Source organism: Esox lucius, chromosome 20, assembly GCF_011004845.1.
Source record: "Esox lucius isolate fEsoLuc1 chromosome 20, fEsoLuc1.pri, whole genome shotgun sequence".
Taxonomy (NCBI): domain Eukaryota; kingdom Metazoa; phylum Chordata; class Actinopteri; order Esociformes; family Esocidae; genus Esox; species Esox lucius.
This window is the reverse complement of record NC_047588.1, coordinates 25,928,975-26,046,001: the sequence shown is the minus strand read 5'-3', so window position 1 is coordinate 26,046,001 and position 117,027 is coordinate 25,928,975. Positions and strand designations below refer to the sequence as shown.

The window sequence follows — 117,027 nt, the reverse complement described above, 5'->3', positions numbered from 1 at the left end:
GATCAACGAGTTCAGCACATTTCAACAAGTCTATTTTAACATCCTTTGTTTGCATTTCTGAAAAAAGCTTTTACCTTTAGAGGCTAAATGAATTAGGCTTACAGTAATGTATAACTTACCAGCGGGGATCCGTCAGGGCCCTCTACGCCCTCAGAGAGGACCGAAGGATTAGACATTTTTTGCTAAAATATTTTTGTATATAATAATTCAACATTTTGTTTCTTTTTTGCCTTATTTGAAATTATCTTCCTATTGAATTTCTTCAGTTTGTGTTGGAAAAAGAAGGGTTATTATCCAAGAGAAAGAAATCCAATATCATTTTTTATTTGGTAGTATCTTGATAGAAATGATCTAACTGTGCTCAGAGCTCATTGGCTAGGCCAGAGGCAGAGCTTTAATGGATGCGATGGGTGCACAGCACCCATGGCAGCCAATCACAGGGGCCCCAAAGAAGTTTATCTTATGGTTGAACAAATTATAGCAAGCAGAATAAAATTATATGATGATATTTTGCTACACACTATTTAGTTGACATTGAAGTGATAAACATCTGTTTTTTATGTGGAGTCTGTGGGTGATTGGGCCTATATTATGAGTGAATCTGACAACCCTGGGTATAACCTCAGATTTTGTCTGCTTGTTTGCTGATGATCTGAACAGTAGAAAATTGACATAAAAATGTCTGTCAATCAGGGGAAAGAAAAGCAATACATATTAAAAATCAATGTGCCCTTGAGAAACATCTTAATAAAGTTGTTGAGCAACAGATGCAAGAGAAAATTGATAGATCTAATGCTACAATGACAGGAGCATCATCGCAGCTAATAGCGAAAGGGGATTGCAGTTATTATCCATGTCCAAAAGCAGCAAGAAGATAAGTTTTGTGCCATTTTTGGTGGTGTATTTTTTTTATTGTAGCATGCTGGACATCAAATACAGTGCCACTTTTTCTCTCTGACAGCATATCTGTCCGTGGTCTTGAAACAATGTGAGTAGTTGTGGGATTGAATTTATTCTGCCACTGTTTGAGTGACTGTTTTGGCAAATGTTTCTTTAAACGAAACAACCGTATTTTCCTCTGAAGTGGTTCCTGCAGTCGATATTAACAACTGTTTATGTTTACTGCTTCTGAGCCACAGCCAAAGCAGTAAACGCAATTCAATATTTTATCCAAATCGTGCAGCATAGTGGCAAGGAGCATTTGCATCATCTGACGGCACCACCATCCTGAATAAATATTTGCTGATTGTGAGGAGAACGTGTGACCACAGGTGAACTTACCATTAGGTTTAATAAACAATTTCCTCATGCCTAATTTGAAATGGGCAAAATGAAAATGTTATCTTAATACATCATTCTATGCTTTCTTCTACTTTTGGTCTTTACCAGCCGGGTCTATAATTCTGAGAATTTATAAAATGTTTGATTTTATAATTCACTACAGCACTCCACCAATCACTAGAGGGCAGACGGAAGCAACTCATAAAAGGCTTAAGACAGCCCGGTTGGAGTTTGCCAAAAGGCACCTAAAGGGCTCTCAGACCATGAGAAACAAGATTCTCTGGTGTGATAAAAGCAAGACTGAACTGGATATTTGGATATTCATCTTACTAAATCTGACATTTTGTTTATTGTACAGTGGTCATCTTCTAGTCCTTATTAATACAATGGCTAGTAGTTTGTTCACAATCCAGGGTGCATACCTAAACTTGTCATCTCAGAATATGTCAACGATCTCAGCATTTGAACATTGGGTTTCTTCTGATAGCGTGACAATAAACAGAATTCAATAAAATTTCAATGCTAGAACTAAAAATAAAAAAGTGTGTCCCCTTAGTCACTTCATCCTCCAGCAGGGCCTAGCTGTGCATACTGTGACAATGTCTGGGTTTATTTGAAAACCTTTTCCTAACACTACATCTGTTTAGCTGAACCTGTATGTTGTAGAGACACAGTTCAAGTAGCTCAGACATGTATGTAAGGAGATAGAGGCAGGGAGGACCGCCAGGGCTGTGTACCTCTGTGAGCTCCTGCATTACACATGCTCCTCCCTCACTGTCGAGCAGGTGCACACAGACCTGGAGCCTGCAAATCACAAAGTCTTCCCCTGACTGTGACTAGGCTGTACTGACATACAGGATCTGGACTAACCAAGACGTCTTTAGATTAATTAGGCACTTAGGAAGGTCTCCCGCTCATTTCTGTTGTTTGGTGAAGTGGCAGAACTATGGAGAATTTTCTGGTGTATGTTCTTGGCCTGGTGCTGCTTAACTTCCCCACAGGTAATTTGTATTATAAGCTTGTAATGTGTAAGGATACATAATAGTATTTTTTGTAGCTGCATTCTTGTTAAAGTTCCAATATAATGTAAATATTTATTTAATCCCAATTGATTAATAATATATACAAACTGAATGGCAACTAAACTCATCAATCTATCCTTTTCTAGATCTTGTTGCCGATGTGATAGTTCCCTCTACGAACCCTTTAGCTGTGGGAAGTAATGTCACACTGAACGTTGTTCCCCAGAGCCCCATCAACATCGGGACATGGTCACATGAATCTACAATCATCCTATTTGTTTATCCAACTGGATATAGTGTGACTGACATTTATCAAGGCAGAATTTCATTCAACCGCTCATCCTCAGAGCTGTTCATAAGATCTCTCCAACTGAACGATTCAGGGCAGTATATACTCCAGGGATTTGAACCATCCAAGAAAACTGCAGTGACTTTGATAATCCAGGGTAAGAAACGTACCTACTCTACCTGTCCATTTTCAATTAGATGATGGTAGACCCTCTTACTCTCGTTCCTTCACTCTTACTCTCGTTCCCTCACTCTTACTCTCGTCCCCTCACTCATTTGTCTCGTTGACATGCTTACACAAATGCTCACCAAGGCACTTATTTGCACATAAATAAATATTCCTTCTGGGAAAAGGAATGTTTTGAGTAAGCCATACCAATAAAATCATTCACAATAATAAAGAAATTTTATGAGAACTTTAAAATGAGCTAACTGCCATGAAAACAAGCAGTATACCCACCAAAATGTGTTATATTATCATATATGTGCAAATATTTTCAAAGCAGGAGTTATGTGGTCAGTGAGTGCAAGCACAGCAGTGGATACATAAATTCAGTTTAAAAGTGTTGAAGATCAAATTATAATTGATTGATGTTATTACACATTTAGGTATTTTTATGGATCTATCCATTCATCACATTGTGGGTACACAGTGCTGTTTTTGGATGTTGAAATTATTTAGAAAGTGGATTAACATGCAAAAATAGCCAAAAGGAGTGACTATAGTATGTTTCCGTGGCAATCAAATAAAGATAGGATCTCTGGCTCTGTTTATTGCCATACAAAACAATTACACATGACAAAAGGTACAGTGAACTGTCAAAGTATTTGGACAGAGACATATTTTGTAGTTTTGTAAGTTCTGTATTCTAGCCATTTGGATTTGAAATGCTAGAATGACCATGGGATGAATGCACAGACTGTCGGCTTTGAAGTTATTTTCATCCATATTTGATTAACCATTTAAATCATAGTATGCTTTGTACTTTCACCTCATACAGATCTGTAGTCATTTTTGGCAGGAAATGTGAACCAAAGAAATGTGTCTAAGAACAGCTCTTAGTAGTGATATATCAGCCATATGCCACACATGCCTTACAGTACATATAATTTGACATAAAATAAATAAGCATTTTCTAGATGCTAAAAGGCGTTTATGATATTAAGACATATTAAAACGTTAATTAGCAAAGTCCATACAGTAAATGGTTTCAAACACTGTAAATATTGTCACACCCATCAAGTAATCCTCTTCTCAAATTCCTCTTTGCCACTGAAAAGGCAAAAATATAACCAAAACAATAAAGAAAAAGGAGTACAATCGAATGTGGAGCCAAAAAATACACAAGTTTCGTGATTTGAATATGTACTGTGAACTCTCCCAAATGTTGGAGAGCACAGAAAGTTGTTGCTGAATGGAAGCTCTGTGCTTACAATGATTGAATATCAACTGTGCATGCACAGGCAAAAGAGAACCTGAGTCATGTGCTGTAAACCCAAGGTTTTGTGCCTCAGAGGCTGGGCTGGACATTTATATTAGCAGGTTTCAGGGTTACACTTCACAAAACATCCTGTTTACTCTGAAATATGCTACGCAAGTAAATGTTGAACTGTCCCATAATAATAAATAAATACATTTGATAAAAGCCTCTGTACACACATTAAAAACATTGTGTAGATCTTAAATTAAGGAGAAAGATTTGTTAATAGACTATGTATGAATGTTAATTATTTTCAAATGTATTAGGAAGGCCAACTTCACTTCAGGTTCAGAAAACAATGACACGTTTCAATGTTTACTGTCTCTGTCACTTCCTAATGCTAAAGATTTATCATATCCAAGTGCAGAAACCATGCATGGTTGCATGCAACACTTTGCAACAGTCGGAGAAGTAACCAATTACCCATTTTGCTTCAGACCCATTTAGACATAAGTATTTGACTATTGTTTTCTTTTCAACCATGGCAATAAATTGTCTGGCTAAAACCAGTTCAGAGCTCCTCTAAGTCTAATCAAGTAGGTTTCGTCAGTCAGTCTAGGCAACAAGTAAATAATCAAACAATTTGACATGCAGTACTGTACCAGTCAGAAGTTTGGACAGACCTACACATTCAAGGGTATTGGCATTATCTCAACCAGCTTCATGAGGTGTCTTGAAGAACTGCTTTTCCTTCACTCTGTAGTCCAATTTATCCCAAACCAAATTATGTCTGGTGACTGTGGAGGCCATGTAATCTGATGCAGCACCACTACTCTCCTTCTTGGTCAAATAGCCCTTACACAGCCTGGATTTGGGTCATTGTCCTCTTGAAAGAAAATGATGGTCTCACTAAGGGCATACCAGATGGGATGGCGTATCACTGAAGAATGCTGTGGTTGGAACCACGGTGGTTGGAACCAAAAATATCTTCAGACCAAAGAACAGATTTCCACCAGCCTAATGTCAATTTCTCTGGTTTCTTTGCCCAACAAGACTCTTTTTTATTGGTGTCCTTCAATAGTGATTTCTTTTGCATTGACCATGGAGGCCTGATCTCTTCTGAACAGTTGATGTTGACCTGTGTCTGTTACTTAAAATCTGTGAAGTGGTTATTGCAGCCCAATTTGTACCTCAGATTGGGACACAATTTGAGGTACAGTTAATTGCAGACTTTTCAGACGGGTGACTATAATTTACTTCCACTGCAGCAGAAGTAACTCTGGATCTTCCTTTGCTGTGGCAGTCCTGATGAAAGTCAGTTTCATCACAGCGCTTGTTTTTGCCACTGCACTTGAAATTCCAAAGTTCTTGAAACTGAACTGCATGTATGAAAGTAATGATGGACCGTCGTTTCTCGCCCGTATTAGAGCTGTTATTGCAATATTATGGATTACATAGTACAGACATAATGTATTCTGCATACCGTCCCTACCATGTCACAACACTACTGATTGGCTCAAACACATTAACAGGAAAATAAATTCTACAAACTATTAACAAGGTACACCTGTTAACTGAAATGCATTCCAGGTGACTATCACATGTAGCTGGTTCAGAGAATGCAAAGAGTGTGCTAAGCTATCTTCAAGACAAAGGGTGGCTACTTTGAAGAATCTACAACCCTGTTTTTAAAACAGTTGGGACGCAATGTAAAATGCAAATAAAAACAGAACGCAATGATTCGCAAATCAGTTATCCCTATATTTAACTGAAAACAACGCAAAGACAACATATCAAAGGTTGAAACTGAGACATTTAATTGTTTTTGGAAAAATACATACATGCCCATGTGCACTACAGCACCCCCCATAGCATTACTGATGCTGGCTTTTGAACTTGTGCACTGAATACAATCTGGATGGTCCCTCTCCCCTTCAATCTGGAGGATGCTGCGTCCATTATTGCCAAAAAAATTAAGTTTTACACTTCGCCTCAGTCCATCTATGTAATATTATGTGCTGTATATTATAAGATCCCCAAACTCTTTGCAATTCTACGTTGGGAAATGTTGCACTATTTGCCTGCGCAGTCTTTCACAGTGTGGTGAACCCCTCCCCATCTTCACTACAGAGAGACCCTTCCTCTCTAGAATGATCTTTTAATACTCCGTCATGTTACTGACCTGTTACCAAATTGACCTAATTAGTTGTGAGATGTTCCACCAGGTTTGGTTTTTTAGCATTACACAACTTTTCCAGTCTTTTGTTGCCTCTGTACCAACTTTTTTGAAACATGTTGCTGGCATCAAATTCAAAGATGGTATTTATTTGTCAAGAAACAATAAAATGTCTCAGTTTACAAAATTTGATATGTTGTCCTATTAATTAAAGGGTTTAAATTATTTGCACATCATTACATTCTGTTTTTGTTTCCATTTAATGCAGCGTCCCAAGTTATATGGAAACAGGGTTTTACAGTATGAAATGTATTTTAATCTGTGTAACACTTTTTTTGTTTCTACATGATTCCATTTGTGTTATGTCATAGTTTTAATGTCTTCACTATTGTTCTGCAATGTGGAAAATAGTTAAAATCAAGAAATCCTCTTGAATGTGTGGGTGTGTCCCAACTTTTGACTGGTACTCTATGTCGATGAATAATAAAGGAAATAAATCTACCACTCAAAAACCTGATAAAAAGTTAATAATAATAACAAAACAAATGTAAGTATGGAAATAGTCTGACAGAAATGTTGAGTCAACTTGTCTGTGGCATCTATAATATCTATACAGTTGTGCTCAAAAGTTTGCATACCCTTGGTCATTTGGTAATATAATACAATTTTTAAAGAAAATATGAGTGAGCAGGCAAAACACATGTCTTTTATTACTTATGGGATTCATATTCAACTGTAAGTCATAACAGAATGGCACAATGATAAAACAAAACATAGCAACAAAGATAAAAATGAACTGACCCCTGTTCAAAAGTCTGCATGACCTTAGTTCTTTATACTGTGTATTGACCCCGTTAGCATCAATGAGAGCATGTATTATTTTCTAATAGTTGTCTATGAGGCCCCGAATTCTTGAAGGGGGTATAGCTGCTCATTCGTCTTGGCAAAATGCCTCATGCAAAGTCTTTGGTCGTCTTGGATGAACCGCAGGTTTGAGATCTCCACTGAGTGGCTTGATGATAAAGGTCAGGAGACTGCGATGGCCACTCCAGAACCTTCCCCTTTTTCTGCTGTAACCACTGAAGGGTCAACTTAGCCTTGTGCTTAACGTCATTGTCGTGCTGGAAAGTCCAAGAGAGTCCCATGTGCAGCTTTCGTGCAGAAGAATTGCAAATTGTCTCCAAGTATTTTCTGATAACGTGCTGCATTCATCTTGCCATCTATTTTATTGATTCCCTGTGCCTTTAGAGCTCACACGCTTCCAAAACATCAGTGAGCCCCCACAGTGCTTCACAGTGGGATGGTATTCTGTTCACTATAGGCCTTGTTGACCCTCTCCAAACACAGTGCTTATGGTTGTGACCATAAAGCTACTTTTTTGTCTCGTCACTCTAAATGACAGTGTGCCAGAAGCTGTGAGGCGTGTCAAGGTGTTGTCGGGCATATTGTAATCAGGCTTTTTTGTGGCATTGTGGTAAAGGTTTCTTTCTGGCAACTCGACCATGCAGCTCATATTTGTTCAACTATCGTCTTATTGTGCTCCTTGAAACAACCACACCCTCTTTTTCCAGAGCTGTCTGTATTTCTAATGAGGTTACCTGTGGGCTTTTCTTTGTATCTCAAACAATTCTTCTGGCAATTTTGGCTGAAATCTTTCTAGGTCTACCTAACCTCGGCTTGGTATCAAGAGATCCCTGAATGTTCCACTTCCTAATAAGCGATTGAACAGATCTGACTGGCATTTGCAAGGCTTTGGAAATCTTTTTGTATCCTTTATAAAGTTCCATTACCAGGTCTTTTGACTGGTCTTTTCTGCTACCCATGGCTCAGCATCTAGCCTGATCAGTGCATCCACGTGAGAGCTTACAAACTCATTGACTATTTATTCACAGACACTAATTGCAATTTAGTTAACCACAGGTGAGGGAAATTAACCTTTACTTGCTTACCTTTACTTACTTTATTTTAACCTGTGTGTCTGTAACAAGGTCAAACATTCAAGGGTATGTAAACTTTTCATCAGGGCCATTTGGTGTATTTCTGTTATATGATCACCATCCTTATTTTTTTTTAAATGTCATCACCATATTTTCAAAATCAATGCAAAAGAAAAATACATTTCTGCCAGGGTATGGAAATTGTGACTAGTCAGTAGCAACTGTATGGAGGTTAGAGTGTGGGATTAATCTTTAGATGTTATTGAGAGAAGGGCCACTTATTGAAAGAATGGCCACTAGACATACAGTCTATAATTTTAATGGGAGGTTCATTTGAACAGTGTGAGACAGATTAACAACAACAAAAAATACATTTTTTTTTTATAAATTGCATTTTAATAAATCAAATAAGTATTCAACCCCTCTGCAAAACATGACTTAGTACTTTGTGGCAAAACCCTTGTTGGCAATGTGATGGCAATTTCTAAAATTCCAAAGTTCTATGAAAATGGTAGGTAAGACAGGAGAAATCAATTGCGCAATAAACGGTTTTAATCTTGCTTGCAAGGAGAAAGTATACAGGTTACAAAGTAACGGTGGATAGTTTCTAAATAAAAACATCATTTCGACAGTATTTATTACATAGGAAGAAGGGGTGTGGTAAGATGCTGCCATCTGTTTCATGTCAATCAAACACCTTTCCCTTTGTTCTATCACACACGTCAAATGCTATCTTCCCCCACCTTATCCTTCCTGCAATAATGTTTACCCAAAGGGGCCAACTGGCCTTACTGCCCCCTTGCTGTATCTTCTCCTATCCTGTCCTAAAACCCATTGATCTGCATCTGGACAGACAATAGATGTCCCCTATGCAAATACCAGGTCCCACACATTCCTGTACCTATCTTAACAGTGGGACTCACTCCTTTATACAGTCAGAATACATTGTATAAGAAATTTCCACAACAGCAATCACAGAGGTCAGACATTTCTTCTAGTTGGCCACCAGGTTTGCACACATCTCAGGAGGGATTTTGTCCCACTCCTCTTTACAAACCTTCTCCAAGTCATTACAGTTTCGAGGCTGACGTTTGACAACTCGAACCTTCAGCTCCTCTTCACAGTTTTTCTATGGGATTAAGGTCTGGAGACTGGCTAGGCCATTCCAGGACCATAATGTGCTTCTTCTTGAGCCACTCCTTTGTTGCCTTTGCCATGTGATTTGGGTCATTGTCATGCTGGAATACCCATCTATGACCTATTTTCAAAGCCCTGGCTGAGGTAAGGAGGTTCTCACCCAAGATTTGACGGTACATAGTCCCGTCCATCATCCCTTTGATGCAGTGAAGTTGTTTTGTCCTCTTAGCAGAAAAACACCGCCAAAATGTTTCCACCTCCATGTTTGATGGTGGGGATGGTGTTCTTGGGTTCATGGGCAGCATTCCTCCTCCTCCAAACACGGCGAGTTGAGTTGATGCCAAAGAGCTCGATTTTGGTCTCATCTGACCACAACACTTTCACCCAGTTCTCCTCTGAATCATTCAGATTTTCATTGGCAAACCTCAGACGGGCCTGTGCATGTGCTTTCTTGAGCAGGGGGGCTACAGGATTTCAGTCCTTCACGGCGTAGTGTGTTACTAGTTGTTTTCTTGGTGACTATGGTCCCAGCTGCTTTGAGATCATTGACAAGATCCTCCCGTGTAGTTCTGGGCTGATTCCTCACCGTTCTCGTGATCATTGCAACTCCACAAGATGAGATCTTGCATGGAGCCCCAGACCGAGGGAAATTGACAGTACTTTTGTGTTTCTTCCATTTGTGAATAATCACACCAACAGTTATAAGCACCAAGCTGCTTGGTGATGGTCTTGTAGCCCATTCCAGCCTTGTGCAGGTCTATAATCTTGTCTATAATCTTTGGACAGCTCTTTGGTCTTGGCCATGGTGGAGAGTTTGGAGTGTATAAAAGACACCTGGGAGCCAAAAATCTTTCTGATTGAGGGGGGATCAGATACTTATTTCACTCATTAAAATGCAAATCAAATCATAACATTTTTGACATGCGTTTTCCTGGATTTATTCGTTTTTTATTCTGTCTCTCACTATTCAAACTTACCATTAAAATGATAGACTGACAATTTCTTTGTCAGTGGGCAAATGTACAAAATCAGCAGGGATAAAAAAAAAAATATTCCCTACTGTAGTAACCCATAGGTAAAAATAATTAGGTAAGAGAAATGCATTGACATTTTATTACAGACACAATATATCTGTGCGAATGAAACTGGAGTGAAATGGCTGTACATATAGTAGTGCAGACTGGTGCCAGATCAATCGTTGACACAGTCCTTTGATTTACAAGGACTGCGGCTTTTCTGGGAAATGGGAACCTGCAGAAGGTGAATGTGTGAACATTTTAGAGTATCAAGTCTACTCCTGACTTATAATTCAGGGACAGACACACAAACACCTTCCATGAGATTTCTTCATTAACACACCTTGTCTGCCATCTACTCTCTCACCCATAGAGCCTATTTCAAACGTGACTCTGAGGGCTAATACCATCGATGTAGTGGAACAAAATGACACCGTCATTTTGACTTGCTCGGCATCCTCAGGCTCCTCCCCCTCTTACCGCTGGCTGAATGGCAGCTCTTTGGTCAGAGCCAGTGACATAGTTCGACTGGTTGATGGAAACAGCACTCTTATCCTAGACAATGTGACACGGTATGACAAAGGTCCATTCAAATGTGAGGTCTTCAATGGAATCAGCAATGAAACCAGCCAACCAATCTACCTCAATGTTAGATGTGAGTATCCCAGCACACAGTACAATAAATAATACACAAACAGACATGGATGTTACCTTCTCAGAGAGAGCAGGCTTGCCATGCAATAAGGCAATATGCCACTTTGAATGAACCAATGGGCAAATAGTTCCTCCGTGTCCACAAGATCCAAGTCATTATTAGCACAGACCATTAGAGCAGGATGGAAATGTTTCATGTAATGTTTATCCAACACGTTATTATTAATGATTTCTCCCACAGACGGTCCAACTAATCTCACTATGAGGATCATTCCCGAGATGACCACAGGACATACCGCCTACCGGACTGGCTCAGACATCACTCTGTCCTGCTCTGCTGAGTCTGTCCCCCCTGCATCCTACATGTGGAGGTTTAATGGCGCATCTCTGGAAAACCCTAGCCCACAGCTCAGCCTGTTGAATGTTACAGAGAACCAGACTGGAAGTTATACTTGCTTAGCCCACAACAATGTCACTCTCCGATTCGCCCTCCTTACCAGAATTATAAAGGTTGTAGGTAAGGAAACATTCATGTTCCAAAATGTCTTGGTGTTGAATACTTTAGATTAGGCTTGGAAAATATTTTATTCCTTTTATATTCTTACCCTAGAGCCAATTTCAGCTGTTACATTGAATCATGTTGGGAAGCTACCGATACTAGATCAATCATTCACTCTGCACTGTGAGGTGACTGGACCTGTGGATCGCATATACTGGCTGAAGAATGGCCAGCTCATTTCCTTGAACAACAAAACATTATTCTATATGGACAACAACACAATGGTCATCAACTCAATCCAGTTTTCTGACAGCGGAGAATACTACTGTGAGGCCGTCAATGCTGCCAATAACCTGACCAGCAAGGCATACCAGCTTGTGGTCAACTGTGAGTTTTAAATTATAAGATCTTATTTGTATAAAATATCAAAATAGTCCCAAACAATATCATTGACCATATCGTCTTGTTTTGTATCTCAGTTGGACCAGAGAGACCTGCCGTAACTAGTCTGGATATTTCAATGACAGGACACAACGTGACCTTCAGCTGCTCAGCCTCCTCTCAGCCTCCCAGCCAGTTCAGCTGGTTCTTCAATGGTTCCCAGGTGGCGACTGGCTCAGTGTATGAGGCTGGTCCTCTGACCTTAGCCAGTCAGGGGGAGTACACCTGTGTGGCCTTCAACAACGTCACTGGCAGAAACAGCACTGCCTCCAAGACGCTCACCGTTGTTGGTGAGTTTCATGTGATGGTTATGTAAAGAGTTAAAGCGGAAACTGAGTGTGATTTATGAAACATACATTCAATGTGGGAAATGCTTGAGAAAGTATTGTAAGATTTGCGCTGTCCTGGATAGACTGCATAGTGGTAATTGTTCCTGACCTTTTTCTTCATAGCACCAGTGACTATGACCATGATAAAAGTTGAAGGTGCCCAGCCAATACTGAACAAGACATTCTCTTTGACCTGTGAAACCACTGGAACTGTTTTCTCCATTCAATGGATGAGAAATGGCTTGCTTTTGCATGATGATGAGACAACACAATTCTCTACGGACAACAAGACACTGACATTCAACTTTGTCCAGCATTCTGACAACGGAGATTATAAGTGTTCTGCTTTCAACCCCTTCAGCAACATGACCAGCCCAGACTACAGGCTGATCATCAACTGTAAGTGATCTCTAAGAAGTGCTTCAAATATCAACAATGACCCTGTGGTCTAAGATGAAATCTTTAAGAACATCTTTCATAATCAATATAGTGAAGTCAATGAGAAGATTTACAATCCACTTTTAAGAGCATTAATAAATGCTTAAAAAAAATATTTCCCTGATTTTTATATTTGTAATAAGCTAACATATGCAGTAGTTTTATAATAATCATGAGATGGATCATTCATCTATTGTATTTAGTGTTTTAGCACCACATAGGTTTTTTCAAGTGTCACGGCTTCGGGGTTTGGGAACAAGGAGGAGCAGGAGAAGGCGTGGTAGAAGGATATTTAATGGTATCCAGGAGAAATATACAATATATATGGTACGAAGCGTCGCACAGCTCTTTGACACAGTCGGAGACAATCACACACAAAGACAGGGGGAGCAGAGGGAACATATATACCGGGGGGAAACAGCGATGATGAGGAACAGGTGCACTAAACGGGACACAGGTGAAATGTATGATGAGACGGTGGTGTCAGAAAGCCGGTGACGTCGACCGCTGGGGCCCGCCCACTGCAGGGGGAGGTGAACCAGCAGAGGTCGCAGTTGTCACAGTACCCCCCCCCTGACGCGCGGCCCCAGCCGCGCGACGACGCCGGCCTCGGGGCCGACCCGGGGGGCGCGGAGCAGGGCGGTCCGGCCGACGCCGATGGAAGTCGCGGACAAGGACGGGAGCCAGGACGTCCTTCACCGGAACCCAGCTCCGCTCCTCCGGGCCGTACCCCTCCCACTCCACGAGGTACTGGAGGCCCCCCGCCCGGCGCCTCGAGTCAATGATGGAGCGGACAGAGTACGCCGGGGCCCCCTCGATGTCCAGAGGGGGAGGGGGCACCTCCCGCACCTCACACCCCTGGAGGGGACCATCCACCACCGGCCTGAGGAGAGACACATGAAACGAGGGGTTAATACGGTAGTCGGGGGGAAGGCGTAACCGATATGTTACCTCGTTGACTCTCCTCAGGACTTTAAAAGGCCCCACAAACCGCGGGGCCAGCTTCCGGCAGGGCAGGCGGAGGGGCAGGTCCCTGGACGAGAGCCAGACCCGGTCGCCCGGCCGATACACCGGGGCCTCCCCGCGGTGGCGGTCTGCATTGGTCTTTTGACGGCGGACAGCGAGCCGGAGGCGGGATTGTACTGCCTCCCATGTGCCCGCTGCCCGCCGGAACCAGTCGTCCACCGCAGGGGTACCGGTCTGGCTCGGCGTCCACGGCGCCAGGACCGGCTGGTAGCCCAGGACGCACTGGAAAGGCGTCACGCCCGTGGAGGAGTGGTGCAGAGAATTCAGTGCGTATTCTGCCCACGGCAGAAACTCTGCCCACTCCCCCGGCCGGTCCTGGCAGTAGGACCGGAGGAACCTACCCACTTCTTGATTGACCCGTTCCACCTGCCCGTTGGACTGGGGATGGTAGCCCGAGGTCAGGCTGACCGAGATCCCCAGGTGCTGCATAAATGCCTTCCACACCCTAGACGTGAATTGGGGACCCCGGTCAGACACGATGTCCTCGGGCACCCCATAGTGCCGGAAGACGTGTGTGAACAGGGCCTCCGCGGTCTGTAGGGCAGTAGGAAGGCCGGGCAGAGGCAAGAGGCGGCAGGACTTCGAAAACCGATCCACAACGACCAGGATGGTGGTATGGCCCTGGGAAGGGGGGAGATCTGTCAAGAAATCAACAGAAATGTGGGACCATGGCCGTTGTGGAATGGGCAAGGGGTGCAACTTGCCCACAGGTAGGTGCCGGGGTGCCTTACTCTGGGCACACACCGAGCAGGAAGAGACGTATACCCTGACGTCCTTAGCTAAAGTGGGCCACCAGTACTTACCGGCCAGGGCGCGCACTGTTGGCCCGATGCCAGGATGACCGGAGGAGGGAGATGTATGCGCCCAGTAGATGAGGCGGTCGCGGACAGACGCCGGCACATACGTACGGCCCTCAGGGCATGTGGGCGGAGAGGGCTCGTCGCGCTGCGCTCCGGCGATGTCCGCGTCCAGTTCCCATACCACCGGTGCCACAATGCATGACTCCGGGAGCACGGGAGCATCATCCACTGGCCTCTCCTCCGTGTCATGCTGGCGGGACAGCGCGTCAGCCCCGACGTTCTTACTCCCCGGCCTGTAGGTGAGAGTAAACACAAACCGGGTGAAGAACATAGCCCACCTTGCCTGGCGAGGGGTCAGCCTCCTCGCTGCCCGCATGTACTCCAGGTTCCGGTGGTCAGTCCAGACGAGGAAAGGGTGTTTAGCCCCCTCTAACCAGTGCCTCCACGCCGACAGAGCTCGAACCACGGCCAGCAGCTCACGATCACCAATGTCGTAGTTCCGCTCCGCCGCACTGAGCTTCTGGGAGAAGAAGGCACAGGGACGGAGCGTGTTACGACACCCCGTCCGTTGGGAGAGGATGGCACCGAGCCCACAATCGGACGCGTCCACCTCCACGATGAACTGGAGCGACGGGTCGGGATGGGCCAGGACCGGAGCGGTGGTGAAACGGTGTTTCAGTTCCACAAACGCCCGCTCCGCGTCCACGGTCCACCGCAACCGGGTCGCCCCCCCCTTCAGAAGGGAGGTGATCGGAGCCGCTACCTGGCTAAAGCCCCGGATAAACCTCCTATAGTAATTGGAGAAGCCTAAGAAACGTTGCACGTCCTTAACCGTGGTTGGGGTCGGCCAATTACGCACGGCGTCAATGTGAGGCTCCTCCATAGCCACACCTGTGCTGGAAAAGCGATAACCCAGGAAGGACACAGACGACTGGAAAAACAGACACTTCTCGGCTTTCACGTACAGGTCATGCTCCAGCAGTCGAGCCAGCACTCTGCGCACTAACGAGACATGTTTGGCGCGGGTGGCAGTGAATATCAAGATGTCATCAATATACACTACCACTCCTTCGCACAACAAGTCTCGGAATACGTCGTTGACGAAGGACTGGAAGACTGAAGGAGCATTCATCAACCCGTACGGCATCACTAAATACTCGTAATGGCCAGACGTGGTACTAAAAGCGGTTTTCCATTCGTCTCCTTCCCGGATACGCACCAGGTTATAGGCACTCCTGAGGTCTAATTTAGTGAAAAAGCGGGCCCCGTGCATCCTCTCCACCTCCGCAGAGATCAAAGGGAGAGGGTAGCGGAACGGAATGGTGATCTTGTTCAGCGCCCGGTAATCGATGCACGGGCGCAAACCACCGTCCTTTTTTTTCACAAAAAAGAAACTCGAGGAGACCTGTGACTTGGAGGGCCTGATGTAGCCCTGTTCCAACGCTTCCGCAACGTAGGCGTTCATAGTCTCCGTTTCGGTGCGGGACAGTGGATACACGTGACCCTTCGGGAGTGCGGCTCCGTCAACGAGGTCTATCGCACAATCCCCCAGCCGGTGTGGTGGCAACACAGCAGCCTTGGCTTTGGAGAAAACCGTAGCCAAGTCCCTGTATTCGGGGGGAATGGGCACGGCAGGCGCACTGTCTGGACTTTCCACCGAGGTCGAGCCAACGGAAACACCCAAACACCTACCCTGGCACTTCCGCGACCACCCCGACAGACGTCGACTAGACCAGGAGATGAAGGGGTCGTGTAGGGACAACCAGGGGAAACCTAAAACGACTGGGAACGTGGGAGAGTCGATGATGTGGAATGTAATGGTTTCGCTGTGTCGGCTGTCGGTAATCAGGAGGAGGGGAACAGTGCAACTCGTGACCAGACCGGACCCTAGTGGCCGGCTGTCTAAAGCTCTCACGGGCAGGGGGGTGTCGAGGTCCTGGAGGGGTATGTGCGACCGTAGGGCAAAAGACCTATCCATGAAATTCCCGGCTGCGCCTGAGTCTACCAGCGCCTTACACCGGGCAAGCAGCGGAAATCCGGGGAACCTAACAGGGACAGTGCACATAGAGAGGGAAGAGGTTAGTGGCGAATGTGCATGTGCTACCTGGGGTGATGCGGAAGTGCCCTGCCTGTCGCCTCTTGACTCAGGGAGGGAGGTGCGGCGTGGTGCAGTATTACGGCCTCGTTGCCCCCTGGAGGCACTCCGCACCTGCCCTCCCCGACGTCTGCCCGGCAGTGCAGCCGCCCCCAATTCCACGGGGACGGCGGTGACGGGTTGGCAGGGTGGAACGGGCGGGCCTCTACCGGGACGTCCTCGGGCAGCTAGCAGGTTGTCGAGACGGATGGAGATGTCCGCCAGTTGGTCAAAGGAGAGGGACACGTCTCGACAAGCCAGCTCCCTCCGGACGTCCTCGCGTAGGCTACACCGGTAGTGGTCGATCAGAGCCCGCTCGTTCCACCCCGATCCCGCTGCCAGGGTCCGGAACTCCAGAGCGAACTCCTGCGCCGATCTCGTCTCCTGCCGTAGGTGGAACAGTCGTTCACCCGCCTCTCTCCCTTCGTGCGGATGGTCAAACACGACTCGGAAGCGGCGGGTGAACTCAGCGTAGCTGCCCTGGGTGGGCTGCTCGAAGTTCCAAACGGCGGTGGCCCACTCCAGGGCTCTCCCGGACAGGCAGGAGACGAGTGAAGAGATCTTCTGGGCTTCGGTCGGCGCAGGATACAATGCCTGGAGCGCGATGTCCAGTTGCAGCAGGAAACCCTGGCAGCGGTCCGCCGCCCCGTCGTAGGCCCTGGGTAGCGGAATGGCCATCGCTCCCGTGCTGGGCGGCGTGGCTTGGGGAGGCGTAGAGACGGCCGGTGCTGCGGGGTTCCGCTGGCTCAGCTCTAAGCGCTGCACCGCTTTCAGTACGCTGTCCATTGCAGCGCCTAGGCTGGCCAGCATTGTCGAGTGTACTTGAACTGCCTCCGCAACACCGACCTCGCCTGTGGCTCCTTCAGGCTCCATATCCTTGTTGTAGTCTTGGTGTGTGATTCTGTCACGGCTTCGGGGTTTGGGAACAAGGAGGAGCAGGAGAAGGCGTGGTAGAAGGATATTTAATGGTATCCAGGAGAAATATACAATATATATGGTACGAAGCGTCGCACAGCTCTTTGACACAGTCGGAGACAATCACACACAAAGACAGGGGGAGCAGAGGGAACATATATACCGGGGGGAAACAGCGATGATGAGGAACAGGTGCACTAAACGGGACACAGGTGAAATGTATGATGAGACGGTGGTGTCAGAAAGCCGGTGACGTCGACCGCTGGGGCCCGCCCACTGCAGGGGGAGGTGAACCAGCAGAGGTCGCAGTTGTCACATCAAGAATCTTTTAACTTTGAACATTATATGAAAATGTAGTTACATTGGACTGTATTGCTACGTCCTATAGATTTCAATGTAATAAAGGAATTGTACAGTACATTATAAAATAAATATAAAATTTTAATCATAATGATTCAGTTTTTTCAAATATAGTTCATGTAAAGGGGCACTGTGTAGAATCCTGCCTCTAAACATTAACACGCCTGGTCTACTCCTCATCTTCCCTACCAAATAGGACCAAACGTTGTCCCGATAAGAATTTGTGTAATTGTGTAAAATGTAATTGTTTTCTGCATTGTAGTTGGGCCAGAGATGGCAATTATAGCAGGACCAGCATTAGGTGAAACAGGACACAACATGACCTTCAACTGCTCAGCCTCCTCTCAGCCTCCCAGCCAGTTCAGCTGGTTCTTCAATGGTTCCCTGGTGGCGACTGGCTCAGTGTATGAGGCTGGTCCTCTGACCTTAGCCAGTCAGGGGGAGTACACCTGTGTGGCCTTCAACAACGTCACTGGCAGAAACAGCACTGCCTCCAAGACACTCACCGTTGTTGGTGAGTTTCATGTGATGGTTATGTGAAGAGTTAAAGCGGAAACTGAGTGTGATTTATGAAACATACATTCAACGTGGGAAATGCTTGAGAAAGTATTGTAAGATTTGCGCTGTCCTGGATAGACTGCATAGTGGTAATTGTTCCTGACCTTTTTCTTCATAGCACCAGTGACTATGACCATGATAAAAGTTGAAGGTGCCCAGCCAATACTGAACAAGACATTCTCTTTGACCTGTGAAACCACTGGAACTGTTTTCTCCATTCAATGGATGAGAAATGGCTTGCTTTTGCATGATGATGAGACAACACAATTCTCTACGGACAACAAGACACTGACATTCAACTTTGTCCAGCATTCTGACAACGGAGATTATAAGTGTTCTGCTTTCAACCCCTTCAGCAACATGACCAGCCCAGACTACAGGCTGATCATCAACTGTAAGTGATCTCTAAGAAGTGCTTCAAATATCAACAATGACCCTGTGGTCTAAGATGAAATCTTTAAGAACATCTTTCATAATCAATATAGTGAAGTCAATGAGAAGATTTACAATCCACTTTTAAGAGCATTAATAAATGCTTAAAAAAAATATTTCCCTGATTTTTATATTTGTAATAAGCTAACATATGCAGTAGTTTTATAATAATCATGAGATGGATCATTCATCTATTGTATTTAGTGTTTTAGCACCACATAGGTTTTTTCAAGAATCTTTTAACTTTGAACATTATATGAAAATGTAGTTACATTGGACTGTATTGCTACGTCCTATAGATTTCAATGTAATAAAGGAATTGTACAGTACATTATAAAATAAATATAAAATTTTAATCATAATGATTCAGTTTTTTCAAATATAGTTCATGTAAAGGGGCACTGTGTAGAATCCTGCCTCTAAACATTAACACGCCTGGTCTACTCCTCATCTTCCCTACCAAATAGGACCAAACGTTGTCCCGATAAGAATTTGTGTAATTGTGTAAAATATAATTGTTTTCTGCATTGTAGTTGGGCCAGAGATGCCAATTATAGCAGGACCAGCATTAGGTGAAACAGGACACAACGTGACCTTCAACTGCTCAGCCTCCTCTCAGCCTCCCAGCCAGTTCAGCTGGTTCTTCAATGGTTCCCAGGTGGCGACTGGCTCAGTGTATGAGGCTGGTCCTCTGACCTTAGCCAGTCAGGGGGAGTACACCTGTGTGGCCTTCAACAACGTCACTGGCAGAAACAGCACTGCCTCCAAGACGCTCACCATTGTTGGTGAGTGCTGGTTTAATCGTAACACTTTAATTGGTCTCGTTTTTTGAGAACAAACAAATCATGCGCAGTCATCAAACCTACGGTAAGCACTGAAACATTGTCACGTTCTCCTCAGTTCCAATAATCTCAGTGGCCATAAGCACCAGCGGAGGCCAGGCAGTAGAGGGCGACTCCTTTACAATGACTTGCAATGTCATCGGTCAGCCTGTATCCATTCAGTGGTGGAAGAACAGCATTTTAGTGCATCTGGATAACACAACACACATCTCTATGGACAACAGAATACTGACTTTCAACCCTCTCCAACAATCTGACCAAGGAGAATATAAGTGCGTTACCAGCAATGGTGTGAACAACAGAACGAGCAACCCCTACACACTCCTAGTGAACTGTGAGTAACAAAGGGATCTATTTCTGTACAAACAATACAGATCTAAATGTGTTATGAAGTCAACAATATGCCACAAGGTACATTGTTAAAGCTGACTATTTTTTACCCCATTGTTACAGATGGACCAGAACAACCCATTATAGTTGGGGTGGCCATTGCACAAACAAAACAAAGAGTGACCTTCAACTGCTCAGCCTCCTCTCAGCCTCCCAGCCAGTTCAGCTGGTTCTTCAATGGTTCCCTGGTGGCGACTGGCTCAGTGTATGAGACTGGTCCTCTGACCTTAGCCAGTCAGGGGGAGTACACCTGTGTGGCCTTCAACAATGTCACTGGCAGAAACAGCACTGCCTCCAAGACGCTCACCGTTGTTGGTGGGTCAGAGAATTAAACCTCAAGTTAAGAGACTAAGACATCAGATTGTAAACCATTATGTCAAATTACAGTTGTTGACAGTATACATAAAGCACTCAATTCCCTTTATCTTCACAGAGGCTATAAAGTCATTGACGGTGAATCAGAGCACAATACCAATAGCATCTGCCAACCTAACTCTAACCTGTGATGCCGTTGGGATCTATGACACCATCTACTGGACGAAGAACAGTCTGTCTCTGGACCTGAGTAACACCCTGAACACCGGCATCATCATCTCCAACAACTCTCTGCATTTTGTTCCAGTCAAGGTGTCAAATGATGGAATCTATCAGTGCGTGGCCATCAACGTTTTTGGCCCTTACCCCAGCCCTCAATACCAACTGCTGGTGAACTGTATGTACTGGTGTTTTAGTCTGTTTGGAAATATTTTATCTGAAACATTTGGGGTAACGCTGTTCTTTGTGTTGTAATAACCCTTTAAAATGCATTTAAACATGTGTGTTAGTCATTAGTAAACCATTCCCACACTTAGAAAACATTTACTAATTAATAGTATTTTTGCACCCCCTAAAGTGAGCGTTTATTGATTCAACAAAAGTTTTAGCCGACTACACAGGATATTTAACATAAGAAATTGATTTGTATATAAGCTGACATTTAACATAAATGTGGAAGTAATGATTCATTTTGTAAATGTAAGCAACATTTTGTAAATGCCTTAAAAATGATAATAAATGACGTATGTCTTATTACAGACTCTTACAAAAGTTTAACCACAGTCAAAACACAGCGCAAAAACATAACCTGCTCTGAATGTATTTCTGCAGATGGCCCTCTGAGTGTGAACGTCTCTCTTCAAGGCCCAATGAGAAATGGCTCAGAAGTCACATACACAATGCAGTGTTATGCTGACTCACGGCCAACCACCGAGTACCATTGGAAATTCAACAACCAATCACTGCCAGAGACTGGTCCTTCGATGGTTGTAGTCAAGTCCTTGAAGAATGCAGGGATCTATACCTGTGTGGCCATAAACCCTGTGACCAAAATCGAAATGTCCAACACAATTAGTCTGGATGTCACTGGTAAGTGCCTGGATTGTTGAACAAAATTGCATGTCCTAGTAATGAAATGTAAATTTAAAAAAATTATAATGGTGATTTAATTTAATTTGACACATTTTGGCATACATGGTAAGGGCCATTCTATGGATGAGAAAAATGCAAGACAGACATCTGCTGAATTGAGGAGGTTTCAGACAAGAATAAAGAATAACAATTCCTCATATTTCTAATCTGCCTCGTCTCCGCTCCCCATTTTCTTTTCCACTTTTAGGCCACTCGCCTGCTCCTCCGTTCCTGTCCAGGGTTTGTCTGATGCTGATCCTACTAGCGCTCTCTCACACCCTGTGATTAACTGACACTACTGTAGTAAGCACACTATTCGCCTGCTAACTGGGAGTCACACTTTTTCTTACTTTGACTAAAACGTCTCGGCCAGATGTCTCATGTGGAAGTTGACGTGGTAATGATAAATTATAATTTTATTGCATATGGTAATGACAATACAGTAGAGATCTGAAATTAACAGGAGGGTAAAACATAAAACCTTTATTGATCTCAAAATCTAACTTTTGCAATGGCCAACTGAGTCTCTGGACTTAAAAAAAACATGTGGAAAATATGTGGTCTGAATGTAAAATAACAGTCCATAAAGCACAGCCAAGGATAATAAGGACTTCAAAAGATTCTATATGATGATTCCTCACAATGTGTTCTCTGAACTCTCTAAACCATTAAAAAAAAGTCTGTGTTGTTATAAGTTGAGTTAGAAAGTATTGAAAATGAGGGTCCCAATCATTTGTCCTTTCCCTTAAGAAATGTTTTTTCTTCAAACACAAAATTCAATTCTAAGCAAATGTATCAGCATACAATACATATGGTCATACAACATAGAACAGTATCTGTATAAAACTTATGGTGACAACCTACCTCTGACCTGTGACATTGTTGTTGGGACCTATGACACCATCTACGGGATGAAGAACAGTCCGTGAACACTGGCATCATCAACACTGGCATCATCAATAATATACGTTTTGTAATAAACCTTATAAAATGCATTTAAACAAATATATGTATTATTGTTTTCATCTGGTGGGTTTTGATCATCTTTATCAAAGGTGCCAATCATTTTGGCCTTGACTGTACAGTATATTACCCCCAATGGCTGTACACAATTCACTCTGTGTTGTTCTCTTTTTCATAGTTTATATACACTGTATCTGTAGGACAATTTCAGGTTATTTAACCTTTAAATAGTAGGCAAAACACTTCAAAAATGTGTGTACATGTTTAAAGTAAAGGCTTATGAATCCTCTGGGAAAAAAGATGCAGGCTTGTGAAGTTGATATAAGTCTGATATTTAATAAAGTATTCTTTTCACACCTGTCCTGAAATCGTGTGATTTATTTAAAATCAAAATCGAACAAAGTGTTATTTCTCATGTTTTATTAAAAAAACATACAGCGGGGAGAACAAGTATTTGAAAAACTGCCGATATTGCAGGTTTTCCTACTTACAAAGCATGTAGAGGTCTGTAATTTTTATCATAGGTACATAAACTGTGAGAGTCAGAATCTTAAACAAAAATCCAGAAAATCACATTGTATGATTTTTAAATAATGAATTAGCATTTTATTGCATGACAAGTATTTGTTTACCTAACCTCTCCACAACTCCAACCTCTCCACAATGGCCAAGACCAGAGAGCTGTGTAAGGACACCAGGGATAAAATTGTAGACCTGCACAAGGCTGGAATGGGCTACAGGACAATAGGCAAGCAGCTTGGTGAGAAGGCAACAACTGTTGGCGCAATTATTAGAAAATGGAAGAAGTTCAAGATGACGGTCAATCTCCCTCGGTCTGGGGCTCCATGCAAGATCTCACCTCGTGGGGCATCAATGATCATGAGGAAGGTGAGGGATCAGCCCAGAACTACACGGCAGGACCTGGTAATGACCTGAACAGAGCTGGGACCACAGTCTCAAAGAAAACCATTAGTAACACACTACGCCGTCATGGATTAAAATCCTGCAGTGCATGCAAGGTCCCCCTGCTCAAGCCAGCGCATGTCCAGGCTCGTCTGAAGTTTGCCAATGACCATCTGGATGATCCAGAGGAGGAATGGGAGAAGGTCATGTGGTCTGATGAGACAAAAATAGAGCTTTTTGGTCTAAACTCCACTCGCCATGTTTGGAGGAAGAAGAAGGATGAGTACAACCCCAAGAACACCATCCCAACCGTGAAGCATGGAGGTGGAAACATAATTCTTTGGGGATGCTTTTCTGCAAAGGGGTCAGGGCGACTGCACCGTATTGAGGGGAGGATGGATGAGGCCATGTATCGCGAGATCTTGGCCAACAACCTCCTTCCCTCAGTAAGAGCATTGAAGATGGGTCGTGGCTGGGTCTTCCAGCATGAAAACGACCCGAAACACACAGCCAGGGCAACTAAGGAGTGGCTCCGTAAGAAGCATCTCAAGGTCCTGGAGTGGCCTAGCCAGTCTCCAGACCTGAACCCAATAGAAAATCTTTGGAGGGAGCTGAAAGTCCGTATTGCCCAGTGACAGCCCTGAAACCTGAAGGATCTGGAGAAGGTCTGTATGGAGGAGTGGGCCAAAATCCCTGCTGCAGTGTGTGCAAACCTGGTCAAGAACTATAGGAAACATATGATCTCTGTAATTGCAAAAAAAGGTTTCTGTACCAAATATTAAGTTCTGCTTTTCTCATGTATCAAATACTTATGTCTTGCAATAAAATGCTAATTAACTACTTAATCATACAATTTTTTGTTTTAGATTCTGTCGCTCACAGTTGAAGAATACCTATGATAGAAATTAGACTTCTACATGCTTTGTAAGTGGGAAAACATGCAAAATCCTAAGTGTATCAAATACTTGTTCTCCCCACTGTATGTAGTCCCAGAATGATATGCTTAGTTACGAGCCCTTTTTCTAACAATGGCTTTTAAAACCATGGGAAAGAGAGTACACAAAAAGACAAAATATAGAAAAGCAGCAACACAAGGAATGCATACACAATTAATTAATAATTACATATAACCAATTGGCACAATCCCTGCAAATACATTCAAATTTTAATAAAGAAAAAAAATGTAACAATAAAAATATTATTGGGAAATGAATCCACGACCACTCGCTTTTTCCCTTATTTGATTTTCTCAACTCCTGCATCCTTTCTTCTCTCTCCCCTCCAATTGAAAAGGTCAAAGATAATTGAGGAGGGGCAGCAAGGCGAAGGAACAGGCTGGGTGTTTTGTAAAAGCACTTTCTGACAACTGCTGATTTAAAAAGGGCTTTATAAATACATTTGATTCCATTTGAACAAGGATAGAAATGTGCTTTGTCTAGGAAATTCTAAACAGAAAAGGCAGAGAGACGGTAGATTATTAATACAATTAAAGCTTTATTATAGATTTGCAAATCTGGAGCAGTTACCAACACTCTTAGCATTCAGGTCAGGCCTTTATACATTGAGTACAGCCCACTGTGTGTTACTCTCCCATGCATTGCATGACTACATATCTCTCAACATGTTCAGTGAGATGTTGAAAAGTTGGCCATAGCTATACTTATCTGCTGTAGGCACAACCCGTTCAGAGGAGAGCACAACTACACACACAATGGCCTTAATTAATTGATTATACTTTGAGTTTCCATTTAACATAATAATAAGCAACATTATTTCACTGCAATAAGAGAGAAGTATATTTTCCAACACAGCTTGTAAGTAATGAGTCTCTACACTTGAGGGTCACCAGGCAAATTACATTAACGGGTTGGATCCCAAAATAAATGTGTAAAGTATTATAAAAACATGCATTATGGAGAAATTATTTCATCAATATTATCTTTACACACTCAAAAAAGCAATATGATTTCAAAAGACTGTTACAATGTTTATAAAGCCGTACAGTCCTCATGAACATGCCCCCAGAGCCAAACAGACTATAGCCCCTTCCCCACATACATACACAACACTTAACTGGACAAATCTATAACCCCTCCCCACACACTCACAAAACCCTCAACTGGACAATTCTTACATATTTTTTCTTTGTAATTTTTATACTCAGTCCACTGTTCTTATTTGTTTTAATTTCTTTTGTAGAAAATTGCTGCACCAACGGAGCAGAACAAATTCCTAGTTTGTTGTGGAACTTTCTTTGGCAACTTTTTCTGATTCTGACATTCCTTACAATGGAATACTAAAGACATTTTTGCCTCGGTAACCTTTTGATCTTTCTATCAACTCCTTTATCATCTTCTGACATTGCTGTGAATTCTTGATTCCTTTCCTTTGGCACAGATCTGGATTGAGTGTAGCGTAGAGTCAGAAAGTATAGGGGAATACAAACAGCAAATTGGTGATTTGGAGATATGCAGAAACAATATTTTAGTACCGTTTACTCATTGTTACACAATGTTACAGAAACAGGGCTACTTACCGGACTTGCTTAGCTTGGGATTGGGTTTGGCAGAGCCCTGGCAGGGGCAACTTTGACTCTGCTGTTCTCTCTTCCCTGAGTGACACAAACCGATGCATTACTCTGAGTACCATTAGGATTCTGCCCTAACCACCGCCCTTATGCCAAGCAAGCACATTGCAATGACTGAAAACAGACTGAAAAGCGGGCTATGACTGTTAGCTAAAAATACATTTAATCTGTCATTCTTGATATCCGATTGCGTTTACATTAATTGGGTCACCAGACAACAATGGCAGAATTTCTTTACAATCACTCACCAGTATTACAGTCACAGGCTCTGCCGTGGTGCCTAGGGGGCCCATACCGGTCAACAGCTTGGCCCGGTTTACCCACTGTGTTCGTGGCTGTACTGTTACGATGAAGTTGCCCATCCGTTTCAGGAGTCCCTTGGCAAAGGAGAGGTTGATTAGAATGCATAGGTCGGTATGACGGATGTGTATTTCCACAACATCATGAAAAGCCAAAAACCATCATGTCAAATAATCAGACTGCATGTAAAGCAGCCATTACAGACACCTGAAATCATGCACTATGGTAGCTACTGAATTACAAGTGAAATCTAACTCACTGTATATGATTAAGCCAAAAACATTCAACAGTATATCAAATGCATGGTTCAATATATTACCTTGCCCTTGAGCAATGAATGACAATACAAAGAACAGCAAAAGCATCCTCAATCCCATTGCTATGTGGCCACACACTACATATAAATGCAAACTAACCTCTGCAGTTACTCCAGCCCTTTATATATACCCGTTGTTCAGTAGGCGATGAAATCGTCCATTTCGTGTGAAGTTTGTTTTCATTCACACACACTTGTCCTGTGTCTCATTATGCCTCATTGACTCAAAGTGATGGAAAGAATGGACGTTTAGAAAGACATGCGGGCCCCCCACCTGATACTGACCCCTCATAACCAAGGGCCTTTTTCCTGTGGCAATACATGTTTCTGGCTTATGATCAATGAGTTTGGTTTGTTTTCAGAGCCAAATAACACCCTTAACTCTTACCAGGAGACTTAGAAATTGTTTATTGAACGTCAGCCACATATACTCCGATTTCTTTATTTCCATTCCAAACACTAAAGATAACGATAAAATATTCCCTCAGCTAAGCAGAACAAGGAGCACATAAATGCTTCCACTGTGCCAATAGGTCCATCCAATGATGACAGCAAACTTAAAGACTGTGAAGAGAGGTTCCATATGCTTGAACATTCTTTCACAGCATTACAGTTGGGTGCTTGCTGGATAACAGTAATCAGTCATGGTTTAGAGTTCGATCTTAGTCTGCTGTGGCCAGACCGCTACGCAGGACTGGCTGGATCATTTATCCTCATGGCAATTATGAGTTTGAAGACTGAACATAATACACACTGTCAGGCCCGACATGGAAGAGTGGATTTTCAAAAACAAGATTCACACTTGGTCTTTTGAGGTTCCATTTCTAGACATGTTGAGAGCTGTAGGGTCCTACAGAACTGACACTGCCAACTAACCATATGACAGTGCTGGGTACCAGGTATATCAACATCTGCAACAAGACAACACTGTTCAGACAGCAACATTTACATTGTGGATATGCTTTGCTACCAGCATTTCATGCAGGTTTTTAATTGTTAGGTAATCCCAACCGTTTTCTTTTTGGAGCAATACGTGCCTCATTTGTGTACACTGAATCCATAAAGGCACACACGTCATGATAAGTTACAGCCACATCATTCATATATACATGTACTGAGAAGTACGAGTACGTACACACGTACACACACCTAGTGTGAAGAATGAAGATAATGAATAAAGATCATGAATATCTTGAAAGATTTGAATTAGGAGGAACACTGGTCTGCAGATCTGGGATGGCAGAGGGAATTAAGGTACGGGCTTACTTTTGCAGAGTTGTTTCCCCTTGAGTCTTGAATAGATTTGTCCTGGGTGGGGGGTCCATTGCCAACTGTGGATCACGGTGCTGTGGTCGGAGCGGCCTGTTATAGTTTCTGGTTTGATTGCCAGTGGGTTTGTATGAGCAGAGTGTAGGTGTGCACGCATTTAAATAAATAAAATGTGCTTTTGAACAGAAGCTATTATAGACGGTCATAGATCATGTCTGTAGGACACGGCTGATCTACTCAGGATAGTTCATTTTTTGACTTTTCTTTGCAGAGCCATCATGCAGACATTTCAGTGGATAGTAACTGCGAACAAATGAATGTCCATAGACAGTGAAAGCTTTCATTGGTTTTAATGCAATGCATCTTGACATCACAGACTCAGTTTTCCCACTACCACCATTCAAGATCAGCAACACAAACAACAAAGCAGCGGCTGGTAAACCTACCTAATCAGTATACACAAACAGCCTTTTATAGGAAGTATTGGTTCTCTTAGCGTATCATATATTCAAGCCAAACACACCCCAAAATAGACGTATTTATTTCAAATACAACATTCAGCTCCAATGCATTCTCCAAACTTGTACACACAAAATAAGTCTTGCAATGAGTCACAAAAAGCAATTTTGGTAAACAGACACTGGACAAGATCAAGTAATGCCTTGTTGCATCCTCACTGTAAATGGTCTCTGTGCCTGAACACAATATGACATACCATTAAAAGGATTTAAAATGTAATTACCAACAATTTAGCTAAATGGGACCGTAATACTGTGTGTTTTTGGAATGAAGCAAAAAAGAAAGGGAAAGAAAACAAAAACTATTAGTATATTAGGCCTAACTGCTCAGGTCTCCTCAATCTTCCTGTGAGTCAGTTCTTATACTATCTTCAATCTGCAGTCAGGAAATAGGACAACCCAGCTTACTGGGAAGCAGTATATCTGCTTTACACCATACAACTAAATAAACACGTCTTCTTTCAAATCATCTCAATCAAACTCCAATGGTGCTAAGCAAACAAATGCGACAATTAAAGACATTTGATGATAACAGTGCTGAGCAGTCGGTTGCTCAGACCGGCTGGTGTTAACAGTATGGTCCCACGCGTTAGAATAGTGCACCGTTCCCCAACACTGCTTCTGAAAGGCCTTTGTCGTGTAACATTTAGTTCCACCCCAGGCCTCAACACACCTAGGTCGTTATATTAACCATGTTGGAACAAAAGCCTCAACTAAAGTATATTCTAACTACTATATATCTACGTACAAAAGTGTGTAGCCTGAAACTCTAGGATCAGGCTAGTTTACCTCTGCAGTTATGAGTCTGTCATTTGATCGTCGGCCATCAGTCGTTTATCAGCTGGTCTTTGGCCTTTGGTATTCAGCCTGTTTTCTCCAGCAGACCTTTGAGGTGGGTGTGTATCGTCTGGCACACCGCTTGGTAGCCCTGAGGGGTGAGATGAAGGTAGTCATACAGATCCTGGTGGGAGATGCTGCCATCCGAGTGCACAAAGCCAGGGTCCACGTTGAGGAGGGAGGCATGGGGGAGGGAGGACACCGCCTCCTGGACCAGCTTGTTGACCCGAGCGTTCCTGTCACGCAGGGGGTTCGGCATCTTACCCCTGGGCAATAGTCCCTGGAGTTGGACACATACAGGGATGGTAATAACTGAACGGCCATGCTAGACAGGACGAAAACATGCAATTCACAACTTGGGTTTGGATTTTCATTAAAGTTTTGTTTTTTGCCACTTTTGTAGTACGCAAGTGGTTGAGGAAGAGGATGAAAAACCTACAAGTATGACAGTTTGAGCGTTGGGTAGCTTGTCCTTGATAAGTTGGACTATGGCCATGATGCCGCCACAGGTCTGTTCCGCAGTGTGACCGTGGTTATTGGTGCCCACCCACAGCACCACCACCTGTTGGAAACAGAGGAGGAAATCAGCACACACATGGGAACAGTTTCATAAGCACTATTTAGAAGCATATTCAATGATTGGTACTAATGGCAAGTGCTTTTTGGACCAGGAAGAAAACATGGGGCCATTGGCCAAAAGCTTGAACATGTCCACTCTAAAGGGTATTTCTTTAGTTTTACTATTTTACACATTGTATAAAAAGAGTGAAGACAATGAAAACTATGAAAGAATGCTTATGGAATCATGCAGTAACCAAAGCAGTGTTAAACATATCAAAATACATTAATAATTTAGATTCTTCATGCTGGGCACGCTTGGACTTGATTATAGCTTTGAACAATTGGCATTCCCTAAACAGGCTTTGTGAGGTGGTCACCTGAAATGCTTAGAGTTCCCACATATGAGAACTTGTTGGCTGCTTTTCCTTTACTCTACAATCCAACTCATCCCAAACCATTTCAATTGGGTTGAGGACCGGTGATTGTGGATGCCAGGTCATCTGATGCAGCACTCCACTCAATGTCCTGCTTGGTCAAATAGAGGTGGCATATTGCTGCAGAATGCTGTGATGCCCATGCTGGTTGAGTTTGTCTCAAATTAAATTAAAAAAAAAAATCACTAAAAGTGACACCAGCAAAGCAACCTCACCCAATCCCACCTCCTTCTCCATGCTTCACGATGGATGACAACAAGAAGATAATACATACACCCACTCTGCACCTCACAAAGACATGGCTGTTGGAAACAAAAATCCAAAATGTGGACTCATCAAACCAAAAGGAAGATTTCCAAAGGTTCAATGCCAATTTCTAGTGTTTCTTGGGCTAAGCAAGTCTCTTCTTATTGGTCTCTATCAATATTGGTTTCTTCACAATAATTAGAACATGAAGGCCTGACAGTCAGAATGTGTCATGTTTAGATGTCTCTGATGCTTGAACTCTGCAAAGCATTTATTTGGGTTGCAATCTGAGTTTAAGTTAATTGCTGATTTCCAGGGCTGGTAACTCTATTGAACTTAACGTCTGCAGCAGAGGTAACTCAGGGTCTTCCTTTCCTGAGGAGGTCCTTGGTTACATCACAGCGCTTGATGGTTTTTGCAAGTGCACATGAAGAAACCTTCAAAGTTCTTGACATTTTCCAGACTGACTGATATTAATGTCTTAAAGTAATGATGGATTTCAGTCATTTCTGACTGACAGCTCAAACAATCAATGATAAGTAATTCCCCTTGCTTGTTTGAGCTGTTCTTGCCATAAAATGGACTACCGCAGTACAAATATAATGATTGTCTTCTTTAAACCAACCCTAATTTTTCATTACATTTGATGTCTTCACTTTTATTTCACAATGTGGAAAAAATAGAAAACTAAAGAAATACCCTTGAATGAGTAGGTATGCCTAAAGCTTATAGACACAATCACATATTAGGGGGCAAGTCACTATTTCATTGGGTGTTGCATAGCTTTGTTTACTAAATAAACAGGTATAAAGTGTGTTTTTTTATAAAAGGGAACCTGAGTGAATAACATATTTTGATACTTGAAAAGAACAACCAAGTTACAATATGCAACACAAAATGCTATACTAACATGATAAATAACAAATAAAATATACAAATCTTCCTGGTGGCATAAGAAAAACAAACTATTAATCGCGGTCATGCAAGTTGATCCTATTGTAATACATTTCTTATATAACAAAAATACAAAACAACCTACTCTAATACTGATCTTAATTATTCAACCCATATGAGTTTGTGGAAGACAGACAATATGGCATTTCTGTGTGTAAATAGCTGATTAAATGATAAGTGATAATATTTTGGCAACCACAAAATGTGTGACTTGCCCACAGCCTAAATGCTTCAATTTATGATTATTTCTAAATTAACCAGAATGTAACCCTGTTCTCACTTTGTCAATTCCTGCATAAGTGATTCAAATCTGAAAAAAATAAGTGCATGATCAACTTGAATACACATTGTAAATAATAATAAAGATTATTTGTGTGTGTTAATACCTTTGGGCTGATGTGGGCCAGCTCTCCATTGCTAAGTCTCCACAAAACATGCTGTGTTGCATCACCTCCTACTCCAAAGTTGAGGGCATGGAGAGGAGAGAACAGCTCTCGCCACACCTGACAACCACACAATACCAGTATGTCAGCTAGCATAACATAGCAGCAATTGTTTTCTGCAATTACAAGACTTGTAAACAGAAAATAATCAAGCGCTTTGAGATTACCTCAAACTGGTGCAAGAGTTGGACAAGGGAGTCTCCTACAAACAGAACATCAGGTTCCTTGTCCTTGCTGTTAGACACAAAGTGGTTATGCTATAGACAGAGAGAAGACAAGACGAGCATTATCTTAAAGACTACAAGTGCCGCTGTTACTAAAATGGCTGATGTATGTAATATAATTATTAGGATTGCTGTGGCAACCCGCAAGATACACACCAAAGACATCCATCGGCCATCTCCCTGTGTGTCCACACAAGGAGTAGGTGTGGCAGCGGGGTTGGAGTCCTCAGCGCTCATCACTTTGTTTATTATCGATAAGAATAAAAGTTACATTGTGTTTGTCAATTAATAAAAGAAACGATTGCATCATTCATCAAAATAACGTAAACGCAAAAGGACTTGCGAGTGCGACTAGCTATCAAGCCAACTACAGTTTAATTATTCCTAATCAAAATAAGTGTTGTACTGACAGCTGGGGCCTAGCTGGTAATTGTGTTCGATACAGTACCCATTTAAAAAGCGATCAGGTCAGAAATACTTAAGCAAACGTGAGCCTAACATTTGATTGCGGGTTGCAGCACGAGTAGGCTATAGCTACTGCAGCAATATGGCAAGCCAGACTACAGGAATGACCAAGCGTTAGCAAGGCAATGTTATCTAGGAGCAAGCTAGCTATCATCAGTAGCATAGCTAGTAACACTAACACATTAACATTCTGTAGTACATCCACGGGTGCATATTAAGAACTGACTAAGCGTCAGAAACAGTACTTTTAATAAAAGAGATTGCTAGCTACATGTGAGATTGCTAGCTACATGAACAATACCGTAACGTGAATTGTGGTTTGGTCCGCCTTGACAGTTCCTGTAAAAATAACGTCAAGTCAAAGATAGTGAATAAAGATAGTTCACTCAGGCCGCGTACCGTTGAAAAAAAATTGTCAGTTCCGGTCTGTTTAACGGGGTGTCACCCATAGACACCGGGTTCTGGTACTGGTGTCCAGATAATTGACGTCCCCTTTTGGAAGTAAAGCAAACAGTTGAATTATACCATATTTCTGCTAGATATTGTTAAACAAGATGGACATGTTGTTACATAAATGCAAGAATATACAATCATTGTTAATTGTGGACAGTTCTAAATTTCAAAATATGTTACGAATTTAGAAAGAATGGAGATTCGGACTGTGCCGGAAAATTTTTGCTGGAAAATGAAAGTTGCCGTGCCAGAAAATATTGTTGTTTAATGGTATATGAAGTGTTCATGAAAGCATTTACTAATTTGTATGGAAGGATGGATTTTAGTTAGTAATGAGATAACATTTACAGGTTTAAAACAAAGTTTCATGGCGAAATTGTTTTAAAATGCTGATTGCTTTCTGTGCATATTGTATTTTTGAATATTTTTGAATATTCTGGGACTTGATAAAAAAAAATGCATTGGCACAGAAACCCGAAATGTGTTGCATGTATATTATAATAATTATTAGCATAATCTAATTTGCCCCAAGCTGATCACTTTTTCCAGCTGGCTCTGATCTTACGAGTAATAAAAGATAAAAAAGCAATCATCTGTGAACCCTCAACCTGGCTTGTTGCTCTGAGTGGCTTTGACTGAGTGGCTTTGACCAAACCATGCAAGTAATAAAGTCAATGTCCACTTATATAAACACACTGTTGATACAGTTATTGTTATTTGTAAAAAAATATATAAAAAAAGAGTGCAATAAAAAAAATAAAAAGAGTGCAATTTGCTCAAGTAAGAGAAGAATCAGTCTACCCACTGACAATTACAGAAATAATTATGAGGATGTTTTGGAAATATTAGCTTCACAGCTCAAAAAATGTAAATCGATTCACAACAAACCATAATTCTCTATACAGCTAAGTGCATTCACACATCAATGAACAGCTTTACCAAGGGATGCTGGATCCATTAAATGGTGGTATTAGTCTAATCATTGATAACCACAGAATACAATTCTGAAGTGGCACTGTTTTTCAAAAGTTCCATAATAAGAGCTACAAGACTTCCATTTGTAAAATTAACATATCCCTGCTTTGTTTGCTGTCTTTTGGATGCTATGATAAATAGATGTCCTACATGTTTGTGGTCACTAAAGGTAATGGCAAAATGTCTAATCTGCCCCCATATCATTCTTGGCTATCTAATCATCTCCAAAAAAGAATTGTGAAGAATTGTACTAAAACAATCTAGTCAATAATATATGCATGTAAGTTGCTCAGGTTAACAGTTTCAGTTAACATACTGAAAGAAAATGTAAAATGTTCAGTGGCAAGTGAAGCCAAGTGCCTAGGAAAGGTGGGCAGAGCTGAACACTAGCAAGCAAGACACTGAGCAATATTGAAATGTTATAAAATGTTTCTGTTAGGAAAGGCCTACTCTGTGAAGTGCATGTGTGAAATAACCAAATATTCCCTAGGCTTGTACTAAACAACAGATTATTTCTTTAGAACATAGCAAAACTTATTCCACACTCTGCGTCTTTAACCGGACAGGGAAAGTACACCACTCTAATACCTCATCAGCTGTGTGCTTGACAATATACTGTCTGCGACACTGTTGGAGGGATTTCACTTGCCATGCCCAGAGAAAAAGTGACATTCATTCTCCATTTCAGGCACCTTGGCTGTGGCAACAGCTATCTACTGGGAGCTTCTACAAGGCTTGCTATATTCTCAGAAACCCTGAAAGAGGCATCTGTCTGGGACCTCCTAATCTGTCAAAATCCTGTTTCCCGGTGGATAATGAAAGTCCAGAGCTCAGATTGTTTTATGTATGTCCACAGACCTGAGTTAGAGGTTATTAGTTATGCATAAATGCAACACTGGTTTCTTATTTATGTTGGTAAGTTGGGTGCTTATTATTATGTGTATTTTGGCAAGCACCCTCAAATTGGCGCAAGAGCTGAATAAGAACCATAATTGTATCCCAAAACATATTTCATGCTCAATGTTGCATGTGTGAAAACTGAAATTGTAATTACCAAAACATACTTGAAAGTTCCTTTTAACAGAAAACAATTAATGTCAGTCTATATTGTCCCTAAATCAATATTTGGTTAAGCCTATATTCACCTATTTAACACAGATTACAGAAAATAAACATTTTGTAATAGGACCACTATACCAACTGGCTTTTCTGTTGCAGGATGATGGAAATAACAGAATAGAATGTAGAGAATCATTTTTTTGGGGTTCTTTTTATATTTCCTTTTTTGTATGTAGGGCAAACACAGAAAGGTGCCAAGGTTAAAGCAACCCAGCCCAGATTTCAGGGCACTGTTATCATGTGGGTTATTCTCTGGTCCTTTGGTTTTTTCGGTCAATGTTCTGTAGTTGAGCTCCTCTCTTCATGTCAGTTCTCCTGCAAAATGAACTTTCAAAAAACAGATGAAACAATTTTGCTGGTCACAAAGGGAAGAGTGAGGAGAAACACATGTCGTAAACACACAGGCATCCAAATGTATAAAGTATGGATGTGTATTCCGAACATAACATGCTACCAATTCAAATTATGGGAAAAAGTTATTTCCTTTTCTCAAAATCTTCTAACATTCCTCGAACAAAAGTGCAGTAGAAGAAAAAAAAATTGTGCTAGAAACCAAAAAACTGAAAAAATGAGGCTACAACAGGTCTTTGTGGGTCTGGCCATAAGACTTCATCCACATCACATGCGATGTTGTCTTGAGTTAGGCAGTGTGGAAAGTATTGCCTGGAGTGCCATATCCAGGCCTGGCATGACCGCTGATCAACGTCTCCAAAAGAGTCCTCTATTGCCTATATTAGTGGGGCTGGCGATCATACACTTTCCAACACAATGCAGAAAATAAGCCTTAAATAATCATTATGTAAAATGTCTATGTGTCTACGTGGAAAGGCAATTGGGCGAAATAGTGTAGCAATGTAGAGACCAATGTGTACAGTTTTGCTAGAAGAGTGTTTTAAAAGTGAAAACTGAGTGTGAAGCAGTGAGTCTTGTTTACAGTTTTGCAACATGTGTGTTATAAAATTACAAAACAGAGAACATGCATTCAGATTGGCACACTTGGTAAACGCATTAGCTCCAAGTGTTAACAGTTTCAGAGATTGTGCTTCACGAATCACTGTTTGTGTGTATTCAGAAAAAACTCCTCACATAACAAAATCTTTGTATAGGAAATGGGTGTTTCAGAATTGCAAAGGCAGTGCTTTAGCAACGCAAACTTCCTTTCAATTTGAATTCTTACAGCAGAAACTGCTCTTGAGTTTTCTGATTACTTTGCTGTGAGATGATGTTAAACTTTTACCTTTGTAGAGCATGAGCCCTCTGTCAGAAAAAAAGGTCAGAGTATACTTAAGGAAACACTGAATCATATGTGTGAAGAGGACCGAGCCAGAGGCAGGATAGGGTGAACTAGTGATGGGTGCTGGCGAAACAGTTTTTAAAACGCTCCGAAACCTTTGCGAAACATTGTTGAAGTTTGTTTCAAAGTTGTCAAATCACGTAATCTAAACAAACGAAGTGTCGGTTACGTCCAACTGTTTTGATCAGGTATCGATTACCTGCCAGTCCCAAAAATGAAAGCCAATGAAAATGGCCAGATTTTGAGTTGTTTGAAGTAGCAGAGTGACAGACATTAACAGAACGAACAGAAATTAACACATATGCATATAAATGCCCCTTATATATCGAAGACACCTATACAACATCAGTATTTTATACGGTCTATGCTATTGGCACGCATAGCCTACTATGCGCAAATTACAATTATTACAATTATTCAAATGTAACCATATAAATAGTTTAAGATGTTCTGCCCTTTTATTAACAATGTAATCTAAACATTTGTGATATGGTCAATGATTAGATCTAGCACAATTTAACTGTTCGCTTAATTTAATATTCAGCCTATGAAATGCCAGTGTACGCCACCCGCTACACCTTTCAGTTTCACATGTTTGGCCAGCAGATGTCGCCAACGTGTGATGTTTCGAGTGTTTCGAAACAGTGAATTCTTTCTCGATGCAATTGTTCCAATTAGCTCTTAGTTTCAGGAAGCTTCGTTTCTCCCATCACTAGTGTGAACCAAGGAAATTGTCTAATCGTCTGGTACAGCAATCCACAGCAACGCGTAAACCAATAAAGTTCCACTTTAGTGCGTATAACGAAAACAAAACATACAAGGAAATAGTTCAGAGATAAAAATAAAAGAAGGCTCGTAAAGGAGCTAGCAATACCTCCACATGGAACCAATAACACACAAAGACATGGGGGAGCAGAGGGAGTACATCCATAAACTTGAGGGGATATGTACCAGGTGTGTGTGAAAAGAAGACTAATGGAATGATGAAAGGAGGAATGGTAGTGGCTAGAAGGCTGGTGACGACCAACTACTCATAATGACCAGTGGCAAGATAAAAAAAGGTGCAAAACTCACCCTAAATAATTTACATCGGCTACGGTCATGTTAGAGATACTATCCCAATGCCCCCACTGAACCTTAAGCCCTGAAGCCTCTCCGACTTAACTGACTGGTATGTGATTGAGTGCAAGGGGCTGCAAGGGCTCAACATGCTAGAAATAGTCATGGGACAGCACTTTGAAACGTAACAATTTTACCTTGACGACGCTGAAACATGTTGCCCACTATTGTGGGTTTGGGACTTTTTATTTTACGTTTCTTCGCGGCCAAGGCACTTATAGACCGACTGCCTTATTTATTTGTCTTGCAGGCTCTTGCCCTACAGAGTGGACAAGAGGTAATTGTCAATAACAATCTATATTTGTCAATAATCAATGTACCATTTTTGGTCAAAACAGCATTGTTAAGCAAAGACTAATGTAATAGGTGTGTAATAAGGTGATTACATTCCTCTGATTTCATGGGTTCTATGTGCCATTTATCCTTGTTAATGTAGTGTAGTTTACCATTCTCTTAAGACAATGTAAAGTGACTGGACAAATCTATACATTTCTCAAAGCAGTCAACAATTCACTTCAACCAGGAAAAGGGGCCTTTGAAATTATCCGGGGCCGGGTCGCGGGGGCAGCAGTCTAAGCAGGGATGCCCAGACTTCCCTCTCCCCAGACACTTCCTCTAGCTCTTCCGGGGGGACACCGAGGCGTTCCCAGGCCAGCCGGGAGACATAGTCCCTCCAGCGTGTCCTAGGTCTTCCCCGGGGTCTCCTCCCGGTGGGACGGGACCGGAACACCTTCCCAGGAAGGCGTTCCGGAGGCATCCGAAAAAGATGCCCAAGCCACCTCAGCTGACCCCTCTCGATGTGGAGGAGCAGCGGCTCTACTCTGAGCTCCTCCCGGGTGACCGAGCTTCTCACCCTATCTCTAAGGGATCGCCCGGCCACCCTGCGGAGAAAGCTCATTTCGGCCGCCTGTATCCGGGATCTTGTCCTTTCGGTCATGACCCAAAGCTCATGACCATAGGTGAGAGTAGGAACGTAGATTGACTGGTAAATCGAGAGCTTCGCCTTGCGGCTCAGCTCTTTCTTCACCACGACAGACCGATACATCGACTGCATTACTGCAGAAGCTGCACCGATCCGTCTGTCAATCTCCCGTTCCATCCTTCCCTCACTCGTGAACAAGACCCCTAGATACTTAAACTCCTCCACTTGAGGCAGGCACTCTCCACCAACCTGAAGCGGGCAAGCCACCCTTTTCCGACTGAGGACCATGGCCTCGGATTTGGAGGTACTGATTTTCATCCCCACCGCTTCACACTCGGCTGCAAACCGTCCCAGCGCATGCTGAAGGTCCTGGTTAGAAGGGGCCAACACGACAACATCATCTGCAAAAAGCAGAGACGAAATTGTGTGGTCCCCAAACCTGACACCCTCCGGCCCCTGGCTGCGCCTAGAAATTCTGTCCATAAAAATTACGAACAGAACCGGTGACAAAGGGCAGCCCTGCCGGAGTCCAACATGCACTGGGAACAAGTCTGACTTACTGCCGGCAGTAAGGCTGATAATTACATGTATATCAAATTGGCTTTGTGGCTCCATAAACGTTTAATGCACAAAGTGGAAACTTGAGATTTTCAGACCACAGCAAAAAAAGCTGTGATTTCTGGTTTATCAGTGAGTAGACATTCGACCTGCATGATTTAGGGACAAAATTGCCAGTAATAGTTGGAGTATAATGTGCACTGTGACTGGAAAGAAGGAAGAAAGCGTTTTTTGTGTTACTTTGAAGAGTTCCAAATCCAATGTGAAGTTGGATCAGTGTTTAACTTGGGATAAAATAAGTGCAGGACTGACAAATCGCACATTAGACTATGTTCATCAAAATGTATGGGTTAAGGCATGTTCCATTCAAGTACGCTATATCAGACGGCTCTTTTACCTAAAAAGGGAACCGGAAAGCTGTTTACATAAAATTAGAAGTGAAGCACTGGTTAGGATACATGATATAGCCTATATGGCCGGAAAGGCCATATGTAGAAAAACCACTGCAATGCAATACATTTTAATCACTGCAATGGCACGGCAATGCCCCTATCAAGAGGTTGCAGAGAAAATAGTCTGATGATGCAATGTTCTAGCCCAGCCTCAACAGTTGCAATAGAATTAGTCCCAGTTACCTAAGTTCAGTCAGGGTAAAGTAGACACGTCTATGTCTTTGAACTTATACTGCAACTACACGTCTGCTCCTTCGCTTGCACAAGTGTTGCACTTCAATCAAATGATTCATTTGAAATTCACATGAGGGTCTTAGGTTGATGGTATAATGCACGTAAAACAACGTAGCTATACTATTCTTTAGGTCAAAATACTACCCCATCGCATCATTATTATAATCATAAAAATTAAATAATGTAAAAAGTTAATTCATCATTTACAACACATTATTATTTTAATAATCTGTAATGTACTTTCTTTTTTTTTTTTTTTACTCCCAGCGCGGACCGAGGCTGTTGCTAGGCCAAGCGCGGTGTGTTGTTTTAGGGAGGGTCAAATTCTGGAATTTAGACCATTAGGCCGCTTCGGGCAGCTATGTCGGGGTCCAGAACGTTGCTGGGAAACCCGATAATTTCAAATGAAAAGCTAGAATATTTTCCACAGCGTTGGGTATTTTGCAACACTGTACCGTTAAACAATATCACTGGCAAATGGAAAGTGTGTTTTTGGCATTTTTAGTTTCGCTTTGATATACTTCACGTGTGTCTAATTAGCCTAATCCTTCACAGTAAGAACAATAGCTGGTGAGTGACTCAAGTCAAGATGCTTTTTTCGTTATTGTGAAATGTTTTGTCGTTTTCTGCTAGCTTGCTTGCTTAATGGTTGATTTAATACCAGCTCGCTTGCTAGCAGACATTGTCTGCCTAGGTTCTTTACTATACAGGTTTAATAATGTGAAATCAAATGTATTCTGTCTTCAAATAATAGCTTCCTCTGCAGGTGGCACAACAAACTAGTAATCTCCTCTTCTATTTATTCTGTATTTTCAATGTCCCAGCATCCCACCTCATCATGAGCCATCCACTTGGCAGAGTCCTAAAAGACAAGCAGAATGTCCTGGATGTTTTTTGCAAGCATTTCAATTCTACAGATAAAACATCGAACAGATCCGCACCCCACCGCTGTTCCGCAAGCCATACAAAGAAAACAGAAACGCAGAACAGCCAGACCAACAAGATCAAACGACTAAAAACACGCAAAGAGAGGAGTCAGGTAAAAGGAGTAGGATCTAATTGTAAATCCCATCACCAGAACCAAGATGGCAAAGAGAAGGAGCACTGTCAAGGCTGCTGCCAAAGCAGCTGTCAGCCTTCTCTACGAAGAGGTTTCCCATTTGCCCAGATCTTCACTGCTGGACACGATCCCAGCATCATCACGGACAACCGTCTTATTGGGCACCACGGACTGTTTAACCACGAGGTGAAGTCAATTGACATTGACCGACTTTTGACTGAGCAAGGGAAGTTGGAGAAGCTTGGGCACTCTGGTGTGCCGTGGAAGATGCCTGATTCTCATTCCCCCTGTCCACCTGCTCCTGTTCCTCTCTCCACTTCAAGGCCAGATGTGGATCTGGGTGAAGTTGCCGTTCCTGATAATATTGAGGAGGCTTCAAATAAAGGCACAGCTAAAACATCAAAGAAGAGCACCAAGTCCCACAAGTGTGATGAGTTTAGGTCTATTTCAGAAAGCAGATCTTTGAAGTGTTCTCACAGGGATAGAGAGGATGTTGGAAGAAAAAAAACATTCATAGCTAGTTATTTTAACAGCCAGGAATCAGGTCCGAGGCAAGGTCAGAGACAGGCACAACAGAATGTAATGACATCATCAGAGAGCGATGTACTTTCCATTTTTTCCACAGAGAGTCCATGCGTGGTGCGAACTAAAAGCAGGGTTTCCAGGCATGGAGTCCTTAATACAGATAGGGAGTCTCTGTTATCACCCAGTGGAAAGATTAGAAATGAGAGACCACCTGTCACAGGGGTCAAGGTTCAGAATACGGTCCTCACCTTGAATCAGACTCCCCAAAACCACAGACCTCCTCTTCCGTCTACGCAGCCATGGAGGCTCAGTCCAAACATTGTAAACGTTTCCTCTCCAGCCAGAGATGGAGGAAATGTAAGCACTGATAACAAGACTCAGCTAACAGACCCCAGTCGTGTCAGTGCGCTAGCCAAGCACCTGTGCCAATCACTGCAGTTACCACTGCTGCTCCGCAGGAGATGCCTGGTGGAAGAAAACAGGGACGTGCTGCTCCATATTTTACAGGAGAGGCATGGCCCCCAGCTGCAGGAGAACCTCCTGAATGTGCAGCGACGCCTCAGTTTCGGTACAGGACCCAACACCACCAGGACAGACCAGTGGAGGAGCATAACCCCAGATGGATTGTTTGCAGATGGAGTCTGCCCTGCAGGTACGGTGTGTGGTTAAAAGCTGGCCCAATAAACTACAAATGATCAACATAACCAAATCACAGGTGGCCATGCTATCTTAATTGGGAGGACGGCTCATGAAAATGGCTGGAATGGAATGGTGTTAACAAGGTTTTAATGCTTTTCATACCATTCGATTTTACCATCAACCTTCTTTCCTATGGTGACAACGATCTATCAGGATGCAGCAGCCACTACTTTAAAACCTTTGGGTGCAGTATTCCACTGCACTCTTCACTTTAATACAGGTGACAAGTTTAAAGGAAAATGACACTCCTCTTGATGTTAGATGGGTTCTCTCTTTTTTATTAAGAGAGCCAAACATCAGGTAACTGTGGCCTCCACCAGTTAAAAATCAGTAGAAGTAATGGGGGCATAGGGGCATGTTAAATTTGTTAAACACCAAATATACTTTAACATCGAACCAAATAAAAGGAGTTGTCAGGTGATTTGGGGTTTGTTGTATGTTAAAACAGCCCCATTACCGCTGAAGTTAGCTGACATTTGTAATGGGTGTTTAAAGAAACTGATACATGAATTACAGTTCCCCCTCTAGTGTAGTTCTGGCTCTGGTGATGTGTTCAATGAAAGCTCTACTTTTATTAACTGAGTATGAAAATATCTCAATTGTTGATGTCTTCTTACCATCCCAGCTCCACTGGATGATAATTTTGGAGAGAGTATGGTGAAGCAGTTATTTGAGATGTCATCCCCCCATAAGAGAAGGAGAAAGCAGCTATGCCCCAACAGACTGATTCCTCCTCCGTTCATCAGCAGGCCCGAGTTAAGCCTGGATGCAGTAAGACCATAGGCAACAGGGATAGTAGTCATCAACATTTTGAATTTACGTCTAACTTGCAAATGTAGGGTTATTATGAAAGAAACTACAGAAGAAAATAGCAATAGGTTGGTAATATAATTCTACAATTCATTTGTTAGAGAAATTGTTGCTAGATTTAAATGACAAGTTAATTACTTTGCAGTGCTTAGATATTGCATGATAACAAATGAATTGCTGTCTCACTGGCTTCTCCCTAGGCTCCTACATGGAACTCCATCCCCAGTGTGGTTCAGGTTGGGGAAATTATCAGAGACGTATTCAGGGCCCCTTCCTCCTCACACTTCCTCATGAACTTTGAGCCCTCTAGTTCCTCATCTCCAAACCACATCTTTGCCCCTGCTTCTGCATCATGCTGGGCAGTTCAATCCAGTCCACCTCAGGCTTCAGACAAACAACAATTCAACAGTGGATTTATGAGGGAGTCAGACAGGGTGGATCACTTTGAGAACTGGAGGTACGACTCAGATTTTAGTTTTCTAAAAAAGACAGAAACAGGGATAAAAAGAAGAAGTTGGCCGTTGTGTCATGACACAAATAGCCAGCCTTTCCTGCAATATCTTACAGGGTCACCAGAGAAAAATAGATACAGAAACTTGCCAAAGCAGCAAGATTCATATGATATTGAAATGAGCTATTTTGGTGCTTCTTCCTCATACTTGCCTGCATCCACCCACTATCCACTAGACAGCCATCAGCTCCAGCCTTTCAGTCACTTCACCCTTTCCCGAAACAGCCCCAAGTCCCACCTTCTTAATATTGCCTGCTATCCCCCCTCCCATATGACGGAGAGTGGCCTGTCTCCTCTGGCTTCTGGGCCGCTGCCTGCTTTCCCCAGCCCTGAATGCTGGTCTTTTCCCCGGATGAGACTGTACTAAACTACGTCCCCTGTGCTTGACTAGAAATTGCATTAATGCACTGCGTTTTTCCCCAAATGCATAATATCAAATCCTTAAATTTAAATTTGACCCTTAATTATAGTCCTTGTTGAGTGCAATTAGGCAATTTAAGAAGCAAAGTGACAGCTAGGAAATATAATTAGTAATTTTATTTTTGTAAAATTTGTGAAGAAACATTGCTATTTCTTTTTCTTCAAATTGTTAGTTTCATATGTTTGACATAAGACATGTTCAAAGATAACTTACAGCCTGCAGTTAAAAATAATTATGTGTGAAACAGTAACATTAATACAGCATATATATCTTTTGCCAGAGTACTTATAACAAAAAAGGCTGGACAACATGCTGTTTGCCAGAATCTAATGGCAGAAAATATCAACAATTGTGTCCCTCAGTTATTTTTGACAAGAGGAACTCATTAGCAAAGAAAATGATTGATCAAAGACATGACTCAGGATAAATACATTATGCAGAGCATTGCCTGCTGCCTATGTGAGATGTGCTGAATAAAATTAAACAGTAACATTTGTTTTAATGTGTGTATTACTGACTAAGACATGTATTTTTGTACTTAAAAAGAGAATCTAAACACACTTTGCAACAGGATATATTGCATGTCATGAAAGCAAATAACAAAAGCAGATACATGATGGCATAATATTTCCATCAGTCAAGGTATACACAATGCTGGACATAATGGCACTAAGGGAACATTGACAAGCGATAAAGTTATTTTACTCTTAAAAAAATTTAAAAAATGGCACTCAACCTCCAAATGCTTTTGTGAATGTGCATAAACAATCTTTATGTATGGCGTATTTCTATTGTAGACATATTTGGGACACTGAGTGCTGAATTTGTGGAAAGAGGATTCCGCCTAATCCTGGACAAAAATCCTGTGAAAATTCTTAATTGAGCTTGATTTTTTTCTTGTCCAGGCTAGGCTAACTCTGTGTTTGCCTTATAATGTACATTAACCAGAACCAACCGATTGTCCAATAATACATTATTTTTTTCAGCGATTCTTAGATTATATGTTATAGAATCATTGCCTGGCTGCGTGTTTGCTTTAGCACAGATGGATGGACTGACTTTCTCTGGGACGGAGCAGAATTAATGGTTAGGTCAATAATGTCATGTCAATTTGGTCGCTATGAAGCAAAGCATCTCCAAAACCATCACATGACCACCACAATGCCTGTTGGTATGAGGTTTGGCGTTTCCCAGATACGTGATTACATTTTTGACTTGTAAATAGGACATACTCGGCCCGGGACTCATGACAAACCTGATTGAACTCTGACAATTTTGTGATGTCCAATTCATGATAATTGTCTTGCTTCATCGCAACACATCTACAGCTTGTTTGGGGTAGTCAAAGATAAAAGTGTCCTGATGCATATCGCTAGCCATTCTGATCGTTATCACACTGTTCACTCACCCAGGAAGTATATTCACTGTAAGAGAGCGCAATCCTTAACCAACAACCATGGTTAAATATGCCGGTGCCTGTGTTCAGACCTACTAAAAGTTCTGGACCACAATGAGACAAGACAACTCTGCCCCTGGACAGCGATGAGTCAATGTACACCTCCCTCTGAGGGACTCCTGGGGACCGTCAGTATGCTATGACTAGGATTTTAACTTCTGGACGCTATAGTGTGTTGCTATAGTGCAGTAAGAGAAAATTCTGAAGGAAAATGTCAGGTCAAACATCAGTGATTTGAAGCAGAAGAGCACCTGTCACTGTCTAGAGAGGATTGTAAAAGTTGTAGTTGCTTGTGTTTGGGAGTGTGTAAGTGTTAATGCAAATCATTGTGGCTGTCAGGAAGGAGATACATTTGAATAATTGATCAGGGACAAGCATGCTAAAATCAACTACAGTAATATGTTGTTGATTATGTTCTCCATAATCAACAAGATTTTTTTTTTGGAGGTTGGTGTTGTTGTATCATCCACTACGATCTACGGAAGGCTAGACTATACAGTGTATAAACATAACAAAAAAGGTACATGGGAACTACATACTAAACTTAAGCTTGTAATTCCTTAATGCTTCATCCGATATGGATAAAACTGCTAACTGTGTTCACTTTAATTTCAGAACAAAGATAGCAAGTGTCTGGTGATGTCTGTCTGTAATGCAAGTAAGTTCTAAACATGACTACCTTGTTCATAATGTTAATCATTCCAAATACTTTTGGCACCCGTTTGGCAGACCTCATGATGCTTCAAAATGTGTTTGATATTATATTACTGCAGATATAATATCCCCTGCTGGCAAATCACCTTATGATCTATTTATCACACTATCACAGGAGCTGGATATCTGTAAAATATCCAGAACATTGTAAAATCTGGCTAATGGGTTATTTTGCTAAACAATTTAATGCAATAGCTACAAGACCTAAAATACTGAACATGTACACTGTACTTGTTGTGCCACATGATTTGGTTAGATGTTCCCCCCTTGATGTCACAAAAGTCAGAGAAATTGACAGTTTCTTTGAGAAGTATCATTAATAGTAATTATATTTTAGAATAATAAATACTGTAAAATCAGATTGATATTTATGTAAAGTAGATTTGTAAAAATAGGTTCCATGTCCAAATGTATATACACAATTTAAGGCATTAAGGTATAGTTCTCATCTGCTGGTGGCTGATTGAAGTAATTCTCCATCCCCTCTTTCTCATCCTCCTCAAATATGCTGCTCCTGCTCCTCAGTGCCCTCTTTAGCTTGTTCCAGAACAGTTCCTGGGCAAGGACTGGGTCGGTGCAGTCTGACCCAGGCCACTGCAGATAGGTCTTTTTTAGCATGATCTTCCTCATTCGGTGGTAGGCTGACAAATGCCTTTCTGGGATGGGCTCCAGAAAGATGAGCAGGAGCACATCTCGCTGCTCATGGAAGAGCCTGTAGTTGGCCATCTGGATCTCCAGGGAGCACCACTCGCAGCGCAGGAAGTGCCTGCTCACTACACAGATGGTCTTGCGGCTCTTGTATATGGCAGAGACAATGTTGTCCACAATGTTACGACCCAGCTCAAAGTCACGATGGTGCAGGCACAGCCGGAAAGAGGCTCCATTCCCCTCCAGGTTGGGTAGTAGCTGGTCTACTATCCAGGGCTCGTCCGCTGAGCTATATGAGATGAATGCATCGTATTTGCACTGCTCCTCTTTGTTCCTCAGCCTGCGAAAGTGTTGGCCAATCCAGGAGCAAAACACATAATAGCTGAACTTCAGTTTCCAGTACAGCTTGTCATAAAGAATGGGGATTATGGTTAACAGTAAAATCAAACTGGTTGTACAAGCAAAAAAGTACTCTTCCAGGTCCTTGTTGCAAACATTGGTTTCAAAGTTGTAAAAGTGTTTGGGTTTGGGTGTGTCTTGACATGTATAAGTATAAAGTAAGACTAAATGAACACTTTTATTGTTCAAAGTCCAATTCTTCAAATCACTGTTTAAGCAGGTGCAGCTTAGGGGAACTTCGCGAAGGTCAAGGGATTTCAGTTTGGGGAGAGCCTCCAGCACACTCACATCAATGGTTGGCATTACATTTTGCTGGAGTACCAAGATCTGGAGCTGTGTCAAGTTCCCGAAAACCTCCTTTGAGAAGGACATGATACCCATGTTCCTTGCAAAGAGCATACTCAACTTCCTGAGGTTTTTGAAGACTCCTGGCTTTAGCTGCAGCACCCCAGCGCAAGAGTTGTCCAAGGAGAGGAAAGTCAGGTTAGTTAAATGGTCAAAAGTATCTACTGAGAAACTGAAGATGTCATTGTCTGCGAGGTAGAGTGATTGGAGAGAGCTGAGGCCATGGAACAAAGATTTAGGCAATACCCTGATGCCATGGGGTAGCTGTGAGTTTAGTTTGAGGTCGCGAAGTATGCTTAGGTTGGAAAATGGAGAGTAGGCCTGTGTATTGATAAAGTGTATCTGATTACTAGATAGGTCAAGCACTTCAAGTGTAGCATGGAATGGTTCAAACATGGTGCTGTCAATCTTTTTCAGTTTGTTGCCATCTAGGTAAAACATTGCCAGGTTATTGAGCCCCACAAAAGCTGACTCATCGAAATGACTGATCTTGTTCCCTCCAAGATCCAAAGTTTGCAGGCATTTAAGTGAATGGAATGTCCTTCTGAAAATTACAGCTATTCGATTGTTACGTAGGTTAAGGATTTTCAGGCTCTGCAGATCTTCAAAGCTATCTTCGTACAGATCTGTCACAAGGTTATTGTCCAGACGCAGAATGACCAGTCTAGTTAGATCCCTGAATGCTTTAGGGTCAAGATAGGCAATTATGTTTATGTTGAGTTGTAGGGTCTTTAGATTTGGTGTTTGGTAGAAAGCAAAACCGTTAACGTTGAGTATTCGGTTATAACGGTAGCTCAGATATGTCAGATTAGGGAATGAAATGTTCAGTTTGCAGGACTGTAGGGAGGACAGGTGGTTTTTCTCTGCTTTGAAGTTCTTGATCTGATCATGTCCATGTAGAAACTCAAGGCAATTTACAGTCCTCAACTGATTGAAGGATAGGTCCAATGAACCGATTCGTGGACAGTCAGAAAGGGTTTTATTTTGCAACGTTGAGATTCCGTTGTTTCCCAATCTCATCATTTTAATCAAAGCAACCGTTTTATTTTGCAACAGGTTGCATAAGTTCATGAGCTGTTGTGTAGTTTTTAAGCCCATACCAGAGAAGTCTATGCTTTCAGGTCTGACATTGCTTACATTGAAAAGATCTAGCACACTGACATTGGTTGAACGCAAACGTATGTAGTTCAACTTCTGCAGATCCACATCTTGGAATGCCCTGGAAGGGAGCTGATCGTTGTAGGAGAGATCAAGCTGTAGTATATTGCAAAGGAAGCACCGCGCACATCCTAAAGTGACCAGTTTGTTTCTACAGAGATAGAGGATGGTGAGGGACTTTGGTAGGGCTGTATGGTCAGAATGCTGGAGTGACATTATATTATTATTGCACAGGTCTAATTTAGTTAGTTTTGGTAGCTGACTCACAGATTCTGCTACCACAGTGAAATTGTTTAAGTTGTTCTGGTTTAGTAGGAGGTTATCCAGATTAGGGAGCGCATTGAAAATACGTTGAGGGAGAGATTGTAGTGAGTTATTAGTTAGTGACAGGTTAACAAGGTTATAGAGGCCTTGAAACACAGAGGTGCTGAGTATTGATAATTTGTTTGAGGTCAGGTTTAGGTCCTTTAGTTGACTCAGATTTTGGAATGCCTGGGGGTCTATGGTCTCCAGAGTGTTGTGGTCGATCTGAAGCATCCTGAGGTTATGAAGGTGAGAAAAGGTATTTTTGGGTATGTTTTTTATCCAGTTCTTCAAGATTATAACTATGGTGGCAGAGGATGGCAGGTCATCTACAATGGCAGACATGTTATTTTCTTTCCTATGGATGCAAATGAATTTTGTATGATTTGTGTTTGCGTCCTCAGTGCAATGCTTGAAGCTGTAGCCAGATGTGAACAGGACAAAGTGAAGTATAATTACCATTGACACCAATATTTGACTTTTTTCCTTGGTTATTTTGTTTGAACGGTGCAGCAAGAAAGAAAAATAATAGTGTTCTACATTGTTCTGAGGGGAATTTTGTTCCATCATTTTAAAATCCAAGAACGGTTTTCTTTGTGTGTTTGTTTTTCAAAGTAGTTTGATGATGTTTGATCAGTTAGACTTCTTTAAACTCCATGATGATATGAAAGCCAGCTAAAAAGGAAATGGGGAAATAAAAGTTAAGTGACTTCACAATACTTTCATTAGTGAGTGTTTTTGTGATTCTAAAAGACTAAAAATCATAAGCACAATAATAATTAAAGCAGATGTCTCAGTTATCTTGTATTGGCTTTCAGGTCCTTTAGCCTTAGTTACTTTTCTTTACTATATTGTCATAAACCTCAAAATCTGTGAATTAATTTACTGCCAGTTTTTAAAGTAAATTGAAATTCTAATTGTTACTATGCTTATTTAAAAATATTAAATTATTTAATCGTTTATTCTCTTTCAACCATAAAGGTATACAAGGTACTTCATAATTTTAACCTGTATTTTCAGGAAATCTTCTGAATATGATTCAATTGGGATAGAATAGATCATACAGCTTTCTTTTGGCGATGGTATGACTGCAACTCAATCGCTGTGACAAAAAAACTGACCAAAGATCAGTACTACTGCATGCTGCGATTTCCAAAATTAGAGAAATTACTGGTTACATTTCAGTTTATTCATCATAGTCCATGACATACTTTGTTCCCAGTTAGTGTTTTTTTCTGTACATTTCAGCCACTATCCAAAGAAATTTACAGAAATGCATACATTTTCTTACTTCTTTGTAGTGGCCCCACTCAAAACCACAACCCTGGCTCTTGCAAGCTCCATGCTCTTACAGGGGACAACTTATCAATTTACAATCAATCAAGTCATAATGATTTTTAATTAATTTAAATTGTAGAGTTAAGGCTATAATTTCACATAAAATTAAGTAAAATTGCTTCTTATATTTCATGAAAAGCCTAGAGTCAAACCTCACCTCTGTTTGGGGTTGTGTCATGTTGGTCCTTTCTGCTGCACTATGACAAATCTTTTATTCCTAGTTCAATTATTGTCATAGTTTGGTTATACCCGAAAGAGGAAGAAAAGAGACAACAGACCTTGAGTCATGGAGACATTGAAATTAAAATTGTTCTCCCTCTAGTGGTGTTTTTCATTTCCATTTCTCTGGAATAATCCCTGGACTTCAGTCAAGAATGTGCCAAAAAAAGCTTTGGTAGAAGCTTTATTAAAACGCAAAGAAAATACAAATATTAGGCTACTTAATTGCAAGATTATCTAAACACTAATATACATTCTGCTCGGTAACGCAACTAGCCAAACAACTCATTATATTTTGCTGCAACTCAATATATTAGTCAAGTAGACAAGGTCAAGATGTTCAATTGTTGTTCGACCAAACATTACAATGGGGATGTTTTTTTTCATATTACATTTATTGTTCAGTTAAACTTTTATGGTATCATAACAGTGTTACATAGATAATTATTATAAATATGGGCTAGACTGGCCACGGTCAAGGCATTACTGTAACCCTGTTACTGTTCATCATTACTGTCAGATCTGATACCACACTGTGTTTCTCCCCATGTCTAGACATGGGACAGTCATTAAGCCCCTCCCTCTCCCACCATTCAACAGCCTCTCATCTTCTGCTCCCTGGCCATCTGACAGAGTCCGCAGAGAGGCAGACAGGCCATGATAACCCAGTCATCACACACGGAACCCTGAGGAAAGACAGGAAGGTTATCATAGTAACCTCCTAAGATTCAGTGTCAGTTCAAAACATTCTAATATACTACATACATACATACCATGTATGCAATGATAAATCATGCTATTATTATTCTCAAGCTAATCAAAAACATTCAGCTACGAACACCTGTTTTCGGCATTTCAGGGGAATAAAGCTAACTTTCTTTCAGGGCAACTCATAAGCAGGCCACGTCCTATTTGCTTCTTAGTTCATGTATAATCATATTTCATGACAGTAATGGTTATCTTTTTTGCAGAAAACTATGACAGTGTTACAACCTCAGTGCAGCTTACCTAAGATGCTCGTAAGTTCATTGGGAGGTGTCCCAAGACTCCTGGGAAGGGTGTATTTGTTGTAGCCAAACTGATACTCAAAAAACGGCTGACCAATGGAGAAGCATCATTCGCACCTCCCACTAAAGCACGCCCACAGACGTAGGGCAAAAGTGCCAACGAAGAACTAGTGTTTGAATCAAAAAGAAACGTTTCAAAAGCGAAAACAACACTTCAAGGGGGCAGTCTAGCCAAAATGGAGGGTGATTGATAGTCAACTTTAATTGGAGTTTGTTTTAAAAAAAATTGTTGGTTCTCAAAATATTTCTTGAAAATGAAGCGCAGTAAGTTTTGTGCTCTATTACAAAATATTTGATTGCAATTTATTTTTTTTACTTTGAAGCCTAATTTTTTCTTTCAGAATACTTTTTTTTATTGAAAAGGAAAGTTTTGCTCTCGACAAAAAGACACAAATGTACCTTAATTGGGGAGCCATGGAATTGATCTATCTTAAACTATAGATTTTGTCATTTTCCCACCGTCATGTCTTTTAAACCTTTTTGTAAACAAATGAAAATCTGATTTACAACAGCCACGTGTGGCTGCGTGCAACCTGTGCCCTGACCATCCTGACCTGTAGCCGTTGCTGACAGTACACACTAACACCCAGTTACATGAACACAGGAAAGACTATGACCAAGGGTTTGTACTGATGGTGTAGTAGGGTCACTCACGGCGATGCGGTATTTGCTGCGTATGCTTGTTCTCAAAGCAATCATGGCTCCAGGAAGAAAAGGCACACAGCAGCTGTCCCCATTATCCTGAGCCACCTTGCAGCCTAGGATACAAGGCACGAAGGTCGCACACAGACCTGCAGCAAAAAAATAGGTCACGCCACGTATCCTTCATTCATTTTAGGTTGGGCCGTTTGTGGTTGTAAATGGCCATTTCTCTGTCATTAGTGGTACGGAACAACTTGGATTTGCCTTACCCAGTCTAAGGCATTTTGAACAGTGTACACAACACAGTACAAGTCACTGCAAACACATAGAGGGGGGACTCACAGATGCCACAGTCATCACAGCAGTCACAAACGTTGGAGCTCCAGTCGGAGGAGCTCATGGAAGTAACCGTGTAGCTGTTGATGGTGACCTGAGGCTGAGAGCTGATCATCTCAGTTTGATACGCCATTATACTGTGGGTGGGTGTCGAGGTGAGGGGTGAAGATGTATTCATATGAATGATTAATAATGATATACTTGCAAGAGTTCAGTTTACCTCCAAACATTGATACCATTCAATATTCATATTCAAAGATACTGTCTACAGCTGCATTTGTTATATCCTGCCTCTTACCTGCTTTTGCTCAATCCCTGTCAGTCTCCGCTGGGGCCTCAGATATCCTGGTGTAGCATTTAAAATGGGAGTGCCATGGGGGCTGTTTGTTCTTATACCCATGGTGACATCACATCCGTATGGTGACAGTGCCAGTATGGTAAAAGTACTTGCGTCCTGTCCGCCCATCTGGAACTATAGAAACACCCCATAAAGAAAAATGTAAGGTGTTTGTTTTTAGGGCGTAGTAGTTTCAGGCTTTTCAAAAGAGTCAACTTCTTTATTGGGTTGCTTTTATCAGTATGGCTGATCTCTTTATTTGGTCATTGCTAGGTATGTGTTTAATGATGCATTCATCAGCCAAGGTTTACCTTGTGTTAAGTGCAGTTTCTTTAAGAAGTCATAGTTGGGTGAGGCGACTCAAGACCAGCATGTCTGAACTAGAGCTAGAGTGATGGCCAATAGCAGAACCTGGGAAGTTTTTTTTTATCATCGGTCTTATTATGGAGGCTGATTTGCCGTGAAGTCAGAAATTAGGTGGTTGTTCACTGTGACTATATCAATGCTTATGTTAAAACTTGGTAAGTAACCAAACGGAGGGCAGCAGCCTGTGGTGGTTTGTTTCATTCTCCCTCTGACTCATTGTGAATATGTTTTTGCTAAAAGGCTCTGCGTGGCCTTATCTGTCCAACTATTGTGTGTGGAGATATGCTCGGATGAAGGTTCACAGACCAAAACGTGAACATTGGCATCTGACTAGAAGTGTGTTGGGATGTGTGTAGATCAAGTGAAGCTACTGTCCTACATTTGATATGAAATGAACACCCCTTCTGAGAGTTTTAACCTGTGTCCACATATGTGGACACTATGTTTTAGTAAAATAAACCCAATGTCATAATACGAGGACATAATATCTTTCAAAAAGTACTTCCTGTTCGAAGGCAATGCTTTGATATAACACTTATCAGGTCCTGCTAATCCCAAATAGTTAAGAGAAATTGTATACATTATCAAATCTTCGGTCTAAGGAGGTTAAAATAAAATGTTCTACCAGATTTTATCATATTTGCACTTTACATATGACTACAGTACTAGAATGAACTACTTACCATACTTACCACTGAATAGTTTCACAGAAACATACTTTGTTCTTTCTCATACTACAACCCTGTTTCCAAAAGTTTGGGAAGCTGCATAAAATGCACATAAACACAAACGTAATAATGTGCAAATCATTTACCCCTATTTTTAATTGAGAATAATACAAAGACAACATAACAAATGTTGAAACTGAGAAATGTTATTGTTTTTGAAAAATACATCAAAAGAATACATCATACGTCAATTTAGAATTTGAAGCCAGCAACACGTTTCAAAAAGGTTGTGACAGGGGCGTGTTTACCACTGTGTTGTATCACCTGTTCTTTTAACAATACTCTGTAAGCATTTGGGAACTGCGTAGACCAATTGCTGTAGTTTTGAAAGTGAAATGTTTTTCCATTCTTACTTGATATAGGATCAACAGTTCGGGGTCTCCTTTGTCGTATTTTTCTTTTCAAAATGCCCCAAATGTTTTCAGTGGATGACAGGTCTTGACTGAAGGCAGGCATTGTCTTGCTGAAGTAAGCAAGGCCTTCCCTGAAAAAGATAGGTAGGAAGTACAGCTGTTACTGTATGAGGTTTCACAATAGTCATACTTCAGACATTAATAACCACAAAATGCCATGTTTATGTAGTGCATGCATGCAATGTATATGATTGTAATTTTTAATTTGTATGTTTTTTTTATTGTATGCTTTTTATTATACAGAGCACACCTGTAAAATAGAACTAGGTTTCAGCTTGGCATGGTAGAACATAAACATCACTCCATACTTTATGTAGAAATCAAGACATTACTGTTAAACAAAATAAATGAGCCACTGAGCCAGCAATTTTGGTACTGTGAATACACTTAAACACGGCTCCAGGTGGTTGGCCCCCGTTGACATCCTTGTGTCTACACCTAGCCGTCATAATAGTATGGGGCCTGTCGTAACAATAAAGGCACTTGCAGACAGGCCACAGTAAGTGACAACTAAAGCACGAGAGAATTCTGCCTACATGTGTATACACACTATAGCCATCACGGCTGACTTTAACAACAATGCTCTGGTGCTAGGTTTGGGATGCTGTCTAAAACTGACAGTTTTGTGTGTTTTGTAAATTAAATAAATATGAAAGCAAAGTAAATTGTATTTTTTTCTGTGTTAATTTTAAATAATGTAGTTGTCTAGGTAAGCAGATTATTTGCAATTCACATTTGTGTGCAATATTATTATTGTAATTATTGTTAGGCTTTATTGTTAAAATCACATGATGATTGCCATTAAATTAACAACTTAACATGTTGTGCATGTGCAAAGCTAGCCAGTCAAACAAGTATAAACTCCAATATTATCAGCATCAGAAAGAGTTTTATTGCCAAGTAAGTTTCACAACAAACTAGGAATTTGTTATGGTCCAATAATGCAGTAATTTTGCATAAAAGAAATAAAAACAAATAAGAATAGTGGATTGAGCATGAAAACTGTAAACTGAGCATAAATAAACTACTCAAAAAGATACTAGAAAATATACAAGGTGCAAGAATTGTCGAGTTGAGGATTGTGTGTGTAGGTGGGAAGGGGTTATGGATTTGTCCAATTCAGGGTTGTGTGTTTATGAGAGGAGCGAGCTAGTAGTCAGTTTGGCTCTAGAGGTATGTTCATAAGGCCTGCTATTTTTGTGGCGTGAGGTTTTGGTCCTGATAGATCTCAGCCTTCTGCCAGAGGGGAGAGTTCTGAATAGTCAATTTCCAGGGTGAGAGGAATCAGCCCCTATCTTTGCTGCTTGCTTCCACGTCCTTGATGCATGTAGGTCTTGTAGAAACGGCAGATTGCAGCCACTTACCCTCTCTGCAGAGCGGATGATGCGCTCCTCCAGACTGTGATGGGGCATGTCAGGATGGACTCTATGATGGCAGTGTGGAAGTGCACCATCATAGTCTTTGGCTGTTTGAACTTTTTCAGCTGCTGCAGGAAGTACATCCTCGGCTGAGCTTTCTTTGTAAGAGAGGTGATGTTCAGCTCCCACTTCAGGTCCTGGGCGATGGTGGTGCCCGGAAAGTGAAAGGACTCCACAGAGTTGACCGGGGAGCCACCCAGGGTGATGGGGCGGAGGGCAGCTGGGTTTCTCCCGAAGTCCACTATCATCTCCACTGTCTTTAGGGCATTGACTACAGCAAGTTCAAAACTCAGCTGCACGACTTCTCACACACACCAAATCCTGGCAGCACATCACCCCCATCCTACAAGAACTACACTGGCTCCCAATCTCTAAACGCATTGGATTTCAAAATTCTTCTTCTCACGTATAAAGCCCTCCACCAACTTGCTCCACCCTATCTCTCGGACCTTATTCCCCAATACCATTCCTCCAGGTCACTCCGCTCTGCCACTGCTGGCCTCCTTATCATCCCTCGATCCAAGCTGCGGAGCTTTGGAGACAGGGCTTCTTCACGGTCTGCTAAGACTTTGGTCTGTAGTTGTTAAGCCCTGTCATCCTTGGGTTCTTGGGGACTGGGATGATGATGGATGACATGAAACAGGCTGGGATGCAGCATGTCTCCAGTGAGGTGTTGAAGATGTCCAGAAACACAACAGAAAGCTGATCTGCACAGTGCTTTAGGGTGGATGGGGAGACATCAGGCCATGCTGCTTTTCAGGGGTTCGTCTCTTGAATAGTCTGTTAACGTCCCCCTCCAGGATTCCAAGTTCCTTTTTAGTGGCAGAGGTGGTGTTGATTGGGATGGGTGATTGTGAATGGGCCCAGATGGTGGGTGGTTGGTTTTGATGACTGGACACAGGGAGAAAGTATGTTGTTAGTACTTCCCTTTTGTCCTTCAAATCTGCAGTAGAACTCATTCAGGTTGTTGGCAAGTTGGAGTGGGAGGATTTATAAATCCACTCTCCTCCTTTTGCATTCAAACACCCACCTGATAAGTCCACAATTGCACCAACATTCCTCCATGCTGCATTTTTTGGTTTAAGTCCCTGTAGGCCTGCAGAGTGCAAAGTTAAATAATTGAATTCCGGAAAACCCCGAAACAGCAAAAATTTGTTTATCCCATTTTTCCCGCTCATTTATAAGTGTTGTCAATGAATAAGTGTTTGATTTATTGACAAGAGTAACGCTGTTCGTGGGTCGACAGGGGCAGCGGCCGCTCAAGAGTGCAACAAATTTTTACTTTTGGTGTCTCTGAGCAAGCATGCACAGAACACGGCTCCACTCATGGGATCGAGCATCATGCACTGTGCCGCTTGCAAAACTGCTTGCATTTTGCCACCCGTTGCCCTTCTCCAACCTTTCTATTGGACTACTTCCTTGTTCTACTGGTCACAGTAGCAGCCAGAATGACAGGGTCATAACAAAATTTGTTTATTTACATTGCCAGCTAAGATTGTTTATCAACAGCACAGAATGCATATCCAATGGGCTATATTGGTGTATATCAATGATATAATACTATATATATTATATAATACTAGTGTATACTACCGAACTATTCACTTCCCCTTTCCATGGTTAGGGAGGTCTATAAAACTGTGATTATCTATTTTTTTGTCTACGATTCTTTATTAATTGTGTAATTGTGTAACATCTCCGCTTGTATTCCAACATCTTTGTTACAATAACAGTTAATCTCACACTTCCTGTGATAGTGCACCTTTCTGGTTATACCTTCTCCAACTCAAAAAAAAACTACCAAACTCAAAAGAAACGTTTAGAAACAAAAGGACTTGACGGCACACTACTGTCACAGTTTTGTAGGGAGTGGAGACGGACGCAGGAAATACGCTAAGGATTTTTATTTCCCAACTTAAAGCACGTCAAAATAACTGACCAGGCAAGGCCAAAGTAAAGTGAGGTGTAAAGCCTCCAAAATAGAACACACGGAAATAAAAGCCACCAAGGTGCTGGGAAAACAGAGGGCCATACATATAGGTGTAATGATCAGTGGGAATGGGAAACAGGTGGGTGTGATAATATGGGGACAATATTACACAGTGTATTACCTGTTGTTATTACTATTGCCCTTATATCCATGTTTTTACAGTAAAAAAAGCAAGACATGATGTGATTTTCACTATATTAGACGCAATAAAATTGTTAGATATGGACATGGATTCGTATCTTCTTCAAGGAAATAAATAAGTCAGTGCACAACGACAAAGAAACCAGGCCCCACAAGTGTTGAGGAACCAATTGGAGGGGGGGGGGGGGGGTCTAAATGGGCAGAGCTTCCCTTCCGTGGGCCACAGCTTAGTTCCCTTCTGTGGGCCACAGCTTAGTTAGGCCTTCATTGTAACTTCCTTACGCACAACATGGCGGTAGTCACTAAGGTTTGGGAATGTTTATTTACTACAGCTGGTACAAAATATAAATTTTGATGCAGTTCATTATTTGGTCATATTATATGAGCTTATTATGGAACGCTTGGATAGTTTGATGGTTAGTACTTCAGACATGTACATGGTACAGGTGACTACCTACAAACAAAGTTGTTCTGTGAATCTCTGATCACCTCTTGACTTGACCATGAGTGGTGATATACACTCACTGGCCATGTCATTAGGCAAACCTTTTCAACTGATCATTAACTCAAATGTCTAATCAGCCAATCACATGGCAACACTCAATGCATTATGGCATGTAGACATGGTCAAGACGATCTGCTGAAGTTCAAACCAAGCAAACCAAGCAAGAACGGCGGCATGGCTGTTGGTGCCAGACGGATGAAGTATTTCTGATCTAATGGGAGTTTCTTCTCTATGGTTTCTCAAAAAAGAGAAAATATCCAATGAGCGGCAGTTCTCTGGAGAGAGGTCAGAGGAGAATGGCCAGACTGGTTCGAGCTGATAGAAAGGCAACAGTAACTCAAATAACCACACTGTGCCAAATACCTGTTTTGTAGTCCTAGCTATTTTTACACCTCTTACAAATGTTGCCAATTCCAGGCCGGTCACAGGAACTGCAGTCTGTAATTACCCAACACTCCAAAGCCGAAGAGGAACCGGAAAGGTACCGTCAGAATCCTGACTGGCAGCAGCTCCAGCATGGGACATTCTTCTACTCTTCCCTACTGTTAAGGAAACCCCACCACTAGACATTGGGACATTATCACAACACACAACCCCCCCCCCCCCCCCCCCCCACAAGTTAATACCTGTCAATGTAGAGTACAGATCATGACTGGCAATGATTCCAGCCCTTCACTTTTAACAAGTGTCCACCAGTATTGACATTAGGATATTTCGTGACTTTTACCACATAACCCCTCCCATTACCACCCCTTCATGTTCCTACCCTGCATGTTTATTTGGCTACAGCGTATACCAGTAAAATGCTTTTAGTGCAATAAATACAGTATTTCACAATGAATGTGGTATAGTTAAACAGATGTACAATTGTTAGAGTAGTGTAAACAACTTCAAGGAGAAAATGCTTGTACATTTTTTCACAGCAATGCAACATAACGTTCTCTAAAGTATACAAATAATTTGACTGGGTTACAAGGTAACAAAAATATGTTACATATATTAATCCAAATCAAATAAATATTGGGACACATTACTAAAAACAGCAATGTAATTAAAGATAGTACCAATAGTTATGTTTAAAGAAAGTGCTTGCTTGCAGGTTTCCACACTGCAATACACGAATAAAAAGTTCTCAAAAGGACACTGACGGACAAAAGTTTGGAATAATGTACAGATTTAGCTTTTTCAGAAGGAAAGTGGCATTTAACTGAATTAAGTATAGTCATGACCATCACTAATTGAAAAATAAATTAACCCACCCCTTTTGACCCTTATCTTGTTTAAAACATTTGCATGATAGTATTTCACACAGCTACCAAACACTTTTTGATTCATTTGTTTTGACTACATTAACATGCATTTTTTTTTGTAATATCCCATAAGGAAAATAAATGTCTTTTAAATATATTTTTTAATACATTTGGAAAATATATTTCCGAACACATTTGGAAAATATATTCCTGAATGCATTTGGTAAATATTTGTCAAAATGTTTAAAATTGGCCGCTTAAATGTATTTGTATTTAATGCATTTTTAAAATGCATGTCTAAATATAGCAGCAGTCCGATAAATATATCGGACAATCGGCAAGGTGGTGTTTCAAACCTGCGACCTTATGTTCCACAGTCAGGCGCGCTAACTACTACTCAAAACAGGAAGAGGTTCATAGTAGAGACAAGTAATGGTATTACCAAGTTTATCAATACGTTGTCACGGTAAGGTGAGCAGCAGCGTCACCTTTCCGTGCACCTTCAGTTCCCATCACTCACGAACGCATCCCGGACATGTTTGTGTCACGTCTTTAATCATTCACACCAGGTGATTAATAATGACTGTTATTGATAATTGTGCGTTGAAATTATGTAATAAAATATAATTATTTAGGCCCTACAGTTCTTGAAACATCCGCTGTGCCAACTTTTTTTGCATGAGCACTTTCAGGTAAAATGGGCCAGCTGTTTCAGGTTCAATGGGCCAGACAAACTGCAAAGGGAAATAGTAATTTATCATACATTTTTATTTTAAAACACAGTTGCTTATACAGCCACATAACATTTAAACTGCATTAAACAAACATATTCATATGGGCCATTTAAAAAAAAAAAAACATTTTGGGTGCAAACCCACATATTCAAATGTGCAATTAAAAAAAGTCCATTTTGGAACACCATAGATTGTGCATGCGCACGTGCACGTGTGTGTGTGCGCGTGTGCGTGTGTCCAGACAAGTTGTTGTCTCCCCCTTCTCTTTGGCACACACCTCCACACGTCTGGCCAACCTGTCCAACGACCTTTGTCGAACTGAACTGGTCCTGAAGCCCAGACTCGTCACAGTTCCATATATGTGATGGTGTGCCCTCAATACCCAGTTTGACCAAAAGGCTTTCATACTGGTTAAACCACTGGCTAACCACCTCTTTGTTGAGTCCAGCTTCTCGTGCTGCAGACAGGACCTCTGGCTTGCGCATCCCAAGCTCTGTGTTGCGCTTTAGAAAATTCTGAAACCAGTAATATCCAGCCCTCCCTGCTGTCTTGGAGAAACCAGATATGTTGTTCTTGGCTGCAAAATCTAAGTGGGTTAAAGTAAATTGGGCCGCCAAGAAAAACATCACTTTTTCAAAAAATATGTTCATATACCAAACTAAAAACATTATTTCTGATTGATGCCATCAAGACAGATATTATGCATAATTATTTATGTGCATGTTTGTTTTTTTATAGATTTATCATCCTTATAATAGTTGAGTTAGATTTGGTATGCCTGGTTACTTACCATGCAGCTTTCTGGTGCAGTTTTGATTTGAATTATTGCCCTGCCCACCATAGCAACCATAAACCAATCAAATCACCTGTTACTTGTCAAGCACCGTTATGACAATAGTTTGAACTCTTTTGCAGTCATTGGCTCTAAATCCCAGAGGGGTGGGGACCCCCAAACCTTAAATGGCCAATTTTACCTGATGGCCCATTTTACCTGATATCACCCCTACATTTCAGAATAAAAGGTTAAATACATTTTGATACATGAAATGTATTTTGAATTAAGTTAAATGTATTCGACATATATTCAGCATACATTCTACATACATTTTGCATGTCAAACATATATTTGTTTTCCATATGGGATAAATTCACACTCACCTTTTGTGCGGCCTATACTTTTCATCCACGTCAGCAGAATGTTATTGTGTAGGTCGATTGACTGCACACTATGAAAATGGGGTAAATCGTGGCAATTAGCAAATGATAAAAATTCTAATAAAATTACAAACCGCACAAATCTAACATAGGTACTGTAACTAAACGTTCAATTACAAATACTACCTTTCATCTTGCTCGACGAAGACAAGGTCTTGATGCCTTGCATCGAGAAAGCTAGAATAAATAGTGTCAATAGTCTGGTAATTTTACTATGTATGTATAAATATATCTATATGTTTTACTAGGGTTAGTTATCTAGCTACAATGCGCATAATACTGCGCACTGTATTCAACTACTGTACCCAGCTAGCTAGTTATAGGTGCAACATAAAACAACTGGCTACCATACATACTGCTAGCTAATGTAAGTGCTTATAGTTGTCTCTTACATTGATTTGGGGTATGTGGATATACTGATTGTATAAGTTGTTAAACTGAGCATTGAAGCAAAATATTACATGTCTGTAGCATATGCTGAAATTGAAAGTTGCAAGTGTAGGGATATTTTCATAAAATGTTATTTCACATTAACCTGATGAAGAGTAGACAGAACGTCTCATGTGATCACTTGCATATTAATTGAGTGTTAATTGATAAAACATTTAATCAGGGCTCATATTATTTTCCCAAACAGTTTAATGGTTAAGAGAGAGTGATGAACTATTGTTCCCATGGTCAGTGCAATGAGTGGTTGTTGAGGACAGAAGGACCTGTAGCTTGTCCTTGACTGTTTTGGCAAAATTTTGAGAGGATGAGTGAGCCCATAGATAAGGAAATCTTTCCATTTCAGAGAATATGCTGAGTCATGATGAGTAGTGGCTGGGGGAGCGAATCCCAGAGGGTTGTGAAAAACATGATGGAAAATTAGAGAAGGATCCATCCAGAAATTAGCATAATGGGAGGACCTAATATCATTGTATAACCATACTGTATAAAAATGTGTGTTTAATGTTTGGAAGTCGGTTGTTCTGCAGACCAACATGGCTTGGTTGCTCTGCAGATCAGCACGGCTTTATGACGTCAATAAAGTCTAATTTTGGATTCGAAGAGTCTTTGCATCTTTTATTGTCTGGAAATCTGAAGTGTTTTCCACGACACAAGTAGAAGAACAGGAAATCTTATTTAGGCTGTGCTGGAGAGAGAGAGACGATTTAGCTTGGGTGTCAGAAGAACAGGAAACAGATTAATAACGCACACACATTCTGGACAGGGCTGAATTAAGAATAGACAAGACAGAAACAACAAAGTGCAAAGATGACACTTGTGCTGCATTTACACATATAAGGTATAAAACATAAATTGGACCAATGGCCAACATGCTTGACATATTCAACCCCCCACTTTCTAGGCTTGTTTCAAGTATAAATAATGCTGTTATGACTGTTCATGTTTAGACATTGTGCGGCGACACTTTGTCTCCAAAAGCTTTTGTAATAAACGGAATATGCGGTACGGTAATTGACCTGACTCCTGGTGTGTTATTCTCCTTTCCAATAAACCAACTCGGGGAAGTGTTAGACTTCAACAGGTAACACGATTACTTGGACTGCCTTGAACTGTTGTCATGTTTTCAGTAACCATATCCATGGCTTGGCAAGTGGAATAGAAATTGCTGGAATGCATTCTCGATGTTGTACAATCAAAATGTTGTTAGACCTCTGTATATTTGTTTATGGATGTTTTATATATTTAATTTATGAATATATGGAATGTTAACAGTAACTATCATGAATATATGAATTATAAACAATAATTTATATTTCTTTGTAAATAATTTACCATTTATCATTGCTCCTATAATAATTAATAATTATTCCAAAATTGTTATTGGGGAAACTCACTTGTCATGGCTTTATATCAACTACCATCACATGGTTGGAAAGTTATAAAGTTAAAGGTTTGGATTAACTGACAAAGGCAATCTGGTATATTGATCCACCACAAAAATATGGCCAATGCACGGACCAGCACCACAAAGGAAGGATGATAAAATGTGCTTTCACTCACCAAGGCTTGAAGAGAAAGGTGGCACAGCGGTTCTTCCTCTGGGCAAACTTTTGGGAATGAAGTCATGTAGCTGCTGAATCAGCTGGCTTTTGATGGACAACATGGCCATTGCGATGAGTCGCGGCTGTCCCATGGTATTGCAAGTGAAGTTTTTTACCCTATTCAAGGTGGAAAAGTTTCTCTCTGACCTGGATGTCGTCATAAGTGTTTTTATGATAATTTTCAGCAGAGTGATGATCTCAGCAAAAGCCTCCTCTAGGTTGTTCTCATGGATGGATCTTAACAGAGACAGGGCCGTCTTACCAGTGTGAAGCTCAGTGTGGCGGTACAGAGTGGTCGGCTCAGACTTCAACTTTTCCTCGTTTCCTAGAGGCCATAGTTTCACCACAAGGTCAAGTTCAGATGTAGGGAATAAAAGGACAAATTGTGGGAAGACTGAGCTGTCAACCAGCTTGGCAGCTATCAGGTGGTCACTTTGTGAAAACCTCTGTTCCACCTGGGAGATGACTGTGTCGCAGGCCTCCTTCATCAACGGCTCTGTGTCGGTTACTTGTCGGCCTGTTCCATCGTGAACGGTGGCAGCCCATTCATCAGTTTTCTTCCACATATTCGGGACATTCTCCTTGAAACGGGTGAGTGCACTGCTAATCCCAGATGCATCGATGCTCCGTTTTTTCAGTGTATTGTATAAAACATCAACTTCTGGCATAAGGAACAAAAAATTCCAGCAGCTGCAAAAAGGCTTGGTCCCAGAGTTTTTTTGACAGGCCGTATGCCTCACTTATGGTGACCTCATCCCATCCTGGTTGTGTGCGTATGTCCTCCATACACAGGAGCAGCGCAGCACAGTTTTCCCAAAATGCATTGACAGTTCTACTTTAAAGCTCCATTGTCCAGCGGGTGGCCTTAGAATGCGTCTCTGTGTTGCCTCAGCAAGTGCCGCAACACGTTTTGGAGCGCCAGAGAAAAAGGTGGCAAAAGCAGTTAAATCTGCAGAAAACATCTTCAGGATGCTCATCCTTGCTGAACAAAGTTGCTGCAAACAGTGAACAAACTGGGCATGTGAGTTTCATTAGTGTCTGTACCCCTTGGACATTTCCACTCATTACAGCCCCAACATCATAAGTCTGAGCGATCAGCTTTTCTCCCAGCTTCAGTGGTTCCAGCACACCCTTGTTGCTATTAGAGAGGCCGAGTCCAGTTTTATCTTTGACTTCCACAAACTCCAAAAACCTCTCTGTCACTGTATTGTCAGGCAACATGTATCGCAACACAACCACCATTTGTGATTTACAGGAGACATCAGTTGTCTCATCTACATGTATGGCAAAAAATTATGTCTCGTCCACTTGCTTGGCTATCTCCTCCCTGTACACTTCATAAATACCCCTCTGAGCCTGGGTCCTCTCTAGGTTTCTTCCTAAAATTCGGCCTTCTTAGGGAGTTTTTCCTAGCCATTGAAATTCAACACTACTGTTGTTTGCTCCTTGGGGTTTAAGGCCGGGTGTCTCTGTAAAAGCATTTTGTGACAACTGCTGTTGCAAAAAGGGCTTTATAAATAAATTTGATTGAATGAAATTTGATTTATAGTCTAACAGTTTTTGAACAGTGCTAGATGTCCCTTTGAAGATGGGCTGAGCATGATCGTCTCAAATCGTCCTCACACATAGTGTCGCAAATGCATCTGAATATTCCAGTATTCAGGGAGTCCACCGACTCGTCGTGCCCCCGCAGTGTGGTTTCACATTTTCCACACAGTTTAATACGTTATCATCCGACTGAGAACGTACCTGTTTTCCTCCACCTGTTTGTTATGCTGCTCAATGGAGCACCTGTATGCACTGTCAACTTGGGCTGTGACATTTACCCTTCCAAGTAAGCCCAATTTCACAGCATTGTCCAGATGACTAACGCTGCTCTCATGTTTTGTAATCCTCTCAAAAAGATGTTTCTAATCTTTGTAACCTTTCCTTGACCAAGTACCATCTCCACCAAATAGCAGACATGGAAAACAGAACAGTGCCTTCTTTTTTTATGCTAACCGTTAGCCACTTTTTCTTCAAAAACCACTCCACATTAAACCCGCGGTACAATTTACCACCAGTTTGAGTGATGACAATGTCCCGTGGCTGATAGGTACCAAGTCGCTTTACTTCAAGTTTCTCCTCCAAATTAAGGATTTCAAACCAGTGCTCGAGTATGAAATCCACTTTATTCATTTTGTCAAGTTATCTGGCGTTTGTGAAGCTAACAAGATAGCTAAGACAATCTACCCTCCTTGCTCTTCTTGCCAACAAATGTTGGTTCCAGACAGACAGCCAATCAGGTCTGAAATACGAAATTACGCTGTGGTGGGGCTACCGGCTGTCAGACTCACTTGGCATCAAATTTGTGTTTTCTACATTGATCGCACTAACATTCTGAGCATGCGTATTAATATTTTCACACGTACATTGTAAATTGCAATGTGAGAGAGGGGCTAGGAAGATGCTATATTCATAGAAAAAGGAAGCAAAAATGAAAGCATATTTTTTAAATAGATATAAATAAATTATAGGAAGTAATCTTTGAGAAATAAAAATAAAATGTTTGTTGCAGTTCTTTCTGTTGACAGCCGGTGGGGCTGTGCCCAACCTGCTCCTAATGACCAGTCGACCCTGGCCTTCCCCCTAAAATCTGTTTGTCATATCAAATGAATATAGAGAGGATCTGTATAGGATTTTACATTATTATACCCAAAGAAGTATCTTGCTGTTGTTCAGCAAACATTGTTTCTTGAACCTTGCAATATAACATCACACTTCTTGTGAATCTGAATCCTCTACCAGCCTTTTAGAAAGGCCTTTATTCAATGACTTCTTTGTTCTTTTATTTTTCCTTTGTCATTGTATTGCCTGATTTTTCTTGATTTTCCTTGTTTCTATTTTGTGTCCAAAAGTACACCACTTTAAGTATACTGCTTTCTAACTTTATGTTGCTGGCTAAGTGTGAATGTTGAACTTTTTCACTCAGAATAAAGACAAAAGACAAGTGTTAAGAGAATTTGCATGTGCAAATATTCAGGAGTATCCAGAAATGTCAAAAGCTGACTTCTTATGACTGGTTAAAATCTTTTTATATTGCAACTTCTGTCTACTGGCCTCTAACTTATTACAAAGATTTGTACTTGTATTGACACACTCTGAAACAGGCCTTTTAATGCAGGACCACAGGAGAGCATTTCTGAACGCACAACATGTCAACCCTTGAAGCAGATGGTCTACAGCAGCAGACGACCACACCAGATGTCACTCCTGTCAGCTAAGAACAGGAAACTGAGGCTACAGTTTCCAACCAAAATAGAAGAAAACGTTGCCTGGACAGATGGGTCTCAATTTCTTCACTGATAGTGTAACTGCTAAAGGAAACAGCCGAAAGAATTCTAGCAAGTACAAAAACCTCTACTCAGTTACAACCGGTGGCCTCAACTCATTGGACAATACCTCAACTTACACAAGGAAAATGACAAAGAAACACTGCCATTGCTACCAATGAGTTTTTCAGGGCCTGAATTATAGGTGCTTTGAGTGGGCAAGTCAATCACCCGATCTATTCCCAAAACATGCTGTAATGTGGAAATGGTTTGTCCAATATGGATGAAAATACATTGAAACTATTATTCTGCGCCACAGTCATTAGTTCATTTCAAATACAAAGTGCTGACATACAGAGCTCCCTCAGAAAAAGGGTCTTTCCAGGTCATTATCACGGTGTTACATTGCACTGCACATGGCGAGATGCTCCAACGGTGGTTAAAACCACAGGTCTACAAGTTACACTTGTTGTTTTGGAAAGAAAAAGATAAAAAATCTTTACCCTGTATGATCATTGCTGTGCGGGTAGGGTACAGGTCCTGATATCAATATTCTATTTGGTGTGATTTGCTGGTTTTGGGGGCTCTGACTCCTGCGTATTTCTGCCAACTGTGCGTCTGGTAGAAGTTGGTACGGTGTGAGTCATCAAAATATAAATAGATGAAGAACTTGAAGAACATTTTTAAAAGGTATTGCAAAAAAAGGGAGAATTTGGGGGACAAAATTGATTCTAGCTGTGAAATTACATCAATATACCTTATTTGAAGTAAATTAAATCTCCATATTTCTACAGATTAATAATGTACTTTTACGCTATGTAGTTTTACTGTTTTTCAACAGTATTTTTCCGGCACCCCAGCAAACTTTTTTCATTTACACTCTACATGTTTTATATTTACAGCAGCTTGTTCTATGCTAGGCCCTCTTGGTCTTATTCTACTACCCTGTTTTTGCAAATGTTCCACAGGGAGGTTATCTTTAGAAAGACTAATGTTTGTGTCATATTTCAGTCACATCACCCAAAGCAGTACCCTTCCTAAGGTTAAAAGTGAGCTTGGAGAAAGGGTTACAGAAATCAACGTTTTTCTGATTCATCCATCCAACACAATATGCATATTCACAAACAAAGCACAGGTTTGTCTGGTTTAACCACAATAGACTGTGATGAAACTAAACACCACCACAGAAAAACAGTAAAAATGCAATTCTTGCAAAAGAGATTTCACTTCCCCTGATTGAGCACGTTCAAAAAGTTTTCCAATGGTATGAGAACGTAAATGATAGTCAGTCTTATTGGTTTCATTCTTTTAGAGCATGGCCTACTGCACTGCACATAAATAAAATCTGCAAAATAGAAAAACATAGAATAGCTCTAATAGTTAAACCAAGAACAAGCTAGAAATGGAGACGTGTGAGCCAAAGTAATGTCATATTTTCCCAGATTATATTTATAGCACAGTCCATGGACATGGCCACCTGTTCCTTAAAGATGTAGTCTGCAATTTCTCACTACTGCTTGGTAAAGTGGTGCTGTCGATTCAAAAAGGTTCCCTGAAAATTGTTTTCTATGTCATAAGCCAATTTTTGCCCCAAGTCATCAAAACCACTCTCTTTCAAACTTGGAATTTCATGGCCAGCTGAGATATGGTAATGATTTTTTCTATATATTATGCACATATAAATAACATATGTTTTACATATCCAGCCAAAAATGGGAGGTTCAACATTTTATTTTGATAATCGCAGTAGTCCCAGACTGCATCTTTAAGCTATATTTTTATAGATCCTCTTTACTTAAAATATGAGAGGATTCAGTTCCTGAATTTTTTTACTTCTTCTTTTTGGTTGCTTCATAGTGGTAAGTGGAGAGAGGTGAGGAACAAGGGAATGACTACAAGGAGAGTGTGTGTCCTGGCCCTGTGAAGGTGTTTCAGGTGATCTGCATTTTCATTTGTAACAATGGATCATGTTGTCGAAACTACAGAATATTATGTGAGTAAAAGTCATTATCCCGCATACTGATAAATGTTGTTAAACTAATGAAAATAATTGTACCTATTTTAACATGTTTAGCTGAGAAATGACATTACAGTCTGTGTAATTACATTACACCATATTGGGCTGATTTATCTTGTTCTTTATGACCACAATTGAAAACCATATGGGAGAAAATACATTTAAAATATACATTTTGAGGCATGTGGAAATAGAAAAGAAAACTTTGCTCAATAGTGATTTTATGCAACAACGAATATATATGTAACACATTCGTAAATATATTTGGAATTCATAGATTTGTTTGGAAATAATGATTGGGAATTGTATTTAGATTTTTCACATACAGTGCTCTTTGAACGTTTGTGAACCCTACTGAGATGGTCTTATTTTTGTACAAAATATTATGTTAAACTAATAAAATCCTTTTCTATACCCCAATTTGTAATAAAGACATCCCAAATAAAGGGCACCCAAACATGATATCCTTTCATTGTTCATTCAACAAAATTGTTTGGGACAAATGTTTGGGATCACTTATAAATGTCCTCATTTTCAATAGAAAAGTATGTTTTTTTCCATTAAAATAACATCAAATTGATCAGTAATGCAGTTTAGGCATAGTGAGGCCCATTATCAGCAACATTCAGTCCTGTTTTCCAACTGCATGTTATGAATGCTAATCTGAGTTAATCATTTTAAAAGGCTATGTGATCATTAGGAAACCCTTTGAAATAATGCTATTAAAGTGCTTATTAAAGAAGCAATAAAACTGTCCTTGTTTAGACTAGTTGATTATCTGAAGCATCAGCAATTGTGGGTTTGATTACAGGCTCAAAATTGTGGGTCTAGTATAGAGTGTCTAGTTTAAGAAACGAGCGCCTCACAGGTCCTCAACTGGCAGCTTCATTAAATAGTACCCCCAAAACACCAGTCTCAACGTCAACAGTGAAGAGGCGACTCCGAGATGCAGGCCTTCTAGGTAGAATTTCAAAGAAAACGCCATATTTCAGACTGTCCAATAAAAAGATACACTTAAGATGGGCAAAAGAACACAGTCAGAGGTAGATTGGGAAAAAGTGTTACGGACAGACAAATCTAAGTTTTAGGTGTTTGGATCACAATAAAGGTAATTTGTGAGACGCAGACCAAATTAAAATATGCTGGAGGAGTGCTTGATGCCATCTGTCAAGATGGTGGAGGCAATGTGATGGTCTGAGGGATCTTGAAGAAGGAAGGTTATCACTCTATTTTGTCACGCCATACCATGTGGACGGCTCTTGAACCGTATTGAGCTGTTGTGGGAGCAGCTTGACCGTATTCTACACTGTTTTACTCTTTATCCATATGAATAAAAAAATTATATCATGGTTAACCAGCGCTTTACGTTATGAAGCCGTCTAGAAATGTACCCAGTAACATGTCCTGATGAAACTGAAACAGTAATTGCACACCTACAACAGTCGCATTTCCCAATTCCTGTTAATCTGTTTGGATAATAATAAACAACACTTGTTGTAAGTTGAAGTGGAGCTGTAGTGAGTTTTACCACTAGATGTACCAACTTCCCAATTTATTTCTGGTCATCAGTAAAACAAAACTATTGTTCCTCTTGGCCTCTCCAAAGGTTATAATGGTAATTCCCAAGTGAGGCATTCTTGAATATATAAATGTGTCTGGTTTTATAGCTTTCTGATTCAGAAAGTGGTCACAAAAGCATCTACAGCTCGGGAAAAAATTAAGAGACCACTGCAAAATTATCAGTTTCTCTGGTTTTACCATTCATAGGTATGTGTTCGAGTAAAATGAACATTTTTGTTTTATTCTATAAACTACTGACAAGATTACACCCAAAATAAAAATATTGTAATTTAAAGTATTTATTTGTACACTGTAAAACCTAATAAGTTTAGAATACTGAACTTTTGTGGAAACTGATTACATCAAAATATTTAAGTCAACTAACATAATTTTGTTAAGAAATTAATTACTTACAAATTACAATTTATTGGAACTTAATAGTTATAATTTTCTTTATAATTATTTCAAGTTAACTGTACATGAAAAATATAAAATTATTTCCAAATATGCATTGCCCGTTAAATTAACTCCAATTAACAACAATTACTGTATTTGTAAATGTCTGAGACATGGTTATTGAACATATTTATTCCTTTTGTCAATTCCTTGCCAACAGTTATAACATATTAAACTGTAAATACTTAATATATTCATAAACCCCTATTTTGAAGTCTTATAAGCCTCCCACCATGATCTCATGGACTGTTAATTTCAGATGCAGTCAAAAGTCATTCATAACTTTAAGGAAATTCCCAGATTTTCAAAATAAAAATCAACACTTCTGGAACTCCTGGGAACTTCGGCAGAGTTTTGCAAAGCTACCCACAAGGCATTGGCTTGCAAAGGCATGCTATCGGAACCAGAACATCTGACACACATATGGATATTTTATGTAATTGTTACAAACATTTCAGTAGTCAAAATATATGTTTGACTAAATGATTGGATTACTTGAAACAAATGTATGTTTGATGTTTGTGTAGCTAAGATGAATTAATCAAGTACATGCGAAAAAAGGATAATAAAATGTTTCCAAAATATCAACTTGAAGCAGAGCATGCTGGGAAAATTTTCATTTTAAACATATGAAAATTGAGTAAACGTCAGTAAAACATAAACATTTTAAGTTATTGGGAACATGTATCTTACTTTGAGTTACACTTAGTAGAAACATTTGAGTAAGAAATACGTTAGGGTTTACAGTGTAGAAAACAACAACTGGTCAAAATAACCATTAAAAAAGATGCATTGTATTCAGACCTCAAATAATGCAACGAAAAAAAAAATATATCAGTTTTTCAACAACAAAATACTAATGTTTTAATTTAGGAACAGTTCAGAAATCTATATTTGGTGGAATAACCCTAATTTTTAATCACTGCTTTCATGCGTCTTGGCATTCTCTCCAACAGTCTGTCACATTGCTTTTTGGTGACTGTATGCCACTCATGGCACAAAAATTCAAGTAGCTCTGCTTTGTTTGATGGCCTGCGACCATCCATCATGACAGGGTCTTGATCTGGTGGTCCTCCATCCACACCTTTATTGACCTGGCTGTGTGGCATGGATCATTGTCCTGCTGGAAAAAACAGAGTTGGGGAACAGAAATAGGGAACATTGTCAAAGCAGAAGGAAGCATGTGTTCTTCCAGGATAACCTTGTACTTGGCTTGATTCATGCCTTCACAAAGACAAATCTGACCGATTCCAGCCTTGTTGAAGCATCCCGATCCTGCACCAAATTTCACAGTAGGTGCGAGACACTGTGGCTTGTAGGCTTCTCCAAGTCTCTGTCTAACCATAAGATGACAAGGTGTTGGGCAAAGATGAACATTTGATTCATCAGAGAAGATGACCTTACTCCATTCCTCTACGGTCCAATCCTTTTCATCTTGTGTAAACTTCAGCCTGGCTCTTGTTTGCTTCTCATTGCCCCTAGGAGCCTGTTATGAACCGTTCTCGTCGTGCACTTCACCCCATCTGCTGCTTGCCATTCTTTTTGTAGGTCACTTGATGTCATCCTATGGTTGTTGAGTGACATTCAAATGAGTTGACGGTCATCTCGATTAGTGGACAGTCATTTTCACCCTCTGCCAGTCTGTAGCTTTGTTGCCCCCAATGTCTGTTGCTTGACCTTGTTCTTATGAACCGCCGTCTTTGAAATTATAAAGATGGACGCAACCTGATGCTCACTGTATCCCTCTCCCAGTAAAGCCAGAATTGATTCATGCTGAATAGTTATTTTTTTTAATTCAAATTACATTTGAGGTACTACTTGCACTGTTTTTGTCATCCAGCTGGTCCTATTGCAAGAGGATAGTGATGACCACAGCAGTGGTTTTTATACTTTTCATTGTGAAATTATATTTGGTTCAGGTAATCATGTATAGATGCTGATTTAGGAAAATTTGCAGAGGTCTCTTAATTTCTTCCAGAGCTGTATATCTCCAAGGTACAGTTTTTATGTAGGATTTGGCATTAGAGCTCATAATTTAACAGCTTATGAAACAAATATGTTTTAAAAATAAACATATTGGAATATGTGATAATGTTTTCAAGTCGTTACTAAGGAGCTCATAAATGTAACCAACATTTCTTGAGGTGATCGGCATAGCTGAATTCTTTGTGAAACAGAAGCTTCTAGAAAAGCAGTCTGATACATCTTGATTTTAGAGGTATGTGAACATTATCAAGAGTGGTGATCAAATTAGTTGATTTGCTTTCTGAAGTCAAAAGAGAAACACTAATGACACATGATTAGCAGATTATGCCCCAAAACAGTCTCATTAATGTTGAATAATTCATAGAGCAAGAGCAAGCAAGCAAGCAATGAAAATGTGCATTGTACTAAAGAAAGTCCACACTAAAGTATTGTAAGATGTAGACTAGTGCTTCTTTAATGTCTGAAGGTGGAAGCCGGACACAGGTGCAGGGAGAACAGAGAACTCTGGCAAAACATAAAACTACAACTAGTGTTACAGGTGGCAACTAAACACAAATACATGACCAAAAACACACATGAGGGAAGAAAGAACTTAAATAGGGGCAGTGTGCAGGAGAACTGCAATGAACAGGTGTCTGTGCTGCAATGAGTGAGAGGGCGTTGGATCTCACTGGCGTGGCAGGCCTTCCGACAGCCTGCATTTTTTTAGTGCTACTAGAGCACTTCTTGCAGAAGGTGATTATAGAGAGTTGGAATGAGATGTAGACCGTTTCTAACACATAGTATGTTGCTAAAATGCGTATTAATAATTTATTTATAAGGTTATACTGTTTTCAAGATTATCTTCTTCCATAACCACAGGTCTCACAGTTTTTCTAGCACCATAGATTGTTTTAACTAGCTAACCTCCATTCCTCTCCCACTGCTATGTCTCCAGATTGATGAATCCATTGACTATACCTTGTCACCTGACATAGACCCAAGCCCAGACATTGCAGAACCCTGCAACCAGGATGGTATCATGGACTTTACCCGGAGCTACTCCCCTGTGGTCTACAGCCTGGTGTTTGTGCTGGCACTGGTGGGTAATGTTCTAGTGCTGTGTGTGGTGAGGCGCTATCGCATTGCCCAGAGGGGTGGTGGTTGCTCCTTCTCCCTCACCGACACCTTCCTGCTCCACCTGGCCATATCTGACCTCTTACTGGCCTTCATGCTGCCCCTGTTCGCTTTCCAATGGGCCTACCAGTGGATGTTTGGCACAGCTGTCTGCAAGATCTCCGGAGCCCTGATCTCACTAAACCGCTACAGCGGGATCCTTTTCCTGGCCTGCATCAGCTTTGACCGCTACCTGGCCATCGTCCACGCTGTCAGCAACGGCTGGAAGCGCAACACCTGCCACGCCCAGATTGCATGTGCCCTAATCTGGACAGTGTGCCTTGGGCTGAGCGGGGTGGACATCACCTTTAGACAGGTGGTGGAGGTAAATGTGGGGCGCTCCAGAGACTCAGGGGATCAGAAAATGTGGGTGTGCCAGACAGTGTTCCCCCACAGCACAGTCCAGTGGAAGGCGGGGCTGCCGCTGGTCAACTTGGTGCTGGGCTTTGGGCTCCCATTGCTGGTCATGCTATACTGCTACATCCGTATCTTCCGCTCCTTGTGCAACGCTTCTCGCCGACAGAAGAGGAAGTCCCTGCGCCTCATCATCTCTTTGGTGTCCGTGTTCATGGTCTGCTGGGCACCCTACAACACCTTTAATTTAGTGGAAAGCCTGGAGAAGTTGGGTGTGATTAGTGGGGGCTGCCAATTTGGCCGAACCGTGGACATCGGGATCCTAGTGTCTGAGAGTTTGGGGTTGTCACACTGCGCCCTGAATCCGCTGTTGTACGGCTTTGTGGGTGTCAAATTTAGGAAGGAGCTGGCCAAGATGTGTAAGGGGCTACTGGGCCAGAGGTTCTGTCCAGGTATGGAAGGATGGGTAGGACAAAGGAAGACACGAAGGCCCACTGGGTCCTTCAGCTCAGCGGAGAGTGAGAACACCTCCTACTTCTCTGTCATGGTATGAGCATGGAGTGGTGGAAGGGTCAGGGGTGGAACAGAGAGACTGTCACAGAAAAAGAGTGAGGAGTAGGATAAAAGATCAAAGTGGCACAGGAACAATATACTGTTAAGTTAAAAGATGATAGATTTTCAATGTGATTCACTCCTCTGGTGCTTTCAGATGTTGGCTCACTCTTTAATTAGCCCTCTTGTATTATAACAATACAGTTTTATGTTTCCTATTTGTTTTTTAATATCCATCCAATCACATAGCCTGCAATGTTTTCCCATATACAATGCAGTCCAGAAATATTTGGACAAGGAGCAATTTTTGTCAAAATCAATTTGAACAATGAATAAAAGTGCAGAGTTAGCTTTAATTTTTGAATATTTTCCTCCTTATTGGATGAAGCATTTAGCACATTAATAGCACATTTTGTGCATAGTTCCCACATTTAAGGGCACTAAATGTATTTGGACAATTGGCTACAGAGTGGATACCAGCTCACATGTACAGAAACATAATGTCTGCTCAACAAAATGCCATAGAAGTCATTAGACTACACCTTGCAGCAGGAAAATTACAAAAAGTGCAATAATCTTGACTGGCGAAGTCAAACACCCGATCTGAATCCAATTGAGCATGTTTCACTTGGTGACAACATGACTGAAGGAAACATTTCTGCGAAGCAAACAGAAAAACTTCTGCTGATATATTTCAGTGGCAGACTTTAGGCAGTACTCAATTTGAAAACTTAATTTAAGATAATTTAAATGTGTCCAATTCATTTTGGCCTCCTAAAATGTGGGATGGGGTATATATCAAATTGTCTGGAATTCATGCAGAGGTCACTGTTTATGGATGCACAGCAAATAACCTCAAATTAAAGATGACATGCACTTTAATCTCTTGGTCGTTGTTTCTTTTCAAACCAAATGTGCTGGAGTACAGAGCCAAACCAACAAAATGTAAAATACTGTCGAAATGAACTGCACTGTCTCTGTGGAGTGAGAAAATATTAAATGTCTTTGTTTTTTCAACTTATTTCATAATCTCTTGTGAAAGATGATTTCTGTGAAAGAAGGAAACCCACTCCCTCAAAAGAGCCACATCATCACTATATATGTTACTCATACGTTGCCTTGTGGTTCTGAAGGTTGCAAATACTTTTATATTTCAATTATTTTCAGGAGCAAGGATACAGTATGTTTTAGGTTTATTGCTTTATTTTGTCACTTATTGAAGATAAGTTGTCAAAAACATTTTCAAATGTTCTTTTTTGATCAGATAAGTCTGAATTAGTAAGCATAGCAGGCACCCCTGTTAAAATGCCAGTTTCTTGTGATGTAAAAGAATGAGATAAAGATAAACCATGTCAGAACTTTTTCCACCTTTTAATGTGACCTACAACGTGAACAATTCAATTGAAAAAACCAAAAGAAATCTTTGAGGGGGAATTTTCTTTATAAAAACTCACAATAATCTGGTTGCATAAGTGTGCACACCCTTAAACTAATACTTTGTTGAAGCACCTTTTGATTTTATTACAGCAACTAGTCTTTTTGGATAGGAATCTATTAGCATGGCACATCTTGACATGATAATATTTGCCCACTCTTCTTGACAAAAGCGTTCCAAATCTGTCAGATTGCAAGGACATCTCCTGTGCACAGCCCTCTTCAGATCACCCCACAGATGTTCAATTGGATTCAGGTCTGGGCTCTGGGCCATTCCAAAACGTTAATCTTCTTCTGGTGAAGCCATGCTTTTGTGGATTTGGATGTGTGCTTTGGGTCGTTTTCATGCTGAAAGGTGAACTTCCTCTTCATCTTCAGCTTTCTAATGGACGCCTGAAGATTTAGTGCCAAAATTGCCTGGTATTTGGAACTGTTCATAATTCCCTCCACCCTGACTAAGGCCCCAGCTCCAGCTGAAGAAGAACAGCCCCAAAGCAAGATGCTTCCACCACCATGCTTCACCATTTCTCCACCTGATGATGACTGTCTTCACTGTGTTCCATATATCTTATGATTTGGAAATTATTTTGGATCCTTCTCCTGACTGATATCTTTCAACAATGATATCACTCTTATGCTTTGGAAGCTTTCTGCGGATCATGGCTTTTGCTCTGAGATGCAACTAAGAAAATGTCAGGAAAACCGTACTAGAACAGCTAAACTTTATTTGTGATTAATCATAGTCACTTTAAATGATGGCAGGTGTGTAATGACTTCTATTTAACATGAGTTTGAATGTGATTGGTTAATTCTGAACACAGCCACATCCCCAGTTATAAGAGGGTGTGCACATTTTCCCCCCTCGAAGATTTCAGTTTGATTTCAATTTAATTGTTCACATTATAGGTCACATTAAGAGTGGAAAAAGTTCTGTCATGATTTATCTTTGTCTCATTCTTTTACATCACAAAAACCTGGCATTTTAATAGGGGAATGTAGACTTTTATATCCACTGTACATAGCATTTGTTTAAATTTTCTACTATGTTGTGTGATGTCAAACTCTTTTCTTAAAATGTATATCAATAAAAATGTGTTAATATGTTGTTAGACCTCTGTATATTTGTTTATGGATGTTTTATATATTTAATTTATGAATATATGCAATGTTAACAGTAACTATCATGAATATATTAATTATAAACAATAATTTATATTTCTTTGTAAATAATTTACCATTTATCATTGCTCCTATAATAATTAATAATTATTCCAAAATTGTTATTGGGGAAACTCACTTGTCATGGCTTTATATCAACTACCATCACATGGTTGGAAAGTTATAAAGTTAAAGGTTTGGATTAACTGACAAAGGCAATCTGGTCCCACCATTTGTGTGAAAGGTAAGAGAAGAGTTTTGACTTAAGAGCTTAGTTAGGCATTTGGGGTTTGAGGATTGACTGGAGATAGATAAGGGCAGTGGCGTTTTTATATGTAAAAAATTGGTGGGGCACAAATCATTTCAAAATACAGGATAAATACCAGTAAAGCTACAAAACTCCCTCTTGCTACTGTTGTGTTTATTTAACACATCAACAAACAGCGTGGCTCCACAAAATACTTTTAACGACAGAGCGGCTAGCTTCTACCAGGTGTTGTAGTACACATACTGGAGAGGGAGAGAGAGAGACCTTCTTGTGTAATTGCTCTCCTCTCTCACACACATGTAAAAATACCACTGTCACATCTACAAACCTAAATTAGGAATGCAACCAAGCTCAGAACCAATGTGCCTAGAGGGCCATACGCGAACAGCTATGAGCTCAACACCACTGAAGGCCACAACGAAGCGGAAAGACAACTTTTTGTCTATGACAACAACCATATTAGGTAAGCATGGACACACTGACACTTGTCACCATCTATATTGATCCACCACAAAAATATGGCCAATGCACGGACCAGCACCACAAAGGAAGGATGATAAAATGTGCTTTCACTCACCAAGGCTTGAAGAGAAAGGTGGCACAGCGGTTCTTCCTCTGGGCAAACTTTTGGGAATGAAGTCATGTAGCTGCTGAATCAGCTGGCTTTCGATGGACAACATGGCCAATGCGTTGAGTCGCGGCTGTCCCATGGTATTGCAAGTGAAGTTTTTCACCCTATTCAAGGTGGAAAAGTTCCTCTCTGACCTGGATGTCGTCCTAGTGTTTTTATGATAATTTTCAGCAGAGTGATGATCTCAGCAAAAGCCTCCTCTAGGTTGTTCTCGTGGATGGATCTTAACAGAGACAGGGCCGTCTTACCAGTGTGAAGCTCAGTGTGGCGGTACAGAGTGGTCGGCTCAGACTTCAACTTTTCCTCGTTTCCTAGAGGCCATAGTTTCACCACAAGGTCAAGTTCAGATGTAGGGAATGAAAGGACAAATTGTGGGAAGAGTGAGCTGTCAACCAGCTTGGCAGCTATCAGGTGGTCACTTTGTGAAAACCTCTGCTCCACCCGAGAGATGACGTTTTGGAGCGCCAGAGAAAAAGGTGGCAAAAGCAGTTAAATCTGCAGAAAACCTTCAGGATGCTCATCCTTGCTGAACAAAGTTGCTGCAAGCAGTGAACAAACTGGGCATGTGAGTTTCATTAGTGTCTGTACCCCTTGGACATGTCCACTCATTACAGCCCCATCATCATAAGTCTGAGCGATCAGCTATTCTCCCAGCATCAGTGGTTCCAGCACACCCTTGTTGCTATTAGAGAGGCTGAGTCCAGTTTTATCTTTGACTTCCACAAACTCCAAAAACCTCTGTCACTGTATTGTCAGGCAACATGTATTGCAACACAACCACCATTTGTGATTTACAGGAGACATCAGTTGTCTCTTCTGCCTGTATGGCAACAAATTATGTCTTGTCCACTTGCTTGGCTATCTCCTCCCTGTACACTTCATAAGTTAAGTGTAACAGTCCATTTGGTACATTGCTAGATGTCCCTTTGAAGATGGGCTGAGCATCACAGTGCCTCTGAAGTCTCGAATCGCCCTGACACACATAGTCTCGAAAATGCATCTGAATATTCCAGGATTCAGGGAGTCCACCGACTCGTCGTGCCCCCGCAGTGCGGTTTCACATTTTCCACACAGTTTAATATATGTTATGATCCGACTGAGAACGTACCTGTTTTCCTCCAGCTGTTTGTTATGCTGCTCAATAGAGCACCTGTATGCACTGTCAACTTGGGCTGTGACATTTACCCTTCCAAGTAAGCCCAATTTCACAGCATTGTCCAGATGACTCACGCTGCTCTCATGTTTTGCAATCCTCTCAGAAAGATGTTTCAAATCTTTGTAACCTTTCCTTGACCAAGTACCATCTCCACCAAATAGCAGACATGGAAAACAGAACAGTGCCTTCTTTTTTTATGCTAATTGTTAGCCACTTTTTCTTCAAAAACCACTCTGCATTAAACCCGCGGTACAATTTACCAGCAGTTTGACTGATGACAATATCCCGTGGCTGATAGGCACCGTAACTTGATCCTACACCGTAACAGCCAAAGTAGTTCAGCTGTAAATGAAAACACACACACTCTGTATATCCTAGGTCTTTAACCCTCTCCACAGACATTTCACAGGCACACTGATTCACTGATCACGGGCTTGATGACAAGTAATGACAAGTAAGAATAATAAAACATAATTATTAATCATCACCCATATGTGTGTAGGCCTGTTTTTGATAATGAAATAATGCTGCGTCCATTAAGAAATTGTTCTGTCAGTCATTTTCTGTTAGGATTCCAACGTGGCTTTTGCGACAGCAGTGAAGTTAATGAATTGTTACTTGGGCAAAATCTCAAAGCAATATTGTTTTAGTCAAAGGAAAATGGCACTGGTTACATGAAGCCTACAGGTTGAGTAAGTTGGCCAGATAAATGATTGACTGTGGGATTTATTTATTTTTATAAATTATTCTATATGGTCACAGGGGTCAAACCTAGTATATGCTGGTTTGTTTTTCCTTTCAGTTCGTGCCCAATTGAAATCTACCCAACAATGTGAGGTGAGATCCTAACTAATACGTGATTAATCAATCAAGGACAAGGCAAGAGCAAAAACACAAAGATATTCAGCCATCTGTGGAACCGGTTAGACCCAGGCCGTCTAAAGGATCTGTTTTAGGTCCAATCATTGGTAATGCATGGCGCGCAATGCAGGATGCTTTCAGGGATATTCAGGGATATTCAACTCCAGTCCTGGAGAGCTGAAACCGTTCTTGTTTCTACCTGCTAGTTTTCTACCTGGCACATCAGGTCTGAATCTGTCTCTCATTTAAAAGTAGAGAAGGCATTTGGCTGTTTACGACTAGAGTTGAATTGCAGGTAGTCACAGAAAACACTCATGTAACAGGCTTATTTGAGAAATATAGGACTCTCGCCATCTAGTGGACAATACAACAAACAACATTTCATTGCCTGTCATTTTTATTGACTGGAATGAAAAAAAGGACACTGTTAGATTTACACTACCGTTCAAAATGTCTTAGTGATTTGGGGTCACTAAGGAATTTCGGTACCACTTTATCTGGCAGGATGGAAATAACAAGGTAATAACTACCTGTACTTAATACTTGTAAATGTCCTGCCCTCTTCTATTTGCACTTATAGTTAGATAGCTGCATTTTCTGTACTGAACTCGTGCTGTTCAATGACAATAAAGTTGAATCTAATATCAATGTAAAATTGCCAAGAGTTTGGGAAAATCATCATCTATGGTACATAATAAAAAGTTTCAGAGAATCCGGAGAATGCTCTTTACGTAAGGGACAAGGCAGAAAACCAATATTGGATGGTGTGAGGTGCGAGGAAAGCGAGTACGTAAACGGCTAGGCAAAAATTAATTAAACGAAACCTTTGAAAAATATGGCACCACACAGTCCAACAATGGTACGGGCAACGGAAGCTGCTCCGTGTATGGAGTGGCCAATCGTTATTCTACCCTAAACAGACAAACGAATCATTATTTTTGACCTAACCTGCACGTTCTGCGTTTTCGGTCAGGGAAACTGACAGATTTCCGCATGTGTCGTTCCGCGTTCTTTAGTCGGAAAAGCCTAGTAAACGTTTGTGGGGAAAGGGGAGGGGCTGTGGAGCAGGTTGCGTTCATTTTATTTACATCAAGCGTGGTAATGTTGTATCTACTATTCCCGTGAGTCTCATCTCGTAATGCCCATTGGAGAGTGGCGTGCACTAGACTCAGATGCAAGGGGCTGGGTAGCTAGATACACAATGTACATTGTGTTCATTTCATTCAAGTCAACATAGTGAGGTTAACGCAGTCATTCAGATATTTTTTTCTGGACATTGTGTACAAGTCAATTCTGTAGGTTGCATTGGATGCGTTGCCAGCATATTATCATCGGTCCATCTAATTCAGGCTATTCAACGTGGGTTGATATGCTTTTGTCTCTGAAATACACAAGGCCATGTATTTGTAAGCTACTAGTCATGAATTTGTATTTGATGAATAGTTACTTGCATTGTATGTTTGCAGAGTTACAGGGCAAACCACTAATGTTCTGTATCAACATGCCTTAAATCATATAAACAAGATCACATACACAGTCAATTCATGAGATCCTGAAAGGCTTTTAGTTATTGGGCCTTTTCAGACAATTACAATTCCAAGTTTTAGATGGAAGAGGAAATCTGTAAGACCCTGAAGTGGGCTCAAAAAGGTTTTATCATAATGCCCAATGTATCTTTAAGTAGAGCAACTAGTACTGTAGTAGGGGTCACATTGTTGTTATTCATTAAGGCTACATAGAAGGTATTGAATGTAGAAATGCAACTACATAAAGAAATGTGCCCAAATGTGTTTACATCCCAGCAAGGAGAAACGTTTGTTAATTGTTTGTTCTTTCATATTCCCTTTATTAAAAGAAAAGTTGTTGATGAAACATATTAATTGACAAAAACATGAATTAATAATGTCTAGAAAAAAATATTTCACAGCATTGTACCTATATAATACTGGTATGTAACACGACAGAACCATTGTTGTGGGTGTGTTGACTATGGTCGCTTCATGAGTTATAACTGATGTTGTACATGATTTTGATAGAGGTATGATGAGCACTGGGACTAAGACATAAAATCACAAATGTGTATGACGGCATTAGATTTCTGAATCACACCTAAGACTCAGACTTACCGTCCTATCTCCAGTCTTCAATAAAGGACTAAGGGCTGAATAATAATGAATGGTCAGTCAGTCACCAGTTTCTAACACTTACTTAAAAATAATCAATTACAGTTAGTTTCAGCAGTATTGATTGGGCATGTGAAACCTGGGGAACTGTTGAAATGGAAATCATGGAGTTACATAACAATGTTGGTTTGATTCAATGATTGACTTCGTCCTGTAAACAAGCATAAACAATTAAACCAGCAGTGAGCCTGCCAATGCTTTGGGACTTCACTTATACTTCTCAGGGGGTTGCCTGCATCTGAGTGGGGTAAAATATAACCGTTGACCATTACAGAAACATGCTGCTTAACTAGTCAAACTGGTACCTAGATAACCATTACATCTGCATATGTTGATCTAATGTATATTATCTACACAAACTCTAAATCCAATTCTAATCAGTGATTACATCATTTAAAGGAAAATGTATTGGATGCATGTTGGTTATATTACAACAACCCGGCTCTTAGCAGGTGACAAGCAAGGGAGTCCTCTTGTTGGCATTAAATGAGTAACAAATTGTTACAAACGCCTCCCGGGGAAGTAAACGCAACACCCCGCTACACATTCATGTCCCGTGGAGTGGAAAAGGGTATGGGGTCGTAGGTAGGTTTAAGGACGACAGACAACCCAGGTACCGCTCACAGGGGTTTATAAATTCCCCACAACACACAGCAAAATGGGGAAAGGGGCTGGACAGAACCAAAGCAAAGAAGGTTACAGCTAAAGTAACCTACCTATCTTACCTACCTACGTGCTACTTACCTAACGAAGCGCCAACTGACACGCTAACCAAAATACAGGGAGTGGTCCGCCCAGATCTTACCTAGTCTATAGACATTCAGAACCCTACGGGTGATGTATGCCCGCGGTGTATGCCACCTGTGAAGAGGAGACACGGACCAGAACACCCACACGTACAAACAAAAACAACAGAGAACTAGGAAATGTAACACAAACTAGGGGACTACGAAGAAAAACTGACCTGTGAAGTGTGAAAGTAGGCATATGAGTGGAGATGCCTGGGTGAGTGTAAAATGTGTAAGTGTTGATGGGTGCACCTAATCACAACACAAATCAACCAATTCACAAAACCACATGGTCCTTGTGGGGGGGGGAGAGCCAGGAATGGGCACCAGGAACATTCATCTTCTAGTTGGTCCCAAACCCAGGTGCAACTTGTCACCTTTGCGATCCAGTCAGCTCCACCTGTCCCGAATCTGCAAATAAAAGCACAAACACAGGAGTCAGACAGAGTGAGAAACAATATGTCTGAGCCTGAGGTTTGATTACTGACCAGGTTAATTTGTGGGAAGCGGCATGTCCCAGGAGGTGTTTAAGGTGTGTTCTGGCAGCGAAGGAGGGCATGGGATGAGACTCCCACAGCATAACATGGGTCATCTGGAGCTAGGAAGGGAAGGTAGACAGAAATATATCAAAGAGGTTGCTGAAGTCATTGTATAGATGTCAGTATATTGCTTGACATCATAGCGTTAACATGTTGGGTCAGTTACCAAAAGGTTACTTGCCTCAACTGATCCTAGAAGTCGTCCATGATAAGAGCATCTGCTAAATGACTAATGTGATGTAAATATAGTGCATATTTGGCTAGTGTACCAGTGCTGGATTAGCATGCATTGTATGACTGACATACTGGCTTCACATGATTCTCAAAGCACCTTGTCTGCCATTCATCTCCAGTACTGAGTGTGTTTGAGGCCCTCTCCCATGTTTCCAGGGTTCTATTCTGCTGGCTTGTCTAGAGCTGCAGCTCTCCTCTGCCAGGCTGTCATTGAACACACACACAAACACGTTAGAGCCTTCACACTGAACAGATAGGGAAACACATACTCTCCCCTTAGCTTTTACATACATCCTTTGTGTTTCAATCTCACCTGTTTAAGGGGCCAGTGGATTATGTCTCCACTTCATCAACCAAAGCATTACAGGCCTTGAGGTAATGCAGTTGTCTGTGTTTTCTCCATTTGTCCTTGCTGGGAAGAGGGGGCATGGTACAGCTGTCAAAGGCATGGTGGTGGTACATCTGGGAATCTGCGTGGGGTAGAATACAACCTTGTTGTTTATACAGAGATTGAAATAGGCCTCTGCTGTCACTTTCAAATACATTACCAAACATCTCTGAACTCTGCTTATGAGAAACCTCTGTGTATTCGTGACACATCCAAAACAATGATTGCTTTACTAAAAGTAACAGGAGGCCTGTTCAAACTACCACTCATCACTCAAACAGAGGACATCTAGTTAAACCACTAATCGTTTCAGTAAAGGAACAGAAGAGGGATGCATGCTTAAAGTTTTGTAATGGATCCTGTACTTTGACCACTGACCTGGTTCTGTCAGGTCCTGGATATGAAGACAGGGATGTGTTCATGGTGGGTTCTGGCAGTGCAGATGGAGGGTGTGGGTTGGGGACACGGGCCCAGGGGAGATATTTGTTTGGTGAAATTGCTAGCCGATTTGCATCATACATTTCACACAATTATAGGCAACACCACAATCCTTGTTTCAGTTTTACAAAGTTTAATATATATTTTTTAGATAGTTCATTCATTCATTCATTCATTCATAAACAGTAGTAGACTAGGCTAGCGTCGTACGCAGGTGAAACTGCGCACGATGGCAGACCGTGCTAATATTGTCGACCTGATTTAAGCGAAGACATTAATAAACAGAGTAAAATTATATTTGTAAAAAAAAACAATTGTTCTGTTACAAAATTAAATGTTATTGTCTGGGGTCCAAAAGACACCAAAGACCCCGAGTGTCACTACAAATGAAGACCATCAGAAGGTTATAATGTAGGCCGAAAATGAGCTTCCCCTCTTTTAAAGACCAGCAGTCGCCACTGCTATCTGGCTACAGCAACTATTTAGCTAAATATTTATGATAATGAAATATGTTTCTATTATCTTATAAAAATGAATATCAAGAACAAATCATTGCATATAAACGTGTAGGCCTATATTACGTTGAAACTGTTACAAAACACAAAAAACTTACATTGACGTTGGCTACACCATTATATCCATTCATTAACGTTATAAGTTGGCTTGGTTCAAATGATAACGTAATTTACATGGCTAATTATTTAGCTAATAAACGTTAGGTAGTTATGCGCAGCTTTCACTTAACGTTAGTTGTCTACTTAAACATTAAGACGTTACCTTGCTAAGCTACTTTTTTCCAGCAACAAACACTAAGTTCGGCAATCACCTGACTATATAGCTATCAAGCCTGCTTGGAATCTGTCCATACGTTGGCTCTTCAGCAATTCGAGCCTAGGGAGTATGGAGGACCAATAATGTAATGAATAAATAAATATATCAATAAATATATTTATGCATAAAAATATAATCTCATCTCATCTTCATCCGCTTATCTGGTATTGGGTCGCGGGGGCAGCAGCTCCAGCAGGGGACCCCAAACTTCCCTTTCCCGAGCCACATTTGCCAGCTCTGACTGGGGGATCCCAAGGCGTTCCCAGGCCAGTGTCGAAATATAATCTCTCCACCTAGTCCTGGGCCTACCATGAGGTCTCCTCCCAGCTGGATGAGCCTGGAACACCTCCCTAGGGAGATGTCCTGGGGGCATCCTTACCAGATGCCCGAACCACCTCAACTGGCTCCTTTCGATGCAAAGGAGCAGCGGCTTTACTCAGAGTTCCTCACAGATGGCTGAGCTTCTCACCCTATCCCTAAGGGAGAAGCCAGCCACCTTTCTGAGAAAACCCATTTCAGCCGCTTGTACTCGCAATCTTGTTCTTTCGGTCATGACCCAGCCTTCATGACCATAGGTGAGGATAGGAAGGAAAATTGACCGGTATATCGAGAGCTTTGCCTTACGGCTTGGCTCTCTTTTCATCACAACGGTGTGGTAAAGCAAATGCAATACCGCCCCCGCTGCTCCGATTCTCCGGCCAATCTCCCGCTCCATTGTCCCCTCACTCGCGAACAAGACCCAGAGATACTTGAACTCCTTTATTTGGGGAAACGCCTCATTCCCTACCCGGAGGAGGAACTCCATTGGTTTCCTGCTGAGAACCATGGCCTCAGATTTAGAGGTGCTAATCCTCATCCCAACCGCTTCGCACTCGGCTGTGAATCGGTCCAGTGAGTGCTGAAGGTCACAGACCTATGATGCCATCAGGACCAAATCATCCGCAAAAAGCAGCGATGAGATCCCCAGCCCACCGAACTGCAACCCCTCCCACCCCGACTACGCCTCGATATCCTGTCCATAAAAGTTACAAACAGGATTGGTGACTAAGCGCAGCCCTGGCGGAGGCCAACCCCCACCTGGAACGAGTCTGATTTACTACAGAGAACCCGAACACAGCTCTCACTTTGGACGTACAGGGATTGGATAGCCCTCTGAAGGGACTTCCTCACCCCATACTCCCGCAGCACCTCCCACAGTATCTCCCGGGGGACCCGGTCATACGCCTTCACCAGATCCACAAAACACATGTAGACTGGATGGGCATATTCCCAGGCCCCCTCCAGGATCCTTGCAAGAGTAAAGAGCTGGTCGACCAGGACGGAATCCACATTGTTCCTCTTCAATCTGAGGTTCGACTATCTGCCGAACCCTCCTTTCCAGTACCTTTGAGTAGACTTTCCCAGGGAGGCTGAGAAGTGTGATACCCCTGTAATTGGCACACACCCTCTGGTCCCCGTTTTTGAACAGGGGAACCACCACCCCGGTCCGCCACTCCTTAGGCACATTCCCCGACTCCCACACAATGTTGAAGAGGTGTGTCATCCAAGACATCCCCTCCACACCCAAAGCTTTCAACATTTCTGGAAGGATCTCGTCAATCCCCAGAGCTTTGCCACTGTGGAGTTGTTTGACTACCTCAGTGACTTCTGCTATGGAGATTGACGATGCTTCCCCATCAGCCTCCAGCTCTGCCTCCAATATAAAAGGCGTGTTAGTGGGATTTAGGAGCTCCTCAAAGTGTTCCTTCCATCGCCCAATTACCTCGTCATTTGAGGTCAACAGTGTCCCATCCTTAATGTACACAGCTTGGATAGTTCCCCGTTTTCCCCTCCTGAGGTGGCGGACGGTTTTCCAGAAACAACTTGGTGCCGACCGAAAGTCCTTCTCCATGGCTTCTCCAAACTCCTCCCACACCCGCTGTTTTGCCTCTTTCACAGCAGAGGTCGCAGCCCTTCATGTCTGTCGGTACACTGCAACCGTCTCCGGAGTCCTCCGGGATAACATATCCCGGAAGGCCTCCTTCTTCAGTCAGACAGCTTCCCTGACCACCGGTGTCCACCAAGGTGTTCGAGGGTTACCGCCCCTTGATGCACCTAAGACTTTTAGACCACAGCTCCCCGCCGCAGCTTCGGCAATGGAGGCTTTGAACATCGACCACTCAGGTTCAATGCCCCCAAACTCCACAGGGATGCCAGAAAAGCTCAGCCGGAAGTGTGAGTTGAAGATCTTTCGGACAGGGGCCTCCTCCAGACGTTCTCAGTTTACCCGCACTACCCATTTGGGTTTTCCCGGTCTGTCTAGAGTCTTCCCCCACCCCCTGACAGTGATCGGTTGACAGCTCCACCCCTCTCTTTACCAGAGTGTCCAAAACATGCAGTCTCAGATCCGATGACACGATCACAAAATCAATCATCGACCTTCAGCCTGGGGTGCTCTGGTACCACGTACACTTATGAGCATCCTTTTGTTCGAACATGGTGTTCGTTATGGATAATCCATGACTAGCACAGAACTCTAACAACAAACGACCACTCAAGTTCAGATCATGGAGGCCGTTCCTCCCTATCACGCCTCTCCAGGTGTCTCCATCATTGCCCACGTGTGCGTTGAAGTCCCCCAGCAGAATTATGGAGTCCCCTACTGGAGCCCCATACAGGACTCCATTCAGGGTCTCCAAGAAGGCCAAATACTCCGAACTGCTGTTCGGGGCATATGCACAAACAACAGTCAGAGATCCCCCCACCCACAACCCGTAGGCGTAAAGAGGCGACCCTCTCATTCACTGGGGTAAACTCCAACATAGCGGCACTCAGCCGGGGGCTTGTGAGTATCCCTACCCCCGCCCAGCGCCTCACACCCTGGGCAACTCCAGAGAAGAATAAAGTCCATCCCCTATCCAGGAGTACGGTTCCAGAACTGAGACTGTGTGTGGATATAAGCCCCACCAGATCTAACTGATAGCGCTCCACCTCCCTCACAAGTTCCGGCTCCTTCCCCCACAGAGAGGTGACGTTCCATGTCCCCAGAGCCAGGCCCTACCGCCCGGGTCTGGTCCGTCGAGGCCCCTGGCCTTCCCTGCCACTCATATGGCAGCGCACCTGACCCCAGCGGTTCCTCCCATGAGTGGTGGGCCCATAAGATGGAGAAGGGGGTGCCACGTTGCTATTTCGGGGCTATCCCCACCGGGCTCCGTGGCAAACCCGGGCTATCAGGCGCTCGCCGGTGAGCCCTCCCTCTGGGCAGGGTAACTCTTCCTCGTTTGTTCATAGGGTTATTTTGAACCATTCTTAGTCTGGCTCCTCCCCTGAGACCACTTTGCCATGGGAAACCCTACCAGGAGCACTAAGGCCCTCCTATATTTATTTAATCAAATATTATTTCCTGATTTATTTAATTCCTTGATCATTCATTTCTGTTTTTATACATTTTATTTATTCATTTCCATTATCATATATTTCTGTATATATTTATTTCTGTATTGGCATGGCATCATCTTCCGCTTATCCGGGGCCGGGTCGCGGGGGCAGCAGTCTAAGCAGGGATGCCCAGACTTCCCTCTCCCCAGACACTTCCTCCAGCTCTTCCGGGGGGACACCGAGGCGTTCCCAGGCCAGCCGGGAGACATAGTCCCTCCAGCGTGTCCTAGGTCTTCCCCGGGGTCTCTTCCCGGTGGGACGGGACCGGAACACCTTCCCAGGAAGGCGTTCCGGAGGCATCCGAAACAGATGCCCAAGCCACCTCAGCTGACCCCTCTCGATGTGGAGGAGCAGCGGCTCTACTCTGAGCTCCTCCCGGGTGACCGAGCTTCTCACCCTATCTCTAAGGGATCGCCCAGCCACCCTGCGGAGAAAGCTCATTTCGGCCGCCTGTATCCGGGATCTTGTCCTTTCGGTCATGACCCAAAGCTCATGACCATAGGTGAGAGTAGGAACGTAGATTGACCGGTAAATCGAGAGCTTCGCCTTGCGGCTCAGCTCTTTCTTCACCACGACAGACCGATACATCGACCGCATTACTGCAGAAGCTGCACCGATCCGTCTGTCAATCTCCCGTTCCATCCTTCCCTCACTCGTGAACAGGACCCCTAGATACTTAAACTCCTCCACTTGAGGCAGGCACTCTCCACCAACCTGAAGTGGGCAAGCCACCCTTTTCCGACTGAGAACCATGGCCTCGGATTTGGAGGTACTGATTTTCATCCCCACCGCTTCACACTCGGCTGCAAACCGTATTTATTTTGTTTATATTATTTTATTTCTATATTTATTTATTTCCATATTCTTTCATTTCTGTATATATTCGTTTCCATATTTCCATGTCGCAGCCAAGGTTATAATCGTTAACGAAAACGAACGAAAAAACAAAAACTAGGTGGGAACAAACATTGTCGTTAACTGAAATAAAATAAAAAACGAGGCATTACAAAAAAAACGATAACTAACTAAAACTGTAATGTGTAGTTGACAAAACTAACTAAAATTAAATTAAATATAGAGTAAATGTTCTTAGTTTTCGTCTTTGTCAATGTCTTTCCTTTTTTAACGCTATTTAAAACACGCAGAGTATTCGCTCAGCTGTGTTTCCTATCCCTGCTCTCCCTCCGTCTCTCTGTCACTCATACACACACACACACACACACACACCCCCTCCCCTTCCCTCCGTGCACACATTCAAAAGTGGTATAAAAATATTTTAAAATTCTGAATATAATTTTGTCAGTGTGTTAATGTCTACCCGAGAAGCGATTGCGCCTTCTTTAGAAAGTTAACTAGTCGCAAGTTTGAGGTAAAATGCACTTTTACAATGACAATATTGAATAATGTTAAGTCATTTTTACTTTTACACTGAATGTTTGCTGCTTAAATCCAGATGAGTAGGCAGAAGGCTATTGTATACATTTAGAATAAGGTGAGAAAATTGTACAGCTGTGGTATTTGCGGTTCATCTTTTATGTCTTCTTTAGTCTGTTGGCTATTTAGTTTTTTTTCTTGGCACACGTCACTTCCACATTTTGCATTTATTGCGGAGTGTAGACTGTTTATATATTTGTGCCCATATGTACATTTTATGTACTGGTTTTATTGTTGAATATATATTTTCTAAAATTGTATGATGTTTTTGTTGAGTTATTATTACTCAATACTTTTTCTGACCTTTTTGAATCTTGCACCTGACAAATAGCCCATATTACAAAAAAAGACTAAAACTAACACTAAAACTAATAAAAACAAAACTAAAACTAAGCATTTTCAAAAATTCTAAACTAAACTAGCAAACCCACTTTAAAAACTAATTAAAACTTAACTGAATTTGAAAACAAAAAGTCAAAACGAAATAAAAATTAAAACTAATAAAAAATGCAAAACTATAATAACTTTGGTCGCAGCCCAAGTTGACAGTGCATATAGGCACTCCATTCAGCAGCATGACAAACAGGTGGAGGAAAACAGGTATAGTAGGGCAAAAAAGTATTTAGTCAGCCACCAAAGTTCTCCCACTTAAAAATATGAGAGAGGCCTGTAGTTTTCATCATAGGTACACTTCAACTATGAGAGACAAAATGAGAAAAAATATCCAGAAAATCACATTTTTAATGAATTTATTGGTAAATTCCTCTGTAAAATAAGTATTCGGTCACCTACAAACAAGCAAGATTTCTGGCTCTCACAGACCTGTAACTTCTTCTTTAAGAGGCTCCTCTGTCCTTCACTCGTTACCTGTATTAATGGCACCTGTTTGAACTTGTTATCAGTATAAAAGACACCTGTCCACAACCTCAAACAGTCACCTTCCAAACTCCACTATGGCCAAGACCAAAGAGCTGTCAAAGGACACCAGAAACAAAATTGTAGACCTGCACCAGGCTGGGAAGACTGAATCTGCAATAAGTAAGCAGCTTGGTGTGAAGAAATCAACTGTGGGAGCAATTATAAGAAAATGGAAGACATACAAGACCACTGATAATCTCCCTCGATCCGGGGCTCCACGCAAGATCTCACCCCGTGGGGTCAAAACGATCACAAGAACGGTGAGCAAAAATCCCAAAACCACACTGGGGGACCAAAGTAACAAAGGCTACCATCAGTAACACACTACGCCGCCAGGGACTCAAATCCTGCAGTGCCAGACGTGTCCCCCTGCTTAAGCCAGTACATGTCCAGGCCCGTCTGAAGTTTGCTAGAGAGCATTTGGATGATCCAGAAGAGGATTGGGAGAATGTCATATGGTCAGATGAAACCAAAATAGAACTTTTTGGTAAAAACTCAACTTGTCGTGTTTGGAGGAGAAAGAATGCTTAGTTGCATCCAAAGAACACCATAACTACTGTGAAGCATGGGGGTGGAAACATCATGCTTTGGGGCTGTTTTTCTGCAAAGGTACCAGGACGACTGATCCGTGTAAAGGGAAGAATGAATGGGGCCATGTCTCGTGAGATTTTGAGTGAAAACCTCCTTCCATCAGCAAGGGCACTGAAGATGAAACATGGCTGGGTCTTTCAGCATGACAATGATCCCAAACACACTGCCCGGGAAACGAAGGAGTGGCTTCATAAGAAGCATCTCAAGGTCCTGGAGTGGCCTTGCCAGTCACCAGATTTCAACCCCATAGAAAATCTTTGGAGGGAGTTGAAAGTCTGTGTTGCCCAGCGAAAGCCCCAAAACATCACTGCTCTAGAGGAGATCTGCATGGAGGAATGGGCCAAAATACCAGCAACAGTGTGTGAAAACCTTGTGAAGACTTACAGAAAACGTTTGACCTCTGTCATTGCCAACAAAGGGTATATAACAAAGTATTGAGATTGAACTTTTGTTATTGACCAAATACTTATTTTCCACCATAATTTACCAATAAATTCATTACAAATCCTACAATGTGATTTTCTTTTGTCATTTTGTCTCTCATAGTTGAGGTGTACCTATGACAGGCCTCTCTCATCTTTTTAAGTGGGAGAACTTGCACAATTGGTCGCTGACTAAATACTTTTTTGCCCCACTGTATGTTCTCAGTCGAATGATAACGTATTAAACTGTGTGGAAAATGTGAAACCACACTGCGGGGGCATGACAAGTCGGTGGACTCCCTGAATACTGGAATATTCAGATTTTCGAAACTGTGTGAGGGTGATTCGAGACTTCAGAGGCACTGTGACGCTCACCCCATCTTCAAAGGGATATCTTGCACTGTACCATACGACTGTATGTATGAAGTGTACAGGGAGGAGAGCACAAGCAAGTGGACGAGACATCATTTGTTGCCATACAGGCAGATGAAACAACTGATGTCTTCTGTAAATCACAAATGGTGGTTGTGTTGCAATACATGTGGCCTGACAATACAGAGAGATTTTTGGAGTTCGTGGAAGTCAAAGATAAAACTGGACTCTGCCTCTCTAATAGCATCAAGTGTGTGCTGGTACCACTGAAGCTGGGAGAAAAGCTGATTGCTCAGACTTATGATGGTGCGGCTGTAATGAGTGGAAACGTCTGAGGGGTACAGATGCTAATGAAAGAGACATACCCACATTCCCAGTTTGTTCACTGCTATGCTCACCAGCTGAACCTGACTTTGCAGTAACTTTGTTCAGCAAGGATGAGCATCCTGAAGATGTTTTCTGCAGATTTAACTGCTTTTGCCACCTTTTTCACTGGCGCTCCAAAACGTGTTGCGGCACTTGCTGGGGCAACACAGTAATGCATTCCAAGGCCACCCGCTGTACGATGGAACGTTAAAAGTAGAACTGTCAATGCAGTTTGGGAAAATTGCGCTGCGCTGCTCTTATGTATGGAGGACATACACACACAACCAGCATGGGATGAGGCCACCATAAGTGAGGCATACCGCCTGTCAAAAAAACTCAGAAAGGGACCGAGCCTTTCTGCAGCGGCTGGAATCCGAGGAAAAGTTGAAGTCTGAGCCGACCACTCTGTACCGCCACACTGAGCTCCACACTGGTAAGACGGCCCTGTCTCTGTTAAGATCCATTCATGTAAACAACCTAGAGGAGGCTTTTGCTGAGATCATCACTCTGCTGAAAATTATCATAAAAACACCTATGACGACATCCAGGTCAGAGAGGAACTTTTCCTCCTTGAAGACGGTAAAAACCTTCACTCGTAATACCATGGGACAGCCGCAACTAAACGCATTGGCCATGTTGTCCATCGAAAGCCAGCTGATTCAGCAGCTACATGACTTCATTCCCAAAGTCATCAAAAAGTTTGCCCAGAGGAAGAACCGCTGTGCCACCTTTCTCTTCAAGTGAGCCTTCAGCCTTGGTGAGTGAAAGCATATTTTATCATTCTTCCTTTGTGGTGCTGGTCCGTGCATTGGCCATATTTTTGTGGTGGATCGATTGATATAGATGGTTACATGTGTCAGTGTGTCCATGCCTATCTATTGAGGTTGTTGTCAAAGAATGGATCTGTATCCCTAAAACGTTGTCTTTCCGCTTCATTGTGGCCTTCAGTGGTGTTGAGCTTATTGCTGTTCGCGTATGGCCCTGTAGGCACATTGGTTCTGAGCTTGGTTGCATTCCTTATTTATGTCTGTAAATGTGACAGTGGTAATTTTACATGTATGTGAGAAGGAGAGCAATTACACAAGGTCTCTCTCTCTCTCCAGTCTGTGAACTACAACACCTGGTAGAAGCAAGCCACTCTGTCGTTAAAAGTATTTGGGAATATTTTACATATTCCCAAATAGAAGATACATTATTTTTAGGCACCAAATCATCCCTAGTCTCTATCACATTGTCCTCTGGGTTCGTTTTCTTAAACGATCCTCTTCCTTTCCCTAACAGCAAACCCTACTCCACACTATTCTTTGGCAGTACGCCGCATCTTGGATGTTTCTGACTGTTAGAATTTTCTGTTCAGAATGCCTGCACTGATAATATCCCCCCGACTCGCACTTGTTGTAACTTCATTGGTTTTTGGCTATTACTTTCATTAGTTACAGAGCCATCATGTAATTGGGATATTTTAAGAATACTCACTTTACATCACTTTTAATTAATTGTGACAAGTGAGAGGCGTGATCAGAACAATGTATAGGCCCTATTTGTATAGTTTTATTGACAGATTTGAGACATACAACTGGACATTTGAATTGTAAAAGTTTATTGTCTGAAAATAGCAAGAGATAGTGGTAGGTGTGTTGTAAGAGCACTTGAATGTGTTGACTGACACGATCATTCCGTTCGCTTGCCAGCCTCCAACCTTTATAATAATAATCTGAAATTTTAAGTTTAAGCAGGCAAACAGATTCTAAAATCAACTCCCAATAGGCCTACATTTTATACAAATATGAATATGATTATAGCGAAGTTGGCAAACCAGGGTAATAGTAATAGTAAAATGCCGAAATCACAGCTTTCTGTGGTTTAAAAATCGCACATGATTTTGTTTAATCGTGCAGCCATACTCTTCAGTTGCACTTCTTATCGTGCCCCCCCCTTATTAGCTTAAGGACAAGTACAGTGGGGAGAACAAGTATTTGATACACTTAGGATTTTGCAGGTTTTCCCACTTACAAAGCATGTATAAGTCTGTAATTTTTATCATAGGTACTCTTCAACTGTGAGTGACGGAATCTAAAACAAAAATCTTGAAAATCACATTGTATGATTTTTAAATAATTAATTAGCATTTTATTGCATGACATAAGTATTTGATACATCAGAAAAGCAGAACTTAATATTTGGTACCGAAACCTTTGTTTGCAATTACAGAGATCATACGTTTCCTGTAGTTCTTGACCAGGTTTGCACATACTGCAGCAGGGATTTCGGCCCACTCCTCCATACAGACCTTCTCCAGATCCTTCAGTTTTTTGGGGCTGTCGCTGGGCAATACAGACTTTCAGCTCCCTCCAAAGATTTTCTATTGGGTTCAGGTCTGGAGACTGGCTAGGCCACTCCAGGACCTTGAGATGCTTCTTTCGGAGCCACTCCTTAGTTGCCCTGGCTGTGTGTTTCGGGTCGTTGTCATGCTGGAAGACCCAGCCACGACCCATCTTCAATGCTCTTACTGAGGGAAGGAGGTTGTTGGCCAAGATCTCGCGATACATGGCCCCATCCATCCTCCCCTCAATACGGTGCAATCATCCTGTCCCCTTTGCAGAAAAGCATCCCCAAAGAATGATGTTTCCACCTCCATGCTTTACGGTTGGGATGGTGCTCTTGGGGTTGTACTCATCCTTCTTCTTCCTCCAAAACACGGTGAGTGGAGTTAAGAACAAAAAGCTCTATTTTTGTCTCATCAGACCACATGACCTTCTCCCATTCCTCCTCTGGATCATCCAGGTGGTCATTTGCAAACTTCAGACGGGCCTGGACATGCGCTGGCTTGAGCAGGGGGACCTCGCATGCGCTGCAGAATTTTAATCCATGACGGCATAGTGTGTTACTAATGGTTTTCTTTGAGACTGTGGTCCCAGCTCTCTTCAGGTCATTGACCAGGTCCTGCCGTGGGCTGATCCCTCACCTTCCTCATGATCATTGATGCCCCACGAGGTGAGATCTTGCATGGAGCCCCAGACTGAGGGAGGTTGACCGTCATCTTGAACTTCTTCCATTTTCTAATAATTGCGCCAACAGTTGTTGCCTTTTCACCAAGCTGCTTGCCTATTGTCCTGTAGCCCATCCCAGCCTTGTGCAAGTCTACAATTTTATCCCTGATGTCCTTACACAGCTCTCTGGTCTTGGCCATTGTGGAGAGGTTGGAGTCTGTTTGATTGGCCCTCATTTATCAAAAGTGCGTAGAAACGGGCGTATATGTTGGCGTAAGATTTTGCTTACACTCCTCTCACCGCCTGATTTATGAAGCTGTGCGTACCTTTAAAATCCAGGTGTACGCAATACCTGCCCTTGATAAATGCCGCGGCTGAAAACGATCGTCATTAGAGTAACACGCCGCTATATATTCACACACACATTTCACGCCATGGACACACGGAAGACGGCAAAAAAGAGAAACTTCTCTGACGTGGAGATTGAGACGATCACCAGGGAGGTAGAAAGAAATAAAATTGTTTTAAAATTGAGAATTGTTGTACGGTGGAAATCCAGTTTATAAAGCTGTTTGGATGAGCAAATGACCTATCACAATGCATTTTACAGCACGCGTTTGAAACAATCAGCATTTCATTTCGTATCACGTCACATGTATTGGAGTGTTCAATAGTGATGATGATGATGTGATGTGGAGTAAAATTTATTCACATTAATAATTGCATGACATTTTGTAATATTCGTCTTATTATTTTATGATTTTTATTATTAATGACGTTTATTGTTATTTAGAAGAAGAATGTCGTTATTATTATCATTTCTATTATTATTATTATTATTATTTAAAAGAAGAAGAATGACATTTTTATTATTTTGTCAGTCTGAATTTTATTTTGGTCATTAAAAGCCTTTTATTACTGAACCCAGTCCGTGCGCAACTGCCGGGCCTAACCCTGAAACTTCATGTAAAGCGTTGCATCTGAATGAATACATATAAATCAAATGCTTTGGTAAAGTCACACAAATTAAACATTGAAGTCCATGTTGCACAAAAATAAACACTGAAGTTTATAATTATTATGTTGTTGTTTTTTTTACAGTGGGTAATAATATATCATATCTTTTAGTTTGTCAGTGCGTTAGGATTTTGTTTTCTGCGCATTTCCGCACTAACTCAAAACGTGCGTACACCACCTCCTGAGCTGGCGTAGGATTTGAGAGTGCCGTACACCAACGTCCATATTGATAAATCTCAAAGTCACCGTGGTTTTGGGTGTACGCTGGAAATTTGGTATACACACTTTTGATAAATGAGGGCCATTGAGTGTGTGGACAGGTGACTTTTATACAGGTAACAAGTTCAAACAGGTGCAGTTAATACAGGTAATATGTGGAGAACAGGAGGGCTTCTTAAATGAAAATGAACAGGTCTGTGAGAGCCGAAATTCTTACTGGTTGGTAGATGATCAAATACTTATGTCATGCAATAAAATGCTAATTATTTATTTAAAAATCATACAGTGTGATTTTCTGGATTTTTTTTCCTACATGCTTTGTAAGTAGGAAAACCTGCAAAATCGGCAGTGTATCAAATACTTGTTCTCTCCACTGTATAAAAGGAATGCATTGATGTGTAAATCCTTTATCCCTATATATAATTGAAAATATTACAAATACAAAATATGGCATCTTCTTCCGCTTATCCGGGGCCGGGTCGCGGGGGCAGCAGTCTAAGCAGGGATGCCCAGACTTCCCTCTCCCCAGACACTTCCTCCAGCTCTTCCGGGGGGACACCGAGGCGTTCCCAGGCCAGCCGGGAGACATAGTCCCTCCAGCGTGTCCTAGGTCTTCCCCGGGGTCTCCTCCCGGTGGGACGGGACCGGAACACCTTCCCAGGAAGGCGTTCCGGAGGCATCCGAAACAGATGCCCAAGCCACCTCAGCTGACCCCTCTCGATGTGGAGGAGCAGCGGCTCTACTCTGAGCTCCTCCCGGGTGACCGAGCTTCTCACCCTATCTCTAAGGGATCGCCCAGCCACCCTGCGGAGAAAGCTCATTTCGGCCACCTGTATCCGGGATCTTGTCCTTTCGGTCATGACCCAAAGCTCATGACCATAGGTGAGAGTAGGAACGTAGATTGACCGGTAAATCGAGAGCTTCGCCTTGCGGCTCAGCTCTTTCTTCACCACGACAGACTGATACATCAACCGCATTACTGCAGAAGCTGCACCGATCCGTCTGTCAATCTCCCGTTCCATCCTTCCCTCACTCGTGAACAGGACCCCTAGATACTTAAACTCCTCCACTTGAGGCAGGCACTCTCCACCAACCTGAAGTAGGCAAGCCACCCTTTTCCGACTGAGGACCATGGCCTCGGATTTGGAGGTACTGATTTTCATCCCCACCGCTTCACACTCGGCTGCAAACCGTCCAAGTGCATGCTGAAGGTCCTGGCTTGAAGGGGCCAACACGACAACATCATCTGCAAAGAGCAGAGACGAAATCGTGTGGTCCCCAAACCTGACACCCTCTGGCCCCTGGCTGCGCCTAGAAATTCTGTCCATAAAAATTACGAACAGAACCGGTGACAAAGGGCAGCCCTGCCGGAGTCCAACATGCACAGGGAACAAGTCTGACTTACTGCCGGCAATGCGGACCAAGCTCCTGCTTCGATCGTACAGGGACCTGACAGCCCTTAGCAAGGGACCCAGGACCCCATATTCCCGAAGCACCCGCCACAGGATGCCGCGAGGGACACAGTCGAATGCCTTCTCCAAATCCACAAAACACATGTGGATTGGTTGGGCAAACTCCCATGAACCCTCCATCACCCTGTAGAGGGTATAGAGCTGGTCCAGTGTTCCACGGCCTGGACGAAAACCACACTGTTCCTCCTGAATCCGAGGTTCTACTATCGGCCGTATTCTCCTCTCCAGAACCCTGGCATAGACTTTCCCGGGGAGGCTGAGAAGTGTGATCCCCCTATAGTTGGAACACACCCTCCGGTCCCCCTTCTTAAAAAGAGGGACCACCACCCCCGTCTGCCATCCCAGAGGCACTGTCCCCGACTGCCACGCGATGTTGCACAGGCGTGTCAGCCAAGACAGCCCCACAACATCCAGAGACTTGAGGTACTCAGGGCGGATCTCATCCACCCCCGGTGCCTTGCCACCGAGGAGTTTCTTAACCACCTCTGTGACTTCAGCCCGGGTGATGGACGAGTCCACCTCTGAGCCCTCATCCTCTTCTTCCTCAATGGAAGACGTGACGGCGGGATTGAGGAGATCCTCGAAGTACTCCTTCCACCGCCCGACGACATCCCCAGTTGAGGTCAACAGCTGCCCACCTCTACTGTAAACAGCGTTGGTAGGGCACTGTTTCCCTCTCCTGAGGCGCCGGATGGTTTGCCAGAATCTCTTCGAGGCCAGCCGATAGTCCTTCTCCATGGCCTCACCGAACTCCTCCCAGGCCCGAGTTTTTGCCTCCACAACCACCCGGGCTGCAGTCCGCTTGGCCTGTCGGTACCCGTCAGCTGCCTCAGGAGTCCCACAAGCCAACCAGGCCTGATAGGACTCCTTCTTCAGCTTGACGGCATCCCTTACTTCCGGTGTCCACCACCGGGTTCGGGGATTGCCGCCTCGACAGGCACCGGAGACCTTACGGCCACAGCTCCGAGCGGCCGCTTCGACAATGGCGGTGGAGAACATGGTCCACTCGGACTCAATATCTCCAGCCTCCCTCGGGATCCAGTCGAAGCTCTGCCGGAGGTGGGAGTTAAAGATCTCTCTGACAGGAGACTCTGCCAGACGTTCCCAGCAGACCCTTACAGTACACTTGGGCCTGCCGAGTCTGTCCAGCTTCCTCCCCCGCCATCGGATCCAACTCACAACCAGGTGGTGATCAGTTGACAGCTCCGCCCCTCTCTTCACCCGAGTGTCCAAGACATACGGCCGCAGGTCAGATGAAACGAATACAAAGTCGATCATCGACCTGCGGCCTAGGGTCCTGTGCCACGTGCACTGATGGACACCCTTATGCTTGAACATGGTGTTCGTTATGGACAAACTGTGACTAGCACAGAAGTCCAAGAACTGAACACCGCTCGGGTTCAGATCAGGGGGGCCGTTCCTCCCAATCACGCCCCTCCAGGTGTCACTGTCGTTGCCCACATGGGCGTTGAAGTCCCCCAGTAGAACGATAGAGTCCCCAGTCGGAGCACTTTCCAGCACCCCTCCCAGAGACTCCAAGAAGGTCGGGTACTCTGCACTGCCGTTCGGCCCGTAGGCACAAACAACAGTGAGAGACCTATCCCCAACCCGTAGGCGCAGGGAAACGACCCTCTCGTTCACCGGGGTAAACTCCAACACATGGCGGCAGAGCTGGGGAGCTATAAGCAAACCCACACCAGCCCGCCACCTCTCACCATGGGCAACTCCAGAGTGGTGAAGAGTCCATCCTCTCTCAAAATATCAAATGTTAAAACTGAGAAATATTTTGGAAATATACATGCCCATTTTGATTTTGATACCAGTAACATGTTTCAAAAAAGTTGGGACAGGGGCATGTTTAACCACTGTGTTACATCACCTCTTCTTTTAACAATACTCTGTAAGCGTTCGGAACTGAGGACACCAATGCTGTAGCTTTGAATGTGATTTGTTTTACCACACTTGCTTGATATAGGATTTCAGCTGCTCAACAGTACGGGGTCTCCTTTGTCGTATTTTTCATTTCATAAAGCGCCAAATGTTTTCAATGGGTAACAGGTCTGGACTGCAGTCAGGACAATTTAGGACCCGGACTCTTTTACTACAGAGCCATGCTGTTGTAATACGTGCAGAATGTGGTTTGGCATTGTCTTGCTGAAATAAGCAAGGCCTTCCCTGAAAAGTACATTTTCTGGATGGCAGCATGTGTTTCTCCAAAACCTGTATATATTGGTCAGCATTAACACTTTTCAAGTGTTCCTGGGCCCACTACAGAATCGTGTCTGTTTTTAATGCAGTGTTGCCTGAGGCCCCAAAGATTACGGCCATCCAATACTGTTTTTTGGGCCTTTCCCTTGCGTACAGAGATTTCTCTGGATTCTCTGAATCTTTTAATGCTATTATGTACCTTGGATGATTAGATCCCCAAACTCTCTGCAATTTTATATTGAGAAACATTATTATTTAATTGTTGCACTATTACACAGTGTTCCAACATTCAACTTGATTCAAAATACATTTCAGGTATCAAAATGTATTTCCATATGTATAAATTCATTTAAGTTTTGTCCAAATGTATTTCATTGACAAACATGGTCTCATTACAATATGTATTTTGTGTGGAAAATACATTACAGAATGCATTTCTCACAATTATATGTATTTACTGGATATGACTGGTCACCCATCTGAGCCTGGTTCCTCTCTATGTTTTTTCCCTAAATTTCAGCCCTTGGGGATTTTTTTTCCCCTATCCATTGAAATTCTACACTGTTGTTTGCTCCTTTGGGTTTCAGGCTGGGTGTTTTTGTAAAAACACTTTGTGACAACTGCTGATTTAAAAGGGCTTTATAAATACATTTGATTGATTGATTGACCTTGTGGACCTGTTATGATTGAGTGATCTTTCTCATAGGCAAGTGTATGTTCTAGTAATGTCAGCAATCATTTCCCATCTAGTTTTCCAACAGGATATATTTTTTACATACAATGGTGTGTTAGATTGGTGGATAATTTGATAACAGACAAAATTGCTACCATTAAGGCATATTTCATTATTAATTGGGGGGGAAATTGTAGACATTGCTGCTATTTAATGATAAATAATATGTACAGAACTATAAAAACGTGTACTTCACCTTGAGGTGTACATGCTTAGTATACTCCATAAAACAATGTTCACAGTCCAAAATAACATTAATGTTAGGCTTGTTATCAGTGGCGTCGTTGAGTCTGGGCGTCCGGGGCTATTACCTCGGATCTTTTATGAATAGCCCCGGATCTCAACTTGTATTCAAGTTATATTTGATATCACTTCAGAGAAGACCTGAATATACAACCACACTTTCAAAATGTTAATTACTGACATATTGATAAAATCACTTTTAGCTGTTTACATATTAGCAATACATTTACAAAATGCGTTTCACTTACGTACTGCAGCGACCTTGGTTAGACCACTACTAGCTTATCCTTCTTTGGAGCTGTGTATAGAGCGCCAGATAGGAGAGCGGAAAGTTGCATGTTCGTAATACAGCAATGCATTTAAAGTACGTTTTTTCGAAATATATTTGAAGATTCCAATTGCAACACTTTGACATACATTTATCAAATGTATAGAAACAATATATTTAAAATACATATTTCCGTATGGTTAGCTTGTTAATTTTGAGAGAAGTCCAACAAATAGAATTGGCAAACTATAAGATATATCTGTTATAAAAGTTACTTTGACTGGCAGTGCTAGCTAACGCAAACATGGCATTTGTCATTGCAACCATAGACATAATAAAGAATAGACGCCGCATCGACCGCTACTGCCTACTGGCGCTGACGAGCCGTGGGACCGCCATCTTGGACCGGTCCGCCACTCCACTCAATGTAATCTGTTATGGCAAGTGAAACGAGCTGGCAGCGAATTTAATTAATCATACCTCAGTGAATACCTTACTGATTTTCACGCGGGTTTTTTTGCTGCAAATGTCATACATGTAGCTATGATACAGGACACATGGTTCAGCGTATTTTAATATTCATAGTTTTATATACATCAAAGCTGTGAACATAATCCCCAACAAGGGAGAAAAACAGGAACATTTCCAGTTTGACTATCATTCTGATTGAAACACCTAATGTGTAAATAGTGGCAGTAAAGTCAGAAATATATATTTCTCTCTCTCTCATTTCACAGCCCCCATCCCAACATACACACATTGGGTCCCCGTCTAAAATAGCAGGATGAAATGAAAAGTGACAGTTTTTATTTAAACTGCACATTTACTTTGTTGAAACTCCCTTGAAAAGTCTGCAAACTTAATTAATGTAGCAATTTTCAAACCACAGTTACAAGTGCTATTCAGAACCCAGAGGGAAAGAGATCAGGGCTAAGACCATGACAAACACAAGGAAATAATGTAAAGATAAACTTCATTTTTACACAAGCTCACAAACCCAGTGTAAGGCAAAGGAGACCAACATTTGGATTCCTGGAGACACACACCATGAGGCTAGAGTTCTTGAAACACAAACAAACAGAGGTATTTACAGACCCACCAACACTTACAGCAGTATTCACATAAAATGTGACAGACCACTGTTTTCAAGCAGTTTTAAGCCATTGCTTTCAGTTTCAGTGTTAATCTTGTCAGAATGATGACAGATATGACATAAAGATACTAAGTGTGATGAGTAAGGTTTAAGTACAGATATAAAGCTTAGAATTAGTTTTGGAATGCTGGAATTTAGGATTAAAGTCTTGAATTGTCGTGGAACCACACACATGCACACGCTCTAAAACCCCTGAAAGAGGACAGTTCTTCCTCATGCTCCCTTTCTGCAGTTCAAGAGAGGTGAGTCTGGTAATGTGGTGCAGCCTTATTTTGAGAAACACAGACACAACCAATGACAACAAGTCAGAATGATGGTTGTCGATGCCAAACTGAGTCTCCTCAATGTGTTCCCCAAGCAGAAAAACATCCTCCGTTCCAATCTCCTCCCGGACGATGTCTGTGACTGTCGACACCTTAGGAGCTGGCATTGGTGAAGCTTGGCGGATCACCCTCTCTGCAGCACTCAGCACCTTATTAAAATAATAATTTAAAAAAATACTCTGCAGCACTCAGCACCTTATTAAAATAATAATTTTAAAAAATACATTATATTTATATAGTGCTTTACACAGGTGAGACACCACACCGAACCATCAGGCGGCGGAAGATGGCCTGGAAGTGCCGATAGATTGTAATTCCAGCCTCCTTATATGGAAAACAGGCACACAATACATACATTACTCACAAGACATAAAGATATTCATTAGGTATATTTTCAAAATTGTAATTAAAAGAACACCAACACTACTTGAAGCTCTGATTGAATTAAATAGGAGCTCCAAGTGATCTTGGCTGAACCTGTAGGTGAGCACATACCGCTGAACTAAATAATAAGCTTGTTTGAAAACCATTCTACTATCAGATGTTCTGTTGCCTTTATTTTAAGTGGGGTGGGTATGAGACATGAGCGGTAACTTACTTTTGTTAGGGTGAATTACACGTGAATAATACACAGTGTTGGGCAAGTTACTTGGAAATTGCATTGAGCTAAGCTATTAGTTACTCTGTCATGAATAAAGCTTCACTACACCAAAGCTACCAACCAGTCAAATGTAGCAAGCTAAGTAACACAAATCCAGCAGTAGGCTAGTTCATTACATAGGAAGCTACTTTAAGTTGTGCTAATTTCACATGACAAGAAATGTAGCTTGTGTGGCCAAGCTACTTGGTAAATAAAGGAGTTACTACTACTGAAAAGTTACTTGATTCTGGAAATAGTGAAGCTACCACCAAAATACTAAGTTACTAGCTAAGCTAGTACTGCCCAACAATGATAATACCGTCTTTTATTTATATAAATATATAATTAGCTGGCCAATGTTATACCAGTAATATTTGCTTTATTTCTACAATAGCATTCTTGAGTCAGTTGTAATCTAAGTCAGTGTTATAGAATATGACTTATCAAGTCTCAGTTCGCTGGGTGAACACCGGCTGGTGCAGTAAACATAGCCTAGCTGGCTGGATACGATTTCAGTACAGTAATATCAAAGATCCTTGCTCCTTCTCAACTCTCTGGTAATATTCTAGTCACAAAATACAACCAATAATACGGTAATGTTCAATCTAACTTGTGAAAAGTAATCCCCCGAGCCCTGCTTTCGATGGTCCGCTGATATGAGCAGGAGTATGCTCCACAGTGCCCTGGCATCGTTGCTTCTGCTGCTACGCAAATAGGAGTATAACCGGTCAAAGATGGCGGCCGTATTTCTCGCGCCCCGGCAGCCAATGCGGCGTCTACTCTTTATTATGTCTATGATTGCAACAATACAGTACTACACACATACGTTTATCGCAGTTCTGCGTGCAGTTTGTCCAGGTGCTATTGCCGTACCCCAGCAGAAGCCGTTGGTCGACTGCTGTATATCTGCAGTTTACATGCGAAAATGGGCTACTTTTCAAACAATGTCGCGGGTGACAGGTTTTTGGGCTACTTCTGAACTTCAACGCGGTCTTTATATGCTATATCGCGTGTTTCTATATAGAAATGCTGTTGTCACCATAGACATAATAAAGAGTAGACGCCGCATCGACCGCTGACGAGCCGCGGGGCCGCCATCTTGGACCGGTCCAGCTCCTCCACTCAGTGTAATCTATTTTGGCATGTGAAATGAGCTGTCATCGCATTTAATTAATCATACCTCATTGAATACCTTACTGATTTTCGCGGGTTTTTTTGCTGCAAAGGTCATACATGTAGCTATGATACAGGACACATGGTTCAGTGTATTTTAATATTCATAGTGGGCTTAAGAGTAATAGAATATTCTGATATATGATATAAAGTGACCAGACGTCCGAGATCAAAACTCGGAACATAATCCCCAAAAAGGGAGAAAAACAGGGACATTTCCAGTTTGCCTATCATTCTGATTGAAACACCTAATGTGAAAATAGTGGCAGTAAAGTCAGATATATTATTTATTTTCTCTATCATTAGCAGCCCCCCTCCCAACATACACACACGGGTCCCAGTCATCTGTCTAAAACAGCAGGATGAAATGAAAAGTGACACTTTTTATTTAAACTGCACATTTACTTTGTTGAAACTCCCTTGAAAAGTCTGCAAACTTAATGTAGCAATTTTCTAAACACAGTTACAAAGTGCTTTACAGAACCTAGAGGGAAAGAGATCAGGGTTAAGACAATCACAAACACAAAGACATAATGTAAAGATAAACTTCACACAATCTCGCAAACCCAGTGTAAGGCAAAGGAGACCAACATTTGGATTCCTGGAGACACACACCATGAGGCTAGAGTTCTTGAAACACAAACAAACAGAGGTATTTACAGACCCACCAACACTTACAGCAGTATTCACATAATGACAGACTACTGTTTCCAAGCAGTTTTAAGCCATTGCTTTCAGTTTCAGTGTTAATCTTGTCAGAATGATGACAGATATGACATAAAGATACTAAGTGTGATGAGTAAGGTTAAAGTACAGATATAAAGCTTAGAATTAGTTTTGGAATGCTGGAATTTAGGATTAAAGTCTTGAATTGTCGTGGAACCACACACATGCACACGCTCTAAAACCCCTGAAAGAGGACAGTTCTCCCTCATGCTCCCTTTCTGCAGTTCAAGAGAGGTGAGTCTGGTAATGTGGTGCAGCCTTATTTTGAGAAACACAGACACAACCAATGACAACAAGTCAGAATGATGGTTGTCGATGCCAAACTGAGTCTCCTCAATGTGTTCCCCAAGCAGAAAAACATCCTCCGTTCCAATCTCCTCCCGGACGATGTCTGTGACTGTCGACACCTTAGGAGCTGGCATTGGTGAAGCTTGGCGGATCACCCTCTCTGCAGCACTCAGCACCTTATTAAAATAATAATTTTAAAAAATACATTATATTTATATAGTGCTTACACAGGTGAGACACCACACCGAACCATCAGGCGGCGGAAGATGGCCTGGAAGTGCCGATAGATTGTAATTCCAGCCTCCTTATATGGAAAACAGGCACACAATACATACATTACTCACAAGACATAAAGATATTCATTAGGTATATTTTCAAAATTGTAATTAAAAGAACACCAACACTACTTGACGCTCTGATTGAATTAAAAAGGAGCTCCAAGTGATCTTGGCTGAACCTGTAGGTGAGCACACACCGCTGAACTAAATAATAAGCTTGTTTGAAAACCATTCTACTATCAGATGTTCTGTTGCCTTTATTTTAAGTGGGGTGGGTATGAGACATGAGCGGTAACTTACTTTTGTTAGGGTGAATTACACGTGAATAATACACAGTGTTGGGCAAGTTACTTGGAAATTGCATTGAGCTAAGCTATTAGTTACTCTGTCATGAATAAAGCTTCACTACACCAAAGCTACCAACCAGTCAAATGTAGCAAGCTAAGTAACACAAATCCAGCAGTAGGCTAGTTCATTACATAGGAAGCTACTTTAAGTTGTGCTAATTTCACATGACAAGAAATGTAGCTTGTGTGGCCAAGCTACTTGGTAAATAAAGGAGTTACTACTACTGAAAAGTTACTTGATTCTGGAAATAGTGAAGCTACCACCAAAATACTAAGTTACTAGCTAAGCTAGTACTGCCCAACAATGATAATACCGTCTTTTATTTATATAAATATATAATTAGCTGGCCAATGTTATACCAGTAATATTTGCTTTATTTCTACAATAGCATTCTTGAGTCAGTTGTAATCTAAGTCAGTGTTATAGAATATGACTTATCAAGTCTCAGTTCGCTGGGTGAACACCGGCTGGTGCAGTAAACATAGCCTAGCTGGCTGGATACGATTTCAGTACAGTAATATCAAAGATCCTTGCTCCTTCTCAACTCTCTGGTAATATTCTAGTCACAAAATACAACCAATAATACGGTAATGTTCAATCTAACTTGTGAAAAGTAATCCCCCGAGCCCTGCTTTCGATGGTCCGCTGATATGAGCAGGAGTATGCTCCACAGTGCCCTGGCATCGTTGCTTCTGCTGCTACGCAAATAGGAGTATAACCGGTCAAAGATGGCGGCCGTATTTCTCGCGCCCCGGCAGCCAATGCGGCGTCTACTCTTTATTATGTCTATGATTGCAACAATACAGTACTACACACATACGTTTATCGCAGTTCTGCGTGCAGTTTGTCCAGGTGCTATTGCCGTACCCCAGCAGAAGCCGTTGGTCGACTGCTGTATATCTGCAGTTTACATGCGAAAATGGGCTACTTTTCAAACAATGTCGCGGGTGACAGGTTTTTGGGCTACTTCTGAACTTCAACGCGGTCTTTATATGCTATATCGCGTGTTTCTATATAGAAATGCTGTTGTCACCATAGACATAATAAAGAGTAGACGCCGCATCGACCGCTGACGAGCCGCGGGGCCGCCATCTTGGACCGGTCCAGCTCCTCCACTCAGTGTAATCTATTTTGGCATGTGAAATGAGCTGTCATCGCATTTAATTAATCATACCTCATTGAATACCTTACTGATTTTCGCGGGTTTTTTTGCTGCAAAGGTCATACATGTAGCTATGATACAGGACACATGGTTCAGTGTATTTTAATATTCATAGTGGGCTTAAGAGTAATAGAATATTCTGATATATGATATAAAGTGACCAGACGTCCGAGATCAAAACTCGGAACATAATCCCCAAAAAGGGAGAAAAACAGGGACATTTCCAGTTTGCCTATCATTCTGATTGAAACACCTAATGTGAAAATAGTGGCAGTAAAGTCAGATATATTATTTATTTTCTCTATCATTAGCAGCCCCCCTCCCAACATACACACACGGGTCCCAGTCATCTGTCTAAAACAGCAGGATGAAATGAAAAGTGACACTTTTTATTTAAACTGCACATTTACTTTGTTGAAACTCCCTTGAAAAGTCTGCAAACTTAATGTAGCAATTTTCTAAACACAGTTACAAAGTGCTTTACAGAACCTAGAGGGAAAGAGATCAGGGTTAAGACAATCACAAACACAAAGACATAATGTAAAGATAAACTTCACACAATCTCGCAAACCCAGTGTAAGGCAAAGGAGACCAACATTTGGATTCCTGGAGACACACACCATGAGGCTAGAGTTCTTGAAACACAAACAAACAGAGGTATTTACAGACCCACCAACACTTACAGCAGTATTCACATAATGACAGACTACTGTTTCCAAGCAGTTTTAAGCCATTGCTTTCAGTTTCAGTGTTAATCTTGTCAGAATGATGACAGATATGACATAAAGATACTAAGTGTGATGAGTAAGGTTAAAGTACAGATATAAAGCTTAGAATTAGTTTTGGAATGCTGGAATTTAGGATTAAAGTCTTGAATTGTCGTGGAACCACACACATGCACACGCTCTAAAACCCCTGAAAGAGGACAGTTCTCCCTCATGCTCCCTTTCTGCAGTTCAAGAGAGGTGAGTCTGGTAATGTGGTGCAGCCTTATTTTGAGAAACACAGACACAACCAATGACAACAAGTCAGAATGATGGTTGTCGATGCCAAACTGAGTCTCCTCAATGTGTTCCCCAAGCAGAAAAACATCCTCCGTTCCAATCTCCTCCCGGACGATGTCTGTGACTGTCGACACCTTTACGTGTAGCGGGGTGTTGCGCTCTCTAAGCTATTAGTTACTCTGTCATGAATAAAGCTTCACTACACCAAAGCTACCAACCAGTCAAATGTAGCAAGCTAAGTAACACAAATCCAGCAGTAGGCTAGTTCATTACATAGGAAGCTACTTTAAGTTGTGCTAATTTCACATGACAAGAAATGTAGCTTGTGTGGCCAAGCTACTTGGTAAATAAAGGAGTTACTACTACTGAAAAGTTACTTGATTCTGGAAATAGTGAAGCTACCACCAAAATACTAAGTTACTAGCTAAGCTAGTACTGCCCAACAATGATAATACCGTCTTTTATTTATATAAATATATAATTAGCTGGCCAATGTTATACCAGTAATATTTGCTTTATTTCTACAATAGCATTCTTGAGTCAGTTGTAATCTAAGTCAGTGTTATAGAATATGACTTATCAAGTCTCAGTTCGCTGGGTGAACACCGGCTGGTGCAGTAAACATAGCCTAGCTGGCTGGATACGATTTCAGTACAGTAATATCAAAGATCCTTGCTCCTTCTCAACTCTCTGGTAATATTCTAGTCACAAAATACAACCAATAATACGGTAATGTTCAATCTAACTTGTGAAAAGTAATCCCCCGAGCCCTGCTTTCGATGGTCCGCTGATATGAGCAGGAGTATGCTCCACAGTGCCCTGGCATCGTTGCTTCTGCTGCTACGCAAATAGGAGTATAACCGGTCAAAGATGGCGGCCGTATTTCTCGCGCCCCGGCAGCCAATGCGGCGTCTACTCTTTATTATGTCTATGATTGCAACAATACAGTACTACACACATACGTTTATCGCAGTTCTGCGTGCAGTTTGTCCAGGTGCTATTGCCGTACCCCAGCAGAAGCCGTTGGTCGACTGCTGTATATCTGCAGTTTACATGCGAAAATGGGCTACTTTTCAAACAATGTCGCGGGTGACAGGTTTTTGGGCTACTTCTGAACTTCAACGCGGTCTTTATATGCTATATCGCGTGTTTCTATATAGAAATGCTGTTGTCACCATAGACATAATAAAGAGTAGACGCCGCATCGACCGCTGACGAGCCGCGGGGCCGCCATCTTGGACCGGTCCAGCTCCTCCACTCAGTGTAATCTATTTTGGCATGTGAAATGAGCTGTCATCGCATTTAATTAATCATACCTCATTGAATACCTTACTGATTTTCGCGGGTTTTTTTGCTGCAAAGGTCATACATGTAGCTATGATACAGGACACATGGTTCAGTGTATTTTAATATTCATAGTGGGCTTAAGAGTAATAGAATATTCTGATATATGATATAAAGTGACCAGACGTCCGAGATCAAAACTCGGAACATAATCCCCAAAAAGGGAGAAAAACAGGGACATTTCCAGTTTGCCTATCATTCTGATTGAAACACCTAATGTGAAAATAGTGGCAGTAAAGTCAGATATATTATTTATTTTCTCTATCATTAGCAGCCCCCCTCCCAACATACACACACGGGTCCCAGTCATCTGTCTAAAACAGCAGGATGAAATGAAAAGTGACACTTTTTATTTAAACTGCACATTTACTTTGTTGAAACTCCCTTGAAAAGTCTGCAAACTTAATGTAGCAATTTTCTAAACACAGTTACAAAGTGCTTTACAGAACCTAGAGGGAAAGAGATCAGGGTTAAGACAATCACAAACACAAAGACATAATGTAAAGATAAACTTCACACAATCTCGCAAACCCAGTGTAAGGCAAAGGAGACCAACATTTGGATTCCTGGAGACACACACCATGAGGCTAGAGTTCTTGAAACACAAACAAACAGAGGTATTTACAGACCCACCAACACTTACAGCAGTATTCACATAATGACAGACTACTGTTTCCAAGCAGTTTTAAGCCATTGCTTTCAGTTTCAGTGTTAATCTTGTCAGAATGATGACAGATATGACATAAAGATACTAAGTGTGATGAGTAAGGTTAAAGTACAGATATAAAGCTTAGAATTAGTTTTGGAATGCTGGAATTTAGGATTAAAGTCTTGAATTGTCGTGGAACCACACACATGCACACGCTCTAAAACCCCTGAAAGAGGACAGTTCTCCCTCATGCTCCCTTTCTGCAGTTCAAGAGAGGTGAGTCTGGTAATGTGGTGCAGCCTTATTTTGAGAAACACAGACACAACCAATGACAACAAGTCAGAATGATGGTTGTCGATGCCAAACTGAGTCTCCTCAATGTGTTCCCCAAGCAGAAAAACATCCTCCGTTCCAATCTCCTCCCGGACGATGTCTGTGACTGTCGACACCTTAGGAGCTGGCATTGGTGAAGCTTGGCGGATCACCCTCTCTGCAGCACTCAGCACCTTATTAAAATAATAATTTTAAAAAATACATTATATTTATATAGTGCTTACACAGGTGAGACACCACACCGAACCATCAGGCGGCGGAAGATGGCCTGGAAGTGCCGATAGATTGTAATTCCAGCCTCCTTATATGGAAAACAGGCACACAATACATACATTACTCACAAGACATAAAGATATTCATTAGGTATATTTTCAAAATTGTAATTAAAAGAACACCAACACTACTTGACGCTCTGATTGAATTAAAAAGGAGCTCCAAGTGATCTTGGCTGAACCTGTAGGTGAGCACACACCGCTGAACTAAATAATAAGCTTGTTTGAAAACCATTCTACTATCAGATGTTCTGTTGCCTTTATTTTAAGTGGGGTGGGTATGAGACATGAGCGGTAACTTACTTTTGTTAGGGTGAATTACACGTGAATAATACACAGTGTTGGGCAAGTTACTTGGTGTTACGTCCCCAGTGCTTTCTTTTGCTCTGTGTTCGTATGTGGTTTTGTCCCTTTGTGTTCTATGTGGTGGTTGCAGGCTAATTGGCTTCCTGATCGCCGGTTGCAGCTGATTGGTCGGATTTGGGCTGATCGGAGAGCCCCTATGCCAGCTCGTCAGTGGGTACAGCTGGTTTAGCCTGCATATAAGCCACAGTTCTAGTGTCTCAGAGGGAGACACACATGCTGTTGCTTTTGATCTGTGTTTGCTATCTGTAAGGTAGAAAGAACGTTTGTGATTAAGTGTTGTGGCAAGTGTCTGTGGTCAGCTTTATGTCCATTGTGTGTTGTGGCATTTGTTTGTGTTTAAACCTTTTTCATTTGTTTCCAGGGGGAAGGGGAAAGCCTTTGTGCTTTAGGCAAGAGGCCCTGGGGCATACACCTCCCATAGCTTTACTCTGTCTAAAACCACTAGGTAAGACCTGGGCGGACCACCCCCTGTATTTTGGTTAGAGCACCGGCGCAAGAGGTGCTAGTTAGGTAAGTTCTTGGTTTGACAGGTAAGGTAGGTTTAGAGGGTTTGGGTTTACCTTTATGTTCTTTGCTTTGGTTCCGTCCAGCCCCTTTTCCCTGAATTACCGTTACGTTCATTAAATAGTCCTGAAAACGGTAATCCTGTCTCTGTCATCCATTCTCGCACCCACGACCCCATACCCGTTCTGTCAAGTCATAGGGTGTTTTACGTGTAGCGGGGTGTTGCGCTCTCTAAGCTATTAGTTACTCTGTCTTGAATAAAGCTTCACTACACCAAAGCTACCAACCAGTCAAATGTAGCAAGCTAAGTAACACAAATCCAGCAGTAGGCTAGTTCATTACATAGGAAGCTACTTTAAGTTGTGCTAATTTCACATGACAAGAAATGTAGCTTGTGTGGCCAAGCTACTTGGTAAATAAAGGAGTTACTACTACTGAAAAGTTACTTGATTCTGGAAATAGTGAAGCTACCACCAAAATACTAAGTTACTAGCTAAGCTAGTACTGCCCAACAATGATAATACCGTCTTTTATTTATATAAATATATAATTAGCTGGCCAATGTTATACCAGTAATATTTGCTTTATTTCTACAATAGCATTCTTGAGTCAGTTGTAATCTAAGTCAGTGTTATAGAATATGACTTATCAAGTCTCAGTTCGCTGGGTGAACACCGGCTGGTGCAGTAAACAGCCTAGCTGGCTGGATACGATTTCAGTACAGTAATATCAAAGATCCTTGCTCCTTCTCAACTCTCTGGTAATATTCTAGTCACAAAATACAACCAATAATACGGTAATGTTCAATCTAACTTGTGAAAAGTAATCCCCCGAGCCCTGCTTTCGATGGTCTGCCGATATGAGCAGGAGTATGCTCCACAGTGCCCTGGCATCGTTGCTTCTGCTGCTACGCAAATAGGAGTATGACCGGTCAAAGATGGCGGCCGTATTTCTCGCGCCCCAGCAGCCAATGCGGCGTCTACTCTTTATTATGTCTATGATTGCAACAATACAGTACTACACACATACGTTTATCGCAGTTCTGCGTGCAGTTTGTCCAGGTGCTATTGCCGTACCCCAGCAGAAGCCGTTGGTCGACTGCTGTATATCTGCAGTTTACATGCGAAAATGGGCTACTTTTCAAACAATGTCGCGGGTGACGGGTTTTTGGGCTACTTCTAAACTTCAACGCGGTCTTTATATGCTATATCGCGTGTTTCTATATAGAAATGCTGTTGTCACCATAGACATAATAAAGAGTAGACGCCGCATCGACCGCTGACGAGCCGCGGGGCCGCCATCTTGGACCGGTCCAGCTCCTCCACTCAGTGTAATCTATTTTGGCATGTGAAATGAGCTGTTATCGCATTTAATTAATCATACCTCATTGAATACCTTACTGATTTTCGCTGGGTTTTTTGCTGCAAAGGTCATACATGTAGCTATGATACAGGACACATGGTTCAGCGTATTTTAATATTCATAGTGGGCTTAAGAGTAATAGAATATTCTGATATATGATATAAAGTGACCAGACGTCCGAGATCAAAACTCAGAACATAATCCCCAAAAAGGGAGAAAAACAGGGACATTTCCAGTTTGCCTATCATTCTGATTGAAACACCTAATGTGAAAATAGTGGCAGTAAAGTCAGATATATTATTTATTTTCTCTATCATTAGCAGCCCCCCTCCCAACATACACACACGGGTCCCAGTCATCTGTCTAAAACAGCAGGATGAAATGAAAAGTGACACTTTTTATTTAAACTGCACATTTACTTTGTTGAAACTCCCTTGAAAAGTCTGCAAACTTAATGTAGCAATTTTCTAAACACAGTTACAAAGTGCTTTACAGAACCTAGAGGGAAAGAGATCAGGGTTAAGACAATCACAAACACAAAGACATAATGTAAAGATAAACTTCACACAATCTCGCAAACCCAGTATAAGGCAAAGGAGACCAACATTTGGATTCCTGGAGACACACACCATGAGGCTAGAGTTCATGAAACACAAACAAACAGAGGTATTTACAGACCCACCAACACTTACAGCAGTATTCACATAATGACAGACCACTGTTTCCAAGCAGTTTTAAGCCATTGCTTAGTGTGATGAGTGTGTGATGAGTGTGATGAGTAAGGTTAAAGTACAGATTAATTTTGGGATGCCGGAATTTAGGATTAAAGTCTTGATTTGTATTGGAACAAAACAACACGCTCTAAAACCCCTGAAAGAGGACAGTTTTGCAGAGCTTCTTCCTCGTGCTCCCTTTCTGCAGTTCAAGAGAGGTGACTTTGGCAATGTGGTGCAGCCTTATTTTGAGAAACACAGACACAACCAATGAAAACACGTCAGAATGATGGTTGTCGATGCCAAACTGTGTCTCCTCAATGTGTTCCCCAAGCAGAGAAACATCCTCCATTCCAATCTCCTCCCAGACGATGTGTGTAACTGTCGAAACCTTAGGAGCTTGCATTGGTGAAGCTTGGCGGATCACCCTCTCTGCAGCACTCAGCACCTAAGTAAAATAATACAAAAAAACAAACATTATATAGCGCTTTACACAGTGCTCAAAGACACTTTACAAAACAGAGAAAATAAGAACAAAGCAACCTTAATATACAAAGATTAAAATAATTTAAAAAAACAAGATAAACCCTAACCCTTGTGATGAAATCACTAGGCCACCGTTGTTTTTCAGGGTTAGAAGGTGGTAGCGCTTGTCAAATGAAGATGGTACAGCATCTCTGACCAAGCTCGCACGGCACACATCACAGGACAGTTTTTTTAGAATCTGCCAGACTACAAACCCTGCTATGTAGACCCGAGCATTTTCCACCAGACCACCAAACCGAGTGGGGAGATAACTGTGGTCACACACAAGGGTAGAAATGTTGGCGAATGGAGATGGGTGCTCTTCAGCAGTTTCAGGAGAGAACATCTCCACAGCAGACAGGGACACAGTGTTATCCTGGGCTGCCACATTGCCAGTCTCACCAGGTGAGACACCACACCGAACCATCAGGCGGCGGAAGATGGCCTGGAACAGGCGTGCCGATGGATTGTTATCCCAGCCGCCTTGTATGGAAAACAGGCACACAATACATACATTACTCACAAGACAAAGATATTCATTAGGTATATTTTTGTAATTAAAAGAACACCAACCCTACCTGACGCCCTGATTGAATTAAATAGGAGCTTCAAGTGATAGCTGAACCTGTAGGTGAGCACATACCGCTGAACTTTTAGCAGTTCAGGAATCATCAGCATCAACCTGTCGATAGTGATGACAAATCCGATGACCGACAAGTACCTGCAAAAGAAAAAAAAGTTGTATTATTCTGATCATGGCGAAAAAAAGACACCCCAAGAGAGCCCCATGTGATTTTGTTAATTCAAAGCAGTAAAGTGAATTTTCCATCACATCCATCAGTAATGTGTTATCACCCACTCTTGAGTGCCTATCACAGGGGTGCAAACTCACAGAGAATTAAAATAGTAAACAGCTACCAGGGCAGATAGATAATTCGTTTGCATCCATGTTTTTAGGAATGGGATCAGTTTCTTGTTTAACTTATACAGTATACTTGTAGAACATTAACTTGGAACAATGTAACTGCAGAACTGGGATAACTTGAAAACAACAGATGCAATACCTACCATTTTGACACACATGTACATGAACCAAAGTTGCTGAAATTGTGAATAAGCTTGTTTGCAAACCATTCTACTATCAGATGTTCTGTTGCCTTTATTTTAAGTGGGGTGGGTATGAGACATGAGGGGTATCTTACTTTTGTTAGGGTGAATAATACAGTGTTGGGCAAGCTACTTGGAAATTGTAGTGAGCAAAGCTATTAGTTACTCTGCCATGAATAAAGCTTCACTACACAAAAACTACCACCCAGTCAAATGTAGCAAGCTAAGTAACACAAACACAGCACTAGGCTAGTTCACTACATAGGAAGCTACTTTAAGTTGTGCTAATTTCACGTGACA

At 41.8% G+C, this 117,027-nt stretch overlaps 6 protein-coding genes and 1 long non-coding RNA gene across 9 annotated transcripts; 3 read left to right on the top strand and 4 right to left on the bottom strand.

Moving 5' to 3' along the window:
* Positions 1-2,087: 2,087 nt before the first annotated feature.
* ceacam1 (CEA cell adhesion molecule 1) lies at positions 2,088-22,865 on the top strand. The gene is made up of 15 exons (XM_034289087.1): positions 2,088-2,282; positions 2,450-2,749; positions 10,652-10,933; positions 11,174-11,449; positions 11,543-11,818; positions 11,911-12,162; positions 12,325-12,600; positions 18,137-18,388; positions 18,551-18,826; positions 19,398-19,649; positions 19,765-20,040; positions 20,160-20,411; positions 20,530-20,808; positions 21,243-21,500; positions 21,751-22,865. The coding sequence occupies exons 1-15, from the start codon at positions 2,228-2,230 to the stop codon at positions 21,825-21,827; spliced, it is 3,639 nt and encodes a 1,212-aa protein (XP_034144978.1). The 5' UTR covers positions 2,088-2,227; the 3' UTR covers positions 21,828-22,865.
* Positions 22,866-28,213: 5,348 nt separating this feature from the next.
* Positions 28,214-32,972, bottom strand: pafah1b3. Of its 2 annotated transcripts, XR_002195676.2 has the most exons (7): positions 32,864-32,972; positions 32,254-32,336; positions 32,041-32,130; positions 31,817-31,933; positions 29,675-29,797; positions 29,188-29,515; positions 28,214-28,651 (listed from the first exon to the last, which is right to left on the bottom strand). XR_002195676.2 is itself a non-coding variant. In XM_010867636.4 (6 exons), exons 2-6 carry the CDS (start codon positions 32,332-32,334, stop codon positions 29,261-29,263), a joined length of 666 nt encoding a protein of 221 aa, XP_010865938.1. In that variant the 5' UTR covers positions 32,335-32,336; positions 32,864-32,972; the 3' UTR covers positions 28,214-29,260. The 2 variants fall into 2 exon arrangements, 1 of the variants encoding a protein (XP_010865938.1); XM_010867636.4 differs by having other exon boundaries at positions 28,214-29,515.
* Positions 32,973-39,997: 7,025 nt separating this feature from the next.
* On the top strand, positions 39,998-43,750 carry si:dkey-250k15.4. The gene is made up of 4 exons (XM_020041461.1): positions 39,998-40,258; positions 40,513-41,925; positions 42,598-42,743; positions 42,983-43,750. The coding sequence occupies exons 2-4, from the start codon at positions 40,527-40,529 to the stop codon at positions 43,658-43,660; spliced, it is 2,223 nt and encodes a 740-aa protein (XP_019897020.1). The 5' UTR covers positions 39,998-40,258; positions 40,513-40,526; the 3' UTR covers positions 43,661-43,750.
* A 65-nt stretch (positions 43,751-43,815) lies between these two features.
* Positions 43,816-49,326, bottom strand: tlr21 (toll-like receptor 21). The gene has a single exon (XM_029115899.2). It carries the CDS (start codon positions 49,305-49,307, stop codon positions 46,308-46,310), a length of 3,000 nt encoding a protein of 999 aa, XP_028971732.1. The 5' UTR covers positions 49,308-49,326; the 3' UTR covers positions 43,816-46,307.
* Positions 49,327-50,873: 1,547 nt separating this feature from the next.
* Positions 50,874-53,065, bottom strand: cnfn (cornifelin). Its single transcript, XM_010867635.5, has 4 exons — positions 52,638-53,065; positions 52,346-52,476; positions 52,016-52,152; positions 50,874-50,980 (listed from the first exon to the last, which is right to left on the bottom strand). The coding sequence occupies exons 2-4, from the start codon at positions 52,470-52,472 to the stop codon at positions 50,888-50,890; spliced, it is 357 nt and encodes a 118-aa protein (XP_010865937.1). The 5' UTR covers positions 52,473-52,476; positions 52,638-53,065; the 3' UTR covers positions 50,874-50,887.
* A 15,165-nt stretch (positions 53,066-68,230) lies between these two features.
* Positions 68,231-75,760, top strand: cxcr3.2 (chemokine (C-X-C motif) receptor 3, tandem duplicate 2). The gene is made up of 2 exons (XM_010867632.3): positions 68,231-68,791; positions 73,755-75,760. The coding sequence occupies exons 1-2, from the start codon at positions 68,759-68,761 to the stop codon at positions 74,877-74,879; spliced, it is 1,158 nt and encodes a 385-aa protein (XP_010865934.1). The 5' UTR covers positions 68,231-68,758; the 3' UTR covers positions 74,880-75,760.
* Positions 75,761-82,220: 6,460 nt separating this feature from the next.
* On the bottom strand, positions 82,221-102,755 carry LOC105008350. Of its 2 annotated transcripts, XR_002195691.2 has the most exons (6): positions 102,438-102,755; positions 84,897-84,948; positions 84,444-84,600; positions 84,228-84,334; positions 83,846-83,955; positions 82,221-83,768 (listed from the first exon to the last, which is right to left on the bottom strand). It is a non-coding gene; the product is annotated as an uncharacterized LOC105008350 (long non-coding RNA). The 2 variants fall into 2 exon arrangements; XR_827636.3 differs by lacking the exon at positions 102,438-102,755 and having other exon boundaries at positions 84,897-85,201.
* Positions 102,756-117,027: the final 14,272 nt, after the last annotated feature.

Bases quoted from the DNA above. Each gene is read 5' to 3' on its own strand.
- ceacam1 (XM_034289087.1), top strand. From the start codon at position 2,228: ATGGAGAATTTTCTGGTGTATGTTCTTGGCCTGGTGCTGCTTAACTTC. The intron at 11,450-11,542 runs GTAAGGAAACAT...TTCTTACCCTAG, and splicing joins CAGAATTATAAAGGTTGTAG to AGCCAATTTCAGCTGTTACA. The intron at 19,650-19,764 runs GTGAGTGCTGGT...CGTTCTCCTCAG, and splicing joins CAAGACGCTCACCATTGTTG to TTCCAATAATCTCAGTGGCC.
- pafah1b3 (XM_010867636.4), bottom strand. From the start codon at position 32,334: ATGAGCGCTGAGGACTCCAACCCCGCTGCCACACCTACTCCTTGTGTG. The intron at 31,934-32,040 runs GTAATCTCAAAG...TGTGGTTGTCAG, and splicing joins AACTCTTGCACCAGTTTGAG to GTGTGGCGAGAGCTGTTCTC. The intron at 29,516-29,674 runs GTAGGTTTTTCA...GTCCAACTCCAG, and splicing joins ACGCTCAAACTGTCATACTT to GGACTATTGCCCAGGGGTAA.
- si:dkey-250k15.4 (XM_020041461.1), top strand. From the start codon at position 40,527: ATGAGCCATCCACTTGGCAGAGTCCTAAAAGACAAGCAGAATGTCCTG. The intron at 41,926-42,597 runs GTACGGTGTGTG...TTACCATCCCAG, and splicing joins AGATGGAGTCTGCCCTGCAG to CTCCACTGGATGATAATTTT. The intron at 42,744-42,982 runs GTAAGACCATAG...GCTTCTCCCTAG, and splicing joins CCGAGTTAAGCCTGGATGCA to GCTCCTACATGGAACTCCAT.
- tlr21 (XM_029115899.2), bottom strand. From the start codon at position 49,307: ATGATGGAACAAAATTCCCCTCAGAACAATGTAGAACACTATTATTTT.
- cnfn (XM_010867635.5), bottom strand. From the start codon at position 52,472: ATGGCGTATCAAACTGAGATGATCAGCTCTCAGCCTCAGGTCACCATC. The intron at 52,153-52,345 runs GTGAGTCCCCCC...TTTTTGCTGCAG, and splicing joins CTGTGATGACTGTGGCATCT to GTCTGTGTGCGACCTTCGTG. The intron at 50,981-52,015 runs GTGAGTGACCCT...GTCTTTCCTCAG, and splicing joins GCAGCAAATACCGCATCGCC to GGTTCCGTGTGTGATGACTG.
- cxcr3.2 (XM_010867632.3), top strand. From the start codon at position 68,759: ATGGATCATGTTGTCGAAACTACAGAATATTAT. The intron at 68,792-73,754 runs GTGAGTAAAAGT...CTATGTCTCCAG, and splicing joins TCGAAACTACAGAATATTAT to ATTGATGAATCCATTGACTA.